General features: G+C 40.1%; 3 protein-coding genes across 3 annotated transcripts in view; 2 read left to right on the forward strand and 1 right to left on the reverse strand.

Annotated features, from left to right (window-relative positions):
- Positions 1-7090: 7090 nt before the first annotated feature.
- On the forward strand, positions 7091-9826 carry MARS2 (methionyl-tRNA synthetase 2, mitochondrial; the record flags this gene model as incomplete). Its single annotated transcript, XM_080933295.1, has 1 exon — positions 7091-9826. One exon carries the CDS (start codon positions 7091-7093, stop codon positions 8849-8851), a length of 1761 nt encoding a protein of 586 aa, XP_080789421.1. The 3' UTR covers positions 8852-9826.
- Positions 9827-18760: 8934 nt separating this feature from the next.
- BOLL (boule homolog, RNA binding protein) lies at positions 18761-95715 on the reverse strand (the record flags this gene model as incomplete). Its single annotated transcript, XM_080933406.1, has 11 exons — positions 18761-18919; positions 50133-50231; positions 55088-55216; positions 56246-56293; positions 66785-66856; positions 73322-73449; positions 80137-80212; positions 81878-81932; positions 90653-90744; positions 93072-93215; positions 95695-95715. The coding sequence occupies 11 exons, from the start codon at positions 95713-95715 to the stop codon at positions 18761-18763; spliced, it is 1023 nt and encodes a 340-aa protein (XP_080789532.1).
- Positions 95716-114239: 18524 nt separating this feature from the next.
- The window catches only part of PLCL1 (phospholipase C like 1 (inactive)), a 283540-nt gene continuing 253600 nt past the window's right edge, over positions 114240-144179 (forward strand). Inside the window, exon 1 of the mRNA XM_080933004.1 lies at positions 114240-114959. Within this exon, the coding sequence (XP_080789130.1) occupies positions 114717-114959 (243 nt within the window). The 5' untranslated portion in view covers positions 114240-114716. The remainder of the gene's footprint in view (positions 114960-144179) is intronic.

Below are 144179 nucleotides of genomic sequence, written 5' to 3' on the forward strand. Positions count from 1 at the left end.
CAAATACTAAATCATTTTATGTAAGCGCTGAACATCCTTGGATTTGGGTGTCTGTGAGAATCCACCAGCCTCTGAGGATTCTGAGTAATACCTGCCTTGGTACTTCACTACATTCCTACAACGCAACTCAGCAAGAAACATTTGGTTATTTTAAGTTTCCACAGTGGAAAGTTGTGTAAGGACTATTTTCCCACTCTTGAATTATTTTAAAAATATGTGTATTCTCCTTCATGCGTGGTGAAATGGTTTATTACTTTTTTATTGGATATTCTCTGTATTTACATTTCAGATGCTATTCCCTTTCCACCAATCCCATCCTCTCTCCCCTCCCATCTCCTCCATGAAGGTGCTCCCTCTCCCAACCTCCCTCTCCCACCTCAGCATTCCCCTACACTGGATCAAAGTCCTCCCCTCTCATTGATGCCAGAGAATGCTGTCCTCTGCTGCATATGCACCTGGGGCCATGGGTCTCTCCGTGGGAACTCACTGGGTGGTGCTTTAGTCCCTGGGAGCTGTGGTGAGAGTTTATTACTTTTTAAGTGACTTATTTGTAAGTGGACAATAATTGGACTGAAGGCCCACTCAAAAGGAGGGAACTCAAGTCTTTTATTGTAAACATAGCAAATGACCGTGGCTGGTGAGGTCGTGGTCTGTGATGGTTTGTATGTGTTCAGCCCTGGGAGTGGCACTATTAGAAGGTGTGGCCTTTTTGGAGTAGGCACAGCACTGTGGGTGTGGGGTTTAAGACCCTCACACTAGCTGCCTGGAAGTCAGTATTCTGCTAGCTGCCTTCAGATGAAGATGTTGAACTCTCAGCTCCTGCACCATGCCTGCCTGGATGCTGCCATGCTCCTGCCTTGATGACAATGGACTGAACTCTGAACCTGTGAGCCAGCCCCAATTAAATGATGTCCTTATAAGAGTTGCCTTGGTCATGGTGTCTGTTCACAGCAGTAAAACCCTAATTAAGACATGGCCTCAAGAAGTAAACCTATTCCTGGCTTTTCCTAAACTACTGTAATTGCTAACTTCTTTCTAAATCCTTATAACCACAAATAAATGTAGCTCTTTTCCCTCATCAAAGAAAATTGTGTACCAGACAAAGACCATTATAAAAAGCCACAACTGGTCAAAATGTGTAGAGCAAGTGACCGTCGGGTGCCTGGCACCAAATGATAACATCTTCAATACAACCCCTGTACCCAAAGCTCAGGGAACCTCCCAGAGGGACAGAGGACCAGGAGTCTGCAAGACTGTGTCCTCCAGATGTGACAGAGAAGCTGAACCTTTGAAATCTCAACAATATGGGGGTTTTGCTTCTTTATTTTTTTGTGTTTGTGTGTATCCCTTGTCTGTCCTGGAATTCAATTTGGAGACCAGGCTGACCTTGAATTCAGAGATCTGCCTGCCTCTGCCTCCTGAGTGCTGGGACCAAGGGTGTACACTAGCACTGCCTGGCTGACAATAAGGTTCCTTAAACAAGACCTGAACAAAGCCATTTGGCATGCCTATGTGACAGGGAAATCTCATGGGGCCCCACAGCTAGATAAGGCAATTAATGACTGCCAAAAGAAGCATAATTAGTCTTCCCCAGGGATGAGACCCCCAAATGGTTATCCAGTGCCACATGGGCAACCCTAAAAACATATATGCAAGCAACACTTAATGAATGAAATGGCTTATGTGTAATATATATGTCCAACCCCCATGCCCCCAAATCTCATTCTGAGACCAGCAGTAGAACTCCTCCCCAGTGTCCTGGGCTTCCACGTCCTGGTGCAGAAGCCTTATGACCCCCCCCCACCTCTGCCACCCTTGAGGAGGTCACATTTCCTGGTGGCAAGGTTACAGGTTAACTTCCTCTCCTCTTATAAGCAAGCTCCTGGAATTCCTCTTCATGCATTTCCAGCCCCTTAGCCCAAGTTATACTTACCTCCAAACCTCTATACACTCTCCAAAGGTTTAAATAGCTGTTGCTCCCCCCAATTAAATGAGCTTCTCAGTGAAGCCTGCCTCCTGAGAAGTTTGTTTCTTGTTGGGCTCACCGTTGCCTGAGGTCTCCAACACCCCTGGCCTTCCCACATTGCTTTTCATCTCAGACCAAAGGTCTGACCTCCATGATCATGCCATTAAGGGAGGGAAACAGGGTGGAAACGATCGAACCATCTCAGGGATGTTTCAATATATGTGCCTCAAGAAATGTTATGAATTTGATAAATGTGTTCAAGGACAGAAATGACATCATTTTGATAAACCTAGAAAAGGTTTTTGTAAGAATTATTATCCTTTTATATTAAAAGTCCTGAAGAAATTAGGAATAGAAGGGATATATCTCAACAAAATTAAGACTACATATGATAAGCCTATAGTGAATATTATATCAAATGAAGAAAAATTAAAGACATTTCTATTAAAATCATATTAGGGTGTTCACTTTCTCTACCCTTACTCAATATAGTATTGTAAGACTTAGAGAACAGAAAATTAAAAAGGATACAAATAGGAAAGGAAGAAGTCAAAGTATCTTTACTTACATATGATATGATTCAATACAAAGAGATCCTAAATCAATACTGTAGCCAGGCAGCGGTGGCACGTGCCTTTAATCCCAGCACTCAGGAGGCAGAGCCAGGTTAAGTTTGAGGCCAGTCTGGTCTACAGAGTGAGTTTCAGGACAGCCAGGGCTATACAGAGAAACCATGTCTCAAGAAAAAAAATTAGTACCCAAAAACCCTTAGAATGGATAAACACTTCCAGCAAAGTGGCAGGGTTCAAAGTCAACACACAAAACAAATCAGTAGCTGCCTTTTATGCCAATGTCAAATACACTGAGAAGGCAACCCGGAAAATAGATTCGCAATAGCTTAAAAAATTTACCTAATCAAGTATGTATCAGAACTCTACGATAAAGACTTTAAAGTAGTGAAGAAAGAAGCTGAGCAAGTTAGAACAGAGTTGTTTGGGCTGGAAGGTAACCTCGTAGGAAGTCGGCCACAGAAAGCACTGTCTGTGTGGATTTCTCTCTCTGCGTTTACTCTCTCGCTGGAGGGGTCTCACCACTTTTGGATATTGTGAACATTAATGGTATAACTTTGTATCCACATGACTGGTCAGAATGAAAGCAGGTGACACCCTGTACCCAGTTCCCCCCCCCCCCAAAGAAATGTATGAGAGAGCATATAAGAGTGTAGATTTATTTAACAAGAAACTTGGCATTGTCCTGAGGAGATGAACATTCATTTTTTTCTTTATGTTCCAGCAACTTCATTCCCACGGACAGGCTGAGGAGGAACCTTAGCATCCTGGAACCGAGATAGACATCTGAGTCTGTGAATATCAAGTCTGTTCCAAACAGCCCCAAACTTGAACCAGCTGTGTGCATGAGCAGCAGTGTACTTCAGGAGTTCTGTTACGTGGGGAAGGAGGGAAGCAGGGCCCGAGTGCAGTCTCAACAGTTGACTTATAAGATGGGGGAAAGTGTGCTGTTTCTTGATACAAGCAAGAGTCATCTAGGAAGAGGGGAAAGCCAATTCAGAAAATGCCTCCATCAGATTGTCTGTATAGAAGTCTTCGGGCCATTTTTTGAATTAGTGATTGTTGTGGGAGGCCCCAGGTCAGATGGTCCTGAGCTGTGTAAGCTGCACGTCACAGCATCGAGCCATTGTAACAAGCAGTGCTTCTCCATGGATTCTGCCTCAGGTTTTGCCTCCAGGGTCCTGCCTTGAGTTCCTTTAATGATGGATAAAAAGTAAGCTATAATCCATCCTTTCCTTCCCAAGTTGTTTTCTGTCACGAACAGAAACCACAGCAGGACAAACAGCATGCCTGTGCCATGAAGCACTGACTTCAATGGAGACCACAGAGTTGACAGAGAACTTGGACTATCCGTTGGGTTTGCATTACAAAACTCCACCCTTTTCCATCTTTTCCCCTTTTTTTCAAAACTGGAAATAAACTTTTCATAGGGCACACTGTGCTCACAGTTTCCCCTCCCGATGTCTCCCCACATCCTTACAGCCTCTTACCCACCAATCCCACCCTCCTTTCTTTACAGACAACAAACATGCCAATAAACAAATGAATCCGAGCAAAACAGAGAAAACAGAAACAAAGGAGAAACACACACACACATACACCATAAACAAACAGAGAAAACAAAAACAAAGGAGAAACACACACACACACACACACACACACACACACACACACACATACACCATAAACAAACAGAGAAAACAAAAACAAAGGAGAAACACACACACCATAAACAAACAGAGAAAACAAAAACAAAGGAGAAACACACACACCATAAACAAACAGAGAAAACAAAAACAAAGGAGAAACACACACACCATAAACAAACAGAGAAAACAAAAACAAAGGAGAAACACACACACCATAAAGACACAACACTGGAAACTAGACTAGATAAGGAAAAGGTAAACACTGAGCAAACAAAGCATTATGAGACACACCGTCTCCACCGGTATTACTGAGTTTATCTTGTGTCGGCCATCTACTGTTGAGCACGGGGCCCACCCTAAGTGTGGTTTATATCCTAGTAAGATATCCACTGGAGAAAACAAGTTTTTCATTTGCACCGGGACCCAGCAAACCCCTACCTGTAGAGCCCTGTGCCGCCTCAGCCTGACTTCATTCATGCATCTGTCCTGTCTGGAAGGCGCTGTTTTTTTGGTGTCTCTCATCTCCACAGCCTCTTGCCATCTTTTTCTTTCTCTTCTGCAGAATCTCCTGAGCCCTGAGGGTTAATGTCCCATTTAGGACTGAGTGTTCCCTGGTCTCATTCTCTGCCCATTGTTCATTCTGGGTCTCTGGATTAGCTCTTATCTGTAGGAGGAAGCTTCTCTGACGCTTCTGTGAGACTTCTGTCTACTCGCACTGCAGGATGTTGTGAAGAGTCATTTGTTCGTTATCGTTCTTTTAGCAGAACAGTAATGTTTGGTTTTACCCAGGGTCCATGGCCTGTCTGGTCTCAGGTTCTTGGCCAACTGGGAAGTGTCAGGTACTGGCTTTATTTCACGGAGTCCCTAAATCCAACCACATAATGGTTGGTTATTCTTCCCACAACTTTTGTGGTGCTGTTGTACCAGCACGTCACGTGGAGAAATCATCAGAGATCATCAGTATGTATGGAGAGGCTGGTAACTGGGTTGGTGTTTAGCTTTATCCTCTAGTAGGATGAAGATTACCTTTCAGAGCCATCAACACTACTGAATAGGCAATCCCCAACTTTTAAGTTTTGTCTGCTTTCTACTTGCCTTTTGCAAATTCGCAGATCAACTAGAACACACAGACTGACTACGCCGTGATGTTTGCTTCACCGTCTGCAGTTCCTGTAGAGAATTCCATCAGTCTGTCTTCTAAATCATCACTGAAAGCACAGTCAACTAACCACCGTCTTTACGGACCATGCAGAAGTCAAAAGGAATGAGCAATGTGGTTGAATCTTAGGAACAGAATGTTGAATTAGATAGCTAAGCTCGAGGCTACAGGCCCTAGTCTTTTTAGAAATGGAAATTAAATAAAAGCAATGTTACTCAAATGCACAGTTGCTATACAGACACGTGAATGCGCAAGTAAAAACTCAGGGCAGGTGTCACTCATGGAAGAGGGAAGGTCACAGGGCACAGGTCTAAGCTGCAGGGCGCTAACTTAAATGTTGATGTGCATCGCAGTCCACTGGAGAGTGCAGTGAAGCTTAGATTGTGGGTCTGAGATCCCCGTTTCTGCCTCAGCAGGAGGGAAAGGGCCTCAGAATATGGATGTCTGTCTCAGTCAGGGTTTCTATTCCTGCACAAACATCATGACCAAGAAGCAAGTTGAGGAGGAAAGGGTTTATTCAGCTTACACTTCCACACTGCTGTCCATCAACAAAGGAAGTCAGGACTGGAACCCAAGCAGGTCAGGAAGCAGGAGCTGATGCAGAGGCCATGAAGGGATGTCACTTACTGACTTGCTTCCCCTGGCTTGCTCAGCCTGCTTTCTTATAGAACCCAGGTCTACCAGCCCAGGAATGGCTCCACCCACAATGGGCGGGGCCCTCCCCCCTTGATCACTAGTTGAGAAAATGCCTTACAGCTGGATCTCATGGAGACATTTCCTCAACCGAGGCTCCTTTCTCTGTGACAACTCCAGCTGTGTCAGGTTGACACAAAACCAGCCAGTACAATGTCTAACTAAGTTCTTGGTGTCTCATACTGCTTTGGGGTCCATCCTTTGAGAGTCACCAACAGTACATAGGTTGGGTGAGGGTTTACAGGTGTTCCATCCCATTTTATTATGTGCATATGTACAATGTTTAAATTAAATGGGGGTGGGGAGGCCAGTTGTGGATGAAAAAATATTCAGCGAGCCAAGGATTAATGATACGATTTTGGGTTTTTAAATTCTCTCCTGCTAAAAATTCGGATTCCATACTAAAAGCCCAGTCTTGGAAGAATTTCAAGACTATTTGAGGGGAAAATTGTGACTGGTTTTGTTCAATAAAGCCGAAAGTTAACGTGTCCTTATCTGCACATTTGTGACTCCGCGCTCCACTCCCTGGATGAGTTCTCAAATCAATCGTTAAGGCTCAGCAAAATGTTCAGACACGTAATTGCCTTTTATCACAGTGCTTATCCTTCCCTAAAGTGCTTTAGGAAGTTATTTTCCTTCCTTTCAGATTTATTTGTATTCTGAGATAAACGGCAGACTTGTGCCCTGCTGACAGTTAATGAATTTGGGAAAAAACCTCAATATAAAAATCTTGCCAAAAGTTCAATCCAGGACCGATGAGTTCAGTTCAGATCCAGGACAGATCCGAATGAGTAAAACTGCACAACACAGGGGCTCCGCTCTTCTCTCACCACCCGCCCCGAAGCGGTCCCCGCTAGGGAATTACTCCAAAGCTCCCGCCCGCCAGCCGCCCTTGCGCGCTGCAGGAAGCCCTAGGAGGAAGGTGTGGGCGTGGCCGCGGGAGTCGCTGCTCGTCGTTCATTGGCTTCCGCGCCGGAAGCGGCGGTACCGTCCAGCTGCGCACGCGCCCTCTCACGTGCTTGGGAGCACCGCCTCCAGAGCTGGGGCTGGCACCATGCTGCGGCAGTGTACTCTCTGGGTACTGACGCACACCCGGGCTGGCCGCGGCTGTCGCCGCTACGGTTCGTGCTCGCCGAGCGCTAGTGGCGACGCCCGGGAAGCGCGGGCCTACTTCACGACACCCATCTTCTACGTGAACGCCGCGCCGCACATCGGGCACCTGTACTCGGCGCTGCTGGCCGACGCCCTGTGCCGCCACCGTCGTCTCCGAGTTCCCGGCTCTGCGTCCACGCGGTTTTCCACCGGCACGGACGAGCACGGCCTGAAGATCCAGCAGGCGGCAGCCACCGCGGGCCTGGCCCCGATCGAGCTGTGCGATCGAGTGTCTGCCCAGTTCCTGCAGCTTTTCCGGGAAGCTGGCATCTCCTCCACCGACTTCATCCGCACCACGGAGGCTAGGCACCGGGTAGCGGTGCAGCACTTCTGGGGTGTGCTGGAGGCCCGGGGTCTGCTTTACAAAGGGACCTATGAAGGGTGGTATTGCGCCTCAGATGAGTGTTTCCTGCCTGAGGCCAAGGTCACTCGGCAGGTGGGTCCGTCCGGGGATCCGTGTCCTGTGTCTCTCGAGAGCGGACATCCTGTCTCCTGGACCAAGGAAGAAAATTACATTTTCAAGCTTTCTCAGTTTCGAGAACCTCTCCTGCGGTGGCTTCGAAACAACCCTCAGGCAATCACACCGGAACCGTTCCACCAGGTAGTTCTTCAGTGGCTGGAGGAGGAGCTGCCTGATTTGTCCGTTTCTCGAAGGAGTAGCCATCTACACTGGGGTATTCCAGTTCCCGGGGACGACTCGCAGACTATCTACGTGTGGCTGGATGCTCTGGTCAACTATCTCACTGTAGTTGGCTACCCAGATGCAGATTTCAAGTCTTGGTGGCCAGCAACATCTCATATCATAGGTAAGGACATTCTCAAATTTCATGCTATTTATTGGCCTGCCCTTCTACTAGGGGCAGGATTGAGGCCACCACATCGCATCTGTGTCCACTCGCACTGGACGGTGAGTGGCCAAAAAATGTCCAAGAGCTTGGGCAACGTGGTGGATCCCAGGACCTGCCTTGATCGCTATACTGTGGATGGCTTCCGCTACTTTCTCCTTCGGCAGGGCGTTCCCAACTGGGACTGTGACTACTATGATGAAAAGGTGGTTAAGTTGCTGGACTCCGAGCTGGCAGATGCCTTAGGAGGGCTTTTAAACCGGTGCACTGCCTACAGAATAAATCCTTCCGGGACTTACCCATCTTTCTGTGCTGCCTGTTTCCCCAGTGAGCCAGGGTCAATGGGACCGTCCGTTCGTGTGCAAGCAGAAGACTATGCGCTTGTAAATGCAGTGGCCACTTTACCCAAACTGGTAGCGGGCTATTATAATGACTTTCAGATCTATAAGGCTCTGGAGGCAGTATCCAGCTGTGTTCGGCAAACTAATGGTTTCGTCCAAAGGCACGCACCGTGGAAATTGACCTGGGACAGCCCTGTGGACGCTCCCTGGCTGGGTACCGTGCTTCATGTGGCCTTGGAGTGCTTGCGAGTGTTTGGAACTTTGCTTCAGCCAGTTACTCCAAACTTAGCAGATAAGCTGCTGTCAAGACTGGGCGTCTCTACCACAGAGAGAGGCCTTGGAGAGCTCAACTTCCTACCTCGATTCTACGGACACGCATGCCCCTTTGAAGGGAGAAAGTTGGGACCTGACACTGGGCTTTTGTTTCCGAGACTGGACCAATCCAGGGCGCGGCTAGTGAAAGCCCACAGGACCTAGGGACTCAGCTCTTACTGGCTGATGGTAAAAAGATGAATTGTATTCTTTTTGCATTTTTTTTTCAGTAAAGTCTTGTTTAGAGAGTGTGTATCAAATGAGCACATAAACTGTGTCCTTAAAAACATCTTTAAAAAATTTTTTTCAGTGCCATTAACTACTGTTCTTGTTCGCCAGTGTCTTCAAGAGAAGGATGGGTGGGGCAGGACCAGGATGCTGACACTTCCTTCTCATTGCATCTTCCAACCCAGGGTCCAGACTTCTCAGGGCTTCTCCTCCTCAGGCTACTTTAACACAGCCCCTCCTCCAACTGAAACTAGGCTGGAAGCTACTTTTGTTAAACAGAGTCTCTGTTAAAGAGAATTAAAAGAAAAGAAAAGAAACTAGATCTTTAGGAACCAGTGTCCTAGACTAAGTTTTTCTCATTTTCTAAGTTGCTGCAGTTAGATGTCTGCCCAGCAGCTGTGCTGTGTAATCCACACTCTACCCAGTAGGTGGCTCTGCGCTCTGCAGCTCCTTAAGAGTGTCCTTTCAGAAGGATGAGAATTATTTTCAGCTGGCTAATTCACAGAATTTTAGAATTGTACTGCTTTTCTTAAAGGATAACTTTGGAACCATTGCTATTTTAACAACACAAAGACACTAGAATTCTAATTTTAAAACTACTAAAATGACAAGTATAATAAGCTAATAAGTAAATATGACAGGTTTAAAACTATAAAGCTCTTGAGGTACACGGTATTACAGATAATAAGGTTTAGTAACAGTTACATGTGTGTCCATAAAGCCCTCCAAAGGGTTGTATTCTCTTTATTTCTTACCCACATACATAATTTACCTCATGATTATTTTTGGTCAATCAGGATACATAATATAGGAATGATATAATATTGTAATTAGTAAATGTAAGTGAAAATAGTTTGTTGATTACAGGATGTGCCACCATGCTGTCGTTTAACTTGTTATTAAAGTGTGATTTTTAAGTACCTTCTTTCCATCTGCTCGGTTACACTTACTGACGGTACGTTGAAGGGAGAAAATGACCAGTGTTTAGGACGCATGAAGCAGGAGTGAGATTTCGAGGGTTACAGTGGGTGGCTTCATGGAGCTGACTGCTCTGCCCGTCTGCTCACTGTAGCGGCGGTACTGCACTGTATCACCGAGTTATGGGGAGGGCTCTTCGATATGGCTAGTGAACATTGGTGATCTGTAATCGCCTTCTCATGGCAATTTCCCATCCTCTCTAGTTCAGCTGAAGAAATTTCTTGGAGTTCTGGGTGTTATAAACTTTAATGGGAGGAACCAAGGTCAGACCGGGTTACCCAAGAGCAGAGATGATAGAAGCCTTCAATTCTCCCCTAAAACTTTGAGCAAACACAGCTAATTTCTGCCCTCTGCTGGAGCTTTGGATGGGATTGGTTAACTTAAACTTTAATGTGTGTCTTTGTGTGTGAGAGTGAGAGCAAGAGAGCTGTGGGCAGTGGAGGAATGGAGTGTTGTGTCAGGGTGTGCAAGTGTAGAGAAGTCAGAAGGTGGGTGGGTTAGGGTGGGTGTCCTTACCTTTGTACCTTGTTTGACTACTGAGTTAGCCTGGTTAGCTGGCCTTCACATTCTGGGAGACCCTCCTGTTTCTACCCACTGCTTCCTCCAGAGCCTGCTGCCATTCTAGGTATTTGTACTACTGTCATCTGGGATTTGGGGATCAGAACTCAGGCTGTCGAGCTCAAAGCATGGTGACCTCCTACCAAGCAAGGTACATAGTGATTTGGTTAATATTTAAGAGCAGGAACAGTGACAACCACATTAAGGTTGATTACTCACACTGTAAATTTCTGTACAGTGTGTGTGTTTTATTTCTGGAGACTGCAGCAAAGCCCAAGCTTAAACTGCTAATATCTAACCAATGTAAAGGTGAAATTGGTTTCTTTTTCTTAACTTCTTTGTAGTCTTGGGCTACTCAAACTTTTGCCTTTGAATTGAAGGAACAACTTAACAAGCGCTGACCACACTGAAGCATGGTTTAGGACTGTGTTGTAAGTTTCATGATGAAGGACAGGACTACACTTTGGGTTTGATAACTGGGAATCCTTTGCTGCTTGTGTACAAGTTGCTGTTGGGAAGCTTAGCCACCTGGATTGTCATCCAAGTTAATAGGCAATAGGATAGACATTTTGTCCCTAATGAACTGAGCAGTTTACGATGTTGTGAGATGTGAGGCTGTTGCAGGAGAGTTTGCCAACAGCAAGCAGAAATTGAAGCTCCAAATGAGTTCGGCCCTGAGTTCTTAAGGATTGTTTAGGTTTTAGTTCTGCAGAGGCATGAAAGCCTCAAGTGGGCGACTGGAGGGAGCACTAGGAATGACTGGAAACAGAAAGTGCCACCTTTCTCAGTGCAGTGTGGGGAAAGGGAACACCACCCCGCGCTTACACAGGCAGTTTGCAGAATCACTGAGATGCTGAACATGAAGGTGACTTTCAAAGATTGATTATGATTAAGTTACAGATTGGAAGGCTATGATCTCAATTCACTAATCTAATTGAAACACATTTCTTATTTTTATTTTCTTAAATTAGGTACCTCCCTCCCTACCCAAAATGGTCTCACTTTGTAGCCTTGGCTGTCTTGGTATAAACCATTTAGACCAGTCTGGCCTTGAACTCAGAGGTTCACCTGTCTGTCTCCCAAGAGCTGGGATTAAAGGTTTGTGCTAATAGGCCTGGCCATCACCTGAGGAAAATAATTTTAAAGAGGTAGTTAAGCTTGGACAATGAAGACAATTTTAGTTGTTTAGTTTTCTTTGAGCTAGTCTTAAAGTCTATAGGTATTCATACAAAGTTCACAAGCTTATTTGAAGGCAATCAGCAAAATGATATAAACAGAATATTTCTAGCCAGATGAAAAGGTGGAAGAAAATTCAACCCAGAAAATGGGAAAGAAAATTAAAAGGGCAAAGTAAAAGAAAACACAGTGTAAGTAGGAAACCTATAAGGTTATAAATACAAATGAGTAGTTGTGATAGTATAACCTTTGGAAGAGACAAGATTAAACAAGAGCTGGAACAGCAGTATGTAATGCTGGCCAATGCAAGCCGAGGTAAAACCTGAGCTCAGAACGCAAGGGGTTCATTCAGAATATGAAAGGAATAATGCACCAAGTCCAATCAGTTATAAACTTGTATGCTCTAACAACACTGCCTAAAAGAAAACTACATAAAAATCCTTAGGAAAATCATGCAATGAGAAGTGAGTAACAGTAACTCAGTAACTGTGAGCATTTGAATCTTTAACGCTTACTACACGTAAGTAGTAGCAGACCAGTTTTGTGACTTTAAATTTTCTTTTTCCATAAATTGCCTCTGTTAAAATAACTGCAACTGTCAGTCAGATAAACTTGGATTAGTAAATTCTCTCGATAGCATCCCTTCCCAACACCAGTTGGGCATGGTGGTGCACACCTTTAATCACAGCACTCTGGAGGCAAGGGCAGGGCGATCTCTGTAAACTTGAGGTCAGCCTGCCTGGTCTATGTAACCGGGGCCAGCCAAGGTTACACACTGAGCCCCTGTCTCCAAAAAACGTCTGTTAGTCCAGCAAGAAGATGGGAGAAATAGCTCCTTAGTGTTTCATCTTTGCCCTAGTAAGGTAGTGAGAAATAGAGACACAGAAGGCTAAGACATTTGCATAGGATTATAGTGAAACAGCAGTGCATGCTAAAGGGCTCCTGCCGAGCCTTAGCACATTTGAGCACGAACACTAGTCATAGATATTGTGGAGGAGCATAACTATTCAAATATCTGAGAGGGAACATACCTATGAGCCTTTATTTAATTGGAACACATTAGTGTCTGAAGCTGAGGGGAGTTTGGTAGATTATCAAAGTGCCAACAAAAACCTGCAAAACACCTTTTCCATGAAATGTGTATTCACCCAATTTTTTTGTATATTAAACCTGCTTATAGTTTGATGCAAGTTTAAGCAATGTTTATGAACTATATATAGCCTATGGCTTTTCTTTAAAATTATTCTTTTATTGTTTTCAGAAGAGTGCTCCAAGTCCTCTAACCCACACCCATGGGGAAGCAAAAGCTCTGTAAACAGAAAAAGGTTTTTTTCTGATCGCTTCACTGACAATGTGTAAGGAATCCAAGCACCTCCAATACTCACCTGTTCGCACTGCATGACCTCACTGCAGCTTTGCTTCTCTACACAAATGAGCAGTCTGCTTTGTAGGTACACAGTATGCCCTGCAATGCCAACAAATTTGGTGGTTTGGGTGAGAAATATCCCCCTCCCCTAGGCTTGGGTGTTTGAACAGTTGGTTCGGAGCTGGTTGGGGGATGGTAGAGCTTTGTGAGGGGCTTTAGTATTGTTTCTTTCCCCTACTTGGGTTGCCCTGCCTTGTGCTTGTGTCTGAAGAAAGGAACTCTTAGGCTTCCTGCTTGCAAAGCCTGCCACCTGCTGCTCTTCCTCCCTGCCATATTTTTTCCTAAAACTAGCTCTTTTTCTTTAAGTTGCTTTTGGTTATTGTATTCTATCACAGCAACAGAAAACAAAGCAGACACTGAAACACCAGGGCGCAGATGCAAAACTCTTGTATGTTAGGAATTGCTGTGTTTTTACTATTCAGAGTTTTTTTGTATTCGTGGGAATATAATGCTTTAAATATGAAAAAAAAAACCTTATTATTTTCCAGCAATCTTTCCTTAGCTTAAAAATCAATTGTTTATTATTTAGTTGTATTGAATCAGAGTTTAAACAATTCAAGTAGAAAGGGAGGGGAAGAAGGGATTTAAGGGAGGCAGGAAATGAAGTAACGGAGTACATGTGGTAAGAGCAGAAGTGGGTTCATGAGGGGACGGGAGGGAACTTGCTGGATGTGAGGGGCAGAGGGGGGGGGGATGGATGAGAAAGGATGAAGACGCTGCAGCAGAACTGGGCACTTTCTGTGCTAGCCTGAAGAATTACTAGGTAGGGGCTAGAGGACCTGTGTGATTCCTGGCACACACAGCTCTCAGCAGTCTGTAACTCCAACCCTAGGGGAGCTGATGCCCTTTTCTGGCCTCCACTGGCATCAGACATGCACCGGTTACACATACCTACATGTGGGAAAATTTTCTTATGTGCATAAAAAATAAGTAAATCTTTAATGATTTAGTGAGAATGGTGCTTATGGGCTCATGTTTGAGTTCCACTTGCTGGAATCCTTTAGGAAGGATTAGAAGGTGTGGCTTTGTTGGAGGAAATACATCAAAATTCTGCCATTCCAGTGGATCAGGGGGTGAGCTTTCACCTGCTGCTCTGTGACTCTCCTCCATCCACCCTCCGGAATAAGCCAAATCAAGTACTTTCTTTCATAAGCTGCCTCAGTTATGGCATCTTATCAGGGAATAGAAAAGTAAAACAACATATAAAAATAAGAATCAAAGTTGCTGTTTGAGTGTTGAGTTCAGTTTGATTTTTAAAGAAGTTAAATGAACTGCAATTTGGGATTAGATCAGAATTTCCAACAGTTTTGAAACAATCCTAAACATTCTTCTGCCATTTTGTATTATGTATTTATATGAAACAGCATTCTCAGAATTGGTGATTATGAAATAAAAATTGATTTTACAACCTGAAAAATGTTGAAGATGTTTTATGTCTTTAACTATCCACTGTCCAGCCAAGATTTAGCTCCTAAAGATGTGGGATATTTTTACTGTTGGTATGTGTGCACATCATCTGTCTTGGCACAGGGGTAGATGTTAGAAGAAAACTCTGTGAAGCTGCTTCTCTTATTCTGCCTTTACAAGGAGCTGGGGACTGAACTCAGGTCACCAGGCCCACACAGAAAATAGCTTTGCCGCAGAGCCGCTGCCCTGGTTCGGTTATTACTTAAAGATCAGCAAGCACATTCACCTGTGTACATACACTTGGTCTAGGCTTTAATAAATGGTAAGACTGTGTGTGTACAAAAGGATTGTTTTAAAATAAATACGACTTACCAGTAAATGTTTGCTCGTATATACTTTCCTATGTATACCCTAGAGTCATATAAAAATGCCTTGGGTGAAAAAGGAGTCATATATAGAGTAAATTTAAGAATCTGTTAAAAAGAAGTATCTTGCCATAAAGTCACAAGGCAAATAAACATCTTTGAAATGACATTTTCACAACACTTTACACATGAATATAAAATAAATATTCAAGTTTATTAATTAACTATTATAGTAACAAAGCTAGAGAATTTACTAGAGGCCAAAAACAGTGAAACTTTATTTCATACATACAGTTTAAAACAAATGAACATATTAATAAAAACTATTTACTTAATAACAGTTTAAATTCTAGGACATCTTTCCTAAAAAGATTGCAGAAACCAGGTCCTTTGGCGATGGTTATTACCTATTACTTAAATGCCACATACTGGATAATTCTTGATAAATTTTATTTCATAGCATAGTCAGTACATTCTCATCTCTTTAAACTAGTAGCTATTGTGAACTGCACAAAGAAATACCGAGTACAATTTTACATTTTTAAAGGGATATAGCTGTTTTGTTAGATTTGAGTTCACTTCAAGGAAATAGGCTGAAACCATTTTTATATAGATTTCAGCTCTCATGTAAAATATATTTTAAGAAATCAAATGTTTTAGTATCCTTGTTAACTAGGAACACATGTTAATTTTGAGTTTATAATAATTTTTTAGGGTCTTATTTGAATGCAGACAGACCTTGGTTGGCAAGGCATGATGTTAGGTTTTTCAAAAAATGCACAGTAGATCATGAATGGCCTGTTGACAGAACACCTTTATACACCAGTTACTGGTTGGAAATGGTTGGTTGGATTTTCATGCTATTTTAGGGATTTTTATTTGGATGCAAAGGAAACATTTTTAACATTGTGACATTGTTTTGACCTAGTATAAAATATAAAAGTGATTGCTTAGTGCTCAAGGGAATTTTTTTTTAGTTAGACAAACTAAACTAGTTCACACAAACTCAGTCTCTATAATATAAGTCACACCAAATTTTGAGTAAAATATATTTGGATGTAACTGATGTCATAAATTAGTTTCCTAGTCTAAGAGAACATACTTTTTTTTGGGTAATTCATGGAAATCATATAGAAGCTATTAACTGACATGAACAGACTGTAGAAATGTATAGCTGTAGCCCAGTGTAATTTATTAGGAAACCACTATGATTTCAGATGGACAGACAGGAGTCATAGTGAAAACTTGCTCCTTAAAACCAAGTGATAAGAAGGGGGGGGGGGTTAGTCAGGTTAAACCAAATTATCAGAAACCATCATTGGTAACTTTGTTGAGGTAGACATTTAAATATTCAGCATTTAGAGGTGTGTATATCTGAGCTCAACAGTTTAAAACAAATTCTGTAAAGATTATATATGTAGCCAGGACATGGGCTTAAACACTCCCCTGTAAACATGGAATTTTTGCTGAGTTTATTTTCATTTTTCTTTTAATTAACATCAGGATAGTAAATGTTATTTTAATTAAAAGTTTTCACAGTTTGCAATAGTCTGAGCAGAATACTACCACTACTATACTAATCAGCACCGAGCTTTTTACAGAGGGCAGAGACATTTATGTGTACAAGTATCTTTTAAAAAATCTATCTGCATACTTTTTTATGTTATTAAAAATGTTATGGGTATAAACTCTGTAGATGTGTTTATCTTGGTGCTGAAACAAAGATCCTAATATTGATTAGCAAAAAAACACATTGTATTAAATCTAATCTCAAATTGTTAACAGATACTTTAAAGTTATTTTTTATCCCCAAAGGGCCAAGGAGAAAGGATGCATTTCAGCAGTCATTTTTATTCTGATTAGACATTTCCTTTTACTGCTAGTGTTTTTTCAGAACTAAGGTGAGGCTGTGGAAGATAGGTTATAAAAAGATCTTAGAAACTGACAGCTTAAAACACTGATAGTTATAGTTGTTAAGATTCTTTTTGATACATTTGTCAGAATAGGAACAAGGTATCTCCGCTGAAGCAGAGCAGTGTCCTTTGAGGGATCACCATCATATATTTCCATGTTATCTCCATTTAATACTTTACAGCCTACAGAGACAAGTGTAGTAATATATAGCCTTTACAGAAATGAATGAAAATGTGGGAGTACAGTATATTTTAAGAGAGAGCATAATTGCCTGAACTAAACTAGGTAACAAAAACTCTTAAGTTTTCCTTTAAATGCAAAATACAATTACTCTCAGACTCTTGGAATTTATAAAGGTTTTAGAAATGCCTGTCAGTCATTGACTAAGCCTGAATAATAAATATGGGATTAAAATGTATACTGAAAACAGGTAAGGTGAACATCAAATATAGTTTCATGATATTTTGGCCAGGGCTCTGGTAACAGATTACATACAGCATGTTACTTTCATATAACATTACATATAATGTTACTTTCAAAGTAACTCTAGCAAAAGAAAATACTTTTAAGCAGATCGAATGGCCTTAGGATATATGAAGATACTTTCTAATAACACTGCTATTACATTTTATTCACAGACATGTATTTTAGCCCCCAAATATTAGGATCACATACCCTAAATATATACGTACACCCATGAGTGTAGTCATCATCCTTTATGAGACAGAATAAAAAAATCAAGTTATTTGGGGATCTCTTTATTTGGGGATCTCTTTTCAGATATTGTAAGAACTTCTTAAGTTTATAATTCCAGCTCTTTCCCAGAAGAAGTATAAGACAGTATTAATCCTTGGGAGTAGATGTAAATTTAAAATACTGACGTTCTAGTATTACCTAGAAGCACTGTGCTATTAAATTTTATTAAAGTCTAAAATAAACTTTCACAGTCAATTGAAATATTGCTGATTTATGGAACTATTGTTTTTACTAACTCAAGCTTTTCTGTCAAAGGAGTAATATTTTTTTTTTTTTTTTACAGAAGTCACAAGATTTGGTAAATAGAAGGCATTGACTTAAAAGATAGTAGTTATTTTTTAATGTTAAAATTCTAATTATTGTGGCATATTTTTTAATTGTTAGAAACTTCTCTCATTCTACAACAGCAGGCAATCATAACTTCTTTGCATTTAAAAATAAAACTGTGTCATGGGAAAATGCTAATGTTTTAAAAGCCTATCAGCCTCATGAAGAACCGAATGAATGAAAGATAAAAATACTGACAGTATCAAATCTGACATGATGTAATTATGAATTATAATCCCTAAGATGCTATGCCCTATGAGCAATTCTACTTCATGTATAAATGACAGCAAAGGACCACAAATAGATGATCTTTCAAGACTTTAAGTTTCACTTTGGCCACAGTAACCATATACAATAAGTGGTTAAAATGTGATAGATTTATGGATATTTTTGTAACACATTTGTAATGTAAGTAGAGTCTGAGATTTTGTTTTATCAGAACCACTTACTATAGGTAAAACACACATGAACACAGATGTAGTCAAACTGGAGTTAATGTGGAAACTAGAACAGCACATCGTCTCCCTAACAAGATGGTGTTTGCTTAAATTACATCATAGACAAAAATGTCTGCTGGGATGTACTCTGTATATATGCTACAGATTTGTGTAAAATATGAACTTTCTGGAGTAAAAGTGAAAATGTAAACATCAAAGATGTTTGTAAGTGGTTATGTGTGATGGTCACGCTGGTTAACCAGCCGGATGATGGCCTGTCTGGTTATGGCTTATAGCTCTATATACGTAAGTGTTGGAGTTAATAAAGGAAACCATGATTTAACTCTGCATTTCCAATGTTTTGGGTACTAAGATTTCAGAATTCTCTTTAAAAAAAAAAGCAAAAACATTTAACCTTAAGCATATCCCAAACCCATTTGTTTCTAGACCACATAGGGGCCTAGTCATTTTCTATTTCTGGACAAAGCGCTTCTCCAAGCGTCTACTTAACAAAGTCAGTACAGGAAGGTGGAGTGGAAACTGAGTCCTCTGCTCTGAGATCTTTTCTAGGATGAAAGTGTGGGCTTCGAGAGTATCGAGGGTTCAAACCCACAGATGAAGGCTGAGAAAAGCTTCTTCTCACAGAATGTAACCTTGGTTCCTAGTAAGAGATTTAAAGAAAATTAGGGTTTTCATGCACTTGAATTGTTATAATTACTTATGGGAAAGATTAGAAAAACAAGATTGACTGGGTCTGGATGCTTTTTTTAAGACAGCCTTGGGGATCTCACTAAGCCTGTGTGTGCGAGTCAAGCCTGGTCAACCACTGAGCTACATGGGGTTCTGAGTGATGTGTCCTCAGGAAGTGTCTGAGGAGTAGGCTAACTCCGTAATAACTACTGTCCAGCAAGGCATCTATGGAAAGAAATGACATATAAAGGATCCGAGAATTGCCATAGTCAATGAGATTTCTAAATTACATTATACTTTCATTAGATCATCCCTAAACTTTGGTTAAATTTATTTTTTGTTTAAAAACAGTATGTACTTATGTATAAGATTAGAATTAGGTCTTATGAATAAGAAAGTACTGTCAAGAGAAAAATCAGCAGATTATTAATATACTAAATAGATAAACATTGTCTTACTGTTAGGCAAATCATTTAGTGACTTAAGTTTTGTTCCAACTAGTAACTTTTATTTGATCTACTGCAAAATAAAAAGAATGGCAGAGATATTCCCCTGCTTAAGACACTGAAAATAGGAAAATATACTAAGGAATCTTACATGCTAAATGCCTTCTTTAGTGCATCGAGGGGAGGCAAATGCTGTTGCCTAGAAATCTTATCAGTCGTTCTCACCAAATGATGTGAGTTCAATGTTATGATTAAATAAAGCCATCAAGGAGGTAGTGTCTGTGCTATACTAAATAAAACTTTTGAAGTGGCACCTAAATTAAATCAACTGCATCTGACTATAATATGCAACTAAAGGATATAGATAAAATTTCTAAGATTAAAAAGAAAGACTTCTCTAAAGGGAAACTGAACTATGTTTCAAATTCTATGCTATGGCAATATAGTGCACTCTCCTGATCAACTAGAACTTGCAGCATATCTACTAGTAAAGAGATAGCAAGTAACTGGAGACTCATGGGTTAGTTTTAGAGTGTAATAACAGATCTGGGTTAAACATGCTTTAATTGTGCAATTATAGTTTACTAATAGCACTTTAAGATACTTTGTGATGTTACAAAATAGTCTTCCAACTTGAAAAGAATGTTACAATGTATTATAATAATCATAAACTAAAGAAACCTTACAAATGAATATTACAAGACAATTTACTCCAATGACATCAGGATATAGTTTCAGACTTTTTTTTAAACAAATTTTTCAGTTAAGAGGACCATAAGATAATTATGATAATGACCATTATCTTAGAAATATATCAAATTTGGGGCCACAGAGATAGCTCAGTGGCTAGAAGCTTGTACTGCTCTTCTAGTGGATATGGGTTTGATTCCTGGCACTCATCTTAGGTGGCCCACAACCATCTGCATCTTCAGCTCCAGGGGTCTGGCACTTCTGGCCTCTGCAGGTACCTGCACTCACATGTACATAACCATACACACATGTACAAGTACACAAAATTAAAAATAATAAAAAATTGAAAAGGAATGATCTGTACCTCCCTATCTATCTCTAACTGTTCCCAACTAGCAGAGCTGGAGATGTAGTTCAATATAGAGCTAAGAAAACTAGACTAAACAGAGGCATTATATACAAAGACTAATTAATGCCTACGCTATAGCTATTAGCAAAAACTGGAGAGGAAGAAGGAACAGATGTTTTGGTGATGGATTTTGTTTCAGAGGCATTTTGAGATGTGCTATGTTCCCAAGACTGGATGGCATAGTCTATACTACCTTTTGCTGTGTGAAAGCTATAGCTTTTCTGGGATACCCTAGATGCTCTTGTTTCTTACCATGTGTTTCTTATATTTTCCAGAATGCTAACATGAACAATATTACTTTTAAGTGTAATCTAAAAAGTTCTAGAGTAACCATATTGCCACTCTTTGGTTAAGAATCTGGTTTGTATACTTAGGTTGCTTGATAAAAGCATGTGGAAGCAGATTTGTGTTTCTCATGATTTACTCTCTATTTTAGGATTTACACATTTTTGATTAGACTCCCATATCCTTAAGAAATCAGAATAGACAGATTTTACTGATTAAATGAAAGATGGTTCCTAATTCGTGGATAGAATGTCTCAAAAGTACTGTGTTATTTCTGGATTGTTCTTTGACCCTGCCCTATTTTCCAAAGATTAATCCCCTCATAGTGATTATTTCTTAGCAATTAGTATTTCTACCACTTCTAGTTACGCCACGTTGGGCGATTTCCTGAACCTGTATGAGCTTCAGTTCTTTTACAGAAAACTGTCTGATTATCTCACAAAAGTATTGAGTGGACAAAAGGGTAATTTGTATGAAGTGCTTATAAATTGTAGGTCCTATTCTTGCCTTGAAATGATAAGCAAGCATGATTTTACAGTATGCCATCAACAAAATTACTAATTATTTACACAGAGTATCATGAACTTTTAAAGTAGAAGCATATAATAATGGTTCAGCAAATTTAGTGAGCATGTTACATTACCAGAAAGTTTTTGTCTTTCAATTTTCATGTGCGTTGTATATGTATGTGTGTGGGTGGATACACACGTGTGCAGATGTGTGCTAGCTGACTTCAGGTTGATCTAGAGAATCATCCTTAATCTCTCCCCTGAAACCTCACTCACTGAGACCTCTCAGTCAATCCAGATCTGAACTCCAGTCTTCACATGGCTTTAACTGCTGCACTATCCTCATAGCCCATTACCAGAGTTTAAGACTGGTAACTTCGGGTAGAGGTGCTTGCTGCTAACAATTTTCAGTTGAATCCCTAGCAAGTTGTCCTGTAACTATCACATGTGTACTGTAGTGTGTGCACTTGCTCATGTGTACATGTAAACTGCCCCCAAACCCTCATGTGTAGTTAACTAGACCATAAACTTGTGACTTGGTCACAGGCCCTGAGGGAGAACCTAATTGTATTCTAGCAATTAGACATAGTAGCAAACCACCCTTCTAAGTTATCCTTATATCCCTAGCTATAAGGACAGGAGGTGCATCTCTCAACCATCATCAGAGAAGATTCTTTTTGCAGTGGATGGAAATTAATAGAGACCTACAATGGGTTAGTGCACAGAGAATAAGAGACTCTAATGTTCTCAGTTTTTAATGGGATGAGTACTGTGCGCTCTCCCTTAGACAGAGGTGGCAGAAAGTCTGCAAGTGGAAGAGGCAGGGAGTGTCTGCAGTGACACTGTGTGCTGCTCAAGATCACTGCACATGTGAACTCACAGTGGCTGTGCCTGCATGCCTGAGACCTTCCCAAGATCAAGTCATCCAGTTCCACTGAGATGCTATGAACACCTTATGGCTACAGGAGGTGGGACAGGAGTTTTCTTCAGGGATATGGCTCCCGAGAGGCTACGTGTGTTCCAGTAGATGGTCCTACATACATGGACATGTACTCAGTAGGTTAAAGAAAAACAGCATATGAGATTGGGATAAAAATGGTGGTTAGGATAGGGAGCAAACTGGATGCGATGGAATGGGGGTGGATTTAATCAAAACACATTACATGTATATATGAAATTTTCAATAAAAATGTAAAATGAAGAAATTTGTAAACTTTTATCATCCCCCTCCATCATCACCATTATCTTAAGATCAAAGCATGTGCTTACGGTTGCATCCTGATTTCAAAAGTTGCACTCTGGGCCGGATGTGGTGGTGGCACACCTTTAACTCCAGAACTCAGGAGGCAGAGGCAGGCAAAGCTCTATGAGTTTGAGACCAGCCTAGTCTGCATGTGAGTGCTAGGATAGCCAGGGCTACATAGAAAGACACTATCTCAAAAAACCAAAACCAAATTACAACAAAAAATGTTCAGGGCTGGAGAGATTGCTCAACCGTTAAAGAGTACTGGCTGCTCTTCCATAGGACTAGAGATTATTTTCCAGCACCCACATGGCAACTCATAAATATCTGTAATTGTAGTCTGAGTGGAATCCTATGCCCTCTCCTGACTTCTGTTGGCACCAAGCATACAATTGGTGCACATGACCATGTGCAGGCACGACACTCACAGACATATTAAAACTCATTATTAAAACAAAACAAAAAGAAGGTTTAAAAAAAGTTGCAATTTGCTTATCAAACATGCTGCTTTCGGTTAGCAAATTGTGTAAGAACGTGAGGCCAAACTTTGACCACTCAGAGTGAGGCACAGGTCCTCTTTGCTTTATGACTAAAAACCCTGTTGGCAAGATCAATAAAATACATGGCAGCTATTGCTTCTGAGAACACTCATCCATACATGAGAACACTCATGCACACACGAGAACACTCATCCACACATGAGAACACTCATCCACACATGAGAACACTCATCCACACACTAGAACACTCATCCACACACGAGAACACTCATCCATACACGAGAACACTCATCCACACACTAGAACACTCATCCACACATGAGAACACTCATCCACACATGAGAACACTCATCCACACGTGAGAACACTCATCCATACATGAGAACACTCATCCACACATGAGAACACTCATCCATAGCTGGTGGGGTGCAAACTTGCACAGACACCATGGAAATCAATTTGGCAATTTCTTAGTAAGAGAGGACTCAGTTTACTTCAAGATCCAGCTTTACCACTTGGTCACATACCCACTGTGTCTGACACTACATCCTACTACGAGATACTTCCTCAGTCATGTTCATTCATTACTGTTCTATCCATAACAGCCAGAACTCGGAGACTCCTTAAATGTCATCGAACTAACGACCGCATAAAGAAAACATAGTTGCACCATGGAACATTACTTAGTCATTAAAAACATGACTGGGAGGATGGAATAAGGAGGGAAGAAGGAGTGAGAGCTAAACTTCAGGGCCGTCTCAGTAGTTGTGTGGAAGCTTCCTAAAGTATATACATGTATGAAGGTGATCTAAATCAAATTTCCAGATTACAGGGTGTGGGGGAGTTAGAGGCTCATCTGGACATCTTTTCTTGTCAAATAAAGACTAGTTCTGGGACTGGGTTATCAATCAAGTTGCGGGCCAACGGCGCTCTCTGGGAGCCTCCACAAAACTCAGGCTATTGCCAAGGCGATTGGAAAGTCTCCACAAACTGATGTCAAAGCCCAACTGTTGAGGATGACAGCTACAAAACTCTGTGAACAGGGAGAAGTCCAGCTCATGCCGGTTTAGAGCATTTAGCCCTACTGACTATTGTTCAGGGTACGGTAAGGTACTCTGCACACTACCAAAGAGAAAGATAAAAACAACCCAGCTACAAAACATCTGATCTACAATGGTTGGCCTGCATGCAAATTATGCTAGTTCAGTGGTGACCTAACCACCCAGTAGTGGTACTAACCACCCAGTATCTGTTTGAATTTAAGGCCCATCTATGAGATGGAACCCATCCTTACACTGCCAAGAGATGATGGCTAAGAAAAATGAACTCAAGTATTTCTGGAGCGATTTTTATCTCAAACTGCTTGTCTGGGCTTTTTTTTTTTTTTTTTTTTTAAACTTTTCTCCCTTCCTCAGGGCTTCTGCTTATAAATATGTTGAGCTTTTGTCTTTTGCAGTTTACTGTCATGCTTGGTGTTGGCCCTCAAGGTCTGGAGTTTGCATGTAGCTTCTGGGAACCTGTCCCCAGTTAATTCTGATTGGTAAATAAAGATGTCAGCAGCCAATAGCTGGGGAGAAAAGAGATAGGTGTGTCTGTGGGGCTAGGTTTCCTGGGCTAGGGACCTACAGAGGGGAGAGAGGCAGAGTGGTTATGGGATAGAGAAGCTAGAATAGAAGAGTCATCATGGCCGTTGGGCCGAGTGAACATGGCCCACAGGGCTGCTAATTGGAGTTAAGAGCAACCAAGATGGAACACAGAAATTACTAAGTAACTTGGAATTCTGGGTGGGATGTGGATTCTAAGAGCATGGAGTTCAGGGAGCCCAGCTATTGTGCTGTTTAAGGCATATCACAACATAAAGGCAGAGTGTATGTCTTTCTTCCAGAAACATAAAGGGTCTAAAATGGGTATAAACCTCGTGCCAGGATTTTTTAATAATTAATTGCTACATATTATGACTTCTGATTCATGTTTTTATGGGATTTCTGTGTTTGTCAATGTGTGTCTTTCTGTGTCTATATCTGTTTCTTGTGCTTCTTCTTTGGCTCTTTATTTTTCTGTTTGTTTGTTTTGTCTTATACTTTTCAAATTTATTTGATTTTTATGTCATTATTATTTATTTTAGATACTTGTTTTTTAATGAGAAGAGCAAGAAAGGATGCGGATTTGGATGGATGGAGAGGTAGGGAAATCTGGGAGGAAAGCCATAATCTGAACATATTATCTGAAAAAATCTATTTTCAATAAACAGAACAAAGCTCTGCCTGGTGGGCCTGCTTGCTACTCATGCTTATGCAGGAATAAAACGTTTACCCTCTCAAAGGAAAAGCAACCCTGGTATTGTAAGACTGGTTCAGTGTTTTCATGAATAGTAAAAGACACTAGAACTGGATTTCATAAATGCAATGATTCTCCAGTTTCAGGTTATAGCAGGGAAAGGGGCTTTCACCTAAACATGTCAGTCACGGTTAAGCCACGGTAAGAATGCAAATAATGAATTAAGTCATAGAAAAGTCTAAATTTAGCCTTTGGAGCTCAATCTCCTTTCAGATGACAGCTTTGGGGTCTAATTTATAGGCATCCCTCAGAATTCATAAGAGATTGGGTTTTTTAGGGCCCTAGGAAAAAAACCAACTGGTTGCTAATTAAGTCCCTTATATAAAAGGTACAGTACTTGCATGTAATTTGCACATATAACATATACTTAAACTATCTGTAGATTACTTTAATATTTAATACAATGTAAATATTATATAAATATTAATAAAATAGTTTATTTTAAATAAATAGTTATTAAAATAAAATATTTTAAATAAAAATTTTAGGGAATATCAAGAAAAAGTATCAGTTCATGTTCAATACAAATACAATTAAATATTTTTATCTACAGTTGATTGAATATGCACATATAAAACCCCCATAGTTTGTAATATGCACCTATATTTCTAGCACTTCACCTTTGAAAAGTAGTCTTTGAAAGGTGATTTAAGTTTATTAATGCGGAAAATAAAAACGAGACGATTTTAGTTATCTTTGCTGCTCCCTCTCTTGCTCATGCCGTCTGACTAACGTATGAGTAGCACAAACAGTCAGCACCTGAGGCCGGTGGACGCAGCCCAGGTGGTAGTGTGTAGAGAGACGAGACCTTGGGTCCAGTCCCCAGCATCTCATGAAGTTGGGTGTGTGTCACACAACTGTAATTCTAGTATTCAGAAGGTAGAAACAGGAGGATCAGAAGTTCAAGGCCAACCCTGGCTATGTTTGTGGCCAACCTAAGCTGCATGAGATTGTTTCAAAAACAAAAATATAAACAAAATCCCTAATAAACCAAAATTAAAACAAAGCTCTGAAATAAGCATGAACAACCTACTAGTGACTACAAGGGCTTGAGAAGCTGGACTTCACAGGGTCTTGTCCAGAGGTAGATGGTCTCCTTTCTTTTGTTATTAAAATTGACTTCCTCTTGAGGCCAGAGCAATAGCCCAGCGGTTAACAGCATAGACTGCTCTTGCAGAGGACCCACGTTCAATTCACAGCAATGACATTGCAGCACTCAACTGTCTCCAACCATAGTTCCAGGAAATGCAAGTCAGGCATGTGATACACAAACATACATGCAGGCAAAACACCCATTCACACAAAATAAAATAATTGTTTTTCATATATGTTGTCTTATGGTTTTTATTGCTGTAACAATACATCATGGCCACCAACTCTTATGAAGGAAACACTGAATTGGGGCAGGCTCACAGTTCAGAGGTTCAGTCCATCGTCAGCATGGCAGGGAACGTGGCGGCATGCAGGCAGACATAATGCTGGACAGGTAGTTTTGAGTTCTATGTCTGGATCCACAGGCAGCAGGAAGAGAGAGTGACACTGGGCTTGGCTTGAGCTTCTGAAACCTGAAAGCCCACCCCTAGTGACACACTTCCTCCAACAGGGCCAGCCCTGCTCCAGCAAGGCCGCACCTCTTAACAGTAACAGTGCCACTCTCTATGAGCCTACAGGGTCCATTTTAATCCAGCCATCACACATACATGTATATACGTGTTCTTGTTTGTCTTTATATGCACCATGTGTAGGCCGTGTCCACAAAAGCAGAAGACAGGGCCAGATTTCCTTGAGCTAGACTTAACAGTTGTGAGTTGCCTAATATAATGCTGGGAAAAACTTGGGTCCTCTGTAAGAGTAATAAGTGCCTTAACTGCTGAGCTATCTCTTTAACCCCAGGGCCTTGATCTCTATGAAGATAATGAAAATCAAGTCACATCTGCTGCTCATCAATGAAGGTGCAATAACTTTCAAGAGGAAATAAGACTTTGTAATTCTGAGTTCATACAATGATAGTTCAAAGATTAATAATTATAATAAAACTTGGTAAGTTCTTAGGCAGGATGTTATTTCTGAGCAAGTAGTTAGCATGGCACACAAGACCTTATTTAGACTGACTTTAATTGCAAGTCTGTTTTATACAAAACAGAGCAAACCACTTTGCAAACAGGAAAAATGTTCAACGTTCACCCACAGTATATAAAGGTATTTGGTTTAAATGATTTTTAACAAAAAAGATCAACTGGAAGATGCATATGAAAATATTTTATAGGAAAAATTTGGGGATGTTTCTTCCAATAATTTAGAAGATAATAAATGAAGTTGAATTCTCTGTAATAGGTCTACACAATATAAGCAACCATGACATAAAAATTAAAAAAGTAATATTTATAAAGTAATGAATACATTAAATTGGTTATATGGTTTTAGATTTATTATATTCCAAGTCAGAGTTAAGTCTTTATTGTTATATTTTAAAGGTTAAGGTATTTCTTTATATTGAAAAAAGTTTTCATACAATATATTCTGATCAGTACCCCAACCCCAAATCTTCCAGATCCTCCCCAACCCACATAACTCTACAACCAATTATCTTTTATATTTTTGGGTTATTTTCTCTAAAACAAGTTATAACTTCCCAGGTCTTGTCAAAAAACAAAACATATTGTATTCCCTTCTGCCCTTTTCATCTAGTGGTATGCTCAGAAAATGGTACTACTCACAAGCACACCAGTGCCAACAAAGACACCTGGCATCAGTCTGGATGAGGAGAGCAGGGACTGCATTCCACATTGTTACTTTTACAAACTCACTGAGATAAACATCCAGGGGTGGTGGTGTGTGCCCATAATCCCAGGATTCTAGAGGTGGAGGCAGACTCATCAGGAGTTCAGAGCCATTTCCAGCCAAACAGCAAGTTCTTGGCCTATGTGAGCTACCTGAGATCCTATTTGAACTTCCCCTATCAATACAGGCAAATAACAACTTTAGTTACATAGTAATGTCTTAGTTAAGTATTTGACGTGGAAAGAACTAAATACTAACAAGGAATTACAATTTTGTATATTACAAATCAGATTCTGGTCACTTTCCTTCAGTTAGAAATATGTACATTTCTGATTTTCAAAATCTATGAGGTGATTTATCAGTTGCTTGTTTGATACTTTCAACATAGGTTAATATATAAAATAAATCTCCAAAAACCCACCTGTTAAAAATGAGAATAACTCTAGCCTTGTATTTTTGTCTAAACTTAGAATTGGTTACAAAATCTTTAAAGCACATTACTTGTTAATAATATGGTATTATTAATATAATGATAGCTCTAGTTAATATATATTTTCTGTTATACTGTCACTGAGAAGGGGCAATAAAATAGACATTGTGGGTGGACAGGGGAGGGGGCTGAGTAAGGTAGGGATTGAGATGGTAACAGAAGGAATCAGGTTGGGGGAAGATGGAGAGAGAGGGTGCTGGGAGAGACAGCTGGAATGGAAGCGGGGTTGAGGGGACAAGATTTCTGGAATGAGCTAGAAACTTAGGGCAATGGAAACTCTCAAGAATCTCTGAGTGTGACCCTTGCAATGGGGTGTGTGGATCCTGAACTGGCCATCTCCTGTAACCAGGGAAGACTTCCAACGGAGGGATTGGGACACCAACACAGCCACTAAACCTACAATTTGTCCTGCCTAAAAGATGTGCAGGGGTAAAGACAGAGCCCTGGTCCAGCTATGAGAGCGAGCCTGACACTAGTAATGATATTCTACTACACGTGTAGATAGGAGCCTAGTGTAATTGTCATTAGAGAGTATTTACCTAACAACTGGTGAAACCAGATGCAGAGATCCACAGCCAAACATTAGGTGGAGCTCCGGGAATCCTGTGGAAGAGGAGGAGGAAGAAGTAGAGGAGGAGCAAGAGGGGATTTTAGGTGTCTAAACTAAGGTTAAGGATACCACAAGAAAACCCACAGAATCAACTAATCTTGGTCCATAGGGGCTCACAGACACTCAACTGCCAACTAGGGAGCTTGCATGGGACTGCCATAGGCCCTGTGCACATATCAGGAGAGCCACACAACAGTGGTGCAGCTTGGTCTTCATGTGGGGCTCCTAATAGCAAGAGCAGGGGCTGTGTCTGACCACATCGCCTGCCTTTGGATCCTTTCCCTTAACTGGGCTGTCTCCTCAGTCCTCAATAGGAGAAGACGCACGTGGTCTTGCTACAACTTGACATGCCAAGGCTGGCTCCTGTACTGATTAATTCTGCTTTCTTTAAAAAAAAAAAAAAAACAACAACAGAAAGGTAATGGGAATATGTTTTTGTTTTAATCCTAGGTATGGGATATGGATCTGTTTTAGATTGTTAACAGCAGGTGACTGTTTTGCCTCTTACTCTAGCAGGGGATGTGATCCCGACAGCTGCAGATAGTTTCTGCACGTGTTTGACATTTGGAATTCTGGGGCCTCTTGAGAAGGTATAACAAGACTAGAGCCGTGATAGTGGCTGCTGGTTGTTTGTCAAGTGATCACGCAAAGGGACATGAAAAAAAAGTTAGAAATCTGATGGTTTAGATCAAACGTGCCCCAAAGAACTTGATGCCTCTAATCAGCAGGAAGTAGCCTAATGATACTGACACCTTCTACCGTCCAGCCCTTTTCTCTCCTACCTAGTATAAGGGGATGGAAGGATGGACTAAGGGCTGTAAAACAGAAACCCCTAAAGTAGCCAAAAACCTGGCTACAGCCTCCTCTTTTCTGAAGAGAAAGCAAGTAGTAGTATTAGATGTGAGGAAGAGTGGAGGTGGGGGAGAAGGACTGGGAGGAAGGAGAGGAAACTGTGGTTAGAATGTAAATTATATAAATAAATGAATAAAAAAGAATAAAAAGAAAATTACTTAAAGAAATGTCTTTGACCATTTGTCTTTATAAGAAAAACTGAATTGGGTGTTTTGTTTGTTTGTTTTGGTGCTATGACAAAATACTTAAGGCACAGAGCATTAATCTTGTTCACAGTTCCAATACACAGTCTGTCATGGCGGGGAGTCATGGTGATAGGACCTTGAAGCAGGCGGTCACCTTGTGCTTACAACCATGGAGCAGAGAGATGAACGCTACTGCATTCTTTCCTTCCTTCCAGAACACAAGCCTATGGAATATCCTGCTGTGCACATCTAGTCAATCTTCTCACTTCACTGACTCCAAATTTAGAAAATCCCTCACAGACATACTATTGAGAGGCTTGTTTCCAGGGGTTCTAGATCTATCAAGTTGACAACATTAATATTCACAGCCCTACCCCTTGTCAACTTGACATCTGCTGCTTGTCCCCATAGGCTTAGGGCCATTTCATAATGCAAAATGCATCCAGTTAGAGTCTTCATAGTCTTTAACAGTATTAATACTATTTAGAAGAAGTGCAAAGTATTTTTAGGAACTCAAGGGTATCTCTTCATTCTGAGATCTGTACAATAGAGGGTAATCTATTACTGAAACTTTCCTAAACCAGTATAATTTCTACCTGTATTCTAAATATGTGTACCCAGATAAGTGTAGCTCTCATCCCTCACTAAAACAGCTCCTTTCTGCAGTGGTGAAGTGAAGACTATTACAGCCACCCACAACTGTCCAAACCACAGAGAGTAAGTGACTGAGGTACCCGACTCTCTCTGGTGCATCCGCAACATGACTCCTACACCGAAGGCTCAGAGCACAGTGGAGAAGAGAGGCAGAAAGATGCTAAGAGCTGGAGTGTCAAGATGCCTACTCCGTTACGGTTTGGTCTGTTGCTGTGCACTGTGATGCTAAGTGTTTGGCCTGGCTGTCCCCAGGGGTGGGAGGCTCTGCGTGTACAGGAGTGATGCTGTATAATTTCTTACAACTTTATTTAAAAACAGAGATACATGTGCAGATTTTAAAAAGCATTTTGGCATAAAACTATATGAATCTATTTTTGTCAGTAGTTGATTTTTTTAAAGGTTTGATAGTATGCACTGAAATCTTACTAGTTACAATGAGCATAAAGTACATGTAAAACAGGATGTAACATGGAAATAGCTGTATCATCTTGCCTGCCAATTTATCCCTGATTGGTGAATGACGATGCTTACAGCAGTGGCTGGGCAGAAGAGAGGTAGGCTTGGGGTCAGAAGACCACAGAGAAGGGTACAGAGAGTGTGGGAAGAGGGGAAGATGCCATGGGTGAGGTGAGTAGGAGATGCAGCCACAAGGGATGGCCAGCTGGAGTTAAGAACTGCCAAAATGGAACATGGTAAGTTATAATTCGGGGTTACTGACGGAGAAATAGCTTAAAGGACAGATATCTGCCCGGCTTTAGTGCTAATTAAGGCTTATAAATATAAAGATTGTGTGTCTTTTATCTGGGAACTGAATGATCAAAGGTGGGGTAGAAATCCCAATGTGAGATTAAATACCACAACACTACTATAAGACTGTCTTTTCAAGGTGTGACAGAGAAGCTGTATCCACAGCATCTCAACAACATAGTTTCTTATAAAAGATCTGAACAATGACAACATCAGTTAACCAAGGCAAACCCTCAGACACGCCCATTGATTTGTGTCTTCAGTGATTCTAGATACTGTCAAGTGACAATCAAAACTGAGTATCACAAATACTAAATGACAATTACTTCTATAGGTAAACATTTTGATAGAAATGCAAACTGTGGTTAAGATACTGGCTTCCTTAAGAAAAATCATTGTTATATATTGTTAAATAATGAAATTGTGCCTTCTGCTTATGAAGAAGTACATATGAGTAAATGACCAATAAATAGATGGGAAGTTGTTTTAAAAATTACATGTTTTAAAAATAAATATGTAAATATGTAACCACTTATTTGTGAGTGATATCTTACATAAAATGTCTAATTATACAGTCTATTACTATACATTTTTAGTTGATGATAGTCAAGTTTGGCATTATATCAATTTACTGTTAATCAGAATGTCTAAAAATAAAAGAGTGGGAAACCACAATGTCTTATTTCATTATTTAGAAATTTATGTCTACTGTTTCATATTTGTAGAACCAGAAAACAACCTTGAGACTAGTAGAAAACAAAATTATGTCAGACAGAAACAAAAAGTGTAAAACTTGGCAATCTAACTTAAGTAATCTTAAGTAGCCTCTGACTGTTGAGAGAAACAAGCAGAACGTCTAAGGTGGGAATCTGCAATGCACACAGAAGCAGAGTCAAACCACATGGCAGGTACCGTCGGAACATGGCGTATAGCGTGTAGAGATGAAGGCTGGCAGCATACATTAGGAAGGTACTATGCACGCTGATGAAAATAGGGAAGTGAAAGGGACAGAACCAACGTAATAATAATTATTTTTAATTTGGTTTTATTTTTGAGATAGGGTCTCATGTAGCTCTGGCTGGCCTGAAACTCTCAATGTAGACCAGGCTGGCCTTGAACTCAGATATTCACCTTTCTCTACCTCCTAAATATTGGGATTAAAGGAATATACTATCATGCCTGCAGTATAAGTATCACTGACAACTATCCTCTGGTATGTGGTATGTTGTATGTGTCAGTGTGCAGCAGTTATATGCACATGAGCGTGGGTGCATGCATCTCTGTGTGGAGGCCAAACTCAGGTGGCATGTACCTTGTTTTTTGAGATAGGATTGCTAACATGACTTGGTAATTGCTGGTTAGGCTGTACTGACTGGCTGACGACCCCCAGGGAGCGGATCTTCCTCTCCAGCACTGAGATGACAGGTGTGAGTTATAACGCCTAGCCTTTTCCCATTGCTCTGGGAACTGAACTCAGATCCTCCTGATTTCATGAGAAGCACTCTCCTAACTGAGGCTCTTTCCAGCCTTCCTTTGCCCTATGTCTAGAATATTCCAGAATAAATTTTAGTCAAAAGTATAGGTCTAGAAGTATCAATATAACACTGAAATATGGTAAGTTGAATCTGCTGCTTCCTGATTGTTCTTTCCAGGCTTTTGATTCTGAATTTTACTATTATCCAAGTATGGTTCTTGGGAAATATGCAAAGGATTTTCGTGTGTGACTTCATTCCAGTCTGAAGAAATCACCTAGTCAAGATGGAAGTTAACGTTTTAAATTCTGAATATTCCTTTCTATCTTAAATGTATCTGAGATTTTGGCAAAACAAGTTGCAAAGTCATGTTGACTGTATGCACTAATTTTGTAGTTTCAACTTCATCTTAGCACGGTGAATTTCAGAAGTCTTCTTCAGATTGTTTTTCCAAAATGGGCACTGAATAAGTAAAAACTTTCTTTAAAATTGATTGAAGGTATACTAAACATAGAAATAAATGAAAGGAGGGTTTCTGTCCTCTCATTCTGTTCTAAGAGGCAGTCTATATTTGGCTTGCCAAGCTAAGCCAAGAAGAAAGACAAATGACTCCACCCAAAACTCAATTGTCAGTAAATCCAAAGTTTTTATTAATTTCTCAAAATAAAGCTAACTTTAAGACTATATACATGTATGAACTTTATGTGTGTATATATGGTGTATATGAGCACATGCATAATATGTTTATATGTATGTATGCATATAACTGTAAAGTAACATAGTAGGTATGAATTATTATCAGAATCTTTTGTTCAATATAATACATCATTAATTTTTATTAACAGTTCAGGATTTGTTTAGCATCATGTTTAACACTTTAAAAATCAAACAGTAACCTTTTTTGTTCTCAAGGATAGTGCTATTAAAAAGATTTCTAACATCACTGGTTAATAATTTTTCTAAATTACAGAACAAAATCTTTTGACATTTCATTATGGGACTTATTAGTCTATTACATTTTAAAACTGAGAATAATTAATGCATGAGATATTTGTTCTCAGAAAACCATGTGACTGACAAATGTACATATGGTTTCATGGTAAAAAGTCTGGGATCTGGTCCTGTTTTTACTGCTGCTGCTGAGCACAGAATGCTTGTGGGGCTGGGGCAGATGAATTATTAGGGTAATGACGGTATTTAGACCTTTCTCTTTCTGTTCTAAAGTTAACAAGCCAATGAAAGAACTTCTAATAAGTATAAAAAGAGGTATTTTTTGTCCTACTACAGCAATTTTCCTGATTAGAAATATATGACTTGTCCTCTATCTTTCGAACAATTAATCTCTTCTACCATTTTCCAAGTTTATAATATGAGTTGGCCCTGGAACTATACAGTTTTCCTTTGGTATAAGAAATAATTTTACACTTAATGAAAATAATTGTCTTACTAAATTAATCATATGTAATTGTATAGATTGGTAAAAGTGAGAAAAGGAAGACAGCATTCTAAGAGAACTAATACACTAGAAAAGTATATGATGTCAGAAGTGAGCCCCTCTTTTACAGAAATTCTATGTGGTGGATCAACATTATATAAACTTTGGTATCAAATGGATATGAGGTTATGCTCTTATCTGAAACATTAGAAAAATTCATATAGTTTAATTAACTATCTGAAAAAGCAAGAATACTGATCATGTTGGTGGTATTTCTAATATTTGGAAGATGTTATCACAACATATTAAATACTATTTAAATTCAGAAAACCATGCAGAAACAATACTAAATTAAGTAGCAGTAACAAAAAATTCAACAAAGCACAGTAAGTGATAATACAGCAAAGCAAACTGACAAAGTAAAGCCGTTAAGGCTAGTGCATTCTATTAGTTATGGAAGGATTAAAATTCTACTAGACATGTCTCTTTCCAAAATGTTTAAATATCTAAGGTCAAAAACAAAATGTCTAAAACCCTGAGATTAAAAGAAGTAACACCAAGTGGAGAAAATGAAAGACACTGGTATAGTAATTGTTTATGGAATGGACAAAACATCTAGGAAGTGTTACTGCAATTAAACTAACACAAAGGCAAATGTCACATCTACCTAATTAAATTTGTAGAACAGCAGTTAAAGCAAATGTCACATTAAGACAGCTTATCATGGAATAAATAAGTATGGTGAGGTATTAACTAACCCTAAGTTTCACAACGGGCAGCTTCTAGCCGGTTCCTTGAAGCTGGATCTTGGTCACACAAGGATCAATGGACAAGAAATCAGTTGAGCTGGACTAGAGCTGCCCAATTGTCTTAATAATGAATGCTCCACACTGTCTGTTAAGTAAAGAGAAAATACAGATCAGGAAGACTGAGGTGGAAAAGGATTAAGAACAGACGAGTGCAGAACATAATCAACTGTTTCTAAAGACTTGCAGAATGTGGTACTCATGAAATCAGTTTGCCAGTGACTTAGCAGTTAGCACACATTCAGAATCCAGCTCTGCTTTCCAAGAACTTACAATCTATATTACACACTCTCTTGTCTAGAGTCATGGTGTAGGTCAGCATGATTACAAGTGAGCTACAACATTAACTTCTAGTAGGTGGATTTAAAAATGTGTTTCTTTAAAGTGTAGGAGCGTCTGGCAGGAGGCTATCTAGAAGATTCACAGCAGCAATAAAACGCATCGTTTGAGTTGGCACTGGTAGGACAGGCATGCAGCATTTATCAGTGAGAGTCAGAGAACCTTCCATGTACCCATGTTGTACCGGTATTATTGTTACTGTGCTGTTAGGATTAACTGGGTGCATTCTTGGACACCCATTCCAGGAAAGTCTTTGAATGACATCTGACTCAGCAGGCCATTGGCTGCAAGTTTGGGAGCCATCCCAAATTAGATGAATTCTACTAAGACCAGAATTAAGACAACAATAACATCTTCCTAATCTAACAAATAACAAAATTGACTAGTTAGGCCACTAGAAACAACCTAGTTGCTACTACCTTTTTAGCACCATGGGCCTTGGCTAACTCCTTGTTTTGGAAACCAAGGCTGATTATTTCCCAGAGGTTGCAATCTCTACAGCAGCACTGTCCCATAAAATTTTCTTTGTTAATGGAAATGCTCCATATCTACACAGTAAGACACAGTAGCCATTAGTTATACATGAGTATTTAGCACTTGAAAAGTGGCTAGACGCAACTGAGGAAATACATTTTTCATTTGATTTAATCTAAAACAAATTTTATAGATGGGTGTTACCAGTTCATTCAACATTGCTCAATGTTACTTAGTATTTCATGCACTGTGACACTGATATTAGGTGATTAAGTACTTATTAGATGAATGGTATCTAAGATACTTCTATTCACACCTAGTTAACTACTTAAATCTTATTGGCCGTACCACCTAAATGCTATAAATCTTTAAGGGGTTTGATGCATATCAGATTGTAGCTTTATTATACCCTTAATACATATAATTTTGGTTAGCAAACACTGGAAACCTAAAAATAGTTAGCAGTAAGGGCTGGAGAGATGGCTCAGTGGTTAAGAGCACTGACTACTCTTCCAGAGGTTCTGAGTTCAATTTCCAGCAACCACATGGTGACTCACAACCATTTGTAATGAGATCTGATGCCCTCTTCTGGTCTGTCTGAAGATAGCTACAGTGTACTCACATACATAAAATAAATACATCTTAAAAAAAAAAAGAATGTTAGTAAAAGTTAATGAAGGCAACAAAGGGAATATATTATTTTAATTAACTAATTAACCAATTACATTTAGATTGAGTCTTACTATATATATATATATATAGTCCAAATAGGCTTGAATTTGCAATGCTCTAACCCTAGTGTCCCTAGTGATTGGGATTATAGGCATGCAACTATACCTAGATAAAAGGGGCTTGAGTATAGCTTGGTAACACAGGACACATCATAACTTGTATGAGGTTCTAGGTTCAATCTTAAGCACTACAAAAACCCATAATGAAACAAAAATTGAAATAAACTATTTATTGTTAAATAAATAAACAAACTAATAAATTTGATTTTATACAGAATTAAGAGCATGGAAACTGAAGGTGTAGAAATATTGAAGAAACAGATAATAACCCTACTACACAACAACTGAACTTTGAAAATGATTTTGGGGCAGTGGAGAGATAGATTTATTAATCTTAGTAAGTTACAGAGGTGTAAAAAAATGAACCAAATGTATAAAGTAGACTACATGGCATTAAGGGGTCAGAAAACCATTGAATTTATTTTGATATTTGAGAATTTGATGGACAAGTTAACATGTAAATGATTCTGAATAATAAAGTATTAGAAATTTTGTATTCATGATTTTCAGTTTGAGGAAGCTATGATCACATTCCAGGTTAAGCAGGAAGAGAAGGAAAGCAACAGCATCATATTCAACCATAATTAAGATATAAATGTGGGACTTCCAAGAAATAATGGTGGACCAGAAGCTGCCTTTCTTTAATATAGCTAGTGAGAAGACTCAGAATAGGACACAGTAGACCATTCCACAGGAAGAGAGAATTTCAGGCACCACAAAGGGTCAGGCAGATGCCTTGAAACACAGAAACTGAGGGAACAAAAGGAAAGCAGCACATAGTTGTGGCAGGGGCACAGAAGATCATCTGAAAGCTAAACCTGGCGCCGTGGTGAATGAAGATTCAGTCTTATCCATGAGTTGAGCCACAGTTCTTGAAAGCCTCAAATCCAGTAGGGGATTCTGGTGGGACAGCAATTTCTCTAAAACTAGTCAGTATTGGTTGAGAGGTGTTTCTTCATGTCCCAGAAGAGGCACTATCTTGAGAAGAAACCATTTGTTCTTTAAGAAAAAGCTTCCTTGGAGGCCAGAGAAGGAACAATTTGTCAGAAAGCCTATAGTCAATCCTGCACAGCCAGTGGGTGACAAATGGCTGCTGGCTGGCCTCGTGGTCCTGACAGCCTTGTTATCTTTCAAGATAACTACAACAGAAACTAATATCCTCCAGCAGGTGGCTAGAACTGAGTCATGCCTTAAAAATGTTTACTTCTGGTCTGAGGGTTCCAAGGACCAGGTTTGTGGACACTCCCAAGCAATCTCTCTTGCCACAGGATGTTCAACACTGACAAGAATCAGAAACCCCTGAAAGGTCCTCCAGTAACATACCCAGGCACTTTACCCACCTCTTCCACCCCCAAACATGCAAGAAACATACTGTGCCCAGGCTTTAGCCATGCCATCACACACCAGCTAAGGCTCTGGAGTGACTGAGAACCTGCCCAGCCCACACACAGCCTGAGAAGTTAGAGTGGTGAGCAGCGAGTCCTGGCAGGTTAGTGACTTGCAGCACTGTTCAGCAATGGTCCCTCAAGCACCCTAGGTACAGCACCAGCCTAAAGAGGATGAAACAGAACCCCAGCTTCAACCAATTAAAACTCTTTCAGCTGGAAGACTCCAACATTAGAGAACTTCCAGAAAAAAGCTGCTTAGTATATTGTTTTTCCTAATATTGTTTTATTGCTTTTTAAAATTTTATTTTGTCCATTGTACTATATCCTCTATTATTTTTAAAATATTATATATTGAAGCCTTTTATTTGACCTAAATGTCCTTTTTACTTCTAGTTTTAAAACAAAGCAGAACCCTTTCATGAGTCCTTAAATATACTGTTAAGTATAGTTCACCCTATGCCCACTGTACTCAACACATAATTTGGTTTTAAATGGAAACTGTCATTAGATTCCTCTGAGTGTAATACTAATTTTTCTCATTATGTACGTTCATTGTACTTGGTCCTGTTTTACATGAAGACACTTTCACATTAGAGTAGATAATACACATTGAACAAGCCCATATTTTAACCACTGATTGGTTCCTGTTCCAGACATTTTCATATCTTATATACATAGATGAACTTATGTGTCTATAAAACCTAGAAACCATGAATAAGAGCAAACATATATTTTCTGAGGCTGGCTTAATCAGCTTACCATGATTGTCTTCAGTTGCATCCTATTTCCTGCAAACCACATAACTGTCCACTATGGCTGAAAATTTTCATGTGTGTGTGGCCTGCACATGTGCATATGTTTACATTTCCCACTCATTAAGCTGGTTCCATAACTTGGCTCTGGGAACAGTACTGACTAAGCATTAGGGCTCAAGTACCTCTGAGATATGCTGCCTTGGAACCTTTTTGGTAAATGCACAGGAGTGATGTAGCTGAGTTACATTTAAGCACTTAAAAAAAAAGGCAGCTCGGCCCATTTCCTCTGTTTATATAAGTTTCTTTATTGTGTGATCAGTAATTTTTCATCTTGCTCTCTTTTCTTCTTCCTAACATTCTTCTGTCTTCTGATTTTTTAGCCTAGAATTCCTTTTTTTCTTTCCCTGCTTCCTTTATTCATTCAACTATTATTTACTTTAAAAAGTTTATGTAATTAATTACTTTATGTATTATTTGTGTGTGTATACACTACTGTGTATATGAATGAAAGCATGCATATGCCACAGCCTATGTGCAGAGGTTAGAGCACAACTTTCATGTGTGTTCCCTCCTTCTACTGTGGGTTCTTGGGATCAAACTCAAGTGCTCTTATCCACCTAGCCCTCATTTACTATTTCTACTTTTACCTTACATAGCTTTTAACATCTAACTCTGTATTTTTGCCATTTCCGTTTCTCTGGTCATTGGTAGACTAGTTGGTTTAAATTATTTTACTTTCATGATTCTTTTTTTTTTTTGTCCTGTTTGCAGTATCATACATGACCACCAAGCTGCTGCTAAGATGTTCACACCTGTTACTGCAAATTCTAACCCCAGGGAAGATGTTCCTCTGGGAATTTACTTTAGGTCAAGGTCGGGCTGTCTGGTACATACTTTCATGATTCTTAAGAAGTTTTCAATTATAAGAATATACTCTCTGGGTTCTGCTGTGGCCCAGATGATGGTAATGTTTTTTTCTATTGTGGGTTCTTCTCCTCCCGCCCCAGAAATTGGTTTTGATGTACCCAAGATTTAAGTTTCTCAATAAAGGAAATAAAATCTCTAAATAAAAATTTTTTTTCTCTGTCTGGTGCTGGACATTAGGAACACTGAATGTTTTTCCAGAGGACCTGGATTTAATTCCCAGCACCCACATAGCAGCTCACAACTGTCTGTAACTCCATGATCTGACACCCTCACACAAACATATAAGTAAGCAAAAACACCAATGTACATAAAATCAATCATTAAAAAGCATTCTCTGTCTTTTTAAAAAAGAACATCTTTTACTTATTTTTTTTTGGCAATTTTTCTTTTCCTTTTTAAAAAATTGGGTATTCTCTGTATTTACATTTCAGATGTTATTCCCTTTCCCCTAATCCCATCCTCTCCCCCCTCCCATTGCCTCCATGAAGGTGCTCTCTCTCCCAACCACCCTCTCCCCACTCAGCGCCTTGTTATTCCCCTACATTGGGAAAATGAGCCTTCACTGGACCAAAGGCCTCTCCTCCCATTGATGCCAGAGAATGCTGTCCTCTGCTGCATATGCAGCTGGAGCCATACAAACTTATTGGTTGGTGTTTTAGACCCTGGAAGCTGTGGTAGGTTTGGTTAGTTGATAATTTTGTCCTTCCCATGGGGTTGCAGACCATTTCAGCTCTTTCAGTCCTTTCTCTAGCTCCTTCATTGGGGTCCCTGTGTTCAGTCCAATGGTTAGCTGCAAGCATCTTCCTCCTCATCTGTATCAGTCTGGCTCTGGCAGAGCCTCTGAGGAGGCATCCATATCTGGTTCCTGCCAGTAAGCACTTCTTGGCATCAGCAATAGTGTGTGGGCTTAGTGGCTGCATATGGGGTAGATCCTCAGGTGAGGCAGTCTCTGGATGATCTTTTCTCCAAACCCTGCTCTTCTATTTGTCCCATTATTTCCTCCCATGAGTGCTTTGTTCTCCATTCTAAGAAGGACTGAGGCATCCACCGTCTGGCCTTCCTTCTCTTTGAGCTTCATAAGTTCTGTGAATTGTTTCTTGGGTATTCTGAGCTTTTTGGGCTAGTATCTGTTTATCAGTGAGTGCATACTATGAGTGTTCTGGGCTCTAGATTAGGCTAACAGAGGTGTGTACTATAGTTTTTTTTTTTTTTTTTTATCACCTTGACACAAAATTAGACCGTCTGGGAAGAGGGACTCTTGAGAAAATGCTTTCATCAGACTGAACTGTATACATGTCTGTGGGGCTTTAATGGTGGATATGTGAGGACTCACTGTGGGTAGTGCTTCTCTTGGGCAGGTGGTCCTGGGTTGTATAAGAAAGCAGGATGAGGTAGCCATGGAAGCAAGCCAGTAAGCAGTGCTCCTCCATGGTCTCTGCTTCAGTTCCTGCTTCTATATACTGCCCTAAGTTCCTGTTCTGGCTTCTCTCAATGATGGACTATAAAGTATAAGCTGAAATGAATCCTTTCATCTTCAAGTTGGTTTTGGTCAGTGTTTTATTATGGCAACAGAACCTAACTAAAGCAGTGTGGGAAGACTAACCATGAATGTGGGTATTACCACTTAATGATTGGGGTTCTGGACTGCATAAAAAAAAGGTAAAGTAAGCTGGGTATTAGCATTCATCTCTTTGAGCTTCCTGACTGTATGCACTATAATCATCTGCCTCAAGCTCCTATCACCATAACTTTTCTGCTAAAGATAGACTGTACTCAAACTGTAAGAAGTCCTTCCTTAGGATTTTGATCTCTAACGTGAAAGGAACTCCACACGAAGACCAACAGAATGAACTAACCTGAACCCTTGAGGCTCTTAGAGATTGAATAACCCAACCAAAGAACATACATGGTCTGGACCTAGGCCTCCCCATACATATGTAGCAGGTGGGCTTGGTCTTCATGTGGGTCCCAAACAACTAGAGCAGGGGCTGTTCCAAAAGCCTGTCTGTGGGATGTGTTCTTCTAGCTTGACTGCCTTGTCTGGCCTCAGTGGAGAGGATCCCAAGGTGGGGGGTACTCATGGAGACCCCAACTAGTCAGAGGAGAAGGGAAGGGGAATGGGGAGCAGTGTAGGAGGGGTAACGGGAGGTGGTGAGCGGGATATAAAGTGATTTAAGTGAAACAAACAGTAAGACATGTAAAAGCCTTCCACAAGCAGCACTGTCAGCACGACAGACCGTGATGCCATTAGAAATGTGGACCATAGATAATTAGCTAATAAACTTTCAGAGGGAAACAAGGACTCAACCAGGAGCTTCATTTGAAGCCACTCATTTTACATTCTGGGAAAGAATCTGGCTGCCTTCTGCTGGTGTCTTGGAAACTTAAGTAAGGTTAAATTCAGAAGTAATTTTTGGTGGAGGAAATTTCAAGGCAGGGCATCGGTCATGGCTATAGTAAGAGAATAAAAAGATTAAAAAAGTAAACTTTAGCAAGAAAAATTGTGTGAGAAAATTGAAAAATGTAGACTTGTAGAATGCAGATGGCAACTGAAGACAAGACTCTATCAAATGCTCAAATAGAAAAAAATGAACTAAGACTGACACAGAAAACACACACACACACACACACACACACACACACACACACAGAGTCACCAAGGCATATAGAAATTTGCTACAATTATGATCAGCAGGACTCGACAGTATCTTTGAGTGATGTCAGATTCAGGGGAGGGTAGTACAGGGTCTTGTTCCACAGATTTTGAGTGCCATATGATATATTTCCCCCAAAGGTACTTTATTAATAAGAATTTCGTTGATTTAAGTTTGTGTACATGTATGTACTTTATGTGGAACACAATCCCACCTCTTTTGTGTTCTCACTTCCCTTAAACAGCCATGTTTTCATTTTATATCATATATACATATGATTTAATGTATCTACATACAATCTAAAAAGTACAAATGAGAGAAACTTGCCCAATTTACCCAATATGATTGCTGAAAGTTGCATCCAATTAATAACTAATTCTAATCACCTTCTTGTTTTACACCTCAGATAGCTATTTTGGCTAGTAAGAACTTATGGCAAATTCAGTATTACAATAGCCTATAGGTGTTTGATCAAATAATCTAGGTTAAACTAAACTGAGTGTATAGTTGTTGTAGAACTCTGCATTTATGTAATATAGTAAATTATATTTTCATAGTTGGTTGTTAATTTTTTTTATCACCAGTTGCCTGAATCATTGTTTATCTAGTCTGAATATCCTCTCTGGTGTTGAATGAAAGACCAAAGTACTAAAGTAGAATTCAGAAGGCTGTAGCTAAGTGGCCAAATGCTTGTCTAGCAAACTTGTTTTGGTCCCTAGCACCATGAACAATAAGCAACAACAAAAAAGAGAAATAGGGTGATATATTTAAATACATTCTTTCTTAGATAAATTTGCCACAAGTAAAAGAAAGTGGCAGAATAATACAGAAGGTCATTTGTTCACAGGGCTATGTGGCCCAGGCTGGCCTACAACTTGTGATCATCCACGCTTGACTTCTCAAGTGCTAGAATTAGAGATGTGTGCCACCATATCTAGCAACTGAGCATTCTTAACTATTTTGATGAATTCATGCCATGATCTCTTTCAGCAGATCAGTGAGGCTATCAAAATTACTATCAGAATATTTAAATACAAAAGAAGAAATAGCTAAGATTTATGTTATAGTTTGAATTTCAGCTATCCTTCTTAGGCTTACTGATGAAAGAATGGTTTCCAGCTTGTGGCAGTATTTTCAGAGGCTCTGCAAACCTCATGAGGTGGGGCCTAGTATGTTATTGGGGATCTTTGGGGGCTGTATTTTGTCACAGGGCCACCTTTCTCTTTTTCTGTTTCTCATCCGCCATGAGGTAAACAGACTGGGCAGAATCAACAGAGCCAGACTGAATATTCTGACACCAAGCCCAAAGTGTGCCCTTCTCCATAAGCGGTTTATATCACATGTTTCCCCACTCAGTGACAAGATGTAGGACAAAGAAGAAAACTCGCACTAGAGGAGTGGTACTTATTGCTATGATAAAGCCCATCACAACATCCGCAGACCTTGCCTTGACCATTAGAAGAGACTGCTGGCCTACCCACACAGGCTCAGCACAGAAGATTTGCTTTATAGCTAGTGGCATTATTTTAGTAGGCACTGTAAACTTTAGGAGGTGAGGTCTAGACAGAACTATGTCGCTGGACGTGTGCCTTTGTTCCTGTTCACCATGGACATCATTTATTTCAGCCTTGGTCTAGAATCAGTGGAACCAAAGACTAAGGACAGAACCTACTGAGACCACTATCAGCCCAAATCTTCCAACCTTCAAGTCTTTGTAGATCATTTGTCACATGAAAAGGTTAACATGAAAAGGGAAACAAAGTAAGCTATAAATGCACTTCTATCTGCAGACTCTTAGGTTTGTATGTCTTTGGACCACTATAAGACTCAGTATACAAGGCTGTAGAGTTGGGTCAGTGGTTTAGAGCACTTGTTGCTCTTGAAGAAAACATGAATTCAATCCCCAGCAGCTACACGGCGGTTCACAGCCATCTGATCCAGGGGATCCAATACCCTCTCCTGACCTTTGAAGTACATAGGTGGTGCATACACTTACATGCAGACAAAACACTCATGCATGTAAAATAAATCTTAAAAATACTCCTTAATGTAGAACCTTAGTACTATTTTCTTTGAATCCAGAGATTAAATATAAGTGGAGCAGTGATACCATCAAGAATCAATATGGTACTCCTCCTTGCTACAAAGACATTGAAGACAATATATGGACCTTAAAAAAATCTATCCTCATTAATATTTCAAAGTATAAAAAATGATGTAACATTTAGATTGGCTCTTTGGAGGCCATCTTAAATTTAATTTCAACATGTTTGGAAGAGCAAAGACAACAAAATAAGGAAGTACACATTTTAAAAACAGCAGCAAGTACATTTTGAACTTAATTAAAAGTTTGTTTTCCTAGTTATTTTAGAGAATCTGATAGAGATGAAATATAATGATAGAATCCAGGTTACAGTGGTTTGATTTATGACATGTTGATTTAAGATAGAGCAAAGATAATACCCATTCAGTGAAAACCATAATTATAGCTTAAAAATAGATTTTTCTAGAATTCAGAATGTGCATCATGATATGCTTAATATTGGGCACAACTTCCTGTGAGCCATGCAATTATAAGGACATAACTGATACTCTGCAGTGTATTGAGTCTCTAAGCTGTGAGATTTGATAGGAGAGGTGAACTAAATACATTTTTGTGTTACATACGATTTTATTTTTCGTTTTTAAAACTATTTATGTTTATTTATGCATATTAGTATTGTCTGCATGTATATAAATGCACCACATGCATTCCTGGTATCCATAGAGGTTAGAATAAGGTAACATATCACCTAGGACTGGAGATATAAATGGTTATGAACTGCTATGTGGATAATGGGAATCAAACTCAGGTCTTTTGCAAGAGCAGCAAGAGCTCTTAACTGCTGACATTTTTATCTTATGGTATTTGTTTTGGGATAGATGCAACTTTGTAAGATGAGAAGGATCTATGTATTGTTGCCTTTACAGTCTATATGTAAATAGCTTTCTATTGAACCCAGATATTTTTGTTTACTTTCAGTTGACCATTTAAATACACTGGTTTCTTAAGACTATATGATTCTCTTTATTGTCTTAGATTTTCATAAACAAGGAAGTCTTATGCACATAAAAACCTATGTACTTCTATCGTTTAACTACATGGTTACTATTATATAGTCCTATGAGTAAAAAAAAAAAATGCTACAAAGGGGCTGGAGAGATGGCTCAGTGGTTAAGAGCACTGACTGCTCTTCCAGAGGTACTGAGTTCAATTCCCAGCAACCACATGGTGGCTAACAACCATCTGTAATGGGATCAGATGCCCTCTTCTGGTGTGTCTGAAGACAGCTACAGTGTACTCGGTGTTAAATAAATAAATAAATAAAATAAATAAATCTTTAAAAATATGCTACAGAATTGAAGGAACATTGTTTGACCTACTGAGACCACATACAATTTTATAATCTCTTGTTTTAGAAGCTACGAATCACAGGTTTTCCCTCAGTCTTTTGTTTCCTATAGTATAACATTTTATCTTTGTCTCTCGCTATGCTTAGGACTAGCTGGATATAAGTCAACTTTAGCCTCTAAGTTGATTTATAAGAATAATGGTACTGAAATAAAAAGTGCTAAGAAACACAGTGGTAGTATATTTCTGTAGAAACAGCATATGTTTTTTTAGGTGTGTGGCTATTCCAAGATGGAATGAAACATTTGTGGCAATTCAAATCCTATACCTATTTAATTCTGAATTACACTGTCTTTTTAAAAATTGGATGTTTTATTTATTTATATTTCAAATGTTACTGCTTTTCCTGGTTTCCCCTCTGGAAACCCCCTATCTCCTCCCCTGCTTCTATGAGGATGCTCCCCCACCCACCCACTCCCACCTTCCTGTGCTGGCATCCCCCTACACTGGGGCATCGAGCCTTCCCAGAACCAAGGGCCTCTCCTCCCCTTGATGTCTGGCAAGGCCATCCTCTGCTTCATATGCAGCTGGAGTCATGAATCCCTCCATGTGTACTCTTTGGTTGGTGGTTTAGTCCCTGGGAGCTCTGTGGGTTCTGGTTAGTTGATATTGTTGTTCTGCCTATGGGTTGCAAAGCCCTTCAGCTCCTTCAGTCTTTTCTCCAACTTTTACATTGTCTTTCAAAAGAGTCAACTACCCAATGTGGGTACTGGTAACCAAAACTGGTTTCTCTGCAAGAGCAGTATATACTCTTAACTCCCAATTTAATTTCTCTAGTTCACAGTTTCAGGCTTTCAATGGTGAAAGCACCCAAAGGTTTTCTTCTAGCTTACAAAAATTACATTACTATGATTCATAGTTACCTGCACTGGCTGGTTTTGTGTCAATTTAACACAAGCTGGAGTTATCACAGAGAAAGGGGCCTCAGTTGAGGAAATGCCTCCATGAGATCCAGCTGTAAGACATTTTCTCAACTAGTGATCAAGGAGGAAGGGCCCAGCCCATTGTGGGTGGTGCCATCCCTGATCTGGTAGACCTGGGTTCTATAAGAAAGCAGGCTGAGCAAGCCATGGGAAGCAAGCCAGTAAGTAACATCCCTCCATGGCCTCTGCATCAGCTCCTGCTTCCTGACCTGCTTAAGTTCCAGTCCTGACTTCCTTTGTTGATGAACAGCAGTGTGGAAGTATAAGCTGAATAAACCCTTTCCTTCCCAACTTGCTTCTTGGTCATGTTTGTGCTAAATACAAACCTTGACTAAGACAGTTACCCAAGTATGCAATAGTACATCAGAACTTTTACTACCAAGTATGATTTAGTACCTGTGAGGATTTTACATATCAACTTGAAATATCCCAGAATCACCTGAGAAGGGATTCTCAATGAGGGATTGCCTACATCAGGTGGGCCTTTGGGCATGTTTTAGTGGGGAATTGTCTTGGTTACTAACTTAGCCAGCCATTATTAGTACCATTCTCTGGTCAGGGATACTAAACAAATGGAAAGCAAGGATGCAATTATTCTCTATTTATTCTTAACAGTGGATGTGATGTGAAAAGCTACTTGAGTTCCTGAACTGACTTCTCTGAAATGATGGACCATAACCTGTAACTGCAAGCCCAATAAACCAATTTCTCTCTAAATCTTCTTTGTCAGGTTTATCATAGCAATACAAAGAACATAACCAGTAACCAGTGAACATTGTGCTGGTTAGCTTTAAGTATCACTTTAATACTACCTAGAATTGCTTGGGAATTATATATATCAGGCTGGCTGGTGGGTATGTCTGTGATTGCTTTGGTTGTATATTGATATTGGAAGACCCAACCCATTGTGGGTAACACACTTTAGGGGCTTATCCTTTAACTATACAAAAGTTAGCTGAGCACAAAGGAACAAGTAATGAAGGACATGCTTATCATCTCTTTGCTTTGACTGTGAGTGTCTTGAACTAGCTGTTTCTTCCTCAAAACTATGGGCTGTAACTTGAAATTGCATATGTAAAGAACCTTTTCTTCCCTAAACTGTTTTTTGTTCAAGGTATTTCATTGTAAAAACAGAAATGAAACTAGAACACCAGTAGTCTCGTCTGTTGTAACGTGACCCATATTTACAAAACAAAAGAACCAAAAGATTCTATCTCTAAAAAAAAGACACTAATATTTCCAGAAAACATTACCCCAGAAAAATTTACATAAGAAGAAAACAGCTGATATTTCTAGTGCCCATTAACATTTTCCAGTTGGTTTGATATGTCTTGGTAAAAAAGAGGTTTCTAATAACGCGACTCTTGCAGAACTGTAGAGTGAAGCGCTGCTGTGGCTCCCCATACCTATGGAAGGAGGGCTGGAGCTTCTGTCCAGAGACAAACAGCTCTCTTCCTTTTTTAAAACTGAGATTTGTTAAATTAATAAAGGATAATTATATAATGCATAGAGCACTGTACACTGAACATTCTGATTATACCTTGGTTGTAGAGTACTTGCCAAGATGTATGAAGCTCTGAGATCAATGTCTGGCACCACCAACCAATTTTGGGTATAAAACACATAGGAAATTCTACCTTTTATTGAAACACAAAAAGAAGTATAAAACTTTTTATATAATAGTCCTGCATTCCAGGTTTGACTTTGAAAATTTATTATTTTTTCCAAGTTCAACAAAAGTGTAATTCCTACATCACTAAATTAAAGAGTAAGGTGAGTTTCTATGTAAATTTCTGATGTTACCTACTTTAGACATCTAAGACAGCTTAGACATGTGCATACTCCTTAAGGAGAAAAATCAAACTCAAAATGAACTATATTTCCTGTTTATACAATTATTTAAGCTACAATTTCAATTATTTTAACCGTATCTATCCCTCCCTTCTTCCCTGACGTATGTATCCAATCTACCATGTGCAGTTTTACCAGAAATCGATGCTGTTGCCTACATCAGCGAAGCTTGTTTTTGAAGCCTTTCTAACAATACTGAAAATGAAGCCTCCATATTACTAGCATTTTAGATTTTAATGTGAAACCAAACTTGGGGTCTTATTTCATATCCACGGTTCAAAAAGAAGGAAACGAAGGGATGCAGCTAGTGGTCGTAGCAGTGAAGGGTAGAGTCCAACACATGTGATGGGTCAGAGTCATAACAGGAGTGTAAAATAGCCATTTCCTTCGTTTTACCACAGTGTACTTCTTTATTCCACTAAGTTAAAATGGATGAAAAATTCACATCACCAGCAAAACAGTTAATCAGTTTGCATTTCTTTACTATGATGAAGTCCATTTTTCTAGCATGCTGATCCTGAGGCTAAGAAACTCAGAATAAAGGGAGAGAATGTCCTGTTTCACAGCAGATGACCAAAATACAGGAAATATACACATGGATCTAATTAGATTAGATTTACTTGGGTGATATAATATTCTTTGACCAGAATCTGATTTAACCAATACAAATATATTCTTAAGAACCATAAGTGGAAATTGGAGATGATTAACTGTCTCATCTCCTTGCAAATACTGTATTATTGACACAGACAATCCTATTTGCTATACCTAGAACAGAAAAATCAGACATAAAAAGTAGATTAAGGATTACCAGGGACTGAAGAAAGAGATCAAAGGGAAGAAGGATTCATTGTGTCATGAGAACAGAGTTTGTATTTGAGGTGATGGAAAAGGTTGGGAATGCTAGTAATAATTTTTACAGTGTTGTGAATATAATTGAAGACACAAAATAGTTAAAATGGTAAACTAAAGTTTATGTATCTCTATATCACAATAAAACATTTAACCATTAGGGGTTTATAATATTTCAAAATTAGTTAATAGAAATTATTAATTTAGAATTTATTTCTTCCATATAAAATTATCCACTATTTTTTTTAACTTTTGATCATAGATGGGATAAGAAGAGTCCAGAGCATAATGGAAGAAAAACAGAAAAAACTCAAAATGAGCTCCTTACTTTAATCGGCTCAGGCTGCATCATAGGTGCAGTCATAGCAATGGCACTTGAGGCATAAACCTGGTGATATGCTGCTTGGACTCCGTGGTCAGAATAAGGCTGTTACAAAGAAGGCAGAGAAAAAAAGAAGTGTTACTTTCATTTATTAAAATATATTTTTATTTTCTACCACATATAAAACCTCATTCACTATGTTTAATGAAGTTATAGTCTGATCAAGAAACAGAATTACTCTAATAAATCGTCACCTGTCCTGTGAGTCATGTGTATGATGCATGGGGAAAGACTCAATTGTACTTAAGAAAGTTGGTGATGGTAATCAAAAACTTCCTAGAGGCACTGATGATTGAGTTAAAAGAACAGGGAACACAGTGAGGGACATTGTGATTAAATTGGAGGTGAGTAAGATGACACTTCTTTTGGAAGACCTACATAAGCTATTTGGTAAGCTGGAAGAAACATTATATGCTAAAGGGGAAATTTAGCAATCAGCAGAGGGCAAATAATTTAAAAGTATATTTAAATGATAATAAACACTGGTAAGGATAGAGAAAAAGGAATCATTTATTATTCTGTTTGTGGTAGTATAAACTGGTAATGTCACCATGGAAATCAGTATAAAGGTTCCTCAAAAAAATTAAAACAGAATTACTAGAAGACTCATACATCGATTCTGAACATGCATCTAAGTGATTCTATAACCTACAGAGGAATACTTGTATACCCATGTTTATTGTTGGTCTATTCATAACAGGAAGGGGATTTAATCAGCCTAGTTATCATCCACAGTAGATATTGAAGCAAGTTTATATTTAAAATAATAGATTTAAAATATCTAAAATATATTATTAAATTATTGAATTTAAACATTTTAATATCCTGTCTTCAAAACCTGATTATATATACATATATATACACACATATATATATATTTTCCCCCCTCTTACAGGACATCTCAATTTGTTCTTTTCCCATTTCAAATTCTCAATTGCTATATGTAGCTAGTGACTATTATCTAGGATACTGCAGTACAAAAATCAAGCATGATGTTGGTATTAGAATTATGAATAGGATAACATCAGACTGAATATGTAGGATGAAAGATTGAAGAACCAAACATGAAATTATGGGGTGCAAAAGGTCAGCTTACAAAGGAGAAGAAAAGCTAGTTAAGGAATTCCAGAAGAGGGCAGTATTGTGTGTGCAAACAGATCTTAAACAGACATGAAATAAGTACACTGTTCCTGAAGGATTAAGTAAGCAAGGAAAGTATTTAGAAGATAGGATGTCATTAACTTCCTTCTCAAAGGTAGCTTAGGCAGAAAAAGAATGAAACAGACTTCAGCAGGGGTGGAAGAAAACCATCGCAAACATTGAATACAGCCTGTGCTTTCAAGAGTCTTCATTTTGAAAGACAGAAGAGAATTAAGGGCTCCATGAAGGAATGTGTAAAAAGATCATAATTACCCCTCCAAAGTGCTACAGACAGTTAAAGACTGTGTACCAAGCAGTTCTAATCCTTGAATGCTGCAATATGGTTCCCCATGCCTTCACTTTCATAAGTAAGCTCACTATGAGAACGAGACTTGAGGAGGTTAAATAATCCCCTTAAGAATCACAGTAAACCGGGGAAGCCTTGAACCAATGGAAAGAAACTGACTAAAATACAAGAGGCAAAAATGAACCATAGGATACGTTGAGATCCCCGAGATGAATAAGAGTGCAGGTTTCCAGAGAACAATAGGCAGAAACAACCTTGGACAAGACCAAGCTGCCAGAGAAATATAAAAAACGGAAGGCTGGACTGGGACCTCTTTAGGTTTAGGTTGGGTTGGAGGCTAAGTTGGTTTCTGTGAAGCAGTTTCAATGTTTATGAAAGGGAAAGCAAAGGTATATTCTAAGAGTGAAATGGGGAGTCTGAAGTAAAGGCACGGCAGAAGCCTGAAATAGTCATTGAGATATCACTAAATGCGTCTACATACTTGTTCTCTTTTTTAGGAAACTTGAATATAACAGTCACAATAAAAACCCTGTAGATCTAATTGTGTGAAAACCCACTAAGCCATTCTATTTATTAAATTTTGATAGTAAGAGTACACATTCTGCTGGAAACGGCACCAAAATAAAAGAATGGAGATGTCATTAAGTATAAGCTACACAGTCACACAATGCTTTATAGAAGAGAATCTCATTAGATTAAATAAGGAGTGACTACATACTGGTGATGAGTAACTCATACTAGGATTTAAGAATATGGATTAAAGCCCAAAGTAGATTTTGGTGAAAAATCTAATGTAAAAACAGGCACTTGGGGTGGAAAACAGGACTGAAGCCCTGACGGCCAGCAGAAAGAATGGTAATAGGCAACCTCAGGAGGTAGGAGGTGGGAGTGGGGGCCCTCTAGAATGTACCAGAGACCTGGGAGGTGAAAGACACTCAGGACTCAGAGGGAGGGACCTTAGATGAAATGCCCTACTGTGGGGAGAGGGAACTTGCAGAGTCCACCTCCAATAGAAAGGCAGGGCATCAAGTGGAGGGACGGGTTGCCATTCCACACTCAAAAACTCTGACCCAGAATTGTTCCTGTCTGAAAGAACTGCAGGAACAAAAATGGAGAAGAACCTGAGGAAAAGGAGGTTAAGTGACAGGCCCCAAGGCCTGACAGCATTATTGATGCTCTGGTGCGCTCACAAACAGGAGCCTATCATGGCTGCCCTCTGAAAGGTCCAACAAGCAGCTGGAAGAGTCAGATGCAGATATTTACACCCAACCAGTGGACAGAAGCTGCTGACCCCTGTGGTTGAATTAGGGAAAAGCTGGAGGAAGCTGAGGAGGAGGGTGACCCTGTAGGAGGACCACCAGTCTCAACTAACCTGGACCCCTGAGATCTCTCAGACACTGGGCCACCAACCAGGCAGCATAAACCAGCTGATAAGAGGCCCCCAACATACGTAGAGCAGAGGACTGCCGGGTCATGGTTCAGTCAGAGAAGATGCACCTAACCTTTTAGAGACTTGGTGCCCTGGGCAGTGGAAGGCAGGTGGGGACATCCTCTTGGAGATGTGGTAGGGTAGGAGGTGTGGGATATGGAACAGTCAGAGGGTAGACCTGGAGGGGGGATAAAGTCTGGACTGTAAAAAAATGATTAAAAATAATTTTTTTTTTACTTTACACCCACCTCTACACAAACCAGAAAGCAAGAAAACATCAAAAGACAATGTTCTGAAATTTCATCATCAATTAAATTAGAACATATCTATGGGTTTCAAATCACAAACCATTTATAATGTGTACCTATGCTGTATAATTTGGACAAACAGAAGGATTCTGAGGCTTTTACTCACCAAGAATAAAGATTTCCCTAGATGTCAATCAAAAGATGTACTTAAAGATTCTTAAAACTTGTAGGTTCAGGCCAAAATAAAAATAAAGATCTAATTTTATAATGCTGAACAATAAGGGAGAGGAATTTCCAGAAGAAATGTCTATATTTTTCTGTAGGCTTTTAGCTGAGTAACACGGCCAGAAGTGAAACAGGGCAAAGGTTGAAGTAAGTACTGATTGTTACATCTCAATATGGATGACCTACAGTAAGAAGAGACGGGACAGAACTTAGATGATCACCAGCAAGGATATGGACAAAAGGGAACCTTTGATAGTATGAAGTGAATGTTTCTAAAAAATACTATTATATTTTAGCAGCATATCCGTGTTTATAGATGTACATACAGACACACATATAAATACATATGTACTCCCCACACACATTCACTCGAAAAGAAAATGAACTAAATTGTTACAGATCTATCTGAACTCTTAAGCATATTGAAGCATTATTTATAATAACAAAGGAATGGGAAATGTAGCTTACTGTATACTTGCTCAACAGTATACAAAGCCTGAATTTGTTTTACAGTACCAGAAAAAAAAACCCAAAACCTATATTCTTCTCTTACACAATAGCAATGATATAGAATCAACTTTAGTATTCATCAATGGGTAAAGATAATGTAGGGTATTAATAACAGAATAATATATAGTCTTAAAAAGGAGGAAATTCTGTCAGCTGTGAGATCATAGATAAACCTGGAGGACATTATACCAAGAAATATGCCAGGCACAGAAAGACAAATGCTTTACAATGCTTCTATGTGGGATGTGAAAAATCAAACTCACAGAGGTAGAGATTAAGATAAAATGGTTTTCACAGGTGGGAGAAAGATGAGAAAATGCTGGTCAAACGGTTGAGTTATAGATACAGATAGGGTAGATGTTTTCTGGTGAGTCACTGTTTATCAACACTGACTGTTGATAATTAAGAATGGACTATAAAGTTGAAAATTGCTGAGAAATTTTATTTTTTTTTCACTACAAACAAAAAAATAAATAACCCCATGAAGAGATGAATCACATTGACTGTGGTAATTAGCTTAGAATATATACAATTACAAAATATCATGTAGTTCATAAATATTTATAGTACAATTTCTACTCAATTCCATTTCACTAAATCTGGAAAACAGGAAACACAAAAAGTAAATGGAAGGTGAGACAAAGAATGGAGAAACTCTAGTAAAAGTACAAAGAGTAAAAACACTAAGATCTAACTGTGGAAATTACTGTTTCAGGATAAAAGTTATGTTATAAGCTTTAGTACTAGAAAGAGAACAAAACATTGCACTCAGTGAGATGCTGATTTACAACATACCGTCATCTGCACGGTTCTTGCACATGGATGACACTATTAATGAAAACCGAGGACAGAACTTAAAGATACTGAAGATAGTATTTGTAATTTATAGTTAACAATGTATATTATTATAGGAAGATTTTTAAATTTTACATTGGTTTAAAGATTATATGCTTTTAACTGATAGGACTATTAGCAACAGTACAGACTGATAAGAAAACTGACACTGAACAAATGAAAAACAAAGAGAAAGATGAACATGTACCTCTGGAACTGAAGCTTCCATCAGAGATAGTGGAGGAGGAACACAGCCACCATCTTGTGCAATTTCTACTGGTTGATAAATAACCTCAGAAGGTTGCAGATATAGGAATGGAGCAGAAGAAGCAGGGGACTAAAACACAAGATTACCATTGTTATTCAAATATGCCATAATGACTTACCCTAAAATGAAAAATATTTGCTGCATAATTTCTTAAAAATTATTTTTCAGGACTATCATAGAATTGTCTTAAAGAAAGACTAGAAAATTTGACTGTCATACATTTCAGTTGTATGAATATTATTAAGGATATAATTATTATTATAGACATTATTAATGGTAAGTAGTGAATGGTTATACTGCTTCAGAACCTCATACATAAACAGAGACAGTAGTTGTAGGTATACTAATATCACTATTAAAAATTGAACTAATAAGTTCTATCATATATAAATTGGTGGTAAGTGTCTATTTTCAACTTTGTGACTTCACATAGGTTTAAGATAATGCCACTAAATATTTTTTGGTGGAATAGTACTTTTTAGGAAAATTTTGGAAAACAGTAATTTCAGATTTTATAGTATTTTAGATATTAGATTAGGGGTATTCAACCAGTAATAGCTATGCAAATATTTCCAAATTCCAAAATATTAAAATAGTTGTTAATATTTTAATCAATTTAACTTTAATAAATTATTATAATTATATAAAATTAAATTATATACAATAAAACATTATATAGTAAAATATAACATATAACTATAAAATATTAAATTATAATAAAATAAAATAATTTAATATTAAAATCCAAGCATTTCATATACTTAAATGGTTCTTATTTAGGAACATAAGATAAGCTAAGAAAACCTGATGTGAAGCTAGAAAAATGCCAACATTTCCAATAGCTAAGAAAAACAGTTTTTCATGTTTATATAGCACTCCTTTATAAAATGTTTTCCACAAATATCTTTCCAAAAATCATGAAACAAAACTTAGAAGGTTATAACATCACTGCATCCATTTACAAGTGAGAAGATGAAAACTAGTAGTTAAAGGAATCATAGATGAGAAATAAAGAAGGAATGTTGTAAACCTAGTTACCATGACTTTAGTACAGAGAAAAGAAAGATTTAAAATTAGACACTGGAGATGGATATTTACCTGGGGAACCCCCCACTGCCACTGCCCTGGTAAACACTGTGCTGGGGCCTAAAATGAAAACAACCAATACTCACGTAAGTTACAAACAAGGCTAAAACGAACGTTTCCATACATAATAAAGTTGAACTTTCAAGGCACACACAAAAGTCAACTCAAAATAGATTGAAACCCTAAACACAAAAACTGAAGTAGTACAACTCTTAAAGAATTAGAATATGATGGTGGAATCTTTGTGGCTTTGAGTTAGGCAATGCTTTAAAAGTGATGCTTTACCAATACACATAACAAAGGAAAAATACTAAAAGTTGAAAAATAACACCTCATCAAAACTCCTTAAAACTTGAAAGCTATAAAGAATACCACCAAGGAAATGAAATTTACCTTACAAAATTCGAGAAAATATCTATAAAACATATATTTGAAATGGAAATTTTATCAAGAATGTATAAAAACTAATTTTTTATGTGCAATACTGGTGATTCAATACAGGGCCTCGCAAACACTTTACAAGCCTGAGAGCCACACTACAGGCCACAAAAGAATAAAAGCTTACTTTTTAATTTTTATTTTTGGAGGATATAGCAATACAGAATCCCTTTTTGTTTTTTAGCTTATCATAAAGCGGTATTGGAAGTAATGCACAATGGAATGGGACTGAGATGTATCGAATTAGTTTTGCATTTGAAGGAGCATACAGGTTGAGAAAAGGAGGTTATTATTCTCTGGAGTTGGTTTTATCATAGACTAGCTACAGCATAGACTTTTTTCTACTGAACATTAACTTCAACAATTACCTGTTTGATCAAGATGGCACTTAATGTCCTTTCTGGTGTAATTCTATGAAGATATAGGAATTTCCCTCCTGCAGCATTTTAAAGTGTGCTTTCCTTGTACAAAGTGTTTCATTATGATACTTCATCTAGGCATATAAAGTACTTATCATTGTCATCACCACATCCTTTTCCTTGTCCTACAGTTCTTTTAAGCATATGAGATATGCTTTTTCTTTTATTGCTTTTGTGGGTCTGGATTATTTCATTAACATGATGATCTTCTGTTCCATCCAGTTTCCTGCAAATGACATAATTTCATTCTTCTTTATGGTGGAGTAAAACTCCATTGTGTATATATATATGCTACATTTTCTTTATGTATGTTTGATTCTAGACAGATTCCACATAATGGTGTAGCATAGCTGAAGTGTACGGCAGTTTTATTTTTAGAAGAAGTTCCATGCTAATTTCCATAGTGGCTTTACTAATAATATGCATCCTCACCAGCAGCGAATAAGGGTTCCTGTCTTCTACAGTTTCCAGCACTGTTATTGTTTCTTGATAGTAGACATTCTGACTGTGATGAAATCGAATCTTATTGTAGTTTGATTTGTTTTTTTCCTGATGGCTAGGTCTAAACCTTCTGTTTCATGCATTTATTGACTCTTTGTGTTTTTTCCCCTGGAAAGAGTCAGTTTATTCCAACTGATCATATTTACTAGACTGTTTGCTTTTTTTTGTCATTTATATCTTAAATATTAGTCTCCTGCTTGATTCGTATTTTAGTTAATCCACTTCAGCATTCTCTGTGTGGACATCTAATTTCCTTTGCACCACTTGTTAAAGAGACTCTGTTTTTCCAATGTCAAAATGCAGGTGAGAGTTTCTTGGGCTTATTTCTAGACCTCCACAGGCTATCCCATTGGTCTTTGTGTTGTTTTTCTGACAGAATCATATTATTCGTTTTAATACAGGTTTATAAAATAAAGTAAGGCACTGGATGACTCCTGCATTGCTCCTTTCATTCAGGATTGTTTTGACCATTTTATATTTCCATATGGGTCCTAGGACTTCCTTTCCTAGATTTGTGAAGAATGTCACTGGAAATTTGATGAGACTTATACTGAGTTTATAAATCCTTTTTTTGGCAATAGCTATTTTAACAATATTAATTTTGCTGATTCATGATCATTATGTAGTTGTTTCCACTGAATTGAAATAGTTCCTTCTAGAGGGAGTAAGAAGACCTATGAGACTTAGGACACTAACCAAACTTCTAAGGCTAGGCAGCTCACACAACTTACTAAAAGAGGAAGCTTAGAAAGTTATTATCCAAGGGTCTCCTCTGAAAGATCTCAGAAACAGTAAAAATTGATGCAGAAGAGGAGTCTTTCTGATAGTGTTGCCTGAAAGCTGTTTGGGAAACTGTAGTGATGAAGCTTTTGTGTATTATCATCTGTCTTGGGATGAATTTCTTAGTGATGCAGTGGCCTTTGAGTTACCCATGCCCCTGCTAGTAATCCTTCACCCATGCTTGTCTAAGTAACTGTTAAACTCATGGGCTCACCAAGCCAGACTTGGGTTTAGCAGTTTCTTTCGTCTGTCCTTAGCATCTGACCTGGGGTTAACAGATGTTTGTCTACTTCTTCACAAGAAAAGTCACACAATATGATTGGTACCTAAATAGGGACTTGATAGAAATAAAGATGAATTGGACAGAAGCAATTACATGTCATTGCATTGGGTAACACATGCAACTGCTCTGAGGGTGGGGCATCTGCATGGGCAAGTCCGACCTGGGGGGCGGATGGTATGTCTTCTTGCTGTAGAGGCACTATCATAGTCCCTGCAATTGGTGATAAGACTAAGAGTAGATCATTTTTAAAAAATATATTTTTATCACTTAAAATAGTTTTAAATTTTAAATATATTTTAATCATATTCTTCTCCTATTCTAAGTCCTTCCATATCTTCCCTCTCTCCCCATTCTCCCAACTTTTTAGTTTTCTAAAAAAACAAAGAATACAATGAAACAACCCCCCATCAATTGAGAAAGCAAAATAAAACCACACCCCAAAATAAAGTCACCAAACTGTATCCAAATAAAAGCATCTCCCCACCACAAAACAAAACAAAACAAAAAACCCCCACAAAAACAAACAAAAAACCCGTGGAGTCCATGAAATGTTGGTCAACTATTCCTGAACATGAGGCCTGATATAAATATTTGATATACCTAGTGTCATTCTATTGCAGAAAACTGATTTCCCCTCTCCCAATAGGTATAAGTGACAGTTTAATTGTCATTGGACATGACAAAGTAACAGAAAAAAAAAAAAAAAAAGAGCCCAAGAGAAGGCAGAAGAATGAGAGAGCTACTTGGTCACAAATTCAGGAATCCCATCAAAACACTAAACAGGAAGCCATATATATTCACAGAGGATGTGTTATAGACTCATGGTCTTGTTCATGCTGCTTCAGTGTCTGTGAGTTCATATGAGCTTTGCTTATGCTGATTTGGAGGGCCTTGTTTTCTTGGTGTTCTCCATATCCTCTGGTTCTTACACATTCTGCTTCCTCTTCAGAGGGGTTCTCTAAACACTGAAGGGAGGTTTTTGATGGACACATCCCATTTGGGCTAAGTGTTCCAAGGTCTCTCACTCAAGAATAGTTCTTTTTTTTTTTTTTTAAGATACTCTTTGTACTTACATTTGAAATGTTTTCCCTTTCCTCATCCCACTCCCATGCCCCTCCCCGTCTTCACAAAGGTGCACTCGCTCCTAATCACCCTCTCCACCCTACTGCCTTGGCATTCCCCTACATTGGAAAAACGTGCCCTCCTTGGACCAAAGGGCTCTTATCACATTGATGCCAGACACTGCTATCTTTTAGCTACATATGCACTTGGATCAATAGGTCTCTCAATGTGTACACAATGGTTGGTGTTTTAGTCCATGAGTTTGTTTAAATGGTGAATTTCATTGATGGATTTCCATATATTGAACCATCCCTGCATCCCTGGGGTGAAGCCTACTTGATCATGGTGAATGATTGTTTTGATGTGTTCTTGGATTTGGTTTGCAAGAATTTTATTGAATGGTTTTGCAACAATGTTCATGAGCTAAATTGTTCTGAAGTTCTCTTTCTTTGTTGGGTCTTTCTGTGGTTTAGGTATGTGTGTAATTGTGGCTTCAAGGGAGTTGGGTAGTGTTCTTTCTGTTTCTATTTTGTGAAAGAGTTTGGAGAGTACTGGTATTAGGTCTTCTATGAAAGTCTAATAGAATTCTGCACTGAACCCATCTGGTCCTGGGCTTTTTTTGTTTTCGAGACTTTTGATGACTGCTTCTATCTCTTTAGGTGTTATGGGACTGTTTAGATGGTTTATCTGATACTGATTTAACTTTGGTATCTGTCTAGAAAATTTTCCATTTCCTCCAGATATTCCAGTTTTGTTGAGTATAGGCTTTTGTAGTAGGATTTGATGATTTCTTCAATTTCCTCAGTTTCTGTTGTTATGTCTCCCCTTTCATTTCTGATTTTGTTACTTTCGATACTCTCTCTGTGCCCTCTAGTTAGTCTGGCTAAGGGTTTTTCAATCTTGTTGATTTTCTCAAAGAACCAGCTCCTGCTTTTGTTGATTCTTCGTATAGTTCTTTTTGTTTCTACTTGGTTGATTTCAGCTCTGAGTTCATTTCCTCCAATATACTCCTCTTGGGTGTATCTGCTTCTTTTTGTGCTAGATCTTTCAGCTGTGCTGTCAAGCTGCTAGTGTATGCTCTCTCCAGTTTCTTTTTGGAGGCACTCAGAGCTATGAGTTTTCCTCTCAGTACTGCTTTCATTGCATCTTGTAGGTTTGGGTATGTTGTGCTGTCATTTTCGTTAAATTCTAAAAAATCCTTGATTTCTCAATTTATTTCTTCCTTGACCATGCTATCATTGTTCAGCTTCTGTGTGTGTTGACTTTGTTGTCTTTGTTGTTATTAAATACCAGCCTTAGTCCATGGCGATCTGATAGGATGCATGGGAATATTTCAATCTTCTTATATCTGTTGAGGCCTGTTTTGTGAGCAACTATATGATCAGTTTTGGAGAAGGTACTATGAGGTGCTGAGAAGAAGGTATATTCTTTTGTTTTAGGATGAAATGTTCTGTAGATGTTTGTTAATCCCGATTGGTTTATAATCTCTGCTAATTTCTCTGTATCTCTGTTCAATTCCTGCTTCCATGATCTGTCCACTGATGAGAATGGGGTGTTGAAGTCTCCCACTATTATTGTGTATGGCACAAAATATGCTTTGAGCTTTAGTAGGATTTCTTTTACGAATGTGGGTGCTCTTGTATTTGGAGCATAGATGTTCAGGATTGAGAGTTTGTCTTGATAGATTTTTCCTGTGATGAGTATAAAATGTCCTTTCTTATCTTTTTTGATAACTTTTGGCTGAAAATCTATTTTTTTTGATATTAGAATAGCTACTGCAGCTTGTATCCTAGGATCATGTGCTTGGGAGATTTTTTCCCAGCCTTTTACTCCGAGGTAGGGCCTGTCTTTGTTTCTGAGATGAGTTTCTTGTATGTAGCAAAATGCTGGATCCTGTTTATGTGTCCAGTCTTTTTTTTTTTCTCTTACAACTTTATTTTTTAAAAAAAGAGGGATACATATACAGATTTTTAAAGGCATTTTGGCATAACACTATATGAATATAATTTTGTTAGTACTTAATTCCTTTAGAGGTTTGATAGCATGCATTAAAATCCCACTAGTTACCATAAGCATAAAGTACATGCAGGACAGAATGAAACATGGAAACAGTTATCTTGGTGAGTATAGATTAAGCATAATGATCTTTGAATACCAAATATTGCCACAAGGCTATATTCTTAGCTCTTGGATTATTAATGATTTAAGGTCCAGGTGCACCACACTCTGAGAGGGTGCTATACATTTATTTTTTTCCTTAGAAGGACTGAGGCTTTCATTTTTTGGCCTTTGTTTTTATGCATCCAGTCTTATAGTCTATGACTTTTAATTGGGGAATTGAGTCTATTGATGTTAACAGATATTAAGAAATAGTGATTGTTGTTTCCTGTTATTTTTGTTGTTAGAGTTAAACTTATGTTTGTGTGCTTTCTTCTTTTGGTTTCCTTGTGTGATTATTTTTTTGCTTTTCCTTGGGTGTAGTTTCCCTCCTCGTGTTGGAGTTTTCCATCTATTATCATTTGTAGGGCTAGATTTATGAACATATATTTGTTGTCAGAGGTAGACTTACGTTTGTGTGCTTTTCTTCTTTTGGTTTCCTTGAGTGATTATTTTATTTGCTTTTCCTTGGGTGTAGTTCCCTTCCTTGTATTGGATTTTTCCATCTACCATCCTTTGTAGGGCTGGATTTGTGGAGAGATACTGTGTAAATTTGCTTTTGTCCTGGAATATCTTGGTTTCTCCATCTATGCTGATTGAGAGTTTTGCTAGATATAGTAACCTGGGCTCACATTTGTGTTCTCTTAGGGTCTGTATGACGTCTGTCCAGGATCTTTGAGCTTTCATAGTCTCTGTTGAGAAGACCGGTGTAATTCTGATTGGTCTGCCTTTATATGTTACTTGTCGTTTTTCCCTTACAACTTTTAGGATTCTTTCTTTGTTTTGAATATTCAGTGTTTTGACTATTATGTGTCAGGAGGAGTTTCTTTCCTGGTCCAATCTATTTGGAGTTCCGTAGGCTTTCTATATTTTCATGATCATCTTGTTCTTAAGGTCAGGGAGGTTTTCTTCTATGATTTTGTTGAAGATAGTTACTATGCCTTTTAGTTGGGACTCTTCACCCTCTTCTACACCTATTATCCTTAGGTTTGGTCTTTTCATTGTGTCCTGGATATCCCTGGATGCTTTTTGTCTTTTGCAATTTCTCTGAATGCTGTGTCCATGTTTTCTATGTTGTCTTCTGCCCCCAAGATTCTCTCTGCCATCTCTTGTAGTCTGTTGGTGATGCTTGTATCTATGACTCCTGATTTCTTTTTTAGGTTTTCTATCTCTAGGACTGTCTCTTTTTGTGTTTTCTTTATTGTTTCTGTTTCCGTTTCTAAATCCTTCACCTGTTTGGTTGTGTTTTTCCTGTAGTTCTTTGAGTGATTTCTCCTGGTTCTCCTGTAATTGTTTAAGGGAGTTTTTCATATGCTTCTCGAAGAACTCAATCATCATCATGAAGTATGATTTCAAGTCTAAGTCTTGTTTTTCTGGTGTGTTTGGCAATCCACTACTTGCTGTGGTGGGAGAGCTGGGTTCTGATGTTGCCAGGTTGTCTTGGTTTCCATTGCTTAGGTTCTTTTGCTTTCCTCTTGCCATCTTGTTATCTGTGATTATAGGTGATCTTGTTGTCTCTGACTGGAGCCTGTCTCTCCTGTGTAGATTGTCCTGAAGCTGTTTGTATTTTAATGTTAATTCCACTTCCTGAAGAAGGGCACCCCGGTCACATACTCAAGAGGTGACCTCATCTGAACCTTCCCGGTTTAATTAGTAAAATAAAGGAAAGCCAGTGACTGGGCAGGGCGAGGGAGGTGGAGAGAAGGCAGAGGTCTCAGAGGTCAGAGGACGGAGGGTAGAAATTGTGGCAACTTGGAGATTCCCAAGGAACAGTTAGACCCAGGTGGGATTGATTGGTGTTATAAAGCTATGAACATTAAGGATTTTACAGGCCTAATATCTCATATAGAAGAGCAGTTTGTATCTTTGTCTATTTGATGCAATCTTGTTGTGTAGAGGGTTTGTGGATTAAGAGTTGAATATATAAACTTGAGTGAAAAGCAATCGGGCTGTAGAATTGTGTTTGTGTTGAGTTTGGACCGGGTGGCTCAGGCTGAGCGACGGAGGTGCACATGGCTCTGTATCAGGGTTGGGCCTGAGGAGTGAGACCTCAGGGCCAATAAAGAGAAAAACCAATTTTCATATTTTTTAATAGTTACTGCAACAGATTGTTGGCTCAGGTGGGAGAGTGCTTGCAAGACTTATTTGTCCAGCTGTCTGCAGGCAGGTCCTGAGTGTTGATGGCGTTCACCCTACCCTCTCCCTAGGCCAGAAAGGACCTGATCCCAGAGTGCACCATGTTATCTGTCCTCCAGGACCTCCAGGATATCCCTCCCGGGACAGCCTGTAGGGTGTGTGGCTAGCTCCCTGAGGGACTCTGGCGTAAGAGTGCTTGCAAGGCTATTTTGGGGTCTCAGCACTCTGAGGATGGGTCCTGAGTCTTGATGGTGGTCACCTGGCCCCTAATTCTTCTTTTAAAGTCTTCATTGGTATCTTTATTTCATTCAGCAATTTGTAATCTTTGGATTCATTCAGTGTTTGCTGTGTCTCTGATTTTATTGATCATTAAAAATGTATGTGTGTGTATGTGCCTGTTTACTTGTATATACATGTGTTTACTATCTTGTAGAGGCCAGAAGTTGGCATTGAATTTTCTGGAACTGGAGTTATGGGCAGGGGTAAACTACCCAAAGTGGGTGATAGGAACTGAACCCAGGTTCTCTGCAGTAAGAGCAGATGCTCCTAACTACTCAGACATCTCTCCAGCCTCTCATTAATCATTCTTATCATCTTTCTTTTGAATTCATTAAGACACCATCCATTTGACAATCATTAAGAGTTCATTACTATGAAATATTTAAGTTTTGCAGAAGCCATTTTGCCATTTTTTTTGTTTTTTTTGTTTTTGTTTTTGGATGTCTTAAGTGCCTTTATTGGGATTTGTATATATGTGGTCAAATCATTTGCTAGAGGTTTTAATTTCCTGTATCCTATCAGTTGTGAAACTTAGAATGTTCAGGTCTGATTAGTCAGTCTGTGGCAGGACTGAAGTAAAGTTTTCCCCACTTGTGCTATCAATGGGGCTCAGTACCCAACCATTTATCCAATACGCCTACTAATTGAGCCACATATCTGGTTTGAAAAACAAAAACCGATAAAACCATCAATCTTCACCCTTAATTTTATAATTAGTTTCAAGTTAAAGTCAGAACCAAAGTATAAAATTAAATTATATTAGAGTTTCTAAAATTACATATGATATGTGAAGTGAGCCATATCAATTGATTAATAAAGGAGCTAGACGTAGGCACAAGCAGAACCCAACTTTACTCTTTCTCACTTCTTTGGTCCTGGACCTTTTTTCCCATTTTTAAAAAATGAGATATGCTCTATATTTACACTTGAAACGTTATTCCCCACCTGCTCCAATCCCCCACCCTCCCACTTGTCTTCAAGAAGGTGCACTTGCTCCTAAATACCCTCTCCATCCCACTGCCTTGGCATTCCCCTACATATGGAAAATGTGCCCTCCCTGGACCAAAGGCTTATTTTTACATTGATGCCAGACACTGGTATCATCAGCTGCATATGCAACTGAAGCCACAGGTCTCTAAATGTGTGCTCGATGGTTGGTGTTTTAGTTCATGGGAGTTTTGGAGGGTTTGGTTGGTTGATAATGTTGTTCTTCCCATGAGGTTGCAACCCCTGTCAGCTCCTTCAGTCCTTTCTTTAGCACCTTCATTGGGGTCCCTGTGTTTAGTCTGATGGTTAACTGCAAATATGCTCAGCTGTATTTGTGTGACTCTGGCAGAGCTGACTATGTATGACTCTGATGAGGCATCTCTATCTGCTTCCTGCCAGTAAGCACTTCTTGGCATCAAGCAATAGTGCTTGGGTTTGGTGGCTGAATATGGGATGGATCTCCAGGTGAGGCAGCCTCTGAAAGATCTTTTCTTCAATCCCTGCTCCTTTACTTGTCCCTGTATTTCCTCCTGTCAGTGTTTTGTTCTCCCTTCTGAGAAAGACTGAGGCATCCACAGTTTGACCTTCCTTCTTTTTGAGCTTCATAAGGTCTGTGAATTGTTTCTTGGGCATTCAGAGCTTTCTGGGGCTAGATTCTGTTAACCAGTGACTGCATACCATGTGTGGTCTTTTGTGTTCCTGGACTTTATTGAAGAGGCAGATTACTGTTTTGGAGCTTTTCAGATTCAAATTGTGGCTGTCTGGTATGGAACTTTATCATATTCTTTGACAATATTGTTACAAACTTCTGACCATACATCATGTTTACTGGCCACCCACAAGTTTTTTGGAAAGAATTTCTTCTGTCAGGTCAACAATTTGTTTTGAGGAAACATGAACCTTTACTCCAACACATTCCTACTACAGACTTCTTCCCTAGTTCTACCAACATGAGCTTTTGATGTTTCTTAGCCATCCCAGCCTATTGAAGAAGTTTTAGAATAAATTTTAAACAAATGAGAGTGGAATTTACTACATTTGCTTAAAGAAAGAAAGTTCATGCTCTTTCAAGACTTAACAATCCTTTCCAAATTAATTTTTGCATATAAAAGAAAAATAAAATATACCTGAAAATGATTTAAAAATATTGGACTTTTGAAAATACTATACCAGGGATCAAACCTTGTTCCTCCTACATGTTAAGCATTCACTTTATTCTTCAGCCTCTTTCTCAGCACAGAGGTGTGTGTGTGTGTGTGTGTGTGTAGTGTGTGCACATATGTGGAGGCTATGAGTTGAGGAACCTTTCTCTCTTTGTGAAGCAGTGTCTTTAATAGCCAGACTGGCCAGCAAGTGAGCTCAAGAATCTGCCTGTCTCTGTCTCTGTCCCTGCAATTCCAGGTTACAAGGTTATAACCATATGCTTAGGTCTTTGAGTGGTAAAAGTACTGAGCTATTTCCCTAGGTTCCTCAGACCAGAGGTTCTAATAAAACTCGGCCAATGCCTACCTGGTAGTGATATGCAGGCTGTTGATAAACTGGCTGAGCCACCATCACAGGAGAACTCGATATTGAACGTGACTGTGGAAAAAACCAAAATTTACTTTAGGAAATACCCTCTAAATTACAATAATATTATCTTGACTTATCACCTAAGCTCAGTTGACTTTTGGCTACTGATTAAAATATTGTTCCTCTTGTTAGTATTGCTAACAACTTTATTTTAATTTACTTATTAAAAATCACAAGTTTTCCTATGTCACTTTATTTCCATAGTAATATTAAAGCAACCACAAGCAAAGGTTCTTTAGTCTGAAACTTATCATCTCCAAAGAGTATGAAAATATAGTCTATGAGAACGTATAAAAATGGCACGTGAATTAAGTGTCATGGCATATTTCTACTGTAGAAAGCAGAAGCAGTCCCATAACCTCTAAAGAAATAAAAAGCAGTCATTAAAGGTCTCCCAACTAAAAAAAGCCTAGGACCAGATGGTTTTAGTGCAGAATTCTATCAGACCTTCAAAGAAGACCTAATACCAATATTCTTCAAACTAGTCCACAACAAAATAGAAATAGAAGGAACATCACCCAATTCATTCTATGAATCCACATTTACACTTATAACTAAACGACACAAAGACCCAACAAAGAAAAGGAACTTTAGACCAATTTCCCTTATGAATATTGAAGCAAAACCCTTCATGCTAAACATCTTGGAAAGATCAGGAATTCAAGGCCCATACCCAAACATGGTAAAAGCAATACTCAGCAAACCAGTACCTACTATGAAACTAAACGGTGTGCAACCTGAAGCAATCCCACTAAATCAAGGATTAGGCAAGGATGCCCACTCTCTCCCTACCTAATCAATATAGTACTCAAAGTTCTAGCCAGAGCAATTAGATAATAAAAGGAGGTCAAAGGAATACAAATTGGAAAGGAAGAAGTCAAAATATCACGATTTGCAGATGAAAATCTCCGAAAAAAGAAATCAAAGATCTCAGAAGATGAAAAGATCTCCCATGCTCATGGATTGGCGGGATTAATATAGTAAAAATGGCATTTTGCTGAAAGCAATCTACAGATTCAATGCAATCCCTATCAAAATTTCTACTCAATTCTTCATAGAATTATAAAGATTGATTTGCAAATTCATTTGGAATAACAAAAAACCCAGGATAGTAAACACTATTCTCAATAATAAAAGAACTTCTGGGGAAATCACCATCCCTGACCTCAAGCTGTATTATTAAGCCATAGAGATTAAAAACTGTATGCTATTGGTACAGAGACAGGTAGGTAGATCAATGGAATAGGATAGAAGACCCAGAAATGAACCCATACACCCATGGTCACTTGATCTTTGGCAGAGGAGTTAAAACCATCCAAAGGATAAAAAGATAGTATTTTCAACAATGGTGCTGGTCCAACTGGTGGTCAGCATGTAGAAGAATGCAAATCAATCAATTTTCATCATCCTGTACATAACTCAAATCCAAGGTGATCAAGGACCTCCACATAAAACCAGATACACTCAAACTAATAGAAGAGAAAGTGGGGTAAGAGCCTGGAACACATAAGCACTAGGGACAATTTCCTGAACAGAACTCCAATGGCTTATACTCTATCATCAGAAGAACAGACAAATGGGACCTCATAAAACTGTAAAGCTTCTGTAAGGCAAAGGACACTGTCAATAGGACAAAATGGCAACCAACGGATTCGGAAATGATCTTTGCTGATCCTACATCCAACAGAGGGCTAATATCCAATATATACAAAGAACTTAAGTATTTCTACTCCAGAGAATCAAATAATCCTATTAGAAATGGGGGACAGAGCTAAACAAAGAATTCTCAACTGAGGAATATTGAATGGCTGAGAAGCACCTAACAAAATGTTCAATATCCTTAGTCATCAGGGAAATACAAACCAAAACAACTCTGGGATTCCACCTCACACCAGTTAGAATGGCTAAGATCAAAAACTCAGGTGACAGCAGATGCTGCTGAGGATATGGAGAAAGAGCAACATTCTTCCACTGTTTGTGAAATTGTAAGCTGGTACAACCACTTTGGAAATCAGTCTGGCAGTTCTTCAGAAAATTGGACATAGTACTACCTGAGGACCCAGCTATAACACTCCTGGGCATATACCTAAGAGATGCCCCAACTTATAACAAGGACACATGCTTCACCATGTTCATAGCAGCTTTATTTATAATAATCAGGGGCTGGAAAGAACCCAGATGTCCTTCAACAGAGGAACGGATACAGAAAGTGTGGCACATTACACAATGGAGTACTAATCATCTATTCAAAACAATGACTTCATGAAATTCTTAGGCAAATAGATGGAACTAGAAAATATTCTGAGTAAGGTAACCCAAACAGAAAACAGAAAACCAGAAGACCAAAGTGCAGATACTTCAGTCCTTATTAAGAGGGGGGGAACAAGTATATTCACAAGAGGAAATATGGAGACAAGTTTGAAGGCACATTTTCCCAGAGTAGGGGAATGCCAAGGTGCTGAGGTGGAAAGGGTGGTTGGGAGGAGCACCTCCATGGAAGGAAGTGGAGAGGGATGGAGATGGGAGTGAGGGGGAAAGGAGATAACAGTTGAAATGTAAATTCAGAGAATATCCAATAAAAATTAACTAAAAAAGCTAACAGCTAGGAAATGGAAGTAACCTAACTATTCCACAGACAAATTGATAATGAAATGTGGTACTATGAGATAACTACTTAGCTGCAAAGAAAACTAATGTCATAAACTTTGCAGGTACATAAATGGAACTATAAAGGTCTTATACTGAGAGAGATAATCCAGCCAGACCCCGGAAAACAAACAGCACATCCTCCTTTTTTTTTAAGGAGACTGGCTTCAAATCTTAGGTGTGAGCATATAACCCAGAGTAACTGCAGAAACCAGCAAAGTAAAAAGTGACAGTTGCTGGAGCTGAGAGGTAACAACAGAGCAGGGAATAGCAGGCACAAGTTATCTGAGGGAAAATGTAAAATATGGGAGGGGACTCGAAGGATAAGGGAGAAAAATACAGAAGGGTAAAATAACAAGTATGTCTGAAAAGCTCTAAGAAATCATACTGTAAGTACCTAAAATATCTATAACACTTGTAAATCAGCACATAAATGCACAGATGCAGGTGCATGAATATATTCCCATTTAGGCTGATAACGCTCCCTCCAAGAGCCAAAGGCCATCTAACAGAAACCCAAATACCAGACATGAAAAACCCTCTTCTGAGTTATCCCAAGAAACTCTAAGAACATAGGCTATTGATAATGCCCTTGATTGTCCCCTAGAGGTATGAGGTAAGTCCCTATTGTGAAGATACCACACACTATAGACATAGGGCCCAGAGGCCCCCAGGGTAGAACTGACCTAAAAGCCTTACGGAGTATGAGCTTTCATGGTACCAGAAGTTGCCATGCATGATTTCAATGGAAAGAAACAACCAAGTCCTACCAAAACATGACACTTCTGAACCACGGCAATAGGCAGCGTGGCATGATAAACTTAAAGGTGTAGTATTGGCAGGCATAACTTTCTAATTTAGCTAAATTCTAAGTTTTTTGAATTCTTATAGTCATTTGTAGTTCTCACCCCCTCAGCAAAAAAATCACTTTTTAAAAACAATTGCCAGAGACCATTACAGAAAACCATAACCAATAAAATTCAGTTGTGGAGCTCAGCCTCAACTGATAATATTTACAAGACAACTCCTGGACCCAAGGTTCAGGGATCATTGTAGAGGATAGAGTGGAAAGATTGTTAAGAGCCTGAAAAGTAGGAAGATTGCTGTGATACGATGTCTCCTGAAAATTTCAAAGTACCCATGAAGTCTCACCAACATGGTTGCCTAAACAAGACTTGAACAAGGATAATACCAAAAACATGTTAACATGAATGGAGCAAGAATGTAAAGCCTGAACTTTACATAAAGAACTATAGGCACCTGAAGAATTCTGAGAGAGGGGAAAAAAATAAATCTTCCCCAGGAAAGAGCTCACCAATTGCTTACCTAATACCAATTAGTCAGCCTTGAAAACATACGTACAAGTAACATCATACACATTGATTTTATTTATGTATTTAGGAACACATATATGCACACAATAATTAATGAAAAAGAGGCCATGAATTTGAAAGAAAGCAAGGAGAGGTATATGATAAAAGTTTGGAGGGAAGAAAGGAAAGGAGAAAATGAAGTAACTGTACTATAATTTCAAAACATAGTAAAAATAAATTCTGAAAGTGTTTAATAAAAAATAGGTTAATCATGTTCAGTCTTAACAGTAAGTAGATAAACTGAATAGAAAACAAGACTACTACATGGTAACATTGACAAAGTTGTAAAGAACTGATTTTTAAAAAGGGTTGTTTTATTACTTTTAAATTCTGTGTTTCTGTGTACCTATTGCTGATGTGCATGTGAGTGGCAGGTGTGTGGTGCGGAGGCCAGTGGTGTTGGATCCCTGCAGCTGGAATTTGTAGGTGGTTGGAACCTGTCAAATGGGTATGCTGGAAACCAAGCTTGGATCTGTCTGCTAGAGTGGTACACACTTTAACCCCATCGATTCACCTCTCTAACCCCAAAGTTTGGTCTTTTTCTTTTTCTTTCTTTTTTTTTATTTTGAGATTTTAGCTGTGCCTCACTATTCTGGGGATATAGACCCTGAAGAGGATACCTCCTGTAGCCAAGCAGGAGACCCAGTGGAGCAACAGAGACACCAACCCACCCACAAAACTTTCAACCCAAAATATATCCTGTCTACAAGAAATGCAGGCATGAGGAGGGAGCAGAGACTGAGGGAATGACCAACCAATAACTGGCCCAACTTGAGACCCATCCCATGGGAAGCATTAACTATACTCGGTTAGGCTTGCAGACAGGAGTATGTTGTTCTCTGTGAGGCTCCACCCAGCACTGACTCAGACAGACAGTCAGTGGATGGAGCTTGGGGACTCTTGTAGAAGAACAGGAGGGAAGATTGTGGGCTCTGAAGAGGATAGGAATTCCACAAGAAGACCAGCAGAGTCACTACCCAAGACTGCACACTGTCAGGAAAACACCGTCACTTCTATCTTTCTGAACTACCAGACAGCCTTACCCCGTGTGCAGTCATCAAGAAGTATTTATTAGATTGTAAAGGAAAATAAAAAACTGCCCAATTAAAAAAATAAACTTAAATTAAAAATGTGTCTTTCATCTGGGTTGTTACTGGCAGATACATTTGTAATAAGAACATACAACATGAAGATCAGACGCAGCTAGAACTCCCGATTGAGATGAAATGTCTTCTACAGTATCGTCATCAGTCTTTCCTTTAAAACGCATGCCTCTTAATCACTAGAGATCTTGCTATAATGCTTTGCTTTGGGGTGAAAAATAATCCAGGCATGAAATATACAAAGAAGTTAATGTCATGAAAAATAAGAAGAAACAAAGCAAAATGAGCTTGTATCACAAATATTAAAGGTAACATTGTACCTTATTTCATCCAAAGAACAAATTAATATATGGATCCATGGGTACATATTAATTCATATACTGAGTTTAACAATAAAGTCAGAATATTCTAATAGTGTTTCCTTTAGTTCATTTGGCAACTAGTTTTGTTAACTTAATTAACTAAACTGTTAAATGGATATTTTCAGTTATTAAAAGAAAGGCAAATATACAGGTACGCAGTACTGATAGAGATATATTTCTAGCATGTCTAAAATATATGACATATCTGTGACATCTAAATATAAAATGAATATATTCATAATTTTCATAAGTACTCTAGGGATGTAAGCAAAAACTTTGAAAACCATTGTCCTACAAGAGCTTACATACAAGATCTGGCTGTTACATATAACCTTGATTGTAGAAAAAGTTAAAAATGTCTATGACCTGAGGAATAAAAACATGATTATATACTGAAAAATTGAGTATTATAAAATATTAAAATAAGTGTAAAGATACGTAAGGGTTAATACAGTATTTAAAGGACCAATAGTTTAACTCTCAAAATATAATATCCAGGTTAAAATAAAGATTATTTATACAGTGTTTAAGGACTACCCAAGGAATTACCTATGTTGCTTACTGGCAGATATATTTGTAATAAGAACATACAAAATGAAGAAGAAATTCTGAAGAAGAAACAGTAGAAGAATGGAAATAAGAAAACTTTACACGATTTTGACTTATTTTATTTCTTATTTTAAAAGAACTTCAACTAATATTGCAAAGTGTTAATATTTGTTGAGTTTGGGTAGAAGTGACATAGATATACTTATTTGCTTGTGTTTTAAATATTTCAGAATCAGGGCCAGTGAGGTGGCTTAGTGGATAAAGGCTCATAGGCCCAATGGCGGAAGGAGAAAACCAACACTTGCAAATTGTACTCTGACCTCCACATTCATTGTTGACACACACAATAAATGAATGTTATAAAGTTTATAAATACACAAGAATAAAGGCACCTTAAAATATTTGGTAGAAAGTCTTCTAAGATGAAAATAAATCACTTACAGGCCAAGATGGTGGGACGGAAGTTACTTCTGGAGTATGAAAGTAAGCAACGCCATTGTGGTAAGTGTAAGGGTACCCAGTGGAAGTGGTCAGATACATTGTCCCAGCAGCTGGCATTATACTAGGACCTAGAGCAAGTAGTAAAGGGTAAAAACGGAAATGCTGGATTTAATTTTATGAACATGTAATTCTGAACACATTTTGGAAAAATATTTCAAGGTTTCAACATTGCTACAGTAAAAAGTAAAATATTTTAAATTCTATGTATTGCAACACCTTTGAAAAAACTTATTTTTAAAAATTAGTACCTCAGAGCTTTTATGAAATTATAAGGATTAAGTAAAAAACAAGGTAAGTGAATATTAAAAATCCTCCAATTCAGATTCTAATACCAGTCTAATGAAACAATTGATATTATTCTTATTGACTACATTTTTATTTTTATAAATATAAATTATAAAATTTAAATACTTTTTATTTCTGAGCACTGATTGGTGTGTATCTGTGCAAGGATGTCAGATCCCCTAGAACTAGAGTTACAGGCAGTTGTGAGCAACCATGTGATTGCTGGTAGCTGCACAGTTCCTCTGGAAGAGCAGCAATGTTCTTAATCTCTGAGCCATCTCTCTAGACCCCTCAATTATTTAATTTAAAGAACCTGAAAACTACACGTTATAGTGAAGTTCTTAAATTCTTAGCTGGACTTATTTATAAAAGTTCAAAGATGATGGCGACCATGAAGTTGGAAAGATTCTATTTTCCTAAAGGTACTTTGGGTTCACTTTACAAATTCTTTGGGTTCATTCCCAGCATCACTGATTCATGTTGAGTGTCTTTTGTCCCTACTTTCCCTTTAGTTATAACGTTTGCTATTATAGTCACGACTATAGTTCTTGATGCAGATGTTCTAGTTTCTTTTTCTAGTTCAGGATACGCATGCACGCTCACATACAGAGTATGTGTGTGAGGAGGGGAGAAGGGAAGGAGGGAGGAAGAGAAAGCAAAGAGAAGACAGACAGACTCTCATTTTGTCATTGAGACTTTAAAGGTCATGCAAAGGCCAGTGAAGCACAAACATGAAGATCTGGGACTTAAGTTCAGATCCCCATCCATACAAAGCCATGAATGGCCATATACAGCTGTAACCCCAGTCCTGAGGAGTGAGCAGGGAGGGGATGGAGACAGGCAGAGAGCCAAGAGCTTTCTAGATGCCCAGTTTAGCCAATTATCGAGTACCAGTTTTAATGAGACACTTCTGTCTCAAAAAATAGGGTAGATAGCAAAAGGGGAGAATATTTGAGGTCAACTTCTAACCTCACACATGTATGAACATCTGTTTACACAAAGGCAAGCATACACATGCACACTACATACACAGAAGTCACATGTCCTAAACTACACTAGCCCATTGACTGTATCATCCCATTATGCCAGTGCTTCTTAACCTTCCAACATCTATGGCGACCGCCTAGTTTGCAAGTACTCTAGGTAAAGGAAACAGTAGTGTGTACATCACTAAGTCTTGGAAAGTATGATATGTTCTGGGATTGAGGAGGCTTTTGGCACTAGCACAAAAGACCTGGGAAGAGTAGTTAAGATGAGCTGAGCAAAAGATGATGCAAGCTGATGTGTGTTTCTTATACACTGTGCTGACTGCTTTATGAATGTTCAGTTAGCAGTGGACGGCACACAGAGACTTATTAGTAGAGTTTCCCAGTAATGGAGGAACATAGACTAGACTGCTGGAAAAGGTAGACTGGTAGTAAAATGAGAAAGAAAAGAGAATTTTGAGAAAAACTAAGTTATGCATATTTATAATTGTATAAATAAGAGAAAATGAAAATAGCTTTGGAGTCCGGCAGTGCTGCAGTGAAGGCTAGTGTTCTCATCTGCTAGAGCACAGGGTGTCACCCTAGGTGACAGGGGCAGGACCAACATGGTGGTGTTCTTACAGAGGCAGTTTAGTTCAAACAACTGTCATTTTGGGGAAACGTTTATGAAATAAACAAACAACTGACACTAAGAAACAGCAGTCAAACTGTCCATGGAGATTTTCCATAAACTAAGACTTCTGAACACCCGTGGAATCACAGTGACAGTGTGTTATGACTTTGCATTTCTTACTTGGATAAGTATATTATAAAAATAACGCTAACACGCCTCTAGCTACTATAAAGATTTTACGAAACAAACAAAAATCTGTAATACTGGTTGGCTCTTTTGTTCAATACTTCTAAATAAGCTATTTGTATATTTGAGAGCAACTAGCAGACAATGGGCCAAAGAACTTTTAATACATTTATTATAGTTAAACTCTTAAGCAAACAATATTCTGAAAATATTCAGAATCCTGCTATATTTATTACAATCTCTCTCTCTCTCTCTCTCTCTCTCTCTCTCTCTCTCTCTCTCTCTCTTTCTGTGTGTGTGTGTGTATATTGCATGAAGTTACATACAGGGGCCAAAGGCTGATATCAAGTTCTCTCTCAATCCCTCTCCACTTTAATCTTAGTGAGTCTCTCACAAACATGGAGCTCACTGCCTGCAAGCCCCACGGATTTCCTGACATCTCCTCACCAGCTCTGAGACTACAGGAGCATTCTGCCAAGTGTTGAATGATAAACCATTTAAATAGGTAATTCTACATTTCTTTAGCTATTTTAAATGATTCCCCCCCCCCCTTGAATGTATTTTCAAGATGACATAGCTGGGTCTTTACTGCTGTTCTATTTACAATAGCAAGGCAAAGGGATCAGCTTAGACATCTATCAACAGATGAATGGACAGTGAAATGTGGGTACAAATACACAGGAGAATTTTATTCAGCTATAAAGAAAATGAAATTATGGAAAATTCAGGAAAATATATGAAACATGGAAAATGCTATACTCGTTAGACAAACTAGACTCAGAAAGACAGATAATGGTTGTTCTCTCGCTTCTTCCAGCTTTAAATGTTTAGCTGTGGTGTGTGTGCATGTGGGACATCTGAACAGAAAGGGTCTGTGAGAAAGGAAAAAAAGTCCTGAGAACCCAGGACCAGGAACATATAATATGAAAACGGCTAAGATGTTTCTGGGGGTAGAAAATGGGAGACAGCAGAGACATGTGGGAGAAACAGAAGGTTCAGAGGAGGATGAGTAAGCATTATGTTTGAAAATGTTATCACATAGAGGTTTAATATCTAAAATATATAAAGAACTAAAAAAAAAACTGGATACCAAGAAAACAGTCAATTAAAAAAAATGGGGTTCAGAACTAAATAGAATTCTCAAACAATAACACACAAATGACTGAAAAACACTTAGATGTTCAACATCCTCAGTCATCAGGAAAATGCAAATCAAAATTTGGGATTTCATTTTACACCTATCAGAAAGGCTAAGAGAAATAATTGATAGCTCATGCTGTGAGGATGTGGAGTAAAAGGAACAGTCATCCATTTCTAGTGGGAATGCAAAGTTACATAGAAAATCATAATGGTGGGTTCTCAGGAAGTTGGGCATAGATCTATCTTAGGATCCCACTATACTACTGTTGGGTGCATACCTGCAGGACCCTATGTCCTACTGCAGAGACATTAGCTCATACATGGTCACTGCTGCTATATTCATAATAGCTAGAATTGGAAAGAGTCTAGTTGTCATCCACCAACAAATAAATGGATAAAGAAAATGTGGTTACAAGTACACAACAGGTTATTATACATATTAAAAAATCATGACATTTGTAAGTTAAAAAAATCATGACTTTGCAGAAAAAAAAAAATCATCCTGAGTAAGGTAACCCAGATCCCCCAAAGACAAACATAGTATGTATTCTCTTGTATGTGGATGTTAGCTTTTAAGATTTTAAAATGCTACAATCTGTATAATCATGCTTAGGTTTTGGGTAATGTATGGGGTACAGGGCGTGTTGGAAGATCCTCCTAGGGAGATAGACTATATAGTTATGGAGAGATGGGGATATGGGGAGAGACTGAAATGGGAGGATTAAAGAGAGAGGTTGGAAAGAGTTGGTTAAGGAAGACAGTAGGAGGGGGACAAGTAACACTAAAGGCCATTTGAGGGGATCACAGGTAAACCTACTATTATAAAAGCTTCTTAAAATATATTTATACAAGAAATCTAAATGAAGTTACCAGAGAATGGGGGAGATGATGTCCCAACTAAAGATCACTAGCCATCAAATAAAATCTGCAGGGCCAAAAATGGGCTACATCTAACTGGGTTGTTGGCCAAAGGGGCTCCATGGATACCCTTGAACAACCCAAGCTATTGCCAAGGTTATTGGTTACTCCTAAAAATTGCTGGTAAGTTCCTACTTCTGAATACAACATTTAAATATTTTATTGAACATGGAAGAGTTGAGCTGGTGTCTAAGCAGAACCTTTCCCACTACTGACTGGTGTTTGAAGTACTGGAAGGTACTCTATGCTAGCCTAGCAAGAAATCCCGCTGTCTACAACAGTTAACTGTCTGCAGGATGAACTGGCATGGCAGTGGCACCAATGCTGTGAGAATAACCAACCACTGTCTGACAATATTTAAGGGTCCTTCACTGAAATGGAACCCATGCCTGACATTGCTGAGGAAAAACCAAATGCTACTCTTGACTCCTAATGACATTCTCCTATAGCTGTCAATCCAGTTCCTCACTCAGTCATCATCAGAAGTGTTCATTCCTCCTGCAGGAGATGGGAAATAATCCAGAAACCTGCAACTGGATAATGAACAGAGTGACAGAACATCTTAAATGGATGTCTCTATCAACTCCCCCTCCCCTGACATCAGGGCTCAACCAGCAGAAAGATTCAGAGAGACAGGTGGGATGAATTGACACCAAGGAAACAGTGTTAGACACAAGACTGACCTACATATGAATCCACAGAGACAATAGTAGCATGCGCAAGGCCTGCACAGGTTCAAGTAAGAAGGGGTCCCCATAATTGGGGGTAGTAAGCAGAAAGTCCCAAATGCCAGGAAATCAGGAGCCTCCTAAGACCCCTATAGAGATGACATTTGCTGAAATACCCTACAAAGGGGAGGGAGAACATATTAAGACCATCTTCAGAGGTTAGGCACGGCCCTAAAGCCCTTCGTTGAGGGATGGAGCCACCCCACCCATCTCCAAATTTTTAACCCAGAATTGCTCCTGTCTAAAGGAATTACAGGGACAAAGAGTAGAGCAGCAGAGACTAAAGGAAAGGCCATCCAGAGACTGCCCCACCTAGGGATCCATTCTACATACAGACATCAAACCCAGACACTATTGCTGATGCTAAGTGCTTGTTGACAGGAGCCTGATGTATCTGTCTCCTGAGAGGCTCTGTCAGATACTGACCAATAGAGATGCAGATGCTTGAAGCCAACCACTGGACTCCTCACAGGGACTCCAATGGAGAAATAAAGGGAAGAATTGAAGGAGCTGAAGGGGTTAATCTGGCATTAGTGGGAGGGGATTGGTCCTTGGTCCTGTGAAGGCTTCATGCCCCAGTGTAGAGGAATGCTAGGGAGGTGAGGTGGGAGTGGGTGGGTGGAGGGGGAGCATCCTTATAGAAGTGGGGTAAGGGGGGAGAGGATGGGGGGCTTGCAGGGGGGAAACTGGGAAAGGGGAAAACATTTGAAATGTAAATAGAGTATCCAAAAAAAAAAAAAAAAAAAAAAAAAAAAAAAAACCCCAAAACCCCAAAACAAAAACAAAAGAACAAGGGAGGAAGTAGACATGAGCTCCCACCCTAACCAGAAGCTATTTGCAACTGACAATTGCTTACAAAGAGTTTGTTTTTCCCAGTGGAGTTTCACTGAGTAGGCCTCATGTCCAGAAGTAGATAGCCAATACAAAATGAACTCAATGCTATTTTGTAGATGTTTTTGGTCTTAAATTAATTTATTGGAGCATTAAAAAATCTTGTCTTTTGCTTATATATTATGGTTTCTGACTCTGTTTTTATGAGTTTTATTTGTTTGTCTGGTGCTTTTTCACTTTTTAAAAATAATGCTTTAAAACTGTTTTTATTTGTCCTTCTCTCTCTCTCTCTGTGTGTGTGTGTGTGAAAGAGATAGAGAGAGAGAGAGAGAGACAGACAGACAGACAGACAGACAGGAGATAGATATGAGGTGTGGCGCTGGATAGATGGATGGATGGATAGGGAAGATCTGGGTAGAGGAGGGTAAAAAATGATCAGAATATACTATATGAATTTTCAACAAAAAGAAAATATGTACTGGCTGGGTTTGTGTCAACCTGACACAGTTGGAGTTATCACAGAGAAAGGAGCCTCAGTTGAGGAAATGTCTCCATGAGATCCAGCTGTAAGGCATTTTCTCAACTAGTGATCAAGGGGGGAGGGTCCCTTGTGGGTGGAGCCATCTCTGGGCTGGTAGTCCTGGGTTCTAAAAGAAATAAAGCTGGACAAGCCAGGGGAAGCAAGCCAGTAAGCAACATCCCTCCATGACCTCTGCATCAGCTCCCTTTCCTCCCCAACTTGCTTCTTGGGCATGATGTTTGTGCAGGAATAGAAACCTGACTAAGACAAAATGCTATCATAATACACAGTACTTTATATGCTAGTTAAAAATAAAAGATTTTCTTCTAAAATGTTGTTAATAGAATATACTTAGTATTGTTCAGGAGTATTTCCCCCATACTCTCAAACTAAGATACTTTAATTTGGGTAAAATATTTATATGAACACAAAATTTGCTAAAATAAATTTATTACAAAGAAAATATTTTAGTAAAAGGTCTACACAACTCTAATATTTCACAAAGAACTATGCAAAATATTAAAAATTCATTAGTTCTCAATACATACGAGGAATCCCTACTTGTTGTTTTCTTATTGCTGGACCAATGTTGAGTTTCTTATCCTTATAATTAAGCTTTTCAGCCTAAAATAAAGGAAAGAAATCCGTCATTTTGACACAATAATTTGTAAAAGTCAGTGGCAAAACCCAGTATGAATTAGCAGACATTGTGTAACTTTTTCTTCTTCTTTTAAAATATAATGTTTTATGGATTGCAGGACGGCTGATATGCTCTCGGATGACCATAAACTTCTGTTCCTTTTCCCTGCACCTCTTAAGTGCTGTGACTGTAGGCATGTACCACATTGCCTGTTTGTGTGGTATTGGGAATCAATATGCTACAAATTGAGCTACATCCCAAGTCTAAAGAAGATGGTTCCTGGGTTCCAATATTCTACCTTATCTTGGTTCTGCATCTGTCAATCCAGGTGGTGCAGCATTCACCATTACTTGCTGACTGTGTATTTGCAACTTACATATTCTCTAAAATGTATTTGCAGTTTCTGAACCACTATTTGTAGTCATTTCAAGGTTATTAGTAGATGTGTGCAGAAAATGTGATCTTACAGGCAAAGTGATGATTCTATTCCTGTTCCAGCTATGATATTATAATTAAATGTCCTTTTACATATTCTTTTCGCATATGTGCTTTCTAAAAGAATAAAATAGCTTCCAGGTCTTGAACCACTAGCTCGTGTTCCTAAGCACAAGAAAGCTGTTATAAACTTTATGGAGAAAACATGTTGACATGCTTATAATTCTCATGTTAATGATTCAATGTGATCAGATGATAAGGGGTCTGACTTAACAGTACTTATAAGTTAATAATTTGATAGCATTACTGGAAATGATGGAAAATTTCAAGGTAGAGCTTAGACGGAGGAAACAAGTCATAGGAATATGCTCTTGAGAGCTACAGCTTGTCACTGATCTGTTCCTTAGCCGTTCTCTGCTTCCTCACCACTCACTAACCAGGAATGTTCTGCCTTGCCAAAGACCCGAGCAATAGAACCAGCCAGCTATGAGCTGAAACCTATGAAGCCACGAGCTAAAATAATCTTTCCACTTTTAAATAGTCTCTCTCAGGTCTTTGTGATGATACAAATTATTGCTAACACAATTTCTTTAAGTAAAAACACATAAAGCCAGGTTCTATGTTCATTTACTGGTGGCAAAAATGTGACTAGAGGACTTTTGGTACCTTCTTCAACTAGGACCACCAGAAGTTCAGTATTCACTAATTCAGTATTTATGATGACTTTATAGAATATAAAACAATTATGGATAAGAATTAACTATGTATGATCTTAATAATGTATAATTAAACTACTTTCTTCTAAAAGAGTTAAGTGTTATACTTGTTTCAAGTTAAAAGCTATTAAAATAAACTACAGGCTATAGTCATTTTTATTAACGAAAGTTCTTGGAATATGTAAAGTGTTTCAAAGGAAGGAAATAATCTCAGGTCATCTTATTCTAATTACTAGTTTAGGCAAATAAATCAAAACACACCATATCTTAATAGCCATCCTCACGTAATGACTTGGAATGACTTCAGACTGTTTCTTAGAGGTCAATGGCAATCTTAAGATATATATAAACACATACACATATACATACATATATATTCACAAATACCTGTATATAAATGGATCACTGCACTTGTACTATACCATTATACTACCAAAAAGGATTAGTTTCAAAGAAATACATTCCAAACCACAAATTAAATACATTGAAAGAACTTACCTCTTGTAAGATTTTTTGTGCATCTTCTTGAGTTTCAAAAGTGATGAAACCATACCTAAATAAATGCATTAATTATTACCATTTTCTTAGCACATTAAATTTTATTTTGCAGTTCTGGGGATCGAACCTAGGATATACAAGTTTTTTTTTTTTTTTTCAAACCACTAAACTATATGCCTAAACCTGTATTGACATTTTTACTTCTAAAATACTGGCCACTGTAGAAATAAGCCCTTCTGTGTGCTGTACCAGCATGGAAATAGATTAATACTGTCATACTTGCTTTTTAAAGTGAAGGACTGAAGGGATAAAGAACTCAGGAGCCTTCAAACAGTTTAGCACTAAGATTCGAGCACATGAGAGATTTATGTTCTGGGTTAAAGACTGGGCTATGACAGATTTTAGTCCAGAACAATAAATACTCTTGATTTCTTTCTTCCCCCCTCCAGGTTGTGGAGGAAAACCAAGGCCTTGTGCATACAAGGCAAGTGCTTACCACTGCATACATCTTTAGCCCTGTAATATCCTTAAAAAACAAAACAAACAACTTATAAAACCCACAAATTTTGCCTTAGAGTAATCAAAGTAGAAAAATGTCAAAATAAAGTATTTTAATACAGAATTTCTAATACTTGTATAGATTTTACAAATACACCACTTAATATTTAATTATTGTTACAATAAAAACAATACTACTACAACTAGTATATTATCCAAGCAACAGCAATAAAAATACAAACTAGATTTAAAACAATGTCTTGTATTTAATTTTGACATGCAAATAACCCCAGCAATGAGGAAGCATAGGAAAAGAATTGAGTTCTTGCTCAGCCTACAATATACAGCAAGACTGTTTACAAAGGTTAAAAAAAGGAGGAAAAAAATAACAGATACATGTATGATGTATGTTATGTCCAAAAGCTAAAGTCTAGAAAAAAAGAAATAAAACACAGCTACCGGGTCTGAGTGCTGTTTAGACTGTAAACTCCTGTTAATAATGCTAAATATCAAAATTATCATTTTACAACTCAAAACTACCGTATCATAGTATTTCTTCCTGTTTATTGTTTACTTTGGTGCTGGGTAAGAAAGGTCCTCATGCACTCTCAGCAAGTGTTCTACTTCCTGGCTATATCACTAACACCGAAGTAACTTTTACTTTGAAAGAAACAAATTTTTCTTCCCTGTTCGTCCAAATATTATTTGTACATGAAATCTGTCTTTTTTCCAGTGTATAGTTTTTGGGATCTTTGCTGAGAATCATGCATCTGTGTGGGCTTATTTCTGGGTCTTCTAGTCCTTTAGTCTTTATGTCTGCTTTTGTCCTCATACCAGAGTCTTATTAGATCTATGAAGTCTAGGGCTCATGCTTGAAAGAAAGCATATGGTATCTGCATTAATACTGACTTAATTTGCTGAACATATTTCCAGTTCCATTCACTTTCCAACAAATAACATGGCTTCATTCTTTATGGTTTTATACATGAACTACATTTTATCTACTCACAGTATGTAAGGATTGTGTTCTTTCTGCATCATTGCCAGGATTTGTTTTATCGGTGACTGCCATTCTGACCGGCACAAGATAGAATCTCAATGTAGTTTTTATTTGTATTTTTCTGATGACACAAGGTTAAATATTTTCCTACACATTTATTGGCCAATTGTAATTTGGTTTTGAACACTGTCTTCTCATTTCATTAGTTGGATTGCTGTTTTGGCTGTTTAGTTGAAATGTTTTTGTATATTCTAGATAATAGTCCTGTCTGACGTATAGTTAGCAGATTTTCTCTTATTCTCCAGGCTATTCCTTGACTTGTTTCCTTTGCTGTACAGCTTTTGGATTTAATGAAATACCAGTGTTAATTGTTGGTGTGCCTGCCTATGCCAATACCTTGGAATGTTTCTATTGGATTTAGTTTCTGGCCTTATATTATTAAGATGTTTTATCGTTAGGGGTTACCTTTTTATTTTAATTTATGCACATGAAGCTTTGAATGTGCACTCCTGCGCTTAGTGTTCAAGGCTAGAAGAGGGTGTGAGCTCCTTTGGAACTAGTTACAGGTGGTGGTGGTAGAGAAACTGGGAGTTCCTGAACTAGCAGCAAGTGTTGACTGAGCTCTCCATCCCCACTCTCATCTTCTCTTACAAACCAGTTCAGTCTTAGTTTCTTCGTTGTTGTTTCTGTATCTCATTGTTGCTGTTACACACTGGCTTATTCTTTTCCTAAATATTCTCTTTGTTGTGTTGTCTACAAATTTATCATTTCGTTCACTTTTCCAATTTAGTGGAATATAAGCCTTAAAACTGTCCTGAAATGGCTGAAAATTTCTGAAATTCATTGATTATGTTTCAATCTCTTCCTTTTTTTTGGTGGGGGGTTACAGTTTTTATTGTCACCATGCGTAGCCATGCAAGTTGTCCTTTCAATGTGCGCTTTTCTTGGAGACATTCTTGTTCTTACTCTTCATAGAAAGTTGTGCCTTGTGCTTTTGTTGATGAAAACCTCATTACCTCCCTGAGCACACTAGTATTTGTCCTAGTCCTTAGGTTTCCACTCTGTGAACACATTACTAATGCTGACGGCTGCTTCAGACATGTTAGATGCCCCATGGACAGCATTTCTCAAAATGTCTACTCCATATTTGGCTCGGAGGGAATCTGGGGACAGCAGTTTTGCTTCTTGCGGGTCTACTGGGCCAATCATTCGCCTCCATTCTGCAACAGCATTCCACTTGGTCGGAACCATGATTACTGACATGCCCCTTGATAGTTCTCCTAGTTATTCTTATTGCATATGATTTACTGTTGCTAGAGATCAATCCATTTCCTGAACTAAAAGTGGGGCGACGTTGGGGTGACCACAGATATTGTATTTCCTAGCTGTGAAAGGACCAATCTCTTCCACTTTAAATCTAACTTTATCAATTTGGGTCTTTGTTTCTCTTTTGTTAGTTTGGCTAAGAGCTATGGATCTTCTTTCCAAAACACTGTTGTTGGTTCTTTCCCCCATTTCCATTTTATTAATTTCTGTCTTGATCTTGATTTTTGCTTCTAATGACTTTTTTTTTGTTCTTATTCTTTCCCCTGGCTACAAGCTATATTACTATTTACCTGAAGTCTGACTCTAAATGCTCATATTTTCAGCTATAAATTTCCCTCTTTATGATTTCATCCTATTTCTTAGGTTTGAATATGTTATTTCATGCTTATAATTATTAAAATTTATAAATTTCCTTAATTTTTGATGACCCAATCATCATTGTATAAAATGTCTTTATGTTCTAAACTGTTTATTTCTAACTTTATTCCACCATGCTCAGAACACACACACAAAAATTCATTTTCCTTTATTTGATAAGCCTTGCTTTGTGTCCTATTACATGATCTATTTTAGAGAAAGTTGTGTGAGCCAATCAGAAGAATGTGTGTTCTGTACTGGTTCAACGGAATGTTCTGTAGATGCAAGGTCAATCTGATTTATGATGCCATTTAACTCAGATGTTGCTCTATTTTCTGTCAGAATGATTTATTAATGAGACCAGAGTATTGAAATGACTCACTATTATGTGTTAGGGTTAGCCTGTGTCTTTGTACACTGGTAATTCTTGCCTTACAAAATTAAGTGCTTCAGTGTTGGTGCATATGTTTAGAATGTTTTCTCTTGATGATTCGCTTTTTAATCAGCATGAACTTCTTTTTAAAGATTTATTTATTTTATATATGTGAGTACACTGTTGCTGTCTTCAGACACACCAGAAGAGGACATCGGATCCCATTACAGATGATTGTGAGCCACCATGTGGTTGCTGGGAATTGAACTAAGGACCTTTGGAGGAAGAGCAGTCAGTGCTCTTAATCACTGAGCCATCTCTCCAGCCCCATGAACATTTTAAAAAAAGATTTATTTATTTATTATATATAAGTACACTGTAGCTGTCTTCAGACACCATAGGAGGGCATCAGATCTGATTACAGAGGGTTTGAGCCACCATGTGGTTGCTGGGATTTGAGCTCAGGACCTCTGGAAGAGCAATCGGTGCTCTTAATCACTGAGTCATCTCTCGAGCCCACGAACTTAAAAAAAAAAAAAAAAAAAAAAAACAAAAAAAAAACAAAAAACAAACCAAGACTCTTCTAATTTTGAAGTCTTCAGATACAGAATAGCAACTCTGTTTGCTTTCTATTTCCACTTGCTTAAGAGAACCTTTTTTCACCCTCTTACACTTGGATTACATCTGTCTTAGATGATAGGGTGTATCTTGTAGGCAACCAATAGATTCTGGTTTTTAATCTAATGTACTTCTCTGTGTCTTTTGATTATAGAATTTAGTCCATTTATTTTCAGTGTTACTATTAAACAGTGTATTAATTCCTATTGCTGGTCAAATTTCTAGTGCTTGGTCTTCTTATTTCTTAACACTCTTCTAGTGTGGTTTAGTTTTTCTTGTAGTATCATGGATATGCTTACTTCCTTCTGAAATATGAATTATCTTCAAACTTTTCAGTGTCTGACATACCCTATTCCATACTATCTTCTCTTTAAAGGCTTTGCAGAGAAATCAATGCTGAGAAGTTCGCCTTTACATGTGACTTGGCATCTCCTCTTGTGACTTTCAGTATTTTTTAATTCTCTATGTCTAGTGTTTTAATTATAACATAATATGAAGAACTTTTCTGTCCATTTTGGTTTCTATGTGCCTCTTGAATGCAGGTAGTGTTGTCACCTTGACACAATATAAACTCAGTCTAGAGACAGCCTCAAGACATACCTGTGAGGAACCAGCTTGGATATGGTAAGTGTAACCTTGAACTATGACCAAAACAAACTTTCTCTTGTCAGGGTATCTTATCACTCACAGGAAAAGAAACTAAGACAGGTGGTCATTTATTTCTCTAGATGTGGGGAGTTCGCTGCTTTGATTCTACCAAAAATATTTTTATGCCCTTAGCTTGGAGGTTTTCTATCTGGATCATTTGTAAAATTTTAAATTTAGTTACATAGAAATCACATGTTCTATGTATATTTTATTATTTTATCTTTGTTGATATAAGAATTCTAATTTTTTCTCTTGTGTTTCATTTGATCCATTCTATTGATAAAGCTTCCTACTGAGTTTTCTTTTTTTATTTTTTTAATTTATTATTTTTTTGAGTTTTTTAAATTTTACTGAGGTTTTCATAGTTTTTGGGTTTTTTTTTTTTTTTTTTTTTTTTTTTGGTAAATTCCTCTCTCATATTCTGTATTGACTTTCTTATTTTAGCAGTTTATATTCTCTTTGGTAAGAGTTTATTTTTATGTTGTCTTGTTTTGTTGAACATTGTTATTGTTCCTTGTCTTGAATTTCACCTCATTTGGTGATGGAATTGTCACTTTTTGGAGTGTAGTATTGTATGTTCTTCATGTTCTTCATTATCACACTAAGACTTGTGCATCAGTGGTTATTTTCATTTTTATCACTGTAGTCTTTAAGTATTTGTAATATTTAAGGGGGGCTATATTTGGTAGAACTGAGGTACATAGTTCAGGAGTTAACTCCTCAGTCTGTGTGCTGTGTACTTTACTAGTCCTGGAGCACAGTATTAGCTGCAGAAGCAACCCCAAATGCTGGGTTGGCCTACAATACAAACATCACACTAGTTAGTTAACTATAATTTCAGTATGAACTAGTTGAGGATCAATAAACTAGGATGATACAACCAGGATATGAGATTGAGTGTGGAGTGACTGTAGGGTGGGTAAGACCAGGTATCAGTATTACATTGAGGAAAAAATTGAGGTAGGAAAGATATCTGGGAAGGTAAAGTTGAGGAATTTTCAGAGTTTAGAGTTTGAAGGTTAGAGTGAGTAAGTAAAAACAGAATGGGCATGGGGAAGAGAGAAAAATTAAAAAGATATAGGAATGAGAGGAGAATTGTATAGGCTGAATGTAATAACTGTACTCAAAATCACAAAATGATAAAAAGGGTAGAGCAGCATAAAGAACACTTATACAGCCTAGCCAAGCATAGTACACACTAACGCAAAGCCCACTACAAAATATTTTTGCAAGAGTAAAGACAACAAACAAAAAAAACTGAAAATAATCCCAGGAACAGGAAAAACACAAAAGTACAATAAATCACATTGGGTATATTTTCTTTTTGGAAATATGAATTTTGAATTCTTTCCATTACTGTGATAGTGATATTTCATGTACTGTTTTGTGTTGATGGGAAAGGAATACTGCCAATCTCAGTTTACAGTATTAAATCAGTCCTGGAAACATACTGCCTAGCAGTTCGAACTAGTTACCTACTGGACTAAATTCTTTGCACAACTGTGTTGCATTCAGCAGTGTATTTCTCAGTCCCCTCACTGACTTGATCTCTGGTTAGTAGTCCAGTGGTGGTAGTGTTCCCCAGCGTTTTGAGACAACAAAACAGAACACCGTGTTTGTTCCCACTGACCACAGCTTTGGGAGCCTGCCTCACGTTTGTTTCTGATTTTGGTATGCAGGTCATTTGCTTGTTGATTACAATTCGAAGCCACTGGTTATTTCACAAGAAGGTTTTGAATTCTTTGTTCAGTATTTTAGTCACTATATTTAGATTTAATAATTAAGGAGTCATGATCCCATGGATGTTCCCTTGCCTTCTCATGTCTCTTGTCATGTATCGACTGGTATGGATATCTCTTCTGTTTTTTAAGAGGAACCCTCTTAGCAACTAGCATTCTCTTTGTGGCTCAATCCCACTAGTACCCTAAGGGACACAAACGGCTTTAGTAGACCATAGAGCACTAAACCATGGCAGGTGTGGAACGACTGACACCGACACAGCACTGGAGCCACAAATCCAAACATGGCAAAAATAGTGCATAAACCATGGAGTTAACTACCTAGGGTAAAGTAAACATAGCAAATGACTGAAATGATGGGAAGCTGGGAAAGGGGAAAAGAAAAGAGCGGCAAGGTTAAATGAAAGGAAAAAGCATGCAGAAATATGTTGGGAAGTGGGGAGGGAAGAGCAAGATATTAATTCTGAGTGTGCAATAAAGGAAAAAGTGCAAACAAAATAAAATGTGAGAATAAAAGAGGAAATCATTTTGAAAACAAAGTAAAAATACTAAATTGCATTAAAAATAAACAAAAACTCATACATATTTATGCAAAATAAAACAGCCATTAGAGTAGTCTCTGTTCCTCTAGTATGTCCAACTTCAAAAGTCCCCACAGCTTATCTATCACAGCCTCAACATCATTTAAAAATCTGGAGTTCAAAGCCTTTTTATTGATACTCAAGGCAATCTCTTAAGGTAATCCCCTATAAAATAAAAAAGTCTAACACACACTTCCAACATACAATAGGTTTCTACTACAACCCTTTTCTTGTATTTTTAACTGTAAAGCCCGAACCATGTGGACGAAGTTTGCCGGGCTCTGTTGCTTGCCGAGGCTGAGCTCTGCCTCTGCCCTCTTGTATAAGTACATTTATACCAACACTTTGTTGTCCACAGTTTCCTTTATTGCTTAAGCTTCTCTTTAATTCCTTTCTACAAGTTGGCAGCTTAACTTGGTGGGATCTTGGCCCGATGTCGCCATTCCCTTTGTTCACTTTAACTTGCCATTTCCTCTGTCAGCACCAATAATCCAAAACTCTTCAATTTTGACTCAGACAAATTTTATGACAAGGGAAGAAAGCAACCACTTTCTTTGCCAAAATATCACAAGAATGGTCTCTAGGCAATTTACAAATATTCTTTTCCCTCAGACACCTCTTGAGCCAGGGGTTATAATCTACACTGCTCTTAGCATCATTGTCTTCCATGTTCCTACTAGTATGGTCCATTTAGCCCTGCTTAAAGTGTTCAAGTGTTTTCCTAATCCAAAACCCCAACATATACATTCCACCGACAAGCAGCATGGTCAGACTTCTCATAGCAAGACCCTGCTCCCCGGTACTCACTTCTTTGTCACTGTTCTATTTGCTGTGAAGAAGCACTTTTATAATGGAGGGCATTTAATTGGGGCTTGCTGACAGTTTCAGAGGGTTAGTCTACTGTCATCATGGTGGGAAGCACGGGCAGGCAGACATGGTGCTGAAGGAGGAGCTGAGAATTCTACATCTGGATCCACACACAGTAGGGAGACACTGGCCCTGGGGTTCGGACTTTTCAAAAGCCCCAGTACTAGACTTCCTCTGACAAGGGCACATCTCCTAATCTTTCCATACAGTACCACTCTCTTGTGACCAAGTATTCAAATATATGAGCCTATGGGAGCCATTCTCTTTCCAATCATCCCAATTCTTGATTTGACAAGTAATTATCCCTATTAGAATGGTATTTCTTATTTGCTCCGGAACTAGATTCTGAACCACAAGATATTCTTTGGGGTCAGCAATTTCAAATAAACTCTCTTATAGTTGAAAACAAAAATACAATCCCAAAAGTATCCACTTCTTAGCTAATATATATTTGCTACTCAACATTCTTGTCATATTATCTTGAATGGTCTCCTGGTCCATACAAAGGTAAGGTTTTAGACTAACAAATTTTATAGAGTCCCTCTTTACTCCACCAACACACACACACACACACACACACACACACACACACACACACACACACACCCCTCACACACACATGAGGCAGGGGAAGAGGGGGACAGAATGTATGAGAAAAATAGGGCATAAAATTCTCTACTAAAAATAAAGACAAAGTATATTATTGTATAAAACTTCAGCCAACAGAATACAGTCATCATTTCATCTATTGTGTGCAATGATACTAACCCTTTGGACACTCCAGCTCTGTCATTAACAATCTTCACTTCTTTTACAGACCCATATTGGGAGAAAAATTTTCTTAAATCATTTTCATTTGTCTAATGACATAAAAAGAAAACATTAAGAAATACTTAATAATATAAAAGGTGAAACAACTCTGGTGCTTATTATGGAGACATAAAATAAAGAAAACAAGCTGGAAAGTACCTATCATCATTAAAAATGTAGGTAAACCATTGCTACTAAAATGTATGTACTTTGATTATGTAGTAGAAGGTAGCTAAATGATTATATGTAAGTCAAAACATTTTAAAACAAATTATTCCAAAACTACCAAGAATGCTCACTATGTAAAGGAATCTTTCAGCAACTTTAAGAGCGCTAAGTCGGATTACGTACAGTAAACTCCGTTAGGCTGTATACTGCCGACTCTAGTGTTAGGAGGACAGCAGTTACTGCAGTGGAACTAGGACCCAGTAGCTCAACCCAGTCACTTGAAGACTGAGGGACAGGAAAAGAATATATTTCCCAAATACCCGATTTTGCCATAACAAGTTGCAAACTGACTTGTTATTTCAAATTACAAGACACTTTATCTGTATGCAACATACATTTTAGCTAACTACAGACATTATGATGATACAGTAAAATTAGAATAACATACAATGTTCAAGATGCTTACAATATCTGAAATAGATAAGACAATAACAGCAATTTCCAGAGCACTTACAGTAAAACCTTTACAATTTTATGTTTTGGGTTCAGTTGTAACTGTTTGTTTCTAAGTGTAACTTTAAGGTTTTACAAAAATAGAACCAAGAGATGTCTTAAAGCATAACCACTCATTTTGAGTTCAGCTGCTACCACACTAACTTAAATATACTATTTGTTATTTTGGATGGCGACCTTAAGCCTGATAAATTGGACAATGACCACCAACACTACACCCAAGAATAAGTGAATTACTTTCCTTCCAATGAATATAAAAAGGAACCAGTGATGGAATAAGAACTGCTACTATATATCTAAAACCAAGTTAATCCAAACTATTCTTTGGAAGAAGAATTACTAATTCAGCCTAAGGAGAAAGTCAAGATAATTAACTTTAAGAGAGATAGTTTTATAGGCTTCTAAGAACAAGAGGTTTAAAAAGTCTCACACTGTTTGCTACTATAGGGGACTATTTCCTCATAGCTATTATTTTTGTGGTTTTGAAAAAGATATGTCTCATGGGAAAGTCTTCTGTTACCTTAATGCCATGGGTGTACAGAAAAGATGGCATATAAAATCACATTGTGCTTTAGTGTGATGTGCTTTAGTGATTTACATGAAATGTTTGTATTTATTGGATATTTACTTTAAAAGTTTTCTAAGATGTTTAATATGAATGAATTCTAAGCAGGAAACCCATATTTGCCATAGGTACAGAAAAATCTATCAAAAGGTATTCATGAAGCATATTTATGTATAGTGAAACCATCACATATTTCAGGATTGCCATTTTAGCAAATATACTAAGTATAACATTTTCATAAGTGAAAAGCAAGTAACTTTACCTAAATTGTGATAAGAGTATATAGAAATAAGATTTGTTTCAAAAATCACAAATAATGGCACATTTTATTACAAAAGGTATCTCTCCCTATGATTTATGACATGCAAACTTAGAAATGTTTTTATAAATCAATTTGAAAGGTATGTGTGCAGTGTGTGTATGTGTGTGGGGTGTGTGTGTGTGTGTTTGTGCACACGTGTGTGTGTGTGTGTGTGTGTGTGTGTGTGTGTGTGCATGCGCACCTGAAGAAGGAACTTAGGGCTTCTATAAGCTAAGCAAGCCTCTATTACCAAGTTCTATCCTCAACTCACTGTAGAGTATTTGATGAAAAACATCCATGTCTAACCTTGCTGTACATCTCTTCTATAAGAATCCTGTAAATGATCTCAGTTATGCTTTTCTGAAGCATGAAATGGCTGACTAAGTTGATTAAGCACACTTTTGAACAGATTCTCTATCTGGACCACAAATCTTTCAAATGATCACATTACAAATCCTATCAAAGAAAGCTGTTTGTAAGACATTAAAGTCTAGGACATTAGTTAGGAATGCAAGAATAAAGGTCAGGATAAAGATACAGAGCTTTACAAGTCTAAAATCTTTATATTAAGTTTTCATTTAAAAATCAAAATAATATCCAGGTGATTGGAGCATCATATAGGAAAGTAAAACTGAAGTATGAAGTGTTATTTGTATTTAAACCAAGACAATGTGAAACCCATTTTGTATATTAACCATTTATTTGTTAGCCAATATGCAAATATAATTTTATAGTTGTATAAGGAAATATTTGCTGAAAATGAAATATTCTATTGTAAAGAGAAGCAGAGCACTCTTCTTCTCCATCTTGTTGCACTCACAGACAGATACCTTAAAGTCAATTCCTCCTACAAATATACGGTTAGGGATCACGGTTCCGAATCTTGGGCCGCTTGTTGGGTTATTCAAAGGCACAGGTGACACAGGATTAGGGGATGGAGATAGCGAATCTGTTTGCGTCTGATTTGTTGTTTGCTGGAAAAGAAAGTCATTTTACGTTTTTAGCACTGGGTATAAGTTTTAATGCAGGACCATCAAAGCAGTTATTTAGGCAAAATATCATATATTAGACTTGACTTTATTCCAAAATTAAGAAGACTGTAATTTAAAATCAGAGCTCATAGCTTTTGGGAGAAATAAAAAATAAAGCAAAGCACTTCACTTTTCAGAGTTCTTACTATTAAATTTACTACTCAAATATACTTACATTAATTATGAGATAAGCTATTTGCTAAGGAAGAATACTAATTTCATGAAGTCAGAGGGGGAGACCCAGATGACTGGAGACGCTTTGTCTCCATTGTCCAGGTGTCCAGTCTGTCTGGTGCTCAGGCAGTGGTGTTCTCTTGTTAACAGTGCATCAACATTAGACAAGGTCATTGTAATTACAGTGGATCCAGATAAAAAAAAAGCATTCTTTAATCATGTCTGAATAGTGATAAAAATAAAAGCAGTGTCCAAACCTCGAGAATTATCAAACACTGCTGTATCTTGGATAATCTGAGCAACTGCTCCTCATTTATTAATATTACTTTAAAAATAATAATTAGCATACACAAGCATAGAAATATTCCAATTTCCTTATAATGTGTATTCCTTCTACCTGAAATCCTAAGTCTCAAGCCCATATTGTATAAATCGTGTTCTTAACACCTGAGAGGCCCCATGGTGTATTTTCTTCCTAGTACCAATGACTTCACAGACAATTCAATTATAGATGTATCTGTGGTCTACAGATTGAATTCCTGGACAGCCAAGCCAACACTATCTTGAAAAACAAAACAAAATAAATTGGGATATATCTATTATGTTCATACTTCCAAATTCATAATTTGGAAGGCTTAACATACCAGTATCAGTGCCCATTTATTTCTAGTATAAAATTTGTTAATTAATAAAAAATTTCTTCCTAAAATTCTCTAAAAACAAAGGAAGTCAAGTAAGAAGACTCTATTTTCCCTGTGAGAGGTGAGTGGAATCGGTCCCAAGTTAAGAGACCTCACTCACACTCGGAGACAAAGAAAACAAAATTAAAACAATTCACCGGAGTCCTTGTTTTTAAGGCTCCTAGTGTGGATGACAGGGCTTCTTTCCTTAATTACCATTTTCCAAAACACTACATATTTACCTGTCACTATTCATGAGGACAGGAAGTTTGCCTATCTTAAAACAAAACAAAACAAAACAAAACAACCCCCCCCCAAAAAAACCCCCAAAACCTCGCTGGGACTCACAAAACTGAAACATCATATAGTGTTTCTATATGTTAAGTGTTGTATCAGACAGATCATTGTTTAAGGAGAGAGCTGCTTGGTATTGGCTGGACATTTGGGTTAAGGACCGAAGTAGCAATAAAATTCTAGAACACGTTTAACAGTTAGAGGCAACAAGGCTCGGACAGAGGTGACCTCAAGCTCCTTAGAAGTTAGCCGTGAATGTGACGAGAGAGGAAACCTGCCCTGCCCACCATCTGGAAGCTTCTGAGCTAGGGGCTGCCCCGGGATTGTTAGTCTGGGTCCTCTGCCTCGCCGTAGCGCTGGGCCACTAACGAGTTTATTAAGATGCTCTTCCACGGTGGCAAAGCGGCCCCAGCGCCTCGTTCTCTGGGACTTAACCTCGACCCCGAGACGGGTCATCTTTGCAAAGACAAAGCAAGAGGTGGGCTAACCGTCGCAGTCACAGCCTCGGAGCTCCTTCCCCTCGGAGGCCAGCAGGCTGAGGCGATGGGGCAAATGGCCGAATTGACCACGTCCTCGGGTTCTCTCAGGTCATCGTGGACTGGGGCACTGACACGAGGGTCCCCCCCCTCCCCACCAAAGTGCGGGAGGGAAAAGAAGGCCAGCCAGCGAGAAATTTTGTCAGGCAAGGCCGCCAGCAGCGGTGGCGGGAACCCCTCAACGGAACCTACCACGCGCCGCCGGCCTCGTGCTCAGCGGCCCCCCCCCCCGCCTTGCGGTGGCGCACGCTGATTGGCTGTCGGCCCGGCTCGGGGCGGGGCGCTGCGGCACGTTACCAGGCCGCGCTGGGGCCCGTAGGCCCCAGGGCCGGGGCCCAGGCCTGAGCCGGCGGCGCGCGTAGCCCAGGCCTTCCTGCGCTCCAGGCCTCCCCGGGCCGGGGCGTCGACGACGGCCGCACGACTCGTGGCCGCGGGCAGAGAGAATGTGTCCCGAAAGGGCGAGCGTCGAGGGCGCCGCAGTTCGGGCGGGAAAACTTGAGGGCATGGAGGGCCCATGGCGGTTTCCCCGCGCTGCCCACCCGCCCACTGAGGCCCAGCTCCCCCTCCCCCGCCCCGCTCACACACCCCGTGGGTACCCCTGCTCTCCTCAGCGGGGACTCCCGCCGCTCTCTCGCACCGCGTTCCTTCCCAACCAAACAGCAAGGGCTTTTCGGCTCCAAAGCCCACCCTTCCAGCCCGTCAAGGGCCGGGGCCGCACTGGGTCCACTCAGCACTCACCGCCCGGGACTCGGTCTCCATCTTTCTTCACCACCGTCCTTGAGAGCGGCCGGAGGCGCGGGAAGCTCGAAGTTGGAGGGCGCGTTCTCAGGAAGCCAGCCGGCGCGTCTCCCGTCGGGGACTCGCTCCCCCTGGCGGCGGCGGCGTCTGCAGCGGCGCAGTCTCGGAGCGGAGCCGGGCGAGCTGGCCTGCGGTGGGGGGCGGGGGAGGCGGGCTGCGCGGCGGCGGGGGCGCTGTGCGCAAGTCCCGGGGGGCGCTGGGCGGCGGCTCGGACGGCGCGCACTGCGACTGCGGGCGGCGGCGGAGGGACAGACCGATGGATGCACGGAGGGACAGACGGCGCGCACTGTCAGCGGAGGCGGCCGCTCGGAGGAAGCGTGGCCTCTGCGGACTTCCGAAGGCTGGTTCGAAGACAGGAAGGCAGTTTCCAGGCGCAAACTCGGCATCCCGTCCGGGCGCCACTCGGCAGAAGGCGGTGGACACCTCCTCTGGTCACAGCACCTGTCGCCGTCGCTGTCACTGCCAGGGAGGATGGGGCAGCGCAGTCGAGGCTATTACTACTGGTAGGCTAACTGTCCTGAGCCCCTGAGAGCAGGAGGGAGCCTGCCTAATGCATCTGATCTCAGCACTTGGGAGGCAGAGGCAGGAGGATTTCTGAGTTCAGGGCCAGCTTGGTTTACATAGTGAGTTCAAGGGTAGTCTAAGGGCTACACAGCGAGATCTTGTCTCCCGCCTCCCCCCCACTCTCCCATCAAAACAAAAATAGGAGCGGACCTAAGGGAAGGGAACCAGCCTCATTAGACTTGGCCCCATAGTTTTGGGATCCCTGTTGAAAGCCTCCTTTGCAAGTACCTTCTCCCTTAAATACTATGTAATTTCTGATAGGCAAATTCACGTAATAAGGACTGTCATTATTAAAGGCGACGATCCATCATGGACACATTTTGTTTCCCGCGCAGTGCTCTATGGTCATTTCTCATTCTAATATGAATAGGTGGATAAGTACATGGGTCCAGGTCTAACGCTGTAGCTTTAACCCTAGCACTGCAACCCCTCATCTTCATCGTGAAGGGTTGGCTATATTTTTAAGCCGCTAGCATCAGCAACTGTTAAAACTTAGATTGATGAGAACTTGTGTATTTTGTGTTGTAAAATCTGTTCTCACAGCAAGCAGTAACAATATTAACATTAATATGTCCAAAGGCTAGTTATCAAAAATAAATATCTAAAAGCATATTTACCAAAAACAAGATGGGAAATAATTTTTGTTAACTTTAGAAAAAGCATCCTAGCAGTTGTCAAACATCTCTGTATACAACTTAAACTCGTTTTCTCAAGTTTGAGTTTCTGTGAAAAGGGAATGCACAGATGTGTATTCAGATTTAAATACATAATCTAGAATTGATTTTTGGGGCATTCTCTCCAGTTGTAACTAAGGATTTGAGTATCATACTAATCTCTTTTGTGATGAAGTCTTTTTCTTCTACTAAAAATAGTTGCTTTTGAAGGGTGTATCTTCTAGAAGGGGCACTTGTCACAGGAAATATTTGGCCTGACATAATGAACAAACTTGAGGGAACAGGGACTGTCCCAAGGCCTGAGTCAGCGTTAGGGAAGATAGCTGTACCCCTCTGTTCAGCTCCTCTTTTACTTTTTATCCAAAAGGAACTTAAAAAGTCGTTAGCCAGATCACACACTATTATATGATCCAACTTAGTAGACAAAGAGTTCTTTTGCTCACAATGGGATGAGCTGCTGGAAGGCAAAGTTCAGACATTAGTCCTTGTTGCAAAAATATTTAAACTCATTCGGGATCTCTTCTCTGCCTTTGACCATTCAGTTCCCAAATAAAAGACACAAACTCTTTATATTTATGATAAGCCTTCTGCACTAGAGCTGGGCAGTTATCTACCCTGTAAGCTATTAGTATCTTCTTCCCTATCAAACATCCCAAGTTATAACTTGCCATGTTTCATCTGGACAGCTCTTCAGTCCAACTCGCCAGCCCTCATGGCCCTGTTTCCATGACTCACCTACCTCATGTTGTCTTCTCTCTCTTCTTCCTCATCGTGGTCCTGCTCCAACACCAAGCCCAAGAACTGAAACCCTCCGACCTCTCTTCTTCCCATCCATAGGCTGTCTGCATCTTTATTCAACCAGTAGTTTAAAATCAAGGAACAAGTTCACATAGCATCTCTTGTCCCTGAGGCAATTATGACCAGTATTTACTATTACAGTACCTAGCAACAGACCAAACCTCAACAAGTCCTCAAGACATCTGATTGTAGAAGAGGCCAGAGATGGCAGGGTGTGTCTGTTTTCCCAGTTGCTTGTGAGGCTGAGGCAGGAGAATCACTTGAGCCCACAGTTTGAGACCAGTCTGGGTTATGTAAGACATCATTGAAGCAAATAAACTAGAAGGGGAGAAAAGACCAATTTGTACAAATGATAATTATAGCTAAACATGCTTAAAATAAGATCCAAGCAAAATATAAGTGAACTGTGACCAAACCACTGTGGGCATGTCGATATGCATTGTGGGTATTCAGACCTTACTATGTACCCAGTGCTGCTCAGCTGACCTAGAACTATACACCGAACACTGGCTGTAACTCCTGGACATTCTGCTTCAGCCCTGACTACTGCAGTTCATTTCAGGACTGTGCTCACCGTACCTGCGCTTTTAATTCAAATCTCATCAATAAATTTAAAAGTCATTAGTTTATTGTGTGTGTGCACAGGGAGGTCAGAGGACAGCTTCTGGGAGTTGGTCCTGCTTTTCTACTGTGAGCCTCTAGGATCCATCTTGGGCTGTCTGGCTTGGTGGCAAGTGCTATTATTACCCTCTGAATAATCTTGCCAGCCGCGGCTCTGTCTCTGTCTTACTTTTTCTTTCTTTTTGGAATTTTACCTAGAGAGGTAAAGTGACTCTTGTCACATTGTAGTAAGGGCTGGATGCAGTTTTCAAGACTTAATTTTATTCGACTCTGTTATTTATACCTTACAAATCGGTTACAATTTAATTCTGGGAACCTTTGCAAATTAGAGCTATTAAATATACCCGACCTAAGACATCTAACCAGTGCTAAAACCTACACAGATTTTTGGTTAGGATTTGAATCTTGACTGTCCATCAGAGCTCATGTATTGCAGTTTGGTCCCCAGCTGCTGGTGGTAAAGAAAAATTTAGGCAGAGGATTCTCATTGAGAAAAGTCAGATAGATAATTAGGGATGTACCCCTAAGAGGATCTTTGCTGTCTTCCCATTCTTCTCATCTGATACCACAAGGTGCAGAACTTTCTACCAAGCATGTTCTTCATCGTACGTTTGACTGACAGGCTCAAAATGATGGGCCAAGTGCCTTTCAACTGAAATACCCGAAACGGAATCAGAACAACTCTATCACTATTTGTATTTTAGATATTTAGATACAGGAGAAATTAACACATTCGCAAATCAGAACAAATTTTGAGAGTGGTGGGAAACAGGTTGTTGAATTAGAAGAAAATAGCTCATGTGAATCCCATGCAGAGACCACCAAGAATGTCCGTGCAGCCATGGCTCTGGACACGAAGGGGCCTGAGATCCGGACTGGACTCATCTAGGGCAGCGGCACTGCAGAGGTGGAGCTGAAGAAGGGAGCCACTCTGAAGATCACTCTGGACAACGCCTACGTGGAGAAGTGTGACGAGGACATCCCGTGGCTGGACTATAAGAACATCTGCTGGGTGGTGGAGGCGGGCAGATCTGCTCATCTCACTGCAGGTGAAGGAGAAAGGTGCTGACTACCTGCTGACAGAGGTGCAGAATGGCGGCTCCCTGGGCAGCAAGAAGGGCGTGGACCCGCCCGGAACTGCGGTGGACCTCCCCGCCTGTCGGAAAAGGACACCCAGGACCTGAAGTTTGGGGTGCAGCAGGGTGTGGACGTGCTGTTTGCATCTTTCATCCACAAGGCCGCCGACGTGCACGAAGTTCGGAAGGTCCTGGGAGAGAAGGGCAAGGACATCAGGATCGTCAGTAAAATCGGGAACCATGAAGGTGTCCGCAGGTTTGATGAGACTTCGGAGGCGAGTGGCGGCTCGTGACCTGGGCATTGAGGTTCTGCAGAGAAGGTCTTCCTGGCTCAGAAGATGAAGATGGGACGATGCAACGACACAGCTGAGCTGAGAAGCCTGTCGTCTGTGCCACAGGGATGCTAGAGAGCACGAGAAGCCACACCCCACCCGGGCTGAAGGCAGCGATGTGGCCAGTGCCTTCCTAGATGGAGCAGACTGCATCGTGCTGTCCGGAGAAACAAAGGGGACTACGCTCTGGAGGCTGTTCGCGTGCAGCACCTGATTGCGAAGAGGCAGAGGCTGCCACCTACCATTCGCAGTTATTAGCAGTGGGTAGTGTTGCCGGGTTTTTAGGGGCAAGACTCCGTTTTTTTCCCCCGAGGAAAAAGTTGCTCACTTTCTGTAACATTTACCTTTCTCAACTCTTCTCTAGCCTAAGGCCAGAACCTGCAGGCTTCTGCCGATTAACACCTGCTGATTAGCGGTGGGGAATAACTGCAAAAAAGTTGATTTGTCTGGCTCTTTTCTCACAGCGAGAGGCTCACGGTTCGGTTCGACAACTCCTTGTGAGCCATGTTACCAAAGAGAGAGGGAAAGAAGAAGAACTGGATAACGAGTGATATTCTGTGAACTCATAGACTGATGCCTAGCCCAGTGGTCATCAGAGAGGCTTCATCCAGCGACTGATAGAAACAGATGAAGAAACGCACAGCCACACCTTAGGCGGAGCTCAAAGAATCCGATAGAAGGGGAGGAGGAATCATAGAAGCCAAATGGGTCAAAGACACAACCAGAAAACCCACAGGTACTCACAATGGCTGAAGTGACAACCAGGGAGCCTGCGGGGGAGTGACCTAGGCCCTCTGTGTATGTGTCCCAGTGTGTAGCTTTTGTTCCTGTGGAACTCCCGACAGTAGGAGCAGGGCCTGTCTGACTCTCTGGTCTTTTGTCACCCTTTCCTCAAACTGGGTCACCTCATGTAGCCTTAACGTGAGGGAAGTGCCAGGCCTTATTGTAACTGGCTATACCATGTTTGGTTGACATCCATGTCACATCATGGCTGCCCTTTTCTGAATAGAAACAAGGGAAGTGGGTGAGGAGGGGCAAAGGGACTGTGGTGGGATGTAAATAATAAAAATTAATAATGATGATAATAATAGAAGCTTTCAGGACAAGAACAGGATGGTGTGTGGTTTCCTCACCAACAAGGAGTCATAGCCCTTGTGGTGAGTGATGGTTTCCATGTGTTCGTGGACTCAGTGTGTGAGAATTTTGCTGAGTATCTTTACGTCAATACTCATAAGCAAGATTGGTCTGAAGTTCTTTTTCTTTGTTGGGTCTTTGTGTCAGAGTAATTGTGGCTTTAGAGAAGGAATTGGGTAGTGCTCCTCCTGTTTCTATTTTCCGAAGTAGTTTGAGGAGTGTTGGCATTAGCTCTTCTTTGGAGGTCTGCTAGAATTCTGCACTGAAACCATCTGACCCTGTGTGGTTTTTTTTTTTTTTTTTTTTTTTGGTAAGTTTTTGATGACTGTTTCTAATTCCTTAGGGGTTATGGGGCTGTTTAGTTTACCTGCTCTTGATTTAACTTTGGTACCTGGCATCTGTCTAGAAAGTCATCCATTTCATCCAGACGTTGCAGTTTTGTAGATCATAGGCGTGTGTCGTGGGTTCTGGTGATTTCTGCCCCACTCTCCTGGATATTATGACTCTCTTGGCTCACACTTCTTACACTCTCCAGTACTTTGACAATGTCACCTATTCTATGAGAAAGATGTCTCTTCATGACATTTTAACCACTGTGTGTGAACATTGTTGCTTTCTCATTTGCTTGCTCCTCTGGCAACTGCAGGTTTCCTGAGAGGTGGCTGTTGCTCAGCTGCCCACTGATCTTTTACATTGAACATAGGGCATCGTGTAGTACTGCGCACAAGGAAATCTGGGCAAGGAAGGCAGTGGCTGACGTGCACCCTTGCACTCTAATTCTGCAGACACAGAGCTCTATACATCCAATAGGGTTGCTGTTTTTACTGAAAAGGTACTCTATGGGGTCACTGAAGCCTTCACTAAGTATATTTTTCATGCAAAGAATGATAACAAGGAACGCTTACTGATAGTCACATTTTATTGTCACAGTATAAGACACATAGAACTGCTTGGCATTTAGAAAGAAAATCTGTCCTGGTGAGCGTCACAAGTTGGGTTCCCCAGGAAACAGACTGTGACCTTTGCATACAGGAAACTTTTTAATTTTTTTATTTTCTATTTTTTATTGTTTTTGGCAAGAGGTCCTGGGAACAGCACTTAAGAAGAGTAGGGGAAACAAGGCTGGCTAGACTAATTGGTGCTGTGGTTGCACCAAAGCTGGAGTCAGGTCTGGAATGGCCTTTCAGAGCTGTTCCTTGAACCGGGCATTTTAAGCCTTCCCTTTGTTGCCTTCTGTATTCATTCACACTCGTTGGATTTGGGGCTGTTCCTTCAGAAGAGACTTGGCTGTGGACAAAATGGTGCTGTTTATCCGATGGAAGTTTCTGGAAAGGGATTCGACTGACCACAGCCAACACTCCTAGAACCTGGGCTCAGTGCTGGAAAGGCAATGTGGTTTGCTAACCAAAGTATGTACTAAAGTGCATTTGTTTTTGAATGACTTTTTCTCCGTACAGTTGAGGTTACTACTGTGTGTTTTAGGTTGAAGGAAAACATGGTAGAAATAGGGTTAACTACCACCCAAAGAGTACAACTGGACAGACCCATGGCTCCAGCTGCATATGTAGCAGAGGATGGCCTTATTTGGCATCAGTGGGAGGAGAAGCCCTTTGTCCTGTCAAGGCTTGGTGCCCTAGTGTAGGGGTGAGTGGGGGGTACTCTCATAGAAGCAGGGGAATGGGGGATGAGATAGAAGGTTTATTAAGGGAAAAGTGGGAAAGAGGATAGCATTTGAAATGTAAATAAAATATATCCAATAAAATATTTACAAAAAAGAAATAGGGTTAACTCTTAGAGAAATTAAAATTAAGTTTGTTGTCTTTAGAGAGGGTTCCTTAGTAATTATGAGGAAAGAGTGAATATTGGGATCATAAAACTGCTAATTTAATACTGCGACATCTAAACTTCACATAGTATAGTGTGTTTGATAACTGGAATGTAGAGGAATTTTAGTCCAGCAACATGATTGTTCTGACAAGGAATGACATCCAAAGACCTAGGTCTATGTGATTCGGCTGGGATACAGATACTCCTTTAGTATACACTTTTAAGGTAATATTGGTCTGTAGACATGTTTGAAAGTGCCTTCTAATTGAGGGGCAAACAAAGTAAGGATTCAGAGCAAGATCTGACAGAATGAGTCAGAAATGGGGTATACCCTACTTTTACTAGAACTGAAAGGGGTGGGAGTAGGGGGAAAGAGAGAGGGGGAGGGAGGAATGGGAGGGACAGATTAGGGAGAGAGAGAGGGAGGGAGTGAGGAAGGGGGAGGGAGGGAAAGAGAGAGAGTCGAGTCAGAGTCAGTTGGGAGTCAGTGCAGTTGAGCTGAGTTCATTGGTGACTTTATGCAGTTCAGTGCAGGTCAGCAGAGGCAGATGAAGTCACAGAATAAGAAGGATCTGGAAGATGAGAACAAATTGCCATAATTAGTATGAGGCCAAGCAGAGAAATTCAGTGAGAAGCTCAGAGAAGCCAGTTTGAATCAGTCAACTTGGAGAGAAGTTTTGAGTTAGAACAGCTGAGTTGAACCAGCCAGCCAGATTTCAGAAACAACTAGAAAGGGTGAGCTTATTCATCAGTAAGCCTCTGAGACAATAATTGCATTGGGTGAATAAAAGTTACTTTTATCATTATGGCTTTGACAGAGCCCCTAAGGAGACATCCATATCAGGTTCCTGACAGTAAGCACGACTTGGCATCAGCAATAGTACCTGGGTTTAGTGGCTGCATATGGGATGGATCCCCTGGTGAGGCAGTCTCTGGATGGTCTTTCTCCAATTCCTGCTCCTCTATTTGTCCATTTATTTCCTCCAATGAGTGTTTTGTTCTCCCTTCTAAGAAGGACTGAGGCATCTACCTTCTGACAGAGGAGCATGCTTGCAGCTAACCATCGGACTGAACACGGGGACCTCAATAAAGGAGCTAGAGAAAGGACTGAAGGAGCTGAAAGGGTCTGCAACCCCATGGGAAGGACAAAATTATCGACTAACCAAACCCACCACAGCTTCCAGAGACTAAAACAACTACTGAGCACACATGGAGAGACCCATGGTTCCTGGTGCATATGCCGCAGAGGATGGCAGTTCTGCCATCAATGGGAGGAGAGGCCTCTGGTTCAGCGAAGACTCATTTTCCCAGTGTAGGGGAACGTTAAGGTGCTGAGATTGGAGAGGGTGCTTGGGAGAGGGAGCATCTTCATGGAGGCAATAGAAGGGGGATGAGGGAGGGGATTGTGGGAAGGGATAACATCTGAAATGTAAATACAGAGGATATCCAATGAAAAATTTTAAAAAGTTACTTTTACACTGGAAACTTGAACACATCTTTCTGTGAGTTTGTCTTCTGTTGGTCCCGTCATCAAGAAAATCTTCATAATTCATTATTGTTGGGGAAAGATAACTAAAAATAAAATCTCCTGACTGAAAAGTCTTGTCACAAAGTTAATAAAGTTAGGAAACGGCTCAGTTGTTGAATCAGCTTAAAATTAGAATTCGGTGGATTTCATGGGCAATTTGGTAAGAGGTTGAAGATGTAAAGGCATGTATTTCCTTCTCTAGACTTGCAGACAGACCCCATTTCATCATACAGAGTTCATGTGATCTTTACCTGATGACATAGTTTGAATGTGAAATGCTCCAATAGGCTCATGTGTGTGCACTGGGTCCTCAAATGCTGTCCTTTATAGCAGGTGGAGCCTGGCTGACAGAAGTAGGCTACTAGAGACAGGTCTTTGATGGAATGTTCTGTTTGAAGACTTGTCATCACATGATTCCATTACCACGCCTATAACCCAATATCGTGCCTTCCCTGCTGAAATGAAATACATGTGAGTGTATGAGCTGAACTGAACCTTTCCTCCATTGCTTCTGAAGAACATTTACCAAATAGGTGAGAAAAGTCATGAATCCACTTGCTAACTGTGGTGATAGTCTGTGTTAAGTTATTGGCTTTATCTAGAGTAGAGGTTTTCAACCTGTGGCTTACCACCTCTTTGTAGGAGCTTGGGGAAGACCATCAGAAAACACAGATATTTCACTACAATTCCTAGCAGTAGCAAAATTACAGTTGTATGGTTAGGGGTCACCACACAACTGTATTAAGGGGTCACAAGCGTTTGGAAGGTTGAGAACCACTGCTCTAGAGAAAAAAAAAACAAACTTCTCATATCTTTATGACAGAAAGAAGTTTTGATAACTGGAGCAAGGGGCCCACTAAAGTTAAGGTCTTAACAGCACTCTCTGCTTTGATGTTTGTAGTCTCAAGATTACTCTCTAGTCTTTGGGAAATATTTTGAGTTGTGAGACTTGGAAAAGTTTTAGTTAAGATTTACTAAGACTTACACATAGTAGGAAAGAAAGAACTTCTGAAAGTAAAGAGAAAGGACGTATAAGCATCTCACCTTGTTTTCAGCAGGGGGAGCCTCTTGACTTCTATCTTCATCCGACAGCACATCTTGTGTCCAGACTCATGTAAGGCTGAGCTCCGTGAAGTACTAAATGTTTTTGGAAACAACCAGAATTCAAGGGCACTGTTTAAGCACGTGGGGAGCATCACTGATCAGTACAGCTTGGGCTTGGCTTTAGACCGGAGAGTGCCCTATAAAACTCGGGTTTCATCTCTGCTGTGTGCTCTTGAAGAACCGGTAGAACCTATGTTTTCCATCCTGCACATAAGGATGATGGCATTGGGTTCATGTAACTATGACAAACAGTAAATTAGATAGTACAAGTAAAGTCGGTATTTAGTAATTGATCCCCGGTTCTTTTTCCCTTTTCCTGAATGTATATTATTTGTAAATAGAGAAAACTATTTACAGTGCACACATCGTTAGGAGAGAAGGTTCTCTCCCTTATCAAATAAAGGTAACAAAGCACAAAGTAAAGCGATTTTAACATGAATAGTAAAACCTTGTTTGGCTGATGGAGGTGCCTTGGTTACAGATGCATCACCAGACCTCGGCTTACCCTGCTAGGTTCTTTGTCTGTACCGTTATTTCATTCAATTTGGGCTAAACAATCAATAATAGAATGGACATCAGCAGAGGCTTCTGTATGTTTTATTACATAATCACTGGGTTTTGAGGATACATACCCTGTCTGTCTGTCATCTGTCTATCTGCTGCCTGTCTATCTTTTCTTATCTTTCAATCAGTTAACTGTTATGCTCGTTTTAAGTCCTACACTAAAGAGTTTCAAGCTTTGATGATGAAGCAAACACTGTCTCGCTAACGATAACAGCTTCACTAGTCTACTATGACAATATTCTTGTAAGACCCTAGGCTATTGTCAGAGGTACAGGTCCGTATCTAAAGGCTGTATTATTGTTCTGAGGGCTTGGTCTTCTGTGCAAATTACATAATATAGCTGGTAACCTGGGAACTGCATTTGAGAAGTTGATTCAGGCGGATTGCCACAAGCCACAAGTTCAAGGACAGCCTGGATTACATAGTAAATTCCAGGCAAGCCTGGGCTTTGTACAGAGACAGTATATCAACAGAACAGAACAAAACAAGGCAAAGCATTCTACTGGTACCCTTATGTTGTCTACAAGTAGGTAAAAATATCAAGATATTATAAGGGAAAGTCGGTGTTTCAGTTCCAATAGTCAGTCTGTGAGTCAAATTAAATGAATTAAGTGCATAGCACCCTCTCAGACTGTGGTACACCTGGACCTTAAATCATTAATAATTCAATAGCTAATAATATAGCCTTGTGGCAATTTTTGGTATTCAAAAATCATTATGTTTAATCTATACACACCAAGAAAACTCTGACTGTTTCCATGTTACATTCTGTTCTACATGTACTTTATGCTTCTGGTAACTAGTAAGATTTCAATGCATGCTATCAAACCTCTAAAAAAAAATCAAGTACTGATAAAAATATATTCATATAGTTTATGCCAAAATGCTCTTTAAAATCTGTACATGTATCTCTCTATTTTAAATAAAGTTGTAAGAAAAAAATTGCCTCATACGGTTTACACTAAAATAAAATGAATAGCTTAGAAACTACTGGGGCATGTCTGTGCTCACGGCTTTCTTAGAGGAGCTCTCACACTGTAGTCCAGATTGTTCCAGAACTCACAATGTAAGCAGGCCGCTCTCACGCTTTCACGTCTGTCTGAGCTGTTGGTTTCGTGGCTCACAGGCATGTGCTGGCCATTTTGCTTTCATCAGCTTGACAGACAGTCGTTGTGGAGGAGGGGACTTCACCTGAGAAAATGTCTCCATCAGACGGGCCCGTAGGCATGTCTATATGGCATTTTATTGACTAGTGATCAATATGGGGGGTCCAGTGTGCAGTGGGCATTGTCACCCTTTGCTGGGGTCTTCAGTTGTGTAAGAAAGCAGGCAGAGCAAACCATGAGAGCAACCAGTAAGCAGCATTCCTCCATGGCCTTTGCTTCAGCTCCTGTGCCCAAGTTCTTGCTTGAGCTCCTGCCTCGACTTCCCTTTATGATTGGGCATGTAAGCAGAAACAAACTCTTTCCTCGACAAGTTGCTTTTGGTGATGATGTCCTTCACAACACCAGAATACAACTCAAGACCAGCACCTGCTTCCTTGTTTGGCCTAAAACCATCTGCTAGGTTTTAAGTATTCAGCCGAATTGTCCTCGACCCAGGAAGCTTTACAGCAATGTTTATGTAGTTCCTCAGTTCTGGGTTATTTTAGTTTATACGGTAAAACTTAAAAATTAATCAGATTGGGCCAATAAACCAGGCAAAGATTTGGAATTTAGAGTTGTTAATCTCATTTCTTGGAACCCATGAATTTCTCTCAAAAATATGACCCACTTATATTACACACTCACACACACACACACACACACACACACACACACACACACGTCCATATATAGCAAAGTGAGAATGCTGATAGAATTTATTTGAGATAGTGTCTCATTGTGAAATGGAACTCATTATGTAATCCAGGCTAGCCTTAAACTCACAGCAATCCTCCTGACTCAATCTCTCAAAAGTGCTGAGATCACAGGAATGAGTCAGCATATTCTTCTAGAATCTGTATATCGAATACATAAAATGTCTCAATTTATTTCTCCCTATACTTAGATGAATATAAATGTGGGCTCCAGTGTTTCCCTCCCACAATTTTGAGATACTATTGCTGTAGTTTAAGAGTCTGAGAAAAAAACAATCATTACATTTTCAGTCCATGTTCATTAAGTTTCACTGTTTAAAAGCAAATAAGACCCAAATTTTATTCTGAAGTAGAGGTAGATTGTAGGGAGCCGTTTGTGCCACACCCAAACATGGCGCCGGCTTCCCGCCGAGAACTCAGCAAACGGAGCTGTTGCCCAGCCAAGAGACTTAATGTGCATGTGCCACATATGTCATAGCCCGCTCTCGGGGCATACTATTGAGTTACTGGAGGGCGCACCAATCAGGTAGCAACACTAGTCTCCTGGGCATATATAAGCAATGCTTTTCTCTCCCACGTGGAGAAGTCCCCTGCTCAAAGGAGTAGTCCCAGGTTCAGGGAGATCCCCTGCTCAAAGTATTGTACAATAAAGGTTGTTCGCAGAAGAATCCTGTTGTTGCACGCCTGTTTCTGCCGTCGAGACATTGAGGCACGCGACAGTAGATACACACGAGAAAGATCGATATAGTACAACGGATGTAAAAGGTATTAATGAAGAATAAATAGTAACTTGATATTTCACACAACCAAGTCCAGAATGTGTGAGGTTACATTCAGTGAGCTCCTACTAGTCCGATGGTCCTGGATGCTAGGACCTAGAGTCTAAAGGAAGAGAAGTAGAGCAGCCACAGAGGAAGAAGCCAGCATTGTAGACAGTAGCTGTCTTAGTCAGGGTTTCTATTCCTGCACAAACACCATGACCAAGAAGCAAGTTGGGGAGGAAAAGGTTTATTCAGCTTGCACTTGCACATCGCTGTTCATCACCAGAGGAAGTCAGGACTGGAACTCAAGCAGGTCAGGAAGCAGGAGCTGATGCAGAGGCCATGGAGGGATGTTACTTACTGGCTTGCTTCCCCTGGCTTGCTCAGCCTGCTTTCTTATAGAACCCAGGTCTACCAGCCCAGGGATGGCTCCACCCACAATGGGCTGGGCCCTCCCCCCTTGATCACTTGTTGAAAAAATGGCTTACAGCTGGATCTCATGGAGGCATTTCCTCAACTGAGGCTCCTTTCTCTGTGACAACTCCAGCTTGTGTCAGGTTGACACAAAACCAGCCAGTACAGTGGCCAAGATCCCATGTCCTGGACTCTATTCAGCTGGTGCTGGAAAAGCCAATAAGGTGCAAACAGGAGAAAGTAGACATATTTTATGCTCACACCTCCAGCTACAATGTGGAAGAAGGATAAATACTGCAACATTGTATCCTCAAATTAATTGGTATTCAACGGGGCTCTAAACCAACCACCTGGAAGTAAACTAAAGTATGCAAAAAAGGTAATCTTTTTTTTTTTTTTTTTTTTTTTTTTTGGGCAAGAAAATTCACAAAACTCACAAGCCCTTATATGCACACATATAGATCAATTTTAAAAATATAACTATAGGAAGAATGACTATTTACTCTCTAAAAAGCAATATAATAAAGTGTTTTTGTTACAAAACTTAGTATTGATTAATCAGATTAACCAGTGAACCTGCAGCTATCGAGTTAGGTCTTGAGTTCCCATTTTGGTTGGGGTAAAGTTCGAAGAATAAGCTCTTGGACTTCATTATATGAACTATAGCCCTGTACAATGCTTGACCACAACATGCTACTTCATAGGGTAAATTCAGGCTCTTCGCCGATTAATATCAGATGTTTCCTGGGATATATTAAAATCCCTTTTAATCTCTCACAAACAATTGTGGTGCTATCTGAGCTGTTCAAGCCGCACACTTTATATAGAACAGAGCATGGCACAAGTGCCAAGTGTGATTCAACATCTGTCGCTACTCCACTGCAGGCTGACGGTACAGGCGGTTGTATCCATGACGACCCATATGAGTCAGTGGGAGTGGGAGCTTCAGGATTCTCACGGGGATTAACGACAGAGCAAACTCGGGGCTAGCAGCTTCACAGACATTTGGCCTTACAGGATTTTTTTTTTTTTTTTTTTTTTTTTTAGTAACCCAAGGCTCAGTTTTAGAATAGGGATTCGTTTCATAAAGCAGACAAACATATGGACACAGAAAGAGGCCACATATTGGAAAGCGTAGAACAGAAAGATCTAAGAAAGCATCCTTTATGGCTAGCAAGACGGCTCAGCATGATAAGGTGCTTGCTACCGATCTTTATAACTTGAGTGTGGTCACCTGGAACCCATCCGGCAGAAGGAGCTGTCTTTTGACCTCCATACTAGGGTCCTCGTGCACACAAAAATAAGTAAAATGTAAAAAAGCAGAAGAATCTAAGGAGAAACTGTACTTTACCACTGTGAGATCATTTAAACCAAAACCTCCATTGCATTTTTAATGGTTATTCCTCCTAAAAGACTTGGGGTGAATGTATCGATAAAATTTATAAAATAGATGTGGAAGTAACTTATCAGAACACAAAGATTAAGAACAATTGGAGGAAGAAATAACTGTATTATCTTCCAGCGGAATCTGTGATGCTAAAAGGCAATGTAAGCTGCATGTCTCGGCAAAAGTTAGCGGCGTCCTCCGTACGATTTGGAGATGGGGGGTGGGCGCCTGAGGTGAGAGGAAGAGAAACCAGTGTATTTGGTTTGCATTGAAAGCACCAGATTTATGTTCACTTTGAAGAGTTTTGTACTAATTGTATACTTAGAAAAGAAGCCAGTTGTCCAATAAGACAAGTCCTCAAGGGCCTTTCAACATAGTTCAATTGTACTTTTCATAAACGCATCAGTAGGAAGGTAGCCATGGCACGAACTTGCACTCCGGGCTCCATGTTGAAGGAAGCTAGTCCTCAGAGGATGAGCCAACACTGCCTGTATGTTTCTAAAAGACATTTGTCCTGCATGTACAATGGTTCCCAGAAGGCTGGCCTAGGACTCCTGATAGTGTATCTTAGCCTTAGCGTCGATTAGAGTTGATATGTTGTGGTAATGGGAGAGGCTTGGGCATTCTGTTATACTGACCCCTATTTGTCTCTCTGAAATACAGGGTGTAATTTCTATGTTAAGTAAAACTTGGGCAATTTTAATTGTGAATGTATCTCCAGTTCTCAGAACTGCATGGTACAGAGCATGTTTTCTAAAGATACTCATGGGTAGGTTTCTGTAGTGTTTCAGTATGACAAAACCACTCTGGCTTCAAAACATGGCCCTATTCCCACACGGTAGGATTTCTAGCATCCAGGGATCCCAGAATTCCACTTGAGAGAAGAAGTCAAAGATCAGAATAAGCAGTGGCAAAACAAGCAAACAAGCCGCAAGCACTTGTGAAATGGGGCAACTGGGATCTGAGACTCCACTCAACGCCAACGAGACAGACACCGAGCCAGGTCTAACTAACCTGAAGACAAAGATCAGACAGGCCAGATGGTTCTGCTCATCTAGGGGAGTCACTTCAGAACTCTGAACCTAAGAAACTGCCAGTGAGAAAATCCAGACTTCCTCTATTGCCGACTCGTCATAGAGAGTCATTTTGATAACTACGTTCTAGGTGCCAAATAATCCTCCGTAGAGAATTCTAAATCCCACTTTACTTACAAGGAAACTAAGAATCAAAAGTAGAGGCCCTTAAGGTGTCTCAATGGATGAAGGCTCTTACCAAACCTGACAACTTGGATTTCAATTTCTGGAACCTACATGGTGGAGAGAGAGAACAAATTGCTTCAAGTTATTCTATAACCTCTGCACACACTTACGGAGCACACATGCACACATGCAAGCTTGCACACACACTCACACCCACCCGCCCACCCACTCACACCATACACTCCACAAAATAATATATAAAACACAATTTAAATTAGGGTTGAAGTCACTTGCTGAAAGCCACAACCAGCTAAAAAGCAAGGGACTCATAGCTATGTGCTATATGGTATGTTCAAAGTGCATGTGCCTCCTACCACATGCATTCCTCATAAGATGTAAGTTCCGTCCATCGACCCGGAGGCTGAAAAGCCATCCCTACACATCCAGTGCCACTCATGCCGGTTTTGTTGTGTGGCAGCACCAGCTCCATTGCCCCTATAGTTTGGATCTTGACTCTCCCTCAAACCTCGTGTAGTGCAGCCTGCAGCTTTGCTTTCTTGGGAGGTGGTAGAACCTTAAGAATCAGGACTTGGGAGTTTTTCCTGCTTTGGGAGAATGCCTTCGCGGGAAACCGCCCTCGGTCTCTTCTTGCTCTGACTTCTAGCCTCTGTGAGGTAAGCACCCGGGGCATTTTAAAATTTAAAACCGCAGGCAGGAGAAGCCTTCTGAGCTTATGGCGGGAGCAGAATGAAAGACTCTAGACAGACAGCCTTCACGAAGAGATGCTCAAAGTCTTCAGCTGTTCCCTGCATTTGTGTTCACAGAAGGCGGCAAGGGAAGGGTGCTAAGGAAGGGAAGACCAGAGAGTCTGACGGGACAGTCGTGCTCTACTTTCTGGCTTTTCATTATTTGACAGTCTCCGACCTGTATTGTGACATGATACTAACTTTAATTCCGTAGAAATGGATATAAAGGCACACAAACCTGTAGCACAGGAAACGCTGGTCACTAAGACTCATCTAGGAAGACAGTGAGCGTTAAGGTCTTCAAAGGACAACTCACAAGGGGAAAATTTACTAAAGTACCAGAAAGCAGATGTCTGTAAAGGACAGAGTTAGACGTAAAAATCGCCGAGCATCAGAAAAACAACCTAAACCTGGCTGTTCTTCCCAGGACAAAATATATTTTCTGTCAACAGTTGTGAAGCCATGCTTGCTATTTTGGGTCTAGTCCTCATCCTCTCACTAGGGGGCGGTGTTGCTTCTAAAACCAGAGCTCGCTGCTCATCTAGAGGACACTCGTTTCTGGGTTGCAGGCATATTTCAAGAAAAGGCAAAGTCATGTCTTCCCAGTCTTCCCCAGGAGATGGTAAATGTCAAATATGAATCCTCCCAAGATTCACATTCAGTTCTGACTGGTTGTAGCCCAAGGGGAGCTAGATTAAAAAAAAAAAAAAAAAAAGTGAAGGGAGCACCGAGGTAGCTTGGTCGCAGATCTGATTTTAGTATCTGTAGACAGGGCCTCCCTGGGCTTTCATTTCCTCTGTTGAATAAAAGAGCTACCCTAGATGATCCCCAAAGACCCCAGCCTACCCTTAAAATGCCATAATTCTAATAAAATTCTGGCTCTGAAGGGCTGAAGAATTTCCTGCTGCTGCTGGCCACGTTAAGGAAAAAAGTAAAACCTTGAATTACGAGATTATTAGTAATTGAAATGCATTTAATGATCTCAGTGACGATTAATACAGACCTTGATGCTCCAAATCTTTTAAATGAAAATGTTGTCTTCCAACTCCCCAGGGACCTAGGAGCCATTGTCTGCATTTGCTCACAGTGTAGTTAATGCTATTGAATCTTTGCTCTCGGTTGAAAGAGCAAAATGTATTGATTTAGAATTATATGTAGAAAGGAGGCGGAACCCTCGTTTGGGGACGTTTTAGGGTAGAGACTAAACCTGCCAATGACCTTGTCGTTATGTGGCTTCCATCATATCCGTGTTTTTTCCTTTAGGCGGCGTTAAGTTGCGCTGTTTCCTCTTACCCTACCCTTTGCGTCCAACTCCTAGTGGTTTTGACTCTGATTACTGAGTGAATGGATAATCCGCTCGTAGAACCCTAGAACCCGAGGCAAACTGTGGAACTCCAGGGTCCTAGCGCATGAACTTCACTTCTAGGGATTGGCAGGAGAGCCCGCGATTAAACCTGGGCTGTGCCAAGTGTCACTAGCACCCCCATCCGCTCCGACCTTTCTCCTCCAGCACCTTTCTCCCTTCCAGATCTGCTGTTTTGCAGGTAGTGTTTTCTCCGGCTCGCAGCCCACCCCCAAGCCTCGGCTCATTTCTTGCACCTCCAGGCCGCTTTCGCCTTTCTAAACTTCCTAAAATGTACTCCGGGTGCCTGCGGGTGCGCACCCTGGCGCGCGCATCCTCGCCTAGTGCCGGGGGCCAGCGGGGCCGGGCAAGGCTCGGAGCTACAGAACGCATTCCATTCTTCGCGCTCGGGCACACCCCTCCGCGGTAAGGATTGGTCGGGCCGAACCCCCCCGGCGAGCCTCGGCTCCTGAGAGGCCGGGGCGCCTGCCAATCCCCACGGGCTGTCAAAACAAGTCTTCCCTCCCTGTCACAGGCGAGCGGAGTGGAGGCCACCGCCGCCGCACTTCCTGGGGCCACCGCAGCGCGGTCAGCGGGCAGGTGGCTGGTGGCCGGTCCGCAGTCGCCGCTCCGGCTGCGCTGCGCGCGTCCCGGCTCCGGAGGCTCCCGAGGCTCGGCGCCCGCTGCTGCCTTTTGTCTGCGCAGAGCCGGCGCTCGCCCCGCGTCTCCGGTACCTCCCGCTGCTTTTCGCCTGCTTCTCCCTCCCGCTCGCGTCTTCTCCCCGCCCCCCGCCGCCGCCGGTCCGCGCCGGCCCGCTGACCTCCTGGACCTCAGCCCGAGGACGCCTCTGCCCAAGCGATGTCTCCTCTCTACAAAGTTGCAGCCGCCGCTGCAGCCGCCGTCGAGCGCTGAAACAAACAAACAAAAAAAGTCCAGCGACGTTTCCTCCCGGTGCCAGAGCGCACCAGTGCCCCGGGGCTGGACGCCGCTGGCGGTCGTGCTGTCTCGCCCGGAGCCTAGAACGTGCTTGGCCATGGCCGAGGGCGCGGCTAGCAGGGAGGCTCCGGCGCCTCTGGACGTTGCCGGGGGCGAAGACGACCCCCGAGCCGGCGCCGACGCTGCCTCCGGGGACGCTGCACCCGTGGCCTCCGGGGGCCGGATGAGGGACCGTCGCAGCGGGGTCGCGCTGCCGGGCGCCGCGGGGGTCCCCGCGGATAGCGAGGCCGGCCTCCTGGAGGCTGCACGAGCGACCCCCCGGCGCAGCAGCATCATCAAGGTAAGCGGAGCACAGCCTGGGTGTGGGTGTCGGGTGGGTAGGAGACACCCCCCCGGTGTCGGGTGGGTAGGTACCCCCTCCCCCGGCAGGATGTTGGTTGCCCCCGGCGTTGCAGGGTCTGCATTGTTTTCTCCCACCACCTTCAACGCCTAACCTTCCTGCCTAGTCCGGAGGTTCCCAGACTCAGCTGGTGGCCTTGAGAAGCAGAAGTGACTTCCCCTCAGACAGTGGAGGAAAAGTTCCTCTCTGCGCTCTGCGCTTCTGCGGTTTGACGGATGCTTTCTCTCCGGTCTCTCCGCAAGCCTCTCTAACCCGTGGATGGGAGGAGGAAGGAAGGACTTGGGGTAAACGCAGACCTGCAGGCTGGCGGTGCATTCTCCAGCGGAGGGCTGGCTTTCCTGAACAGCACTGGCAACGCACAGCTTACTTTGAACTGTGTGTGGGAAATCTTCCCCCAGACACAAATGGTTCTGAAATCTCGAGCCGCCTGAACTTTGCAGATAGGCAGGCAGAGTTTTCAGTTAGACGCTGCAGTGTAGAAGGGATGAAGGAAGAGAACTCAGAGGTTTTGCTCTGCAGAAAACACACATCCGGGAAAAGGTTCCCAGACTCCCCTAGCACCCCCCAGAGGATTTGCCTTTATCCATCTGCCAAGGAATTGTAAACCTTTCTTTGACTGACTGACTGACTGACTGACCGACTGACTGATTTATTTATTTATTTATTTATTTATTTATTTATTTATTTATTTATTTACTTATTTTTGTCTTCCAATTTGAACTAGTTTCCCATGTTCGGAAGTTCATCTTTTGGGTGCATGACTTTGGAGTGACTTTTTTTCAGGTTAGAGACCTAGTATTGGCTCTGGAATAGGGCCTCTTAGCGTAGACCCTGTGAATACTACGCATGTGTGAGATTAAAGTTGGTCCTGGTAAAGCAGTCAGTGTGAATGTACGCCCTTATGTGATACACATATACAACACAGGCGACAGTAAAAGGCCTGAGCGCCACCTACTATTCAGCTTACTGACTTACTGGCTAGGCTCACACAGTCAGAAAACTTGCTTAGGTTGCGGTGTAATGTAATGTGCGTCTTTTCCCCCCAGCTACCAGCACCAATGTTTGTGCCCACAGCCACCCATCTCCAAGCACTATCTACGTTTTTTCTCCAACACGGACGTTTAAAAGCTACAAGGAGACTTCTATGTTAAAAGTGGATGGCAATTTAAAATAACCTGTAGTAGTTTGTTAGTTTGTTTATCTATGCTTTTCCACTATGTGCAAAGAGAATTATATTCAGAATGTGAATTTGGATAAAAGAGAAATGGGCCTCTCTTAGTACTACAAGTCAGAAATCATCTTGTCCTGCAAAGTATCACAATTAGGAAACATACATATGTGGATTTGTGTGTGTGAAAATAGTCACTGTGAGGTAGTTTGAAGCACACAACGATAAAAGCAGTGGTTCTTTATAACACTGTGAAAAATACAGGCCACGAGGTCTAAGGACTGTGCAGATTCACGCAGCATGTTTACCTTTCCGGAGCCCATTGCTCTGTGCTACCAGCTGTGACACTACAGGTCTGAAATCCAAGGGTTGTGCTCAAACGGAAGCTTGGGACTCAGCGCTCAAGGATCGGACACAGGAGCATCCTCATTCCAGTCTCCTGAACATAAATAAGCCCCACCCCCACGTGATTGGAACGTGGTTTATATTCTCGGAAGGGTTACTGCTGAGTAGCAGTGCCTCTTTTGCTTTGAAATTTGTGTTTGTGGCAGAAGGGAAGGCAGTGGAGTATTGCATGTTCTCTATTTCATGGAAATTAAATAAATGGTATATAGAGTTAAAGATACTGCAAAAATTAGATGAGACCTTTTAAATTAGATTTATTTGAAGAATGATTTAAAACAATTACATCCTGCTAAGGCGTATGAAAATAAAATTCTTTTGTTTCTCCACATCCCACTTCCCCCACACAGTCTATCTTACGGTTATTATCATTTTCTTATGAATCTTTCCAAAGTAGCCCATGCGTTTGCAGGCATATGTGTTTATGTCTGTGTATCTGTGACTAACTGTGGAGGTCCTCAACAGTGAAATCTGGCTAGAGTTTTATTGGCTCCATACCTTCAAATTTGCATCAAACATATATGCAGCAAAGCAATTTCTTTTATATTAAAATACATTTAGCTGAGTGGTGTCGAGGTACACCTTTAATCCCAGCACTCGAGAGGCAGGTGGATCTCTGAGTATATATATACCGAACAACAGTTGACGTGTCTACCATACCTGGGAGCTAAAGAAAGGTTGTGATTTGTCAAATATTAATTTCTTTTCAAGTTGATTTAGATTATTGGTTTTAGTTATTTTAATGTGAATTCTCTATTACCATGAACATTAGATTAAGAACACACATTTCTTTACCCTACCAGGAAACAGACTTCCTTGTATGTTAATTAAAGGGATATTTTCAGTTAATTTGCCCTTCCTAATTTGAAAGCAATTTTCTTCTGAGCTGAGTGAAACCATTGTACTGTTTATCTGTGTCCATTTTCACAAGCTTCCTAAAGTCAATGTGGTTCTTCTCTATATGCTTAAGGTTTCTTAAATATTGTAAGAATTTAGCTAGATTCTCTGTGCTCCATTTACTTTTTTCTTGTATGATTATTTTCTATAGAATTGCCATTGATTGGTACTTTATATATTTGTGTGTGTGTGTAGCATTATATTCATTGAGTCCATCTTAATTTCTTTTTTGTGGTGGTTTGACTAGATATGGCCTTCATAGACTCATGTGTTTGAGTGCTCACCCCAGAGGAAATAGTGCTATTAGAAGGTGTGGCCTTGTTGGAGTAGGTGTGGCCTTGTTGCAGTAGGTGTGGTCTTGTTGGAGTAGGCGTGGCCTTGTTGCAGTGGGTGTGGCCTACTTGGAGGAGGTGTGGCCTAGTTGGAGGAGTTGTGATACTGTGTGGGCTGGCTTTGAGCTCTCCTATGCTCAAGCTATGCTCTATGTAAAAATCCAGTGTCCTGGTTGCCTTTAGCCCCAATTAAATGTTTGCCTTCATAAGAATTGCTTTGGTACTGATGTCTCTCTTCATAGCGATAAAACCCTAAGACATTCTTTTTTTTTTTTTTTTACATTTTTCATTTTTATTAGATACTCTGTATTTACATATGAGATGTTATCCCTTTACCCCGCCCTGCTCCCATCCCCCCTCCCCCTCCATTTGCCTTCACAAAGGTGCACTCCCTCCTGATCACCCTCTCTACCCCAGTGCCTTGTCATTCCCCTACATTTGGAAAATGTGCCCTCCCTGTACCAAAAGCCTCTTCTCACATTGATGCCAGACACTGCTATCTTCAGCTACATACACAACTGGATCAATAGGTCTCTCAAAGTGCACACAAAGGTTGGTGTTTTACTCCATGGGAGTTTTGGAGGGTTTGGTTGGTTGGTAATGTTGTTCTTCCCATGAGGTTGCAACCCCTTTCAGCTCAACCCTAAGACGTTCTTGATACATGATTTAAGATGAACAGTTAGGAGAATGCTAACAGTCTCTAACATCGATGCACTATTTTGTGTTTGACTATATTTTTTTAATAAATTAGGGTGTTTATCCAGTATTTGATGCCAATATTCTAATATTAAAAAATATCTTTTATTTAAAATTATAGCCAATAACCCTATAGAAATAAAAAAGGCATAGCTTATTCTTTATATTAGATAGTAGGAACTGAGAGGCATAACTATTTTGAAAGCAGTTCATTTTTGTTTCTACTTTTGTCTGTTTTCTTTTATTCCAACTGAATATATAGAACCTAGGCGAGGAAAAATAGTCACCACCACGCTGATGGCTTTGCATGGTGTGTGGGAGTGGGGATCCGAAATGTACTGCAAGACATCTAAAGGAATGGCTGTTTTCCATGCCTTGTTAAGGTCTTACTGTGGCCAGTCTTACCTTATAAGATGCACCTGGGGTACCAGTTGACTCATGACCAAGTTATGACTCAGCAGAGAGGTGAAGAGGATGGAATTTGCATTACGAGTTGCCTACTGGGGTAAATACCAAACGAGCTTTCGTACATTTCATATTCTCACAGTGAGTCTTCTGGTGGAAGGGAGGTACCGAGAGATTTTATTCAAGGCAGAGTCAGGATTCACAGCCATGTCTGCTTAACACCGGGAACTGTGTTATCATGCCTTTCCTCAGATGCAGTAAGTTCATAACTCAACACTTTCTAGGTTAGAAACAAGCTGAGTTCATGAAGAATCTGAAGTTTGGGCTCATGAGGTGACTTGTCCCTTCTCTACCTTCCACCCCCAGCTTAGACCATCCGGAAGCTCCACGGCCCAGGAGGGGATTAATAGCCCTTCTGGAGCCTGTGGTCCTTTCCTTGGGTCCATATTGTGTTGGGAAAGCAGTTTGGTTGGTGTGTACTGGCTAAGGAGCTCACCACTCAATGCATGGAACCCGTACCTCTTTGTGGTGTCAGTTTTGAAGCTCAGACCTGTTTTACATTAGGCCACTTTCTTTCCTGTGTTCCTAAAGACAACAGAGTTTTGCAAAGACTTGTGTTTTCTTTAAATTGATACATAGGAGGACCAGAGACCTGGTACACATTTGTTTTATTTTAGGGAAGTGAGGTGAAGAGTGTTTCAATTGGGACTCTGAACCCAGTTTTATAAACGGTTACAGTGAGAAGTTAAATAGAATCGGAAGACTACTTACAGTTAATTTTCAGGCATGCCAGAGTTATATATGCGTTTGTAGAGTAGACTGGGGTCTCATCAGCATATAGACTTTTGTTCCTATACCGACGTGCTGGCTAGTCTTGACACAAGCTAGAGTTATCTGGAAGGAGGGAGCCTCGATTGAGAAAATGCTACCCTAAGAGGGGGCTATAAAGTGTTTTCTTAATTAGTGATTAATTTATGGCAGAAGACCCAGACTATAAAGGGTGGTGCCATCCCTGGCCTGGTGGCCTTGGTTTCTATAAGAAATAAGGCTGAGCAAGCCATGGGAAGCAAACCAGTAAGCAGCACACCTCCATGGCCTCTCTTTTAGTATGGGCCTCCAGGTTCCTGCCCTGGAACTGACTTCTTTCAGTGATAAACAGTGATGTGGAAGTGGAAGAAACCTTTTCTTCCCCAAGTTGCTCTGGTCATGGTGTTGGCACAGCAACAGTAACCCTAACTAAAGACAACTGATATGTGTTAAAACTTTTAAATACCAAACTGATTTTAAAGAGGAAATTGCATTGGAGCTGGCCAGATTTTGTTATGGGGATAGCTGTTAGGGTGCCTTGCATCTGCAGCCTCAGATGGGGTTCTCCCTCTGAAGCATGAACTGGCTGCATGTGGCACTGAACCTCTTGGTGACTTTGACTTGCTATCCCAACAGACTTGGTTAGAAAGCTTAGTTTCTCCAAAATTTTCATAGAAGAACAATCAAAGTTCACCTTAGAAGTGGTTGCTTATTCCAACACTTTCCTGGTGAGTCTTTTAATAGCACCTCTTGAGAAGAGTGAAGAATAAAACCTTAGGTAAATGCCTTTCATTTTGATGAAAGGGTTTAGAAGTGCTTCTTATTCAGTGTTTGTTATAATTCTTAGAATTTATAGATTTTCTTTTCCTTTCAGAAAGGTTTAAAGAATGTAATTTACTTACATAGCCACCGAGGGGTTAACCACACACTGTGATTACCTCTGTATATATTCCCCTTTACAGTGAAGCAAACAGGCAATTAAATGTTGTACAGTAAAATGTCAATTGAGCATTTATTGCCAAATCACACCTCAGACACAGCAGGGCATTATGAAGAAACATCAAGAAACAGCCAACATAGCTTGGTGCTACTGAACGAAAACCCATTAAAAGTGCCTCTGGGTAATGCTAGAGCAATGGATCAGGCAGCAGGTGGCCAGGGAAGAGCTCAACCTTCTCGGCATCTCTTTAGCATTATTAATAGTGAATATTAAAATAATTCTATATTCAAGACTAATGGTCAAATGGCCAGTCATAACATTGTATATTTAAAACTTATCTATCTTTAAATGACTAGTAGAGGCTCTAGGCTTAGAATGGTTCTAAGAGGAGGAGAGAGTCATTGCGTTGGCTTTCACTATAAATCTATGGTAATACATAAGTAAATCTTTTTATAGTAAAATCTGTCAGCTTTGCAGAATATTATGTTTTGATAAGTGTTTTCATCACATAATACAGGCGTTTCATTTAATTTCCCAGTTCAGCTTTGTATTCCTGTTCTCACAATGGAATACAGCAGAACCTATTATAATCAGTGATTAAACTATGCTAATAATAACAATAATAATAACCGAGGACCAATTTCTATGAGCATTTTGCATTGTTTAAGTATCGGCCTGGTATCATATTTTATCAAATGCTGATGACAATAGCAAGATTCTAGCATGACAAGTGTTGAAATTGTCTCTTAGATTTAAAATTGAGATTATTTGTAGTTTTATTTGTAATGTCTTATGTGGATATGTTTAGAAGAGTTATTACCTGCTTTATTTTGAATAGTATCATTTTAGTTCACCAAACTTATCAGTTTAGCATTGTTTTGAGAAAAGCAGGATTACATATGTGAGTAGAAAAGAGTCATCATTAACATTGTCATTTGCACTCTAGTGACATTGTCATTCTCATTTTAGGAAGTGACATTGTCATTCTCACTCTAGGAAGTGACATCATCATTCTCATTCTAGGAAGTGACATTGTCATTCTCACTCTAGGAAGTGACATCATCATTCTCACTCTAGGAAGTGACATTGTCATTCTCACTCTAGGAAGTGACATCATCATTCTCATTCTAGGAAGTGACATTTTCATTCTCTAGGAAGTGCCATCATCATTCTCACTCTAGGAAGTGACATCATCATTCTCACTCTAGGAAGTGACATCATTATTCTCACTCTAGGAAGTGACATCATCATTCTCATTCTAGGAAGTGACATTTTCATTCTCTAGGAAGTGCCATCATCATTCTCACTCTAGGAAGTGACATCATCATTCTCACTCTAGGAAGTGACATCATCATTCTTATTCTAAGAAGTGCCGTCATTATTCTCACTCTAGGAAGTGACATCATTATTCTCACTCAGGAAGAACAATTTTGGAAACAATCCAATCTATCCCAAACAAAACCTAAACTGTTTGGTAAATGCATTTAGTTTTTCAGTGTTTTTGAGTTTGTATTTGTAAATTATGAAAGTGTGTAGCTATTTATTTTCTTCCTTTTGTAGTATCAGGGATGGAGCTCAGAGTCTTAGCCACTGAGCTATGTCACAGCCTTAGAGTGGAGCTATTATAGGCAAGGAGATTTGTTTGTCCTTAACTGTACAACTTTGTATTAAAAGTTCAAAATACCTCTGGGAGATAACATCTGTTTTGTTCATTCTTTTATTTTGAACTTTCTCAAGAGCTTTTTAAAATATGCTAATTCTGGATGGAGGACTGACTAAGCCTAGAAAGTATGTACAAGTAGCAAGCTTGTGCTGTTCCTTTGGTATAAGATTCTGGTTAGAAATGATACAATTGTGATGCTGTGAGAGTTTGGGATCTAGAGATAGAGATTCAAATTCAAAGCACGTCTCTATGTGATGCCAAGGGAGATAAATATGAAAAGAGACAAAAGAACACTTTATGCTTAGCTGGGACCAACATTATATTGTGGAGTTGGACCCAACCTTGTAGGGGGAATTTTTTTTTCTAAGCCTAAATGATTTTAGACCGAAGCAGGTAAAGAGCCTGTGTGGTAAAAGCCCCACACACTCTTTAGCCTAAGGGTTGGTGATGAGTGTGCTATTCAAGTTCACACTGAGGTCAGAAGGAGCTCTGTTTCCAGGGCTCAGAACCAGGTAGGGCCAGGCTCCAGCCAAGGGCATTTGTATCAGAGGAACTTGTCCTTCTCACAGTCTATCTTGAGTGTTGTGTTGATACCACATGTGCGCTGTGATGTCTCTCTCCCTAGGGATGTCACCTCATAAAGTACAGTTTAGTCAGCATCCTTAAACTGATAGTTTCCTATTTATTGATCATAAGTAAATTTTGGGAAAGGGGATGCGGGTCTGCTGTAAGGGAATGGAACATTTTGCTAACCCTAGAGGTTTGCATACAAGATGCAAAATCATTTTTAACTTTGACAAAGCCCAGGTTTAAGACATTTTGGAGTTGCTGATTCTGTACCATAATTAAAGAGTGCATATTTAGAAATGTTATCAATAATTAAATGGTTTAAATTTTCTTTTCAATATAATTGACAAAATATAGTCATATCTTGAATAAGTTATCCTACTAAGAATTTTTTCTATAATAATAGAAAATATATATTTGTTCTTTGAGTCTGGCATCATTTTGAACACTTAATGAATATTAAGTAATTTAGATATCACACTAAGCATATGGAAGTGTTATTATTATCAATATCAGTGTAAATATCAATTTACAGATGAGATGTTAAATGACTTTTCCAAGTTCTCACATGACTAACAAATGCAGAGCCAGGTAAAGAGTTCGGATGTTTAAAAGATCCATCTGCCTCTGCTTGCTAAGGGCTGGGACTAAGGTATGTGCTACCACCGCCACCTGCTTCAGCTCCTTATGCTATATGTTTCCTAGATACTATTGACTGATTCTTACCTGCTGTGTATGGAAGCAGGTTTTCAAAGGTTGTGCCCTTGCACAGGAAGTCCAGCTGACATGCCAAGAAGAAAACATTCTGCAGGCAGTTCTGGGGATTCTCTTTGGGATTATTTGAACACATTTCTCCCCCTCAATGTTATAGCCTTTTCACATGAAAGGTTGATGATTTTACATTAATTTTGTACTCCAGTTTTCCTTGAGAAGACTGGGCCACTTGGTACTATAGTTTTGCTTCTTGACAAAAGTTAGCATTAAGCAGTGGTTTATGATACATCTTTAGAATGAATTATACATGCTAAAGACAGACTATTAATCATTGCAAACTGATATGATATTTTGTAGTTTGGTACATCAATAAATCAGTAAGGAGTGTCTGAGTTCCCAATCGAAGGCAACTGCCATTTCCTTGATAAGTGAATATGATGTATAATTGGGATTTCCTCCTGTTATCTCTGGGGAAGGCACAGTGCCTCATACAGGAGGAACTGTGTGAATATTTGATGAGTTTATTAAGCTAAAGTCTGCCTGATCACTTAAAGCTTTTTGTTTTGGTAGAGAAATTCTGAAGTCATCGGGTAGGAAGGCTGAACATAAGATGATGTTATAACCACTCTGTGTCTACTTTATTGGGTTAAAGGTAATTGTTCTGTTATGCTGAGACATGGTGCTGGGACCAAATGGTACCTAGAGGTTTGTTCTCATCACTGGGAGATTGTGCAGTAGTCAAAAGCTAGTCAGTTTTCTTGTTAGACAACTGTGTGTAGGCTTTAGTTATCTATCTGCTGTTGTAGTGGATTGTTGAAAAGATGCAGAAACATTCTCCAGAAGAGTTCCCTCATTGCAGCATTTGCACAGTAACGCATTTGGTTATATTTTCTCAAAGTGGATTAAAATTTTTATTTTGCTGAAAAGGTTTCTATCAAACATCTGACACTTACAAACATATTTTTAAACTAATATTTTCTGACGTGATATTAGTATGAGGTCAAGCTGGTCTTGCAGTAAGTGCATTTATGTTTTTTAGAGACATTAGAGATCAGCAACTGGAAACCTTTTTTTGTTTTGTTTGAGACATCGTCTCACTGTATAGTCCTAGCTATTCTGGAACTTACTGTGTAGACCAAGCTGGCCTTGCAATCTGTCTTTTGACTGGATCCAAAGGCACATTCATTAGAAACATAACTAGATGAGCAATAGAAAGTCATGTGGGAGGGAGAAGTCACCTCACACCACAGTCAAGCTTTACCAGTGGCTGAGGACAGTAAGAGGAAAGCGAAGGACCAGACATGCTAGCGGGGAGTAGGTCAAATGGGACTGGGGAAAAGGCTCAACAAGGGTTCTTTACTGGGTTCATTGTGCAGAATTGGAAATTTGGAAAATTAATGTTATAGATTTTGATAACTTTTGGTTCTTTGTAGAACATTTTAATCCCATTTTAACATATTTATTTATCTTTAAATGCTTTATTTTGGTGTGTGTGTGTGTGCGCGCGCACGCGTGAGCGCCATAGTACATGTTCAAACACCAGAGGACAACTTTTCTCTTTTACTGTGGGTTCTGCGAATTGAATTCAAATCCTTAGTCCTGAATGGTAAACTCTTCTACCCTCTGAGCTATCTCACTGACAAACATATTAACACATTTTACAACAATGCTTAGATACAAGGCTATTTGAGTTTAGAGATCTCTGGAAGGGTGAGTCGGAGTGTTGGTGGGGATGCTTGGTATCAGTAAGGAGCTTTTCCTACCCTCCTGGTTTTTAAGCCCCAGCCCTAGGACATTCCAAAGTGAGGCTCCGTGTTTGTACCCTCAGTGTGGCAGTTTAATCAGCACGGAGGATTGGGATTTGGCAAACAGCTCGTTGTACAACTCGGTGTAATAGGTAATGGAGTTAACTGCTGCTATTTAAATAAAGGGCTTGAGAAGCACGAAGTGCCCTGTTCAGCCCATCACCCACTACAGCCCTCACTATTGCTCCTGCGGTTGGTCTTTCCTCCAGGATAATGGGAGAACGTCTTAGAAAGAAAGCATGGCCCCCAAAGGGAACTGATTTCTTCCTCTCATCATAGGAGGCAGAAAGAGAAAGGACTCAAAGATGAGTTACTTTGTTTTAGCCAAGTAACCCCATTAAAAAACAAAGCATTAGCCATTTGTGGTGGTATAAGCCTGTAATCCTAACACTGGGCAGGAAGAAGAAGGTGGAGCTCTGAGTTCAAGACCAGCCTGGTTTAGAGAGGTTCCAAAGCGTGATGGAACCTGTCTCTAACCCCATTGCAGGGAGCATCGGTAGGGGCGAGCAGTGAGGTTCATTGGCCAGCCAACCTCAGCAAATTGACGAGCTTTTGGTTCAGTGAGAGAGTTTGTCAAAATATAAAGGGAAGAGAGATGCCTGAACTCAACCACTGACCTCCACATATATGTGCAAACACACCACAGAATATGTAGATAAACCAACACACACAAACACACACACACACACACACACACACACACACACACACACACATGCTTTTTAAATCAGTTTTACTATGGAGTAAGGCAACCTCAGCTTCCTGAGTGCTGGGATTATAGTTTGATCTACAATGTGGTTTCTGAGATGTGCTAATGGTTGTGGACTTCCAGTGGACCACCTCTCCGCCAAGTTCCCCTGTAAGCTGAGTTACTACTACTCTGATTGAATCACCATCAGGGTCCCTGAAACTGGTCCGGACATTGAGAAAGGGGACAGTAGAACATGTCCAGGCCTCTCATTGCCTCATCCAAGACGCCTCCAGGCCATTTAGGTAAAGGAAGTCTTGTATGTATAAGGCATGGTCGTTTGAATGAGATGTTCTCCATGGTCTGCATAGTTAGCCACTAGGGCTAGAACTGTTTTCGATAGGTTTAGGAAGTGTGGCTTTGCTGGGAAGAGTAGGTCACTGAGGTGGCCTTTTAGCTTTTGGAAGCCATGTGCCATGCCCAGTGCATTCTCTGCTCCCTGTTTACTGTTTAAAATATGAGTTCTTCTCTTGCTGCTCTAGTTACCGTGTCTGCCTGATGTCATGTTGCCTGCCATGCTGGTAATGGACTCTTAACACTGTACAACTGTAAGCCCAAATAAACCCTCCTGTCTATAAGTTGCCTGGGTCATGGTGATTTATCACAGCAACAGAACCCTAACTAGTTAGGTCACATGGGCTAATGAGGAAAGGTGGAAGAAAAACAAGACACACAGGACATTGCTCACACTAGGATGATTAATACACAGAGAGGAAGGTGTTGGAGAACAGGCAGCCCTGCAGAGAACATTAGATGTCTGCTTTACAAAGGGAACCCAAGCAGTACTTCCAGGTTAATGTGACCAGCAGAGGACAGCAACCAGGTGGGTCCTGAAACCTCCCTATGTGTTCCATCCTCTGAGATGACCTGAGATTTTTCCTACCTCCCCCCCCCCAAGACAATTCTAAAAGGGAAGTGCGGGAGGAAGAGAAAAGGAGAAGTGGGCAGAGTAGGCTTGTTTTCTGTACCAGCCGCTGTAATCAGACTCTTCAAGAAGACCTGAACTGGGCATCAAGCTGAAACTTTAAAATAATCTGGACTGAGTCTTAGTGACTCGAAAGAGCCCTGTAAGGACAGACATACACATAAACATGGAATCTGACAGGTATTGGTGATATCGGGGCTAATGGAGTTCTGACATGGGCAGTCAGGGGTAGCAACACGTTTGTACCTTGATAGCCTGAGACCTCTCAATTAACCAGCTGCATAATTAAAGTCTTGGAGATCTGGATAGGGGTTTGGAGATCACTCTAAAATTCTGTCCCTTAGCTTACTAAGTGTGGATGTCCCCTACCTGCTTTATTCTTGCAAAGAGAGATTGATTTAGATGATTTGTGACAATCCAACAGCTGGATTATAATTATATGTGAAACAGTGGGTATAAGGTAGAGGTTTATTCAAGCATTTCACATTATAGAAGAATAATGGAGACTAATATTGCTAAGCTTCTATGTTACCCCAGTTCCCACAAGGGTCTGGCAAGATGTAACTGTCATTTCTACCACACGGATGAGGAAGCCAAGGTTCTGACACAAACTTGTTCAAGGTCTGATGGCTATTAAATAAGAATGGTAGGTGTACTGGCTGGTTTTGTGTCAGTCTGACACAAGCTGGAGTTATCACAGAGAAAGGAGCCTCAGCTGAGGAAATGTCTCCATGAGATCCAGCTGTAAGGCATTTTCTCAACTAGTGATCAAGGGGGGAGGGCCCAGCCCATTGTGGGTGGAGCCATCCCTGGGCTGGTAGATCTGGGTTCTATAAGAAAGCAGGCTGAACAAGCCAGGGGAGGCAAGCCAGTAAGTAACATCCCTCCATGGCCTCTGCATCAGCTCCTGCTTCCTGACCTGCTTGAGTTCCAGTCCTGACTTCCTCTGGTGATGAACAGCAGTGTGGAAGTGTGAGCTGAATAAACCCTTTCCTCCCCAACTTGCTTCTTGGTCATAATGTTTTGTAGAGGAATAGAAATCCTGATTAGGACAGTAGGGAGTTAGATTTTTATTTTTAACTTAAGAAAATCTATCTTGCTTTTTGGACCTGATATCTTAAAAAAAATCAAAATCAAACAAACAGCAAATCCACAAAATTAATGATTTTTTAAAAAACATATGGCTGGTCCAGCCTCATTGTTTTTACATCAGCAGCTATCCCCGGTTAGCCCAGAGTCTGTGTTCAGACTCACTTGTTCTGGAATCCACAGGGATCTAGAAATCACCAGATGGACTGAGGACTTCTGCATCACACACAGATGAGGATTAGGGAAAACTCCTGTGTTAGAAGTGGAAAGTTGGTTTCATGTTGCAGCTGTGATGAACCACTGCAGCCTTGGTGGCGCACAACGTGCACATTCATTTTCTCACACATCTAGAGTTATTGTGCACCAGTCCACCGAGTGTATCGGCAATATGACAGGTTTCCAGTCTATACTCGATTCAAGACACTAAAACACAAATAAAGCCAGTCCCCGCAGCGCTCCTGCTGTAGAAGCAGGATCTGTATGTGAGCTTACGTCATTGAGAGGTAAGTTTTCATACACGTGAAGACTGTTAGATACTCATAGGCAAAAACACTTCTCTCCGATGACCTTTGTGTGCTTTTTTTTTTTTCTTGGTGTTGAGGGCTTAGTGGTATTAACAAGACAAAAAGTGGGAACATAACTTAAAAATCTCTAGATCTAGATAGTATATACTTATTTATATAAAAATGAAGGCTTTGTCTTGGAATCTTTTCTTTGTTCTGAACTTCGGGAAGTGTTTGGAGAAAGCCAAACTGGTTTAAGTTCTTTATTGTCAGTGGGCAATAAGGAGGCTTATATGCTACTAGGTCTTATTTCAAAGTTATGTCCTATAGATATGGGTTGCAAATGTATGTAACTGGTGAATTAAATAGATAATGATGACAACAAATGTCTTTAGCTACTGTGTACCAAGCACTGTGTGAAAGAAGTCAGAGGTGACTCTCAGCCATCAGAGGCCATTTTGTAGACACGAGGCAGGCTTCTGTAGATATTCCAGGCATCCCTGTGTATGCATGAGACTGAGCGCCCTTCACCAGGAACCCTCTCTCCTGAGTAAGCGAACCTTCTTCATGCTGCTTTTGTTGCCTGGACATTTTTTTATTTTGAGCCCTAATCGAGCACATTTCCTACACAGTCTTATTGCAACCTTTAGGAATCCTACAGAGTAAGTTTAAATTTCACATTACAGCTCTTGACGCATTTGAAGGGAATTACTGGGCGTCTTCTCTCACACTGACCACAGTGACAGCCGTTGACATTGTTTCCCATGATCGAGTCACCATTTAAGCACTTTGCGTGTGTAGCTTATATAATTTCTTACTGTTCTCTACTCGCTTCATAGATCCACGTAATTGATTAACAAATCGCTTAAGGAGTTTTCCCAGATTCAGGCCCTAATTTAGAGGCTTGTTCTGACTTGTCTGTTCAGTGTCCACACACTGATTGCTACACTGGAGCTGCTGTGGTCTAGCATCTGTTCTGCGTCCTCTCTTCTCTTTCGTAGATTTGGTCTCAGGAGAAATTTTCTTTTGGAGAAAAGTTACTGTTCCATTGACAGATGTTTGACAGACATATGTTGTATTCAAGAACCAATGCTTTTGAATATGGAAAGATTTGATAAACGGACCAAACACATGCTTGATCGGGCAGTTGAATTCAATTTACTGTATTAGCCCATTGTGCTATTTTCTCAATGTATTTTTTAAAATTTAAATTTGTTTTTTTATTTTACTAATTCACTTTACATCACTGTCTTCCCCCCCCACATGATCACCCCCTCACAATCCTTCCCTAATGCCCCTTACCCTTCTCCTTTGAGAAGGTGAGGGTTCCCCTGGGTATCCTGCCTACCCTCAGACATCAAGTCTCCATGCGTACCTTCTCTCCCACTGAAGCCAGGCAAGGCAGCCCAACTAGAAGAACACATCCCACAGACAGGCAACAGCTTTTGGGGTAGCCTCCCTTCCCCCACACTCCAGTTGTTCCGGACCCACATGAAGACCAAACTGCACATCTGCTACATATGGTTGGGAAGGACTAGGTCCAGCCCCTGTGTGTTCTTTGGTTGACAGTTCAGTCTCCGAGAGACTCCAAGGGTTCAGGTTAGTTTACTCTGCTGGTTTTCCTATAGAGTTCCCATTCCTTTAGAGGCTGCAATCCTTCCTCCTGTTTTAGTACAAGAGTTCTAAAGCTCCAGCCAATGTTTGACTGTGGGCGTCTGCATCAGTTGCAGTCAGATGCTGCTGAATGGAGCCTTTTAGAGGACAGCCATGTTAGCCTCCTGTCGGCAAGCCTAACAGAGTACCATTGACAGTATCAGAGATTAGTGCTTGCTCATGGGATGGGAATCAGATTGGACTGGTTATTGGTTGGCTATTCCCTCAGTCTCTGCTTCATTCCCTGTCCCTGCATTTCTTGTAGACAGGATAAACTTTGGGTTGAAAGTTTTGTGGGTGGGTTGGTGTTCCTATCACTCCACTGGGCTTCCTGCTTGGCTACAGGAGGAACTTCTTCGGGTTCCATATTCAGTGCTGTGAGTCATAGCTAAGGGCATTGATTTTTTTTTGGAAGTAATTGTTAAAAAAATAGTTGAGAACAGAAAGATTCTCTTAGTCCTATGGACAGTGTAAGATGCATTAAGGATGACTGGAAGTCTCAAAAATTAGATGTTAGGCTCAAAAGGTGACAATCACTGCCATTAAAGACCACAGCTAGGCAACAGGACTGAATGCTGACCTTACCCAGCTGTGTGGTACTTACTATGGTGTTTGCTATTTCTTACTTTTAGTTTTGTCTCTGTAGTAGAACCTCCCTTCCAGGGCTGTTGAGGGCATCAAATAAGAATTCCAGGTAGCAGGCAACAGAACAGAAGAACCATTATTTAATATTTACCACTACAAGTATATAATACAATGCTTTTCTTGCTTCCAGTTGATTCTTGATTTCAGAAGAAAAGCACTTTCCATGTTCCAATGGAATAGTCTCCTCATTAACTTAGCTGAACTGATCATCCCTTAGAATTCAACTGCAGTTTTGAATTTTGCTTTTTTAAACAAACAAACAAACAATCAGCCTTTGCCAGCTAATGATTTCAGATGTCATTTTCTCCTCCCAATTTATGCTCATTTTAGTAAAGTTTGTGCCTATTTATAAAATGTGAATGAAAGGTTGACTATTATAAAACTGTCTGGTGTGGTTTTTAGCTGGTCTTCTGCTAGGGACTGAGCATGCTCAGCAAGTGATTTTCTACTGATCTAACCCCTAGCTCTCAGCTTATTTGAGATTCTGTTTCCCTGAACAGTTTGGAAACCCTGTACATGCCAGAACTTTCTCTAACTGTTTGGTTTTGCAGTCTTCCAAGAACAAGGTTCAGTGCTTTGTAAAGATGGTGGCCTTAAATAAGTAATGAGCACGTTTAAAATAAATTCTTAAAGGTAAGGATTGTTGCATAAAATTGGCAGCTATTACTTTGTTGTGAATTATAATATGGCTAAGGTAAATGCTATCTGTTTTCTTTTCTTATCCTCTCTCTCTCTCTCTCTCTTGAAGCCCATGGGGCTTCCTTGCTGTCTGTTGGCTTAGGTGTTTGCCCTCCACCAAGTTCCTGTGGATGAGGGGAGGGGTGAGCCAGCAGGTGGAAAAGGGTCCAGACAGATGAAAGTTTTTGGTTGCTTTCTTTTAAACTATTGGGTCTTAATGCAGCTTCCAGCTTTCTAGAGGGAAGAATCCGGCAAGAATAGCAATTTGGTTAAAGTTCCTGAGAGAACCTTTCACAGCTTTGATCAGCACCATCATACTGTGAACTAGAGACAGACACTGTGCTGCAGCTGAAAGGCACAGGGACCAAGTCTAGCACCCAGCAGTACATTTAGCCTCTTGGGACTACGGTTCCTAGAAGCTTTCAGGCTATAAGCCTCTCACAGAACACATAGCATCCTCTTACCCCATCACTTCTAGCTGTGATATTTCACAAGAGCATAATAAATTATCTGGTAGACATCAGGGAATTACTGTGTCCTCTAATTTTTTTCTCTTTGTCAGCTCCACATCACCAATTCTGAGAAGGAAGGGACCGCAGACTGTTCATGCAGCTTCTACAACTCTTTTAAGAGTTAGGTGAAAACAACGTACCCCTACCAACTGAACAGAGATACGTCCTTTTCCTGCATCTTCCTAAAGGACCCCCTCCCCCATCAACGCAATCAATCATTGTTAGGTTCATAGTACTTAGTGTGAACTTCATCTTTGAGTGGATGAATTGGGGAGGAAAAAGGATACAGACTTGGAATCTGATTTGAAAGTTTTCAGTCTCACATTTGCTTCTTATTATCTGTGCTAGTTTCTACATTGGTAAGATAGGGTTTCTATTGATTGATTGATTGATTGAGATAGGATCTTGATGGATAATCAGGCTGGTCTCAGACTCAGTTTACCAACTATTGAACTATTGATATTGCAGGTCTGTGCCACCATACTGGGTCCTAAGTTGGGTATTTAAGAAAACAGATGAATTTATTGAGTGTTCTGCTGGCCGTTATTCAAGTGTACCTTGTGTGTGCCTGGTCCCTACAGAAGCCAGAAGAGAGCGTGTCTGCTTCACTGGAATTGGAGTTACAGATGGTTATGAGCTGCCAGACTGGTGCTGGGAGCCAAACCTAGAACCTCTGCAAGAGCAGCCAGTGCTCGCCACTGCTGAGTGTCTCTCCAGCTCTAAGACAGGGATCTAATCCCTGTTCTGCAAGTTTGCTATAGAGCTTGTTGGTAAGAAATTGTGTGCAGAGACCAGGGATGTAGCTTAGTTGATATAGTGGTTGCCCTGGGTTCGAGGCACTGCATTAAAAGGACGTGTTAGGCTATACGTGTAGTCTTAACACTCAGGTGATGGAGGCTAGCGAATCAGGAGTTCAAGGTCATGCTTAGCTACTGTACTGGCTGGTTTTGTTGAGGAAATGCCTCCATGAGATCCAGCTGTAAGGCATTTTCTCAACTAGTGATCAAGGGGAGAGGACCCAGGCCATTGTGGGTGGTGCTATCCATGGCCCCGCCCATTGTGGGTGGTGCTATCCCTGGGCTGGTAGACCTGGTTCTATAAGAAAGCAGGTTGAAAAAGGCTGGGGAAGCAAGCCAGTAAGCAACATCCCTCCATGGCCTCTGCATCAGCTCCTGCTTCCTGACCTGCTTGAGTACCAGTCCTGACTTCCTTTGGTGATGAACAGCGATATGGAAGTGTAAGCTGAATAAACCCCTTTCTCCCCAACTTGCTTCTTGATCATGATGATTTATGCAGGAATAGAAACACTGATTAAGAGAGTATTCAAGAGAGTAGGGAGGGCAGTGGAATATGGTGACTCTCATGGGCTGTTTTCTGTTTTAGTTTTCTGGTCTTTCTGTAGACAAATCTCTTATGTTTTTATAATCCTAGGTTAACAAATGTGCTTTTTGTCAAGTGGAGAGTAAAAAATTTAACTTTGCTAACTTTTTTCTGTCTGTCATGACAGCCCTTCATAAGGGCTTGGAACTGAGTCACGTAGGCCGTACTTAGAGATGAATAGAGAAAAGTTTGTCATACTGTTTTCAGGGGCTAGTTGTGGTTGGAAAGATCTGTTTTAATTTGGAAGTAAATAGATCTTTGGGAAACAGTGAGTATTTCAGTGATGTTCATATTAATGGTGCTTTATTTAGTGAAACTGCTTACAAGAGACTCACTGGTTTATTTGATGGCTTGTCACATTGCTTTGAAATGGTGTAAATACTACATGGACACCTTTTTTTAAACAACTTTATTTTAAAAAACAAAGATAAATGTACAGATTTTAAGCATTTTTTTGCATAAAAGTATACAATACATTTTTGTCAGTACTTGTTTTTTTTTTTAAAGGTTTGATAGTGTGATCAAAATCCCACTAGTTACAATGAGCATAAAGTACATGTAAAACAAGATGCAACCTTGAAATAGTCAAAGTTTTCTTGGTGTGTAAAGTTTTTTTTTTTTTTTTTTTTTTTTTACAATGAGCAAACAGTACATGTAATACAGGGTGCAACCTGGAATTTGTCAATGTGTTCTTGGTGGGTAAGGATTGAGCATGGATTTTTTTTGTTTTGTTTTGTTTTGTTTTGTTTTGTTTTCTTTTTTCTTGGACTCCATACAGTCAGTGAGTTGTTTCTGGGGCAGTGCAAGCCTCTGGGGTTAGCATCCCACTATCAGTGACTGCGTATTATGTCTGTTCTTTTGTGACTGGGTTATCTCACTCAGGATGATATTCTCTAGATGCATCTATTTTCTTAAGAATTTGGTTAAGTCATTGTTTCTGGTGGCTGAGTAGTATTCCATTGTGTAAATGTACCACAATTTTTGTATCCATTCATCTACTGAAGGACATCTGTGTTCTTTCCAGCTTCTGGCTATTATAAATAGAGCTGCTATGAACATTGTGGTGCATATACCTTTGTTGTGTATTAAAGTGTCTCTGGGGTATATGCCCAGAAGTGGAATAGCTGGGTCTTCAGGTAGTACTATGTCCAATTTTCGGAGGTATCGCCAGACTGATTTCCAGAGTGGTTGTATCAGTTTACAACCCCACCAACAGTGGAGAAGTGTTCCTCTTTCTCCACAACCTCGCCAGCATCTGCTGTCATCTGAGTTTTGGATCTTGGCCAATCTGACTGGTGTGAGGTGGAATCTCAGGGTTGTTTTGATTTGCATTTCCCTGATGGCTAAGGCTGTCGAGCACTTCCTCAGATGTTTCTCAGCCATTCAATATTCCTCAACTGAGAACGTTTTGTTTAGCTCTGTACCCCATTTTTAATAGGGTTGTTTGATTCTCTGGTGTCTAGCTTTTTGAGTTCTTTGTATACCTTGGATATTAGGCCTTTATCTGATGTGAAGTTGGTAAAGATCTTTTCCCATTCTGTTGGCTGCCGTTTTGTTTTCTTGACAATGTCTTTAGCCTTACAGAAACATTGCAATCTCATTAAATCCCATTTGTTAATCTTTGACCTTAGAGCTTGAGCCATTGGTGTTTTGTTCAGAAAATTTTCTCCTGTGCCTATGTGTTCTAAGGTTTTTCCTACTTTCTCATCTAATAGTTTCAGTGTATCTGGTTTAATGTGGAGATCTTTGATCCACTTACACTTGAGCTTTGTACAAGGAGATAAGAAAGGGTCTATTTTCATTCTTTTGCATGCTGAGTGCTAGTTGGACCAGCACCATTTGTTGAATAGGCTGTCCTTTTTCCATTGAATGTTTAACGCTCCTTTGTCAAAAATCAGGTGACCATATACGTGAGGGCTCATTTCTGGATCTTCTATTCTATTCCATTGATCCACATGCCTATTTCTGTACCAGTACCATGCAGTTTTGAGCACAATTGCCTTGTAATATAGCTTGAGGTCAGGGATAGTGATTCCCGCAGATGTTTTCTTGTTGTTGAGGATGGATTTCACTATTCTAGGTCTTTTGTTGTTCCATATGAAATTGCACATTGATCTTTCCAACTCAATGAAGATCTGGGTTGGAATTTTGATGGGGATTGCATTGAATCTGTAGATTGCTTTTGGTAGGATGGCCATTTTTAAAATGTTGATCCTTCCAATCCATGAGCATGGGAGATCTTTCCATTTTCTGAGATCATCCTCAATTTCCTTCTTTAGAGGTCTGAAGTTCTTGTCATACAGGTCCTTCACTTGCTTAGTTAGAGTCACACCAAGGTATTTCATAGTTTTTGTGACTATTGTGAAGGGTACCTTTTCCCTAATTTCTTTCTCCACATGTTTGTCTTTTGAGTATAGGAAGGCTACTGATTTGTTTGAGTTGATTTTGTGATTTTGTATCCAGCCACTTTGCTGAACTTGTTTATTAGCTGTAGGAGTTCTCTGGTGGAATTTTTGGGGCATGGACACCTTTTTTATGTTGAAGTGTTTGATGATCAAAATTACCCTTGAATTCTCTCTGACCTCTGCTTGCTTTAATATAAAGGAGTTGGTTTTATGTAGCCCAAACCAGACTCAAACTTACTAAGGTGAGAAAGACATGCATACAGTCAAAATGTAACACAGTTTAGTATTGTCAGGGCAAGGGAATAGTCCTTATATTTAATGTTTGAAATTAGGGCTATTTTTCCCCCAACTGCATTTTTCTTCTCATTTCTATTTTCTTTCTTTCTTTTTTTCTTTCTTTCTTTCTTTCTTTCTTTCTTTGTTTCTTTCTTTCTTTCTTTCTTTGTTTCTTTCTCTCTTTCTTCCTTCCTTTCTTCCTTCCTTCTTCCTTCCGTCCTTCCTTCCTTTCTTTCTTTCTTTCTTTTCTTCCTTCCTTCCTTCCTTTCTTCCTTTCTTCCTTCCTTCTTCCTTCCTTCCTTTCTTCCTTCCTTCCTTCCTTCCTTTCTTCTTTCTTTCCTATCCTCATCTTCCTCCTCCTTCCTTTTTTAAAGAGAAGATCTCATGTAATCCAGGCTGACCTCGAGCTTGCTATGTAGCTAAGGATGGTCCCGAACTCCTGATCCTTTTGCTTCCATGTCCCCAGTGCTGGGATTGCTGGCAGTTGCCACACAAACAAAATTCCAGTTGTACTTTTCCGAGACTGAAAATACATGGTAAAGTGTGAAGAACCACAGCCGTTTTTTGATTCCTGAGTGTCAGCGTGCAGAAAGTCTCTTTCCTCAGAAGCTGGAACTGATAGGTTGGGTTGAGGATGATAATGTGTGGGACCCACACTGGATTTGATGGAGGCAGCGAGATGCTGATTACGAACCAATCGTGTCCCGTTGCTGCTGCTGCTAGCCGGCGTCTTTCACACCGCACTTTGGCGGCTGTCAGTTATCTCATGAGATCTTTCTGATAAACTGCCTCCTTTGCTCACTTGAACAGGAGGCCCCCTGCATTCTGAAGAGCTTTTAGTGTCTCCAAAAACAAGCACTTAACCAACTAATGAGTCAGAAGAGGGCTAATGGTCTTCCCTGCTAATATTTACATTTTACTTTGTAGTGGCAGAAAAATATAGACTGTGGTTATTTTCCGCAGCTTTAGAGTTAGAGAGAGATAAAGTTGGGCTTTTCAGGAAACAAATGACTTCCTGACTTGAAGAGCTTTGGATCACAAAGAACATACCACATGCTTTTAGTTTCTTCTAGTCCAAAAGACGTGAATTGAAAATGTCTTTAAAAGCCTTCTATTTACATAAGGTACGTCGATGCCATTAGGAGATGAAGCACCATTTGAAGGGAGTGTGAGTGCACACATCATGGAATGATTAAAGTCTGATTCTAAAAGTGCAAGCATTGGAGGGCCTCGGCTCTGTGCTTACTTACAGAGGAACAAGCAAACGGCAGCAGATGAAATGCTTAGCTCTGCACGCTTAGGATCCAGCCAGACCCACAGACCCCATGTTCACGTGTAACTGGTCACGAATTTTATTCCCTGATACACATACAAAGGAGCTACTTTTTCTAGTGTTCCCATGTACATGTGCCTGTGCGTGCATGAGTGTGTGTGTGTGTGTGTGTCTGTGCTTGAGAGAAGTTGACATTGGTAATGGTCCTCTGTCCCTGACCACTTCATTTTTGAAGACAGGGGCTCTTCGTGAGCCCAGACCAGGCAGATTTCGGGGTCTATCTATCTAGCCGGCACACACCAGAAAACCCACTTTATGTTTACAATGTAACTACTGGTGAAACCGTGAAGAAAGCATTCACTGCTTCATGTTTACACATTATCTGTGGAGGGCATCGATAAATATAAAGGACTCTGCTTAGTTTTTAAGGCTCTAAACGAGGCTGCCAACCTCTATAAAAGAGTAATGTCACTTTATTTATTTTTGTATCTTTACCAATAGTACTCTAAATACAAAGAAAAGCATTTCCCAAACACACAATTTATTTATTTATTACTTGTCCTCTCTCCATCAACTATGGCCAGAGTAGAGTTATAAAATATTTGAAAACACCCTTTAGAAATAGACCCATAGTTTATGTCAAGCTTGTACTTTAAATGATGTTTCCAATAAGCCATCTTAATATACCATACAAGAGCACAGTGTATGATGGGATAAAACGTTGTTTAAAGAAACAAGTTTTGTCTTTTTTTTTCTCCAGGGAGCCTTCAAAGGCAGTTGGACTATTCAGAAAAATCACCCATACATTGTGTGAAAGCCTGCATTAGTAAGCGCTAAACCGGCGCTTTCATTTCTTTTGTGGCTTGGGTCTTTGAGAGCACAATTGGAAATACCTATTAGAGATGAATTCTAGGAAAATAAATGCAAACAGAAATTCAGATTGAATTCCTTTTTCTTCCCTGAAAGAACTGTTGAGAAGCTGGCATTGGGAGCCTGTTTCCTTGTGGGCAGAGAATGTAATGCTGTCATCTCTGCTACAAAAGACTCCAGGTTTCCAAGGAAAGAATGTATTTACGGAAGGCAGAAATGAACTGGCTGAAGCAGGGCTTGGAATTTTCAGAGTAATAACAATGATGGTTTGGCTCACCCTCTCTGTCTGTTTGTTTGTTTTTGCACCTAAATTATGTTTCTAAGTCCACCAGTGAGAGGCTTCATTTTCATGGATTTTGCTGCACTACACTGGCTTATCAAAACGCGAACTGCATCCTCTTTGCTGAGATGATAACTTGAGTATTATCAGCTGTAGGGATCTCTGTATACAAACCATGGCGGGAAGCAGCTGTCTCCGAGTTTGAATTTTGACCCAGGTTTGTTCAACAACCTCAGCAGCTCATCTGTTGAAGCCGCTTTGCACTGTGTGGTTGGGAAACCCAAGGGTGGAAGAGAGCTTGGCTCTGCTTTAGGAGTTCCAAGGCGCGCAAGTCTTCCTCACAGCATCTTCTATAGAAACAGGAAGAATAAACTTTTCCAAAAGATATATATGCAAAGGATGGAAGGGCAGGGCCACTGCCATGGTTCAGGGTTCAACTTACAAAGTGTTGCTTTGCTCAAAACAAAGGGACCCAACACCCTATTTATTCGCTTTGTAGCCTCCGACTGATTTTGTAAGTTGAGGGAGATGCTCTTTCTTTGCTGCTTGCATAAAGAGGTTCCGCTGGCCTCCTAGTAGAAGACCATGGAAAGGCTGCCATACATAACCACAGAAATAGATTTCAAAATGTAGCTAAAGCCAGAAGTAAACTCCAGAATGGCTATGTGTTTATTTATTTATTAATTTAACAGACTGGCTTTGAGCTTTCCTTCCTGCTTTTCTACAGTGTTGAGATTGCAGGCATGTATACTACTCGGGTAAGGATAACTACCATCTCCTCCTTCTCCTCCTCCTCCTCCTCCTCCTTCTCTTTAAACCTCCAAATTTAACACTGGAACAGTGCTAGTTTTTGGGGGAACTTGAGCAGAAAGTACAGAGTGCCCATTCAGCCCTCACTGAACTTGCTTTGCTTCTAGCTTCTTCTACATTTGTCATAATGGATAAGCCACTGTCAGTAAATTGCACGTTGAGATTTAGAGTTTACATTAGGATCTTGTCCTTCATCATCGTTTTGTGGGTTTTCTTTCTTCTGTGTGCATAGCTTTTCCCTTTTCAGGATGGTGTAGTTGGAATCAAGTAGCATAGATTTTTTTTCCATATAGCTTTTTTTCATCTAGTAATATGCATTTGTCTTTCTCTTTTGTAGCATGACATCATTTCTTTGTAGTCATTGGCTAAATTATATAGATGCACACATAGAATCTGTGATGTACATGTACTAGTTTGTTTCTACATCGGTCTGTTGTGAGAGATCTTGATCATTTTCACATTTTGGTAACCATGAATAAAGCTACTATAAACATCTTTTTCCCTTGCAGGTTTTTGTGTGAGCGTATTTGTGTGAGCGTATTTGTGTGAGCGTAGTATAGTTGCTGGAAATGATAAGAACATGTCTACTTTCCTTAGACATTCCAAGGCTGACTTTCTCCTTTAAATACTTGTTGATTTAAGTAGGAAAAGAGCTGATGTCAGCAATCATGAGTCTGAAAACCTGGTCTGTTGTCAGTGCATTAACTCAGCCTTAGAGGCCAATATGGAAACTTTCCCTTTTCTCCTGGACATATGCTTGAGAATATATTCCTTAAAATACTAGGTACTGGGAAAAGAGGGAACCTCTCTAAGTCCAGGAGGTACTGTTTGGCCTCAAAGGAGTTGAGACTACCTATTTGAAGCACTTGACTTTTGTAGGTATGGCATATTTAATGTCTCCTGCCCTAATCCTCACCTTCTCCAGTATCTTTCCTTTATCTTCTTGCCATGACAATTCTCTGCCTGGCCCATTACCTCCAGTCTGTGTCTGTGCCTTTTTCACCTCTAGACCCCCGTGTAGGTGAGCAGTGAGCGGGCCCTAAAGCCTTCCTCCTGATACAGCCCCTTGCCATGACTCCCAAACACTGCAATTTTCTCTCCTTATTCTGTTTGGATCTCATAACTGTCATCAGACATTGCATTAGCATTTATAAGCCATTCAGTACCAGCCTCATAGCTGTTCAGCCTTGTTAACAATGACAATATTCATCTCTTCCACGTCAGTGCCTGAACACTCCTCTGTGGGTCTCTCTCTAGAAGAACTGCGCATTCTGCTTCCCTGCCCCTGACTTGGCTCTGCCACTCGAATGTGGTTCTATCCATTTTGCTGTCTCTGATTCCCCAGTCTTCCGGTCTATCTGAGTTTTTTTGGGTGGCCTCTTACCAGGCTCTGATGTTGTTTCTCCCCTTGTTCTTATTCCATTTCTGTCCCATCAACTTTGGCCAAATGCTCTGTTACCTCTTCTTAACCTTAATGGAAAAATGCATACGGTGGGCTTTTTCCCTTACTTACTCATGACATGCAGTTCCATTTTAACAGTGCTAAACATTAACCAACAGGAAAGAATCCAACATGTTAATCTTGATATTCATGCCGTCTTATCATCTGGCATTGACATAAATGTCCACACTTGTGTTTTCCTGCTCCCTGCTGATAGGTCACTGTCAAATCATGCTGCCTTCTCTCTTTCCCTCCCTCCCTCCCCCTCTCTCTCTTTGTTTCTCTCTCTGGGGGAGTATATGTGTTGCATATGTGGTGTGTGTGTGTGTGTGTGTGTGTGTGTGTGTGTGTGTGATTGTAGTGTCAAGTCCCTGGAACTGGAGTTACAGGCAGTTTTGAGTCAGCAGATGTAGGTTCTGGGAACCAATCTCAAATCTGTAAGAACACTATTTCTCTTAGCCATTGCTTCAGCATCTCCAGACTATTCCCACACACCCGATTTGTGTTATATGATATTTTACAGATGGTAAAAATATTTTTGTACCCATTTTTTAACAAGTTACCTTTGTTAAGATGAAACTGGCCTTATTTCATTTTGAACATGCAAAATATTTTAAGTTAGCCTTCGAAATGGATCTTGTTATGGTTTTTCCATACATTGTGCTTACTTGCCCCTGCCCCCAGCCACTGCTCACTTCTGTCCCCTCTTCCTGGTCCTCTTCTCTCTAGTGCCCCTCCGTCTGCTTTCACAACGCCGGCACTACATCACCTCTCCGCTCCTCCCATGGCTCCCCTTAGTCTCACAATCCGCCCCCATCCACAAACTAAAGTGCAGGTTCTGCTATGAAAGAGAGCAGGCAGGAATTATCTTTTTGAGTCTGGCTTATTCTGAATAAGGCAATGATTATGAGTTCCACCCGTTTTCCTGTACATGTATGGTTTCATTATTCTTCGCTGCTGAACAAGCTACTGTTGTGACAGTGTACCACATCTTTATCCGTTGTATGTAGAAGGACACTGTACATTCTTACCTCTTAGCTATCACACCTAATGCACAATAAACACAGATGCTGGAGTGTCTCTTACAGACATTGACATCATCATGTTGGTGAGTAAACCTTAATCAAAATAGAATGGATGGTTATATATTGAACAACACACATACATATGACCAGACATGCACATGTGAACACACAAATCCCAGTTCCATTATTAAAACATATGTCATGGGAATTAATACCTAAGGATTTCTGATGAACGTTGTGAACATTTAGGATTATATCTAAGCTTTTTGAATGACATGATTTCCACACAGAAATATTTTGCAAAAGATTATAATGTAATGTTGTTTGGAAATACTAGTTTGTTATTGGGGTAAATCTCGTGTGTCCCATTCATAGAACTTTATGATTCCCAAATGATTGGTAATGCTTATATTCAACAACCCACTCCAGTTCCCCCAGGAACCAAGAACTGTGGTTCATTCTGAACACAGAAAGTGAGGGATGGATATTTCTAGGCAGTACAAGGACAGGGAGTTTAGCCTTCCATACTGAATTAGCTTTCTGTCACTGTGATAAAATGCCTGATGTAAGCTCCTTATGAAGTAAAGAGTTTTATGTTAGCTCATTGTTCTGGAGAGTGGGTGACCCCATTCATTTTAACCTCTCATGAAGGTAGCTTATTATAGGCATACATTTGAGAGCAAAATATATCTGCAACCAGAAGTGGGGTGGGGTGCTGGATGGGGGCCCAAAGTCCCTTTGCAGGTTCACCATCAAAGACCTAAGGACTGTCCATTATGTTCTTCTCTTTTAAGGTTCTTGGTACTTGTCAGTACCTACCCTGGTGTAGTGGTTTGCATATGATTGGCCTAGGGAGAGGCATAATTTGAGGTGTGGCCTTGTTGGGGTAAGTGCGGCTTTCTTGGAGGAAGTATGTCACTGTGGGTGTGGACTTTAAGACACTTGTCCTAGTTGCCTGGAAGCCAGTCTCCTCCTAGCCGCCTTTGAAACAAGAAGTAGAACTCTCAGCTCCTGCCTTGAGATCCCATGCTCTTGCCTTAATGATAATGGACTGATAAAGTAAGCCAGCCCCAATGAAATATTATTCTTTTAAGAGTTGTCTAGGTCATGGTGTCTGTTCACAGCAGTAAAACCCTAACTAAGACACCTGGGTCCTAGGTCTTTGCATATGGACCTTCAGGGATCCCTCACACTGCACCCAAATCATAGCAAACGTATCAATCACTCTGCTTAAGCAAACATTAGACATTGTGTGTGTTGCCATACGGTGGTAGCATGTATATAGGCTAGCTGTAGCAGATGATTAACAAGCTTACTTCCAGTGTTCATTCATACTGTTGTGTTCTCAGGTCTGAACCAATATTTATAGAACATCCAAAAGATTAAAATAAACCAAATATTGTGTGTGTGTGTGTATGTGTGTGTGTGTGTGTGTGTGTGTGTATGTGACTGGGGAGGGCAGAAGGAAGACTTGCAGAGCTGTTTTTCCAAATGCACCAAGAAGACAGGAATGTTGAGCTAGGTGTGGCAGGTGTGGGAAGAGAGATAAGTGAGCAGCAAGTGTTCTGTAGACCATAGAGGGTGAAAGTCATGCAAAGAAGGGGGAAGGGATTCCTTTGCTGGGGAAACGGGGGGGGGGGCATCGTCAGGATGGAGGAAGAGGGATGAGAAGGGGTGTTTTCTCAGGGGTTTGGGTTAGGACTGTTGGTAGAATGCTAGCACAGATGCTCCTCAACCTTTCTAGGGTGTATGCTTCTTTATAGCAACGCGTATTATTGAAGTTCTGTTCTAATATTTTAACTATACGCTCCTGTATATGGGTGATTGTTTCCCACCTCTCCAGAGAAGCAGATTCTGTTGAGTACTGAGTTAAATAAGCTAGGTGTGGAGAGAAAAGTATTATTCGACGTCACTTAGATGAGAAGTAAGGAAGCATACAGACCTTAGATACACAGAGATAGAGGCTGAAGCAGCAGCAACCACAGCAGGGAGGGAGGAGAGAGGGAAGGAAATGATAAAGTAGGGCAAAGCTCACAGAACAGCAGGGATGCAGGATTAGCAAGGCTAGATAGAGGGAAAGTGTGCAGCACACACAGGCACACACACACACACACACACTCACACACACACAGGCACTCACACACACACACATACACTCACACACACAGGCACTCACACACGCACTCACACGGACTCACACACACACAGGCACTCACACACACACACACACACACACACTCACACACATAGG

This window comes from Micromys minutus (assembly GCF_963924665.1).
Source record: "Micromys minutus genome assembly, chromosome: 19".
Taxonomy (NCBI): domain Eukaryota; kingdom Metazoa; phylum Chordata; class Mammalia; order Rodentia; family Muridae; genus Micromys; species Micromys minutus.